This window comes from Plectropomus leopardus, chromosome 6, assembly GCF_008729295.1.
Source record: "Plectropomus leopardus isolate mb chromosome 6, YSFRI_Pleo_2.0, whole genome shotgun sequence".
NCBI classification, from domain to species: Eukaryota; Metazoa; Chordata; class Actinopteri; order Perciformes; family Serranidae; genus Plectropomus; species Plectropomus leopardus.
In genome coordinates, this window is record NC_056468.1 from 1,021,866 (window position 1) to 1,166,044 (window position 144,179).

At 41.3% G+C, this 144,179-nt stretch overlaps 3 protein-coding genes across 3 annotated transcripts; all 3 read right to left on the minus strand.

Moving 5' to 3' along the window:
* Positions 1-33,739: 33,739 nt before the first annotated feature.
* On the minus strand, positions 33,740-41,747 carry LOC121944073 (voltage-dependent P/Q-type calcium channel subunit alpha-1A-like). Its single transcript, XM_042487743.1, has 3 exons — positions 40,828-41,747; positions 37,435-37,540; positions 33,740-33,883 (listed from the first exon to the last, which is right to left on the minus strand). The coding sequence occupies exons 1-3, from the start codon at positions 41,088-41,090 to the stop codon at positions 33,740-33,742; spliced, it is 513 nt and encodes a 170-aa protein (XP_042343677.1). The 5' UTR covers positions 41,091-41,747.
* Positions 41,748-43,205: 1,458 nt separating this feature from the next.
* ehmt1a (euchromatic histone-lysine N-methyltransferase 1a) lies at positions 43,206-83,811 on the minus strand. The gene is made up of 23 exons (XM_042487744.1): positions 83,750-83,811; positions 82,951-83,411; positions 81,889-81,988; positions 80,200-80,282; positions 78,388-78,610; positions 76,198-76,343; positions 74,721-74,864; positions 71,217-71,524; positions 69,552-69,635; positions 69,381-69,469; positions 69,191-69,297; positions 63,461-63,583; positions 62,443-62,544; positions 62,226-62,330; positions 60,252-60,406; positions 57,672-57,839; positions 56,230-56,374; positions 50,140-50,217; positions 49,498-49,613; positions 47,102-47,188; positions 46,920-46,998; positions 44,971-45,146; positions 43,206-44,870 (listed from the first exon to the last, which is right to left on the minus strand). The coding sequence occupies exons 2-23, from the start codon at positions 83,359-83,361 to the stop codon at positions 44,774-44,776; spliced, it is 3,126 nt and encodes a 1,041-aa protein (XP_042343678.1). The 5' UTR covers positions 83,362-83,411; positions 83,750-83,811; the 3' UTR covers positions 43,206-44,773.
* Positions 83,812-107,138: 23,327 nt separating this feature from the next.
* On the minus strand, positions 107,139-108,999 carry LOC121944077 (proline-rich protein 2-like). The gene is made up of 2 exons (XM_042487746.1): positions 108,913-108,999; positions 107,139-107,933 (listed from the first exon to the last, which is right to left on the minus strand). Exons 1-2 carry the CDS (start codon positions 108,997-108,999, stop codon positions 107,139-107,141), a joined length of 882 nt encoding a protein of 293 aa, XP_042343680.1.
* Between the last annotated feature and the right edge of the window lie 35,180 nt (positions 109,000-144,179).

A 144,179-nucleotide genomic window follows, 5' to 3' on the forward strand; every position in this document is an offset into this window, starting at 1 on the left:
AGTCCAGAGTTAAACCATCACTGGTGGTCTGCACTGCATTGTTGAAGTCACTGCACATCTGTGAGACACTGTCAAAAATGCTGACTAACGGCAGTCTGGCTTCAACATCCCACAAAAACATAAGCTAGTGCTCGTTGTTCTCAACATTTCTGATGTAATGCTTGTCAGAACAATGCATGTTCATTCAACCAGAAAAAGATTTTCTCTATCAAGGCTGTTTAGTTTAAAAGAAACAAAAAAAAACTAAAAAATTAAAAACCTGTAATCCAGATGTTGGAAAAACTGACATTATAATAAATATGTTAAAAGTACATTGAGTTTTGTACTAAAAGTATGCTATCATATGAAAATGTACACACAACAGTTTGCATGATATCATACAAATTCGTGCCCCATGAATGACTTCATGTCCTTAAAATAGAGTTATGTAATTAACGTAAAGTTACAGAGGTTAGGTTTAGACAATAGAGGTTACTGTGGTTAGGGTTAGGAAAAGCGACACGGTGAGGACGAACCTTAAAATGACTTAAAGTTCACTCAAAGTTAACAACATGGTGTATATCTTAAGGGGAAAGTTAAAGGGGAAAGTCTGGATTTTTGCAACCCACCCAACCACTCAAACCTGCATCCTGGCAAGACCGCTCGCGACTGATTGGCTAATACTGATATGATGCTGTGCTGTAATTGGTTCATACTGATATGTTTCTGTGTTGTGATTTGTTAATAATGACATAATGCTGTGCTGGGATTGGTTCGTACTAATATAATGTTGTGTTATGATTGATGATAATATTGTGTTGCTGTGTTGTGGTTGGCTGATATTGATATGATGCTTTGTGGATATTGGTTGATGCTAATATGATGCTGTGCTGTGATTGGTTGATGCTGATGTGATGCATGTATATATACATATATTGCTGATATGATGCTGTGCTGTGATTGGTTAATGCTGATGTATTGCTGTACTGCGATTGGTTGATGCTAATGTGATGTTGACGTGTGATTGGTTGATGCTAATGTGATGTTGACGTGTGATTGGTTGATGCTGGAAATGTGTGAATCTCTCCCGAGTGTGAAATTAATCAGTCTAATCTAACCCTGGCTGTTAACATTAATCTTCAAATATAAGCATGTTTTACTTTAAAAAACAATATAATCATAAAACTACATATGATGCGCTTTATGTATATTGTAAATCAATGCAGTTATTGACTGCTATTTAGCGAAAATCTGAGTTTAGTCTCTCCGCACAATGTATTCAAATGGCCCGCCAGACACTTTCGGGAACTATTCGAAGCCTCCATGTGTTATGTGACACCTGAACATTTTGAACTTTGGTTGTCAGTACTCTGTTTATTCTAGTGCACTAGTTGATGCTGATATGATGTTGTGCTGTGATTGGTTGATGCTGATATGATGCTGTGCTGTGACTGGTTAATGCTGATGTGTTGCTGTACTGTGATTGGTTGATGCTGATGTGTTGCTGTACTGTGATTAGTTGATGCTGATATGATGCTGTACTGTGATTGGTTAATACTGATGTGTTGCTGTCCTGTGATTGGTTGATGCTGATACGATGCTGTACTGTGATTGGTTGATGCTGATGTGATGCTGTGATTGACTGATACTGATCGGTGCTTTGCTGTGATTGGTTGATGATGATATGATCCTTTGCTGTGATTGGTTGAAGCTGATATGATGTTGTACTTTGATTGATTGATGCTGATATGATGCTGTGCTGTACTGTGATTGGTTAATGCTAATGTGATACTGTACTGTGATTGGTTGATGCTGATGTGATGCTTTGCTGTGATTGGTTGATGCTGATATGATGCTGTGCTGTGATTGGTTGATGCTGATGTGATGTTTTGCTGTGATTGGTTTATGCTGATATGATGCTGTGCTGTGATTGGTTAATGCTGATGTATTGCTGTACTGCGATTGGTTGATGCTAATGTGATGTTGACGTGTGATTGGTTGATGCTAATGTGATGTTGACATGTGATTGGTTGATGCTGATGTGATGCTTCACTGTGATTGGTTTATGCTGATATGAGGCTGTGCTGTGATTGGTTAATGCTGATATGATGCTGTGCTGTGATTGGTTGATGCTGACGTGATGCTGTGCTGTGACTGGTTGATGCTGATGTGATGCTTTGCTGTGATTGGTTAATGCTGATGTGATGCTTTGCTGTGACTGGTTGATGCTGATATGATGCTGTACTGTGATTGGTTAATGCTGATATGATGCTGTACTGTGATTGGTTGATGCTGATGTGATGCTGTTCTGTGATTGGTTGATGCTAATATGATGCTGTGCTGTGCTGTGATTGGTTGATGCTGATATGATGCTGTTCTGTGATTGGTTGATGCCAATATGATGCTGTGCTGTGATTGGTTGATGCTGATATGATGCTCTGCTGTGATTGGTTGATGCTGATATGATGCTCTGCTGTGATTGGTTGATGCTGATGTGTTGTGGTGTGCTGTGAGTGGTTGATTCAATGCCAACAGCAGCTGTCACCAGTTTTTTGGCCATATCTCTCTCGTTACTTTTCATAGATGCATCTTGGTAACTAACTTCCTGTAATCCTGCTTGCAAAACCTCCATTTGATTAATTGTTCAACCACGAAAAATTGCTTTCAATTGGCACATCACCAGCATTATTTTAACATCTGAACAAATATTAGATTGAGCAGTGATTCAGAAGTCTTGAAAAGAAGGCATGAAAAGCTCAAAGCATCTCAAAACCGAATACCCAACCAAATCTGGAACAACTGGTCACTCAATATTATAAAGCTACTGTATATCTAAAGGTTTTTGTGTTCAACTGCTTGTTATTTTTTTCATATTTTTCAGTATCATAACTACACACAACTCATAACTGTCATGATTCCTGCATTCTCCTCCTCTCCTTCACTGCCAGTACTTTTCCACTCACCTCACTCTGCTCTGCTCTACCTGCTAGCCACGCCCACCGCTGCAGCCTGCTCTCCCCTCAGCTGCAGCTCATCTCCAATCAGTGCAGTATTTAAGACTCTCCAGTTCACTCACTCTTTGCCAGATTGTTCCTCTGCCATGCATGACTTTCCAGCGTTCCTTTGCCAGATTACCTGTTGCCGACTCAGCCTGTTCCCGACCAACCCTCCGTGCCTGCCACCTGGTGTACCTACCTGCCTTCTGTCCCTGACCACGTGCTTCGCTTCGGCGTTCTGCAATCCTGACGGCTCCACTGGCAAAGACCTCCCCTCTCGACCACGACGATCCTTCAGCCTGCTCCTCGACGGTACCGTTGCATTCTCGGACTGTTTCCTCGGCTACGGATCCTCTGCCTGTCCCCGACCACGACCCAGCGTTATCCCCGACGACGTTTCCACACGTGTTGTCGGTTCTTCGAGCTACGGGGTTTCCTGCTCTCCAGCCACAGTGGGTTCCAGTTTCGTGTCTTCACCTCGTCGGATTCCCAGAGACATTAATTGGGTAATTCACCCGAAGAACGGACTGAACATTTGTGAGCTGAACCGGGGTTGTGTTGGTTATAATAAAGGTTATTACCAACTGACTTTGAGTGTTGGCGTACTGCATCTGGGTTCATACACACCCCGTTTCAATAACTATGCATAGCTACACAGTAGCTTCCACACAGAAACACAGGCCATCCGAGTACAGTGAAATATGTGTGGTTGCTGACTAAGCTCTCTTTTTTTTTATTGATTGCACCACACACAAACACAAAAACTTTAAGATTCTATAGCCCAATTATTCTCAGAATAGGCCACATATCACAGTGTTTATGAACATAAACTATTGCTGGCATTAAACACAACTGTCCTCAAATGGCTTCTGTTCTTTTGCAGTCACATCTCTCCCCACAGTTTGTGTTTTATTAGTAGGTTGGGGTGAAGGGAGTTAGAGGCACAGCGCACATTTCCCAGCATAATCCTCCACTTTCTGAGAATAAAGTCCATTTGGCTTGGAGAGTCACGTACAGCGCTGCTGCCTCTCAGGCACCTCGGTCCCTGTCGGGCTCTTCACTGCTTCACTGAGCACAGCTGATGGGCAGAGTAGAAGTAGAATTTGGCTTATATGGGTTTTGGGTAGCTGATACCCTTATTTTAGGACTGCACCTGCAAACAGCTGACATTCATTGTGACATTCAGTATCTTTAAAGTTGACTCTTTTCATGCGCCAAGATTCCAAAACAAGTGACAACCCTTCATTGATCTTCCATCTGAAACCTCTATAAAGAGTTTGATCACTGTTTTTCTATGCTGACTCCGCTTCATGACTGGCTTTATTAAGCCTGGCTGTGGTGATAAGAACATCACTGTGAATTTATGCCCTTAGAATAATATTCAGATGCTCATTGACCAGGCTAATCTAGCATGCAGTGTGAAATCTTCCATATTTAAATGAATTTAAATCGATTTCAAAATTGAATTCGTTTTTAATATAATTTTTCAATAAATTCATGTCAAATGTGACAAGGGGATGTTGTAAGTTAGAGTCAGATTTGCAGTCATGATAGGGACTGTGTAGCCAGTGAAAGCAGCTGTATACAGTAATGTCCTCTGTGGCTCTGAAGGAATTTGTCGAGAATGAGAGAATAAACCTGATGGTCATTAGGGATATCATAGAGAGAGTTTGATGTAAAAACCCACTGAAGCATATTGAAGCTTGTCACTATAATTTTAGCATGTGTAAAAAAAGGGAAAACAGAATTATACTATGTAAGAATTGTCAGCAACTGTTTGCAAACGGTATTTTCAGCAAAGGTAAAAGGCAACCCAAGATTTGATATATTTGTGCTTCTTTAACAGTTTGTCTGTGGTTTAGTAACTTTGTACCTTTCTTTTGGATGCTGACAGGCACTACCTCACCTGCACGCTGTGGCTATAGGCTCATCCCAAACAAAGCAAAATGAGGAGGGAGTGTAACTACTGTCCAACCTAGGAAGCATTTCCTTTGGATGGAACATGCTGTTCAGCCTCATTTAGACCCTCAACTGGAGCTACCCACATGAACTGACACACATTATTCTTCCAGAAAGTACACATGAGCCTGGATGGCAACAAACTGTCCCCAGAGGTCCAAGGACTGAAAATTATTGTGGTATAAAAAGAAAAAAAACTTGTAGGTATACTTGTGAACTTTTCTGATCTGCTGCCACACGGGGTATTTGGCAAAGGAAAGTGCTCTCACAACCTATGGCCATGTTTTGCATTGTTTGCTGATGTGAGAAGTATTGTTAATTTAAAACCTGAATGCAGCAGGTTTAAATTTTAGTTTATCATAGGACCATGCATTTGCTTAGACTCTCTGGCTTAATTAAGTTAAGCAACAGGAATGCATGATATATCCTACATTAATTCATGCATTACATTATTGCAACTCATGCTTTACTTAAGCGTAATTTTTGCATTCATTTATCAAGTCTGCACCCTTATTGCATTGTGCTGATCTTATATTTTGCTTTTACTGTGGGTTCTTGGAAGTTAAAAGCCTTGTGTCATTTAGTCTTTTTCATTCCTGAAGGCACAACACATTTTAAGTTTGTTATTTTGAAGTCACTACTGTTGTCCATGTTTGATTGGATATTGTGATGCCCCTGGGACACTTGTCAGTTTCTGTTTGGCCTGCCTGTGCTCTTTGTTTCAGGATCTCCGTCCCTGATCGGCTCCGCCAACCTCGTTGTTGGGTTTCGACCCACCTGCCCCAAGTCTATTTAAGCCTGGCCATTCCCAGGATGGCTCTTTCTCCCTCCTGGAAGGCTGGTGCCTCTCAGGCACCCCAACATGGTTTTGTTTAATTTGTTCTGTTAGCCTTTTGTTTCCTTATGGTTTCAGTTAGCACCCACAAACTTCATGCACCCAACACCCAAACCTCACCACTGATAACTGACCTACATCTTGGTTTGCTTTTGTTGTGATGTCTTTAAAAAAATTATTGTTAATTTAAATCATTATTGTCTGTGTGTTGTAATGGCATTAGGGGGACCAAAGTAACTTTTTCTTTAATGTTAAGTTTATCAGGTAGGGATTGAGATACTTTAACTCTCTCTCTCTTTCTTGTGTGAACTGCATGTGAGCTGCATCCAGGGAGAGCAGTGATTTCTACTTTATATGACTGTGGGGTGATTGTAGCTTGGTTGCATCTCCAATTGTGCTGTCTGGCTGGAGCATTCATTGTGCCCCCCGCATAGGCTGTAGTGGCAATCTTCTGAAGGAGGGGTTGCTGATTTTTTGCCACCAGCACGCACATGAAGACTAGGGTGCAGTTAAGTAGTTGGGGTTAGGCAGTTAGGAGGGGGTGCTCCTTTTTTCACTCAATCTCCCTGTGGTTGTATACTGTTGACTTAAACTGGCCATGGGTAGGAGAGGTGAGCCCACAGATGTGTGTCCAGAATCTGATGTTGCTGGAAGTTTGCATTTGCTACCGAAATTTGATGAAAAAGACCCTGACACAGTTTTGGCATTGTTTGAGCATGTAGCAGGGGTTAGAGGGTGGCCTGATACCCATAAAACCTTGTTGTTACTGTGTCTTTTCACAGGCAAGGCCCATAGAGCTTTTTCTGCCCTTAGTTCTGTTTAGAGCTGTAATTATGCTACGTTTTAAGCTGCAGTCCTGAAAGCATATAAAGTGGTTCCAGAAGCTTATAGGCAGAGATTTAGGAACTGGAAGAAAGAAGACAAGCAAACTCATGTTGAATTTGTCCAGGCTATTTTGGCTCATTTTTGGTGGTGGTGCTCTGCGTCAGATGGAGACATGTATGACCATTTGTGTGATTTAATTGTGTTGAAACAGTACAAAAGTTCATTGCCTGCTCACCTTGCCACTTTACTTCACTTTCACTATCAATGAGAAAAAGGTTAAGATTGCATCAGCGTTGGGAGATGAATATGTTTTAACACATGGCACAGTGGCTCACCAGCTGGCCAGGTCCACAGAGAGGGGAAGCAGAGGGTGAGTTTTAGGTCTAGGCCTAACAAGTCTCCAGTTGTTAACCATGAGGCTTCTCGTGCTGCTGCCAGACATGTTCGAGGGACAGATGGGGAGTTTGATCCAGGCAAAACTTGTCATGCATGTAAAAACAAGGGACACTGGAAAGGCTCATGTCCAATCAGTAAGACGGGTCCAAAAACAGCAGATTCTAGTGTATATGTGAAGTCAGCTGGCCTGGTGTCCTCTGCACGTAGCACTAGCGTGTCTGACTCTGATGTTCTTCCCTTAAGGACTGTGCCATCTATATGTATTGATGAGTTGTACATTACGTTCGTTTCAGATGGTTTTGTGTCTTTGGACCTTGGATGGACAGGGAAAGGTACCTGTTAAGATTCTGAGGGACTCAGGAGCAAATCAGAGTCTCATTTTAAATAGCTTTCTACCTTTTTCAGCCCATTCAGCTACTGGTGAGAAGGCTCCTGTGCTTGGTGTTGGGATGGTTACTCTGCAGGTTCCTGCGCATCGTTTTCATCTTGACTCTGATTTGGTATGTGGTGAGGTTAACATGGCTGTCCGTCCCCAGCTGCCAGTTCAGGGTGTTGACATCATTGTAGGGAATGATTTGGCAGGGTCAAGGATTTGGAGGGATGGTCCACCACTTTTGTATGTTGGCTCAGTTTTGCAGGTGCCTTGGAAGCCAGATGTGTGTGTCAAAGAGCATCTAAGGTTTTTACTTTCTGCACTCTGACCCGGGCTAGGAGTAAAGCTATGTCAGAGCAGTCTGAGGATTCTGAGCAGGGTAAGCTTTCTCAGGCAGAAGATCTCTCTGAGGGACAGAAGCTGTGTACGTTTTTTCCCATCCCTTTACCTTTAATGTCTAGGGAGGAGTGCATTAGAGGACAGCTACAGATCTCACACTGACGCCTTTGTTTGACTTGGTCGGTCCAGACATTGAGCTCAAGGACGTCTCTAGTGGCCATTTTCTCAATGATGGGTTGCTGTTGAGGAGGTTGGCTCATGTGGTAAATGGGGTGCTGGTGGACGGTGTTGTTCAGGTTGTGGTTCCCTTAAAGTTCAGAGATCTGGTGTTGAGCACATCACATGATGTGGTGGCAGGCTATCTTGGGGTGAAGAAGACTTATGACATAGTGCTTCGCCATTTCTTCTGGCCATGGTTGAAAAGGGATGTAGCTATGTAATGTAAAACTTGCAAAACCTGTCAGCTGACTGGAAAGACCAACCAAAAGCTCCTCTGTACCCCATTCCAGTTGTTGAGGAGCCTTTTGAACATCTGCTGCTTGACTGGGTGGGTCCACTTCCAAAGAGTAAGGCTGGTAGTCAGTACTTATTGACGGTGATGTGTAAAAGTACACCCTATCCTGCTTTTTCCCTTTGCACTCTATTAAAGCCAAGCCAGTACTGAAGGCACTGACTATCTTTATTTCTACTTTTGATGTTCCCAGAGTGCTGCAAACAGATCAGGGCAGTAATTTCATGTCTCATATCTTCTCTCAAGTGGTGGAACAGTTGAGAGTTGAACATCATGTGTCCAGTGCGTGCCATCCTGAGGCTCAGGGTGCTTTGGAATGTTTTCATCAGATGTTGACTGTTGTCTGTATTACATTCCTACTGTACTGAGCTCTCTCAGGATTGGGAGAAGGGCTTGCCTTGGTTGTTGCCAGCAGTACAGGAGGTGTCACAGGCTAGCACTGGTTTCCGTCCAAATGAACTGGTGTTTGGACACAAGGTTCGGGGTCCACAGTGGTATTGGGGGATAATGTGAAACATGTTGAGCCACCTGCAAATGTCTTAGATAATGTGAATGATTTTCAACGTCAACTGCATATTGCCTGTGCTACTGCTCACAAGAATCTTAGTGGGGACCAGGGGAAGATGAAAGAACTTTATGATCCCAAGGCTGAGACCCGTCTGTTTGAGCCAGGGGATCAGGTCCTGGTTTTGTTGCCTGTGGAGGGTTCCCGCTTAAGGCGAGGTTTAGTGGGCCTTACACAGTAAAAAGCCTGATGTCTAACAGGGACTACTTGGTTTTCACACCAGACAGGAGAAAAAAAGTGCAGTGGTGTCATGTAAATTTGTTGAGACCATATTTTGTTCCCTCTACCACAAAGGGCAATGATGGTTCAACTTCTGTGGGTAGTGGGGCTGTGAAGTCTGTTGCTTTGGATGTTGTTGTGCTTTCAGATGACTTTAAAGTCCCATCTGAATCCATTCTGACAGGGAAGCTAGAAAATTCTGAGTATTTAGGGCACCTTACCAGTCAGTTGGGTTATCAGTTGAACGTTCAGCAGGCAGATCTGGTGAGGTTGCTTGAGTCTCACATGTCTCTCTTCTCAGATATACCATCACGCACACACATGATTGAGCATGACATAGATGTGGGGGCTGCTCAGCCTGTGAGGCAGCGTGCCTATCGGCTGCCAGTATAGAAACATGCGCGTATGGAGAAGGAGGTGAAGTACATGTTGGAACATGGGTTAGCTGAGCCGTCATGCTCGGGCTGGGCGGACCGGACCCTTATCAGGGATAAGGCTGATGGGTCTGGTAGGTTTTGCACTTATTTCAGGAAGGTTGATGCACTCACCAAGCCTGATTGTTATCTGTTGCCTTGTGTTAAGGACTGCATTTATCAGCTGGGTGGGGCAAAGTTTGTGACTAAATTGGACCTTTTTGAAGGGTCTTTGGCAGGTACCACTGACAGCCAGGGCCAAAGAGATTTCATCGTTTATCACGCCATGGGGTTTAATTTCCTCAGTGATGCCTTTTGGTCTGAGAAACGCTCTAGCAACATTTCAGCGTGTCAAGAACAAGGTGTCGGTGGGTTTGGCAGGATGTTCAGCATGCTTGGATGACGTTATGGTGTTCAGTGATACTTGGGAAGTTAATCTCCAGCATTTGAGTGCAGCATTTGACTGTTTGGCGCAGGCAAATTTAACTGTCGCCTTAGCAAAGTGTGAGTTTGCTGAGGCGACAGTTACCTATCTTGGCAAGGTGGTGGGCCAGGGTGAAGTTCGTCCGGTGCAGGCTAAGGTGGAGGCCATTGTTAATTATCCAGTGCCAATGTCCAGGGAAGAACTGATGCGGTTCCTTGGGTTAGTGGAAGTGCAATCTGTCCGCATTATCTAGTCCTGCACTTTCAACGCTGTCTCTGCTGCTAAATTCAGTAATTCCTTTAGCCCCAGTTCAATCCTTTACAGGACCACTCTCTGGTTTGTTTGGTTAGCCTTTTGTTTCCTCATAGTTTCAGTTAGTACCCACACACTTCATGCAACCAACACCCACACCTTACCACTGAAGACTTACCTACATCTTGGTTTGCTTTTGTTGTGTTATCTTTAATAAATGTATTGTTAATGTAAATGGTGATTGTGGGGCCCTCCCTTCTTTGTTATGCTCTTGAACAACCTAGGCATAACAATATGGCAATAAAGTTTCAATAAGTTTAGAAGTGTTGCTTGAGATTAAATACAAGAGATAAAAAATAAACAAATACATTTTATGTATTTGACTTGAAATAATACGTAAGGTTTATATATAAGATCAAGTTAATTTTAAATGTATTAATCAAATAAACACACATGGATTATGTTTAAAATCAGTTTAGGATTATATGTATTAATTAAATCAAGACATAAAGTTTATGTCGAGGATCAACTTAAGTTTATATTCATTAATTAAAAGTAGTAAATCTGACTACATGTATTCAAGCTGTCTAAACTTGATATTAAACTATTGCATTTAATACAACATTTTACCTTGATTTAATGTAATAAAAATACCTGGAAAATTTAAATGTAATTTAAAAAACTGCAACAAAGGTCCAAGGGCTGGAATCAAACCTCTGACATCGTGGTAATGTGGCATGTGCTGTAGGAGCTCCATGAATGAAATAAGCTCATGCTTTCAGTGTCATGAGAAGTGCTCTATTTTGGCAGATGACGGTTAATGCTCTTTACTATTCCAGAGCATAAAGCCACATTTCATAATACTGTGTTTATCCAAAGATGTATCATCTGCCCCAGGTAAAGTATTGTGGAGCAACATAATGCACAGCACTTATTATAGAGAATAAAATACACTCTGTAACAGGGCTTACTCATCTACAGTGAAACCTCATCAATTATTTATTTGCTCCAGCCCTCCTCTTCACAGAGAGGCTGATCACAGAGGAGCTCACTGTACGAACACCACAGTCTGGTGAGTCAGTCTCCAACACATCTGTGGTGGGCTGTGTGTATTAGCCCTGGCCACAGAGACATCATGGCAGGGTCCTGTTTCCAGTCTGATAACCCTCTGTATCACTGAAGCAGCTGTATCGTTGTGATTGTTTTAGGGCTAACACCACACAATTTTATTGTCATATACAATATACTATGGTGACATTTCAGGAATGTATGAGACTCTTTGCACATCCCTATAGAGTTCCCGATAGCGTTTTAGCCTCTTCAGACTTTTGATGAGTTTTCACCTCATTTCCAGCAGCAGGCAGCTGTTTCCATTGAAAGAGATTTGATGAAACTGCTGTTCACTACTGCTACTAACAGACATGATTAGAGGCTAGCTTCTCAAGAGCTGGTGAAAACCAAACCAGAGCTAAACTTTCACATTCATCAAGACACAAACAGACAGCGCATGGTGTGTAAACAGGCAAGTTTGAGCTGACATGTCTTCTATATCAGGTCAGTGTTGTATTTACTGCTTGTTGCAATGCCCCTGAGTGACCAAAAAAGCAGTTAATTTGATGCAACTTTAAAATTTTTTATTAAATGGATTAAATCATTTTGTATTTATTTATTTATCAATTTATTTATTTCAGTTATCTAACTTTGTCTCAAACTAAATAGCTTATTTTATGAGTCATTGATTTCTACTGTAGGTTAGAATTTAATTCCTTATTAATTTATTAATTTAGTTGTAAACATGAAAGTATAATTTAAAATGTATGCACAACATTCTGGATCGGGTTCATTTTCATTCCTATCAATGTAACAACGAGGGAGAGGGTCCTCATCTATGGTGGTCGCCATGTTGTTTCTACAGTAGCCCAGAACAGACAAACCAAACACTATCTCTAGATAGGGCCTTTGTGTGTTCATGATTGCCACCGTAGTTAGCAGCTTCTCTGCAACGAGCCGAATTGCATCTGAAAAATGTAGATTTGTAACATGAAACTGTTTTATTCAGTGTTGTTAAGAATTTAAATCAAGTGGTCCATTTGTTTTGGAGAGAGAGAGAGATCTCTGCAGATTAATCGGCTCTCAATATAAAACCTTCTGAACAATGAACAGTGAATGAATTCTAACCAGGAGAAATTTCAGCTGGTTGTAATCTACAGTCTTTTAGATGCCACTAAATCCATTACACTGCTTCTTTAAGACAAATGAATTAAAGTAGCTACACTGCACAGCTTTACCATGTGTCATTATGTTTTTCTTTGTGTGACAAGAGTGTGAAGCAGCCAAGCATAAATTATGTGAGTCAAGTATAGCCTCATATTTCAATCAGCATGCCTTGAGCTGCCACAGTGGAAACAAACATATCCTTCCTCTGCTTGGTTAAAATGCAGATCACGATCACACAAGACGTATCGCCACCTACTTCACAGAGTGCAGGAGATTTAAATAGAGCAGCAGAATCTGAATTCAGACTAAATATGAGCACATCACACTCAGTGTCTCCTCTCATGAAATTCAAGATGTTTAAGTCATTTCTAGACCTTCAATTTTAAGAATAGAAAACAAAAGATTTGAACTCAATTAGCTACCCCTAATGTTTTCCTGTGATTTTGTTAGCATCCAATTCTCCTGTGTTTCTTTTTGGGTTCCCACTCTGTCAGTACATATGGGTCTGCAGCACTGTGCCGTCTCACAAACTGTTACTAGCATTGGCACAGTGAGCCTGTTTGCCAAATGCAGACAGTCAGCTGCCCCTGGTGTTGGTTCAAGAGGAGCTGTGGAAGCTGCTGAGAGATGGCCAGGATCCTCTGTTGATCACAAGGCATTTACACAGCAAATACACAAAGTGGCTTTTATCATAATCATATCAATGTGCCTGTTGCTAAGGCTGTGCCTCTCCACAGTGCATCTGAGACTGCAGTGATCAAAGAAAACAGACGGGGGGCTTACAGGAGGACAAACACCTACTTCTTTCTGTTTCTCTCAACACAAATCATTTTACTACGACATTTAAATCACTGCTGTGAGAAAGTTTGCTGAGGCTTGGCTGAAATTACTTACTAACATCTCATCAACATTTATCTAACCTGGTGACTCCAACCACAAAGCAGTTCACAACAGTAAAACTGTAAACATTTCACTGTATAATTCCAGCCCATTCTCATACCAAAGTCATCAAATACCGCCCCTTTGATTGTGCTTTTGGCCTACGATCACCACTGGATGGCATCCGTTGAGAATGCAGCCAGACAGAACTAGTTTTGTTGCTATTATTTCCGGTGGATGGGCGGACAACACCTGCCGCAGCAGCATGATACTTGGGCGGGTGGCATCATTTGAGAACACTGCCAGACAGATCTGTCACATCAGCATGACAGAATGGCATGAGGTTGAAGTTGCTAACAAAGTAATATAAGGAGCGCAAAGGTCTCTATATGACGAGGGGTGGATGGGTCCAACAAACCCTGGACTTTCATGCAGGAGTCTAATGTTCACGTCCTGTCTCAATGTCATGTTTTGTTTTGCCTGTTTTGCACCTTACCATATGCCTCCTTCCACTAATCATGAAAGTCCATGCCAGTATGTACCTTTGTTGCCTAAACATAACCACATGCCACATAATCCAATCATGTGCTTTTGTTGACGTCACGGTAGCAGCATCCTAGAATTGAATAGCAGATGCAGAATGATACTGGGAACACTATCTTTCTATCTCGTTCTATATTTATAATAAAACCACTGAAATATCTGGAGTATGCTAAAATATAATGTCACAGTAGCACTAAAGAAGAGTAATGTCAATTTTACATGAGTATCTTTCTTAAGTATGACAACACAAAATAACATCAGTCTTCATAGGCTTCTGGTCAGGCAGATCAAAGCCTTTATCAGTTAGAATCATGCCAAGTTCAAACTAAGGTTCGTGGGAGTTCAAACTTTTTGAGTTGAACTCCAGAGCACCAACTCCCAGGAACTGGAAAACACAGTGCAGTTCATTTCTCAGGTTATTACACTGCAACACACCAGTACAACTCTTACTCTTCACACTGTCATCTACTGTATATTTACAATAAAAATAAATCTGCAACATATCCTGCACCAGACTACCTCAAGAGAAAAAGTACACAGAGACAGCAAAACTAGTCTTTTGTATTTGCTGCCCAATAAAATAATATTACATTAAGACCTATGATTGGCAGTGTAGTGGTAGTTGAAGAGGTGGGTGTACTACTTGATAGATGGGCAGGTTACCAAGCAGGAGAGTGGGTATACTTTCCCATATATTCCAATAGCTTTTATGGCTGTTAGGTAAGTATACTGTGAGTATACTATCCTAACAGCCAGAAAAAGAAGTGGGTATACTCTGTATAACTAGAAATACCTTCCACTACACCACAGCCCATTATCTTCCAAAAGAAATGATCTATTCTAACTTATTTTTAAACTTCAGTGTCAGCAGTATATCAGTATCATAGGACTTGCCATATTGCCAAAACTGTTATCACAAGAATGACCTCAGCCACTAAGCCTGCTCATCCTGCTAAACCACTACTCCACAAACATTTCAAAGCAGGCATTACTTCAAATAATGTGAAAAACTGGGTTGAAATAACGACTTGGTACAGTGCAAACTCAGATATGATTACATCTTAGCTTTACTTGTGTGGTCTGCAATGTTTGGAAGGGCAGTGGAAAAGTTTACCAGTTACCTGACATAATGGGACCCTGCACTGGAGGACACACTAAAGCACTCACTCTAACTACTGCAGTTACACACTGCAGCTGGACCACTACCTTAAGATGCTGCTAGGGTTTTAAAGCTACAGTTGGTAACTTTTATAAAAGTTACTTTTTGTTAATCATGTCAATCACTGCTCATGAATATCAGTCAAATTTTCAAACTCGGCACCACTGATCAAATCTGAATTTAAGATTCTGTTACTGCATTGCCCATTGCCTAAATGTCTCCATAAACATATTTAAGTGTACTGTTAAGCCGTAAACTGAGAGAGTCTGTGACCGGGCTGCCATATTGCAAACAGTTACATGGAGTACCAAACACCGCCCACTAGCCGGACCAACTGCCACAGCTAAACAGTGCACTGAAATCTTTCTGACTAGCTCTTTTAATTCACTGGCAGTAAGGCCACTCAAAGTAGTTCAAGAGGGCAGAGAAATGTGACTTTCCTTCACAGATTATCTGTCTCATATACTGTGTACTGTGACAGTTTCAGCAAATACCACAAAAATGTTCAGTTTAGGGGTGGGCTATATGGCAAAAATATCATATCATGATTTTTTAAAGGCAGGATCACAATCACGATTTTATCACAATTCTTTTTCTTTTTGGATTTTAAGGAATATTGTGCATGTTACTGAACAGTACAACCAAGCTAATTGCCCAATTTTAAAAAATATAGCCCTAAAATAAAAAATTACAGAACATTTAGGCCAAAGTACCTTTTTTAACAGATTTTACTCTGTGTGCAATTTTGTTTCCCACTGTTGGGAACCATATCTTTTGTCAGGCAACATATTATTGAGGCTGAATTTTGGGGGGGGACAAACTCTTCAGTGTTTTCATTGTCATCCATGACTTCCCACTTGTGAAATAAAGGGGGAGGGGAAAGAAAGCCAAGACTTGACGGTTTGCTATGATTGGTTTATCTGTGTATCTATAGGGAAGGCATAAAACTGACTAGCAAATAGTGAGTTTCAGCTGATAAAAAAACAAGACCAGGTTAAAATCTAGTATACTACTGAACCATATACAATGATTCCCAACCTTTTTCCTTCAGGGACTTATTTACTATCACTGCGTACACTGAAGACATATTTTAGGGATATTTCATATTAAATTAAGAGAGAGGTTGAAAATAAGTCAATGTGCCTGTGGCCCTGGGCCTCCAAATCACTACGTCTGCCCCGGTAATAATAATGAGCGCTGGAGCTGGATGAGACCCAAAGTGATGCGCTCTAAATACTTCCATCCAAAGTCTGACTAAACCTGAAACAAACACAAAATATGCTTTAGAAGTCTAAAGAAGTCACTTTCCACCTCTGAATGTTTGTCTGTTGGTTCATTCACACACTTTGGTGCTGTGAGGAGAATCTCTGCTCTGTCTGTCTGTCTCTCTCTAACCGTTTTCTCGTTCACTGCATTACATGATTGTTCAACAGTTCTGCTGCCACTGTGTTTTGGTGAGATTGATGGTGAAACCGTGTGTCACATGCCAGGAGTGTGAGAGTTGGCAACCCTGAAATAAGTTAAAATGCAGAATACACTTATTACGTTCGACCGGTCACACTGTGGAGGGCAGCTGCTTTCTCTGGAGCTGTACCCACTGATCATTAACACATCCTCCCTCTACAGCTCTGCTCGGACACAGGGATGAACATCCCTGTGTGACCAGCAGAGACTGCGCCAGAGCCGGCCACATTCTGCAGTTCAGCCAAGAGGATGCGTTGCATGTGTGAGCATAGAAATACAACAGATAGAATGTGCACTGTGGCACTATACAACGATCTCTCTGTGATGTTGAATCGTGAACACATTCAAATTCTTCACGATCTAATATCGTCATATCGCACAACCCTAGTTAAGTTCATATTTTATGAAACTTCAATGGGAATATTGCAAGCGATTATGAATACAACATGTTAGTAAGAGACAAACTTTTATCTATCCAAGCAGTGACTCTGCCTTTTTTTGCAAGAATTCCAATCAGGTATCTATGAAAATTTAATTTTTTGCAGCAAGCCATTCAATGACAAAACAATCAAGTCAATAAAAAAAATACCTACTAATGTTTAGTTAAATTACCACCTCAGCTGTGCAAAGTCCAGCTAATCTAAACCCACATGAAACAGAGGGTGTTAGGCCAGAGTAGTCACAGAGCTCAACCTCCTCCAAACGAGGCCAACATGCTGATTTATGGCTATTAGGTTCAAAAGCTAGAAACTGACCTGAATGCAGGGACTTTAGTAAGAGTTTGGGGGTCGAGGCCAATCATAGCAAAGTCCAGTTGGAATGTATGAAATCCTTCAAGGATTTGTGTTACGGTGCTGCTAATACCCACAGCGATATGGTTAACACTGCTAGCCATACGCTATATATATATGTAGAAACATAACACAAATCCTTGTAGCTGTTTATAGCTATGTCCCAGGCAAAAGAGTAGGCCTTGTCTCATTAAAAGAGAGACAGTGGAGAAAGGTGCTGAGAAGATCAATACGCTGCAAACAGTCCTACAATAAAATTAGATTTTATCTGTTTTCTAAATAAACAAATTTGCAGTGTTGTGCAGAATTCACAGGGACTGGCTGAATTTGCACTTATTCTTACGATCGTATCATTCCAAAGGGACTAATAAATTGAATTTATGTGAAACTGTGTATAAAATATATGGTAGGGTCTTTGGAATATGATTATTTCACTGCCTAAACAAAATGAGAGGTCAAGCATATTTCACTGCACATGTAAATACAAACAAGAAATTCTTAAAATAAAGCAACCGTATTTCTGTTGTGAGATGTTGCATAACTTATTGAAAATGATATATTTTACTGGAAATTATTACCACTCAGCTGAGCAGTGCTATCCTAAACTTTGTGTGTGTGTGTGTGTGTGTGTGTGTGTGTGTGTGTGTGTGTTTGTGTTTGTGTGTAGCAGTGGGAAGGGCAGGCTGCTCTGTTGGAGCGAGCCACTGCAGAGATCCTACAGCAGCTGCTTTGATCCAGCCAGCTATAAAGAGCAATGCTGAAGTGAATCTATTCCCTCTGCGCTCAGTTCAATATACTATTGATCTGGGTCGGAGCATGGAGAGGCAGATATATGCTCTTATTAGCAACTCCCTACAACTCACTTGAACATGGTAGAGGTCGGGCCTGGCCTATGGAGCCTAAACTAGGCTCTTGTGTTTATGCAGCCCACCAGCAGATTTGATCAGCAGCTGGTGAACAATGGCTCAGGCCTGTGTCCTGACAGTATGTGCGATGTGCACTAGGATTAATTGATGGCATGTTCCAATTGGTAATGGTGTTAGAAATGAGACGGCCCCTGAAGTGCCTCACACCTCTCTACTATACATTATTTACATGTAATGTGATCCTGTCAGCTCCTTTAACTTCTGCTTTGCAATTTAGTCCTTTTATGTCATAGATCTAGTCAGTATCTAGTCACAATTAGGGGGTGTGGCGAGTGCGGAGCCAGTGAGGGGGAGAACAGTTCTTTCTCCCCACCTGTAAATGCTTTTACCATAGGTCCTAATATCATGCCATGATGTAACAGATCAGCATATATTAGCGAATTCTCCGGATGTTTTGAGACAGTAAAGCAGCGCCAACATTACTAAACTCCACTAGCCTTTGGTTTAAGGATGTCTTTTTACATTATTATTATAACTTCAAGAACTGTGGGTCCTCGGAAACTCACAACTTTTTTTTTTAACCAGTGGCTACATAATCTCACACTGTTAGGGTAAAGCTTTACACCTTTTTTGTTTAACCTGAAAAAAGACTCAATTTAAATAAGCTGTCACTTTAGTTTGTATTGAGGCAGCATATTTTGGGTGGGTGAATTAAGGGTTTATTTTAACTAAACCAGAGTTTTTGATTGTTAAAACAGTGTTAAGACAAACTAAGATGTCTTGTTTGAATTTCATTTTGTTACTGCTAACTTTGATGAAGAGTGTTTTACATTGATAAAATGACTGTTTATGTAAATGCAGTTTGGGGGAGTTTGACATTAGCAATACTGGGGCTGTTTTTGGTGAAATGGAAAGGATCTTACTCTTAAACCAAAAGGGCTATCTCTGTAGGGATCCTCTCCTTAATCTTGCCAGACAATTGTAAAAATCTGGCCCTGTCAGTGACAAAAAAGTGCCAATATGCAGTGTTCACACTGCAGCATTTGATCAGTTAAATAATGTCCACATTAGTCACTTAGACACAAAACCAGTGGATAGGCTCCAGGTTGAAAAATACCTTTTAACTCTGGATTTGTCAATTTATTTGATGTGATGGAAGCGTCACAGTAACTCTTCAGCATGGTAGCAAATGCTTCTGTTTCTCCCTAAGTGTAAAAGGATCTAAGGTTTTGTGGTTGTTCTTTTTAATACTGACTGTTGGGTGTGTTAGTGTTGGGTGGTATGTCGGTTCATCTGTATCTAGTATGATGTGACCCATATACCTCAATACCAGTGTATGGCTGACACAGTTGCTGTGGAGCATCAACAGGTAGCAAAATACATTAATTCTTTGTATGGCAGAGTCTTTGCTATTTACTCTTGGCAAAAGATGGCCTTTACCTTTTTGCTGTTTGAAAAAAGACCAAGAGAGCAGTAAGTCTTTTATTTAAAAAGTTGGAAGCTTTGTGTGGTGAATCTAAATAACCTCAGGTAGCTCAGCAGGTGTTAGTGTAAATGGCAGCTGGTAAACAGAGTTATTAGAATCCACCAGTTAAACCTTTAGGACTATCAAATCATTCCTTGTCACCTTCTAAGCTCTGAATCATTTCCTCAAGGATTCAGAGCTGAGGAGCCACTCATCCTGTCAGTCTGTGAAGCTGTGAGCTCCAGCAGCTTTAGTGCTGAGCTGTCAACAGTATCAGTCATCCGTCTGCTATCAAAACTTGTTAGACATGACTTACCAGCAGTTACTCATTGTTACATAACTGGCCAACTATCCAGCTGAAATCAACAAGTATAACACCACTACCATTTAGGAATACCTGATATGCCGATACTTTCCAACTCATTTTGACCAGTTGCCGATGACAATACATGCACATATGTCTTTTTCCACCCAATTTCAGAGAAAATCAAGCCCCTCTCATGGTGGAATTAATATATTATGCCTGCTCTTATCGTGATTGCTCACAGGTGGCAGATGCAAAACAATAAAACTACTTTAACCTTGGTTACATGTAAAACATGCCATATTTAGTCTTTGTGTCAAATTTTTAACAAAACTGTAAAATTCATCCTACTTTAAAACAGGCTTGGATGATGCTCCCTAAGACAGTCCTGACAAGAGCCCAAACCAGGGCAAATATGTCCTGTTCTAACTAATTACAATTGCATAATTAAAGTGTCATCTATGGCTTGTCAACATTGTTTTTGTGTTCCTGTAATTAGGTAAAATGTTATTTTTACTGATAGGAAGGATTGCCCAGCTAAAACCCAAGTTGTAATAAAACAGAATGACCAAAGAGAATACTGCAGTGGATGACAGCGAGTGACAACACTCCACTTTTTTTTTCCATGTTTGAAATATTTAGTCTAGGGCTGCACCTAACGATTATTTTTTATCGATTAATCTACTGATTATTTTTTCGATTAATCGATTAATCTATCAATTTTTTTTATTGATGTAACTATTATTTTTTTGTTACTCAATTAATATAACAACGAATTTACCGAAAATACTATTTTAAAACGTGTCATACCCTGCAGGGCATTATTCCCCAACAAAATATAGCTCAGTCTTAACTGGAAATCTGTGTTTTACAGTCTGATATAAAGTCTCTCCAAAATAAAATTAATGCAAGAGCTTGTTCCACTCAAGTAATAGGAACGTAGTGCAATTTACATTTAGCAATCCAACAGCAAAATAAATAGAACAATGTAAAATTCAAGTCACTTTTGGGAGGAGTAACAAAACAGTTACTCTTTGCTACAATAACAAACCTCAAATCTAGCAGTCCAACAAAACATCTTACAGTAAAATTAGTGCAATTTGAATAGTACCATAACTTTTCTCTAACAGAAATAATTATTAGTACATTCTTTCTGCATCAAAATAGTCCAGTCTTTACTGAACCTTATGGCATGCCTGCTGATATGAGTGCTGTATTTTCGAGTTATACAAGTTCTGCACAGCTGACAACCCCATCCTGTAAATGTTTCAAAATAAAATGCATTGTATCTGGAACTGATGGCATTCTGTCTACAGAGACACAATACAATAGCTTTTGTTTTGAAAGGGAAGCAAGGAAGTTGAAGTAAAACAAACATTTTGTATTTCCTCATCTCTGTGACAGAGAGAGACTCTAAACTGCAGTATGAAGTGGTATAGAGTCAACGAACGGGAGCGTCACGCGTAAAAATACGGCAAGCCCCCGTTTCTGTAGATGTGCTGCAGCTCACACGCAGCTCAGACGCGCCTGACAAGCGTGAGCAGAGCAGTGTGCACGCTCTAACTTGATACACGAGCGCCGAAACAAAAAACAGGCTCGGCGGTGCTCATGATCGCATAGCGCGCTGTGTGAAATGGTGCGACACGTCGACAGACGTTATGTAAATCGACGTATTCACGTAATCGACGTCGCCCCTAATTTAGTCATTTTTTTTCCTTTGCCATTCATTGATAATTAGCTTTGGACATATGTTGATGTCTTTGTCTCTGGGGGAGCTACAATGCAGTTTGACAGTAGCTGCAACAGAAAACATCTGCAGTAAATATTGTTCCATAATCACACAGGGAGAGGTCTGGCACTGAAAAAGCAGAGTCACTAGTTTATCCAGCCACAGCTGCCTCAGTACACCAGAATAATAAAGAGCACGACTGTCACTATTTCTTCTGGAAACTCTTGCTCTTTTTTGTTATTATGCCATGACTATCACCCTCTCCTCCTCTGTGTAGAAATAACAGCTGAATGCCCAGCAGAGATAGCCTCCCTTTCTTGGGATTTATAAAAAGGCATTATGGGAAACCCATGAAACACTGGCTGGTTGAATTCCCACTAAACAACATGAAATATGAAATACACTATGCATTAGAACCACCAATACATGATGTAACAAAACAAAACAGAATTTGAAAAAAGATGTTTTGACCATTTGACCAACAGAGACCAACAGAGGGAGCAAAAGGCATTAGTGGATGACAATACTGTAAAACCTGTGCGAAGTGAACAGACCGAGCAGAATCAAGGTACAACACAACTGCGGGATTTCCTCATTCCTTTCAAGTATAATCACTTAAATAAGAAAATTTCTGATAAAATACAGATCATTTCAGGTAAAAGCTCAACTTATCATCAGCATTGTTAAAATAAAAGGTCAAATACTGTGGGAAACAACACTTACTCACTCTTTAAGAATGCACACCATGCAACACCGCCTAAGCTCACACCTTTTATGAATCAAATGACATGTTGACACATGATATTAATAATATTCGCCCATATATTATACAATACTGATATTGCTATGATATTCATATAAAAGTGTACAATTGACCCCAAATGTGAAGCGCATGCCATTGCACGTCAGAGGAGACAGACACACACCCTGTGTTCGAACTGCAAACCATTAAAAATGTAATGACTTAGGCTGCTAGTATTTCAATAATTACACATTGATACATAATATAAACATGCTTTGGCTTATCAGTGTTTAAAATAAAAGTTTCAATCAAATGAGAGGTGGGCAGCAGTAGTGTTCACTCTGCAGTCACTGCCACAGAGCCAGGACACTGCCCACTGTGAGAAAGCACACCAACGTAGGCCGTTAACAACTGTAATACTTTCCCCCATTTACTACACTTTTTGCATGAATCATATGTCAAGTCAGTTCAAGTCGATTTTATTTATAAAGTCCATTTTCACAAAACACAGTTTGCCTCAGAAGGCTTTACAGCATACAAGATCCTTCTGCCCTTAGACCCTCATCACCTAAGGAAAAACTCCTGACTTCGATACCAGGCAGAATATAACAGTTCTCCAACTCAGCCAGATTTACCACTATACCACTGACCCAAATTTGTGCTCATGAGCTGAGATCTGGTGAAAGATTTGATTGTAGCCTCCTCTCATGTCCACATTGATAAATGCCGAGCTTTGCATGGAAATGACTTAACCTTGGTGACGCCCACTTTTTGGTCATACATTCTTTTCATAAATGAGGGCAAGTAAGTATTAATTTCCAAGATATTTAAATATTCCTTTAAAATGGGGCCCTTTCACACAACTCTGCAGCTCTATAAAGCTTTTTTGCCACTTTAAATGTTAGCATTTATGTTTTTGATGTTCCTTATGTAAATAGATCGTTATGTTCAATCCCCATACCCAGCAGCAGCTGCAACTTCAGCAAAATTTAAAAATCTAGTCTAATCTAATAAAATGATAAACACACTGTGCACAACCTCGAAAGCATCAAATAGCACTCAGGTGTTTTATATTACATTCTCAGCCTGCCTTAAAGATGACCACTAGGTAAAAGTAAAAACCATGTACATGTACTCCTTCATGCTGTTGTGTTATGAAACCATACAGGTTTGAACAATTTTTATGAAAACCCATTCAAGAGCACTGAGCTGAACCCAAAGCCAATAGTAACTGATGAGCTACTGTATATGTAACAGCTTAACCCTCTTCATATGTGGTGCTGTGGTTGCAGACCTACGATATGTTTTCACTATCTTTCATTTCACACTGATGAAGACTGTGAACCTCATAGGCTAAGTCCTGTAAAAATGATCTGAAAACAAGGAAGAATGAGTGACTCATTGCTAATGGCCATGGGCTTATACAGCACATCCTGCTGGAAATGAACAACATCATCATGGAGCAGTGGTCTGTTAGCATGCGTGTACACGCATGCACCAAACAGCATGTGTATGTGCATTCAGCTGTATGCACTGCTGAACCAGTCAGTGTAGTGTGGCACTAATAGGAAGTCCAGCCTGCTGCTGAAATGGCCTCTGGCCACCACCCAACCCCTCAATTATGTTATCATGTCAGTCTGCTCAGCTCCAGTTCAATCAGGCCTGCCTGAGCCACTCCCATGCGCACACACACAGTGGAAAAGGCTCTGGCTGCATACAGGCCTTGACGACCTGTTATAACCCTCAACTCTACACTCAGAACACTCAGCTCATAACAGGTGCTATATAAGCCTCATTCCCACTGCACAAAAAAACCTGCTAACATCTGGCTTTTTAATGCAATTAGAATGCACATGACTGGCATTCACACCCAGGTCAAATGACTGCAATAGACAAAGGTTTTTATCACTTCCAGTTCCAATCAGCACTGATGGGAATACAACACCCATTAGAATGCAGTAATTTCAGCTCCTTAACTGGCAAGATGCAATGATGTGCCGTCACTAATTACTTCCTAAGCAACGCCAAAACATCCAGCCAAATACATGGGCATGAATTTAAAAGATAGACTGACTAATGGAGCCTTTCCACTACATGGTACCAGCTCTACTCTACTCTACCTGGTACCTGGTACCTGGTACCTGATATCACATTTTTTAGTACCTGCTCTCCTGAGGCTCCAAAAACAGCCAACTGGGTACTATGAGGTACTAAAAGGTGATGTGGACACACTACAGACCACTGATTGGTCAGAGAGAAACGTCACTGCGTTAGTGCATCATCAGTGCACAGCACACACCGAATACCCTGAACAGCACAAACAGCAAATCTATTGTAGCGGCCGCAGTTTTGTGTCATTTTTTTTTTTATTATCCAAAATGCCAACCAGAAAGATCACGCCGTGGTCCCTCGAGGAGGTGCCGCACACTTGCACACTGCATGTGACATGTTTTGTAGTAATGTGCACTAGAAATCAGGGCTCCCCTGAAAGCCACTGTAAACCCTGTGCTATGTGTGTGTTGCGTTGAAACTGATGTCACATCAGTGCCCCACAGCGTTTTTATGATGACCAGCTACACTAAGGCGTTACTATCTTCTAATGACCCCCAGAAAAGTACCCAATACCAAAAGCAAGTAGAGTAGAGTAGAGCCGGTACCATGTAGTGGAAAAAGCGCCTTAAGAGATACAGAAAGAAAAGAAACCACTGAAAAGTTTTCAAAGGCCTCCGTTCAAGTCAAGTCAGTTTTATTTATAAAGCCCATTACAGTGAACCCTCGCTATAACGCGGTTCACCTTTCGCTGCTTCGCGGATTTTTTTTACAGTGCATTTATAACGATGTTCTTCTCTCAGAGAAAGACTCCTGCGCAGCCTGCAGTTGAAACAGACGCTACAGCGCAGCGGAGTGAGGACGGAGAGGCACAGCTGGAGGGACTGTGACATACGCGTGAGTGACAATGTTTCCAACCTTGTATTCATTACTATACTGTACTGTATTCAAATTATTGTTTTACAATACCGTTCTTTAAACCATCATAGTTATTTGTAAGAAAATGTTAATATTTTTATTTTTTAAACAAATTTTGGGCCTGAAAACAGGTTTTGATTTTTGGTTTCATTCTACAGTACAGTATTGCATTGTAAAATAATAGTAAAAAATAAAGCTGACTACTTCACGGATTTCACCTATCGCGGGTTATTTTTGGAACGCAACTCCCGCAATAAACGAGGGTTCACTGTACAACAAATCACGGATTGCCTCAGAGGGCTTTACAGCATACAACATCCCTCTGTCCTTAGACCCTCACATCGACTAAGAGAAAACTCAAAAAAAAAAAAAAACTATAACGAGGACAAAAATGGTAGAAACCTCAGGAGGAGCAACTATGGAGAGATCCCTCTTCCACGATAGACAGACATGCAATGAATGTCGTAAAAAACATTTAAATTACAGTAGAAAGATAGAGAAGAGAAAGAGAGGGAGAAAGCAAGAGGGTAAGAGATGCACAGCAAAAATAATGGTAACAAAAACATAACATATAACAATTTTAATAGACATAAAAATAATAAATGTAATGTATGATCGCATGTAATGTTACATGCAAACACTGCAGTTTATTTAACTTGCGATAACATCCACTTGTTCCTGCTGCTGTCTACTGTTTACCTGTTCTCCTGCCTGACTCTGACATAACATGGACACACCAACAAAACAGCCCACACACAAACCTACGCGACCGCTGACAGAGAGGCAGACTTGTGTACTGCAACGGTGTGTTCACTGGCAGTGGGAATGCAGTCTATCACCAATATTTAGTGAGTTTACCTGGATTTGAAAAACCCACACGCATGCACTAACCTCTGATTTCCACCTGGTCCATGTGCAGTCCGGCTCCAATCCATCATGGCAGACGGAGCAAATAGATTACACTCTAGTCTATGTGTTAACTTCCATTGGCTGCGCTGCTTTGCGCATCGACTCCATCTTAGCTCCAGCAGTCCAGACGCTTGCGGATCAGATACGCAAGGCTCCTGTTTTTGCCAGACGCCATAGCTCTTCACATAAATTCAGCCAAATTTAACACAGAGCAGATGGGAAGTCAGACAGCGACACAACACTAAAATGTATGGTTAATGATGCCAAAAACTGCAATTTCCACTTGAGACTGGCTCCAGAGACTAGTGAGTCCCTATACATCCCAATGTTAAAATGCCCAATTTTACTGCAGAAATATACATGTTTACTGCCTGGTACAAAAAACTGACTTGGTCTGTATAGGTATGTTTTATATTCATAACTGTATAGGGGGACCTTTGACAATCTATTAATCTCTTAAGGCTTAAAGTTATGAATATTTAGGGACAGGCCACTCTCAGGTTGTGTCCTACATACGACCCTCAATCCTCCACAGCTCCACTCTCTCACCCTAATATGGTCACTTCTGGTTTCAAAAAAAACTATTTGGCTGCAGCTGAAATGCTGAACTTTTGGCTTCAAAATGGCAGTTCACAAACCAATGGGGGACATCACTGTAGCTACTAACTATACCAATTATTTATACAGTATAGCATACATGCACACACATGAGCACTCACACACATCATATATCCTTACACAAACATAAAAGAGGAAATGTTCCTGGCTACTGTTTTTGCATCCGTTAGACTTTTACTAGAACTCATACGTACATATATTGCAGTAGTAGTTGTCTTTGTGTCCTGCACATACTCAAGTTGACACTTTTTATTCCACATTCAAGCTTTCATTTCAACATGGGATGTCTGTGATGTCAACATGTCTTTCTGGTTTTTCGTTTTACACAGACCTCGTTTTGGCACCGTTACTACCTCCAGTCCCGGCTCAGAGGTGGGACCACTCTGTCCCCCCTCTCCGCGATCGTATGTTATATACAGAACCATGAGGTGGCATAAGGGCATGAAATTCCTGCCTTCAACAGGCAGTGTAAAAGTGCCTACCATAACAAATGGCACTCCCTGAAGATAAATATAAAATTTTCACTGAGGTGAACAACAAAGTCTATCTTATCTGATCTAATTATCTAATATCGGGGAAAATGAAAAAGTGATTCCACAGAGAAGCAGACTAAAGGGTCTAAAATGTGTTTGAATATATACACATGATGTCAAACTGACTCAGCAGCAAAAACAGGTAAAACAGACAAAGTTAGAAGTTAAGCCTATTGGACAGATCACAGTGTCAAAGTCAACCACCACATCGCCTGGCAATAGAGTAAAACGAAATTAAAACTTCCCCGACATTCAATCAGTTGTGTGTAGCAGTGTGTTGTCACAGTATATATGAACAGTGTTTGGCTACCCCCCGTGCCACACCAGCGCCCAGTCCTCCCCCTGAGTCAGCCTGTCAGCTGGGGGAGGACCAGGCACTGGCACGATGGAAAGCTAAACAACCTTCATCTACACAAACTGCAATTACACACAGCTACACATGGAAACTTTTCTCTAATTCCCTCCACTGTTAGAGACTGTCGAGCAGGATTCACGGTTTCACTGTTATAATCATGGAAAAGCAAAAGCGGCATAGCTTCAGCATCTAAGTTGCCAGGGTTTGAGGTTTCTGTCTGTCACTTTCTGTTTTATTTTGTATTCTCCTCTTCCCCTGTGTTGTCTCTCAGTTTACTTCCTCCCTTTGGTCCCTTTCCCGCCACTGGTGATCACCCTCATTTGCCTCAACTGTGTCTCGTTCTGCCCCTCCTTCATGTGTATATAAGCCAAGCTCTCCCTTCCCTCTGTGCCAGTTCGTGTTGTCTTCCCCGTGAGCAAACATCCCAGTATTTTTGAATATTGATTCCTTGTGTATAATCTTCGTGACCGATTTAAAGACCTGTGAGTTTTTGCCTGATCCTTTTGGTACTGTTGCTGTGAGTTTTTGATTCCTGTGAACTAACCTTGGACTGCAATAAAGACCATGATTCTGCCTAATCCTCTGTGTGCTGCTGCATTACTGTGTCCGCCTGCCTGTGAGTTTGTGACATAAGTCTGGCAGTAAGCTAATGTAAACTGGCTGACTCTACACTTTTTAGGGTTTGAGTTTGACTTTAGAGGGCAAAAGAAATGTTTATCTCCTTCCAACCTCTCCTGGTAACAAATATCCTTGTCACACATGCCCCGGAAACAACATTTTGCCCAAAATCTGCGAAACCAGCCTGAAAATGAAGAAAGTCGTAACGGATTGTACAAGAGTCAGTGGAGCTCATCTGTGTACTTGTCTGAGCATCGTCCGAACTGGTCAAAGCAATGCTATGATTGGCCAGTCTGCACTGAGGGGCGGTACAAAGCAAAGGGTAAAATATGTGTTAGATTTAATTCCTCCTCCTTCACCTTTTGAAAAACTAACAACCATGTAAGTGCCTGATCCACAGACACTTCTCAGAAACCAGTGATAAAGCAAAATTTGTCAAAAAAGAACATCTTACAGATAACAACATTATGTCGCAAACAAAGACCTTAGTCTTCTGTTCCAGGATTAACTAATAAAATCTGCCCTTCCTCAAGCGCAACTCAAGTCTTCCATCCAGCCTCAAGTCAGCAGATAGACAAGAGGAACACTTTTCACAAAGTGTAGCCTTTAAGTATTAGATAATAAGAATTTTAAGGAAATAAAATGGACATCTCACATATAACAATTCTGCATAACAAATAAAATCGTTTATCTTCCAGAAGAAGACTAAAGCTGACTGTTTCTACAGCTAATGTTAAACTACCTAAGCCTGTCTGCAGATGCTTTGCAGACTTTTAGTGAAATTCTTCTTGACAAAATCTTTACACTACCAACTTGTTCATGCAAAATATCCCAGTATACCACTGATGACTATGAAGAGACCCCCCCTCCATGTTTGTGACTATTTGTTATTTATTCCTGTTAACATTGCAGCTGGCCAGTTTCCAAAATGTGCTGTACTGTATATGAATGTGATTTTACACTTTCCAGAAATTGTTATCTATTCATTTCAGAGTGGTATGAAACTAAAAGTGAACAGCTGAGGGGATAAGGCTGGTGTTGTTTACATTATTGTCTACAAATCCCCCAAAAAGACCAAATCCAATGTGTTAATCAGTGTAAATGTTTTCTGACTTCCTTTCCCTGGCTCTCAGTTCCAATCCCATTAATTCCCAAGTAAGACGTAAATTATTAACCGTCACAAATATAGTTTCTTTTTTATTTTTAAAGGCTCAGTAACATTCTAAACACCTGCTCACTGTAATTTTATTCAAAAGTTTCTCAAACAGGAGGCAAGCAGCCAAGAAAAAGACGATGAGGATAACACTACCTACTCAGGAATAAATCAGCAATGAAAATATTTTGGAGACAATAAGATTCAACAGACAGACCACATTTCATGTGTAAACAATGACATTTTAGGCTTACCACGTTGACCTGCCCAGCCAGGCATCTCCCTCTGCTAACTTATGGCAGCAACATGAGCTGCTCTGTTTCAACAATGTCATACTGAAAAAATGTGCATGCAGACTGACATTTACCGATGCTGTTCTGCTGAGAGATGCAGTGACTTTAACCAGCGGTGAGTACGAAAAGGTATAAACAAAGTATAAACAACAAACAATGTATACAATTTAGAAGTGCTTAAGCCAGTAACTGTTGAATCTGTGAACCTTGACAATTATCATTTGGTCAGATTTTATACTTTTGTTAAATGAACTTGTTTTCAATCCATGTTTGATGGCTGTTGGAAGAAGTTCACCTTCAGGGCATTGAGCCAGATAGCCTTGAAGTTTTAGGAAAAAGATCACGGTTTGAGTAAAAGTGCAAATATTTCTTCTAGAAAGGTCTTTCTGACAGAAAGGCCTGAAGGTTAGTTTAAAGCAGCTAACATCAACTGGCGGCTCGCGGGCCACATCCGGCCCGCCAGAGCTTCTCCTAATTCTGGCCCCCAGAATTAGGGCTGGGCGATAAATCGATTTTATCAATTAATTCGAATTTGTGGTTCAGGGCGATTTTTCAAAATGAAAATCGCAATTGTCGCCTCCACCATACATTCCCAAAAAAGACACAATCTTGTCATTCATTTGGAACTGGTTTTGCGTTTGTGGCGTCAGATCACGAACAAACCACAGTCAACTGCAAAGTTGGCGGCTGTGGCTCAGAGGTAGAGTGGGTCGTCCTTTAATCAGAAGGTCAGCAGTTCGATCCCCAGGTCCTGGACAACATGTCAAAGTATCCTTGGGCAAGAAACTGAACCCCAAATTGCTCCTGATGCTGCGTCATTGGAGTGTGAGTGTGTGTGAATGATTACTGAGTAGCAGGTGGCCCCTTGTATGGTAGCCTCGGCCACCAGTGTGTGAATGGATGAATGTGAAATGTAGTGTTAAAGCGCTTTGAGTGGTCAATAAGACTAGAAAAGCGCTATACCAGTATAGCCCATTTACCATTTAAAGGCTGTTGCAAAGGCAGCAGCACGACCATTTTGTTTCAACATCTCAAACAGAGGCAGCAGCAGAGGGGGCACACACATTTCCTGAGTACAGCATTTGCTAACATACGACGTGCTCTGTCTGTTGACTCACAGTTTCTCCGAAAACAAAATATGTCCACACTGACGATTTATTCCCAAGCAAATAATATTCTAATCTCCTCATCAAGTTTCTCTTGGCTGCTCACCATTATTCCTGACACTGTGTGACAGTGACAATTAATTTCAAAATAAAGGCGCATCTGAAAGAGGATAATATCGATTGATGTTTATACTTTGCACTGATGACACAGGATCTTTGCTAATTGAATTGATATTTCAATCCAGATTGATGGCTCGCTACATCCCTATACTTTACTGCACTTAACTGGTTACAAATATTAACATTATGTATAAGGTGCTTTTTTCTTTGATGGCCAAAAGCAGAAAGAAAGTGGTGGCAGCTTCTTGTGTAATAAAATGATTTACATAGACATATGCTACTATCTCATATCAATCACAAGGCACTGAATCAATTCAAATTGTATTGAAATCATATAATTACAGACTTTGTGATATCGGCAGATTTTGTTTCCTTGTCCAACCAATTAAAATAATATGGTACGGTCATGAAACTAGTGATTTAGACCCCTAGTACATACATGGCACTAAGGGCATTAAATAACACAAAAACACTGGTACTGGTACTGGTTTGCAGACATACACACACAAACAGAACTCAGCATCATTCTGGTGGATGGCAGTTCTCATAATTCCTCTTCCTGCTTTCCTTTCTATTCAGCTAAGAGGAACCGAGGCTCAGTAACTGCCAGTGACTTCCAGGGGGAGGGGCTTCAGTTGATGAGAGTTTGGGGAATATGCAGAGGCCCTGTTTATTGCAGTGAGGTTCCTCAAACAAGCCCCAATACGTAGATGGGCCAAATAAATCTCTGTATCATTATGTAAGAGAGGCTGGGCTGTCCTCTGGTAGAAGCAGCAAGCACCCAGAGACACTCTGCAGTGAAACAGCATCCTCTGTCACTACCCCCGCCCTTCCCCTCCATCACACAATACTCAGCCTCCTCTGCTCTCCATCCCCCTACACCAGCAGTCCTATTCCCGTACTCGCTCTCTCATCCAACACCAAGGGATGCTCTCTGTTTACTCCACATACTCTCTGAGATGATAGAAAGTAAAAACAGCTTACAGCTTACTGCTTTAGCAACATTTGAAAGCCTGCTGGGCAGTTCCACAGCATAACTAATGTATGTGGCAACACTGTGTAGGAGGTGTTCAATATGTACGATACAATCAACAGCACAGTAAACAGCTTTCTCCCATTCTACTGGTCCACACTCAGCACAAACACACCAGCTACACCAGCTTTACATAGTGCTGTAACAATTATTCAGTTAATCACTTGGTTAAACTTCATAGTATTAATCAACACTGTTTCGGATTCCATTCCAGATTTGCAAAAATCTTAAGAGATATTTTTCGATATTTTTCAATTATGACTTCGTCTGACTGAGTGATGTTCTGTGACTTCTCCTCTGGTGATAACATTCCAAGACGCATGGCGATGGATGTTCAAAACATTAGCAGCCTTCTTTCTATCGCAGCCACCACTAGCTGTCATTACTTCCAAACCAAGGCCACATAGGCGTGTTATGTAGGCATAATGGAAGGGAAAACCCTTATACGTGGGAGCGGCCACGTATGAGGATTTGTGGGAGGTGATAGTCCATGATTTCACAGAGGAATTGTGGATTCAAAACGTCCTGATGATCCACTGAACTTTTGAAGTGTTATGTGATGCAATAACAGCTCTAGTAGCTCCTGCTGCATCATGAGGGAGCCAGTTCCTGACAAACTCATTGTCATAGCATTATGTGACCTAGAAAAGACAAAAAAGTGTTTCCATTGCAGTTTTGCTCAATATGGCTTTTTTGATTCGCCTGAAATACCACCTCATGCGAGCGTAAAAACTTCTTTGCGATGAATGGGAGTTGTTTCAGAACTGATGTGTTACCATTAGGCATATTTTATATTCACAGTTTCAATTTGTGCAATTTGAGGGTTAATGGAAACCTGCCCAATAACTGTGATAAGAGCATAAAGGTTTGCCAGTGAAAATATTAAATAGTCTAACATTAGGATCTGTAATCTCAAGGATTTTTTTAGTGCTGGTAAAACAAAATAAGTAATTTGAAGACATGACTACAGGGCAACTGGGGCTCAGAAGTAGAGCGGGTCGTCCCCTTATCGGAAGTCAGCGGTTCGATCCCCCGCTTCTCCAGGCAACATGTCGAAATATCCTTGGGAAAAATACTGAACCCCAGTTTGCTCCCGATGCTGCATCATCGAGTGTGAGTTGAGTGGGAATGATTATTGAGTAGCAGGTGGCACTTTGTACGGTAGCCTCGGCCACCAGTGTGTGAATGTGTGTGTGAATGGGTGTGTGAATGGGTGAATGCGACAATGTAGTGTGAAAGTGCTTTGAGTGGTCAAAAAGACTAGAAAAGCGCTATACAGGCCAAATGTTTGCATACTTATGATCATTTTTCCTAGTGTGTTCTCCTCTCTCCTAGCATCCAGTGTTGCAGTATATACCAGCTCAGCATGTAGTTCAACTGCAAACACTTGGAACTGTCAAACTGCTTAAGCACTGTCACAGGCATGAGTGACATATGAGGCTTCTCACGTCAAAAGTCAAAAGTCTGTATTGCTGGAAAATGTGTCATCATTCATCATTTCTAAATTACTGTCTCTAAAAGGACTTCCCTCTGCTTTTCTGCACGTCTAACGTGGACAATACCACCTTATCAAGACTCTGTTTATTCAAACAGGAAGAAAACACCCTGCCATCTGGAGGGGCCCAGCTATATTGATCATTAGAAATGCAACACACACAAACACACACGCATGTACACACACAGACACACACACACACACATATAGCAGAGCTCTCCCTCCACTCATTAATCGCTGCTGCCCGTCAGCTCTGTGAGTTAACAGCCGTATAAGCCATTAGGCCTTAGCTACTCACCCCGTTAAGACCACCACAAAGTCCATTACATTCCAGCCATTACGCAGGTAGGAGCCTTTGTGAAAAGCAAAGCCGAGGGCGATGATCTTGATGCCAGCCTCAAAACAAAATATTCCAATAAAGTAGGGCTCTGTGTCATCCTGTTGGGAAGAAGCAGAGGAGAATAAGGTAAATTAATGAAATTACAGACTTCCATCTGGCTGTGTCACTGAAATCTGATATTGGCCAGTCAATGTCATCAACCTCCAATAAAATGAAAGCTCCATGTGATTTTCATCAACAGCTTCATCAGTCTGTAGGTCTTCAGATTCACTGTTCAATGTTTTATCAGATGCTTTCACACCCTGAAGATCTCTCTTGAACAACTACCACCGAGGACATCTAGTCATGTCCACTGATTTATATCAAGGATTTTGGGACCTTAGGACCTGAAGATGTCCAACAGTTTTTTTTAAAAATGACACAAGTGTAGTATTTCACTGGGTCCAGTATTTCTAGATTCAGTTTTTCAGTTTGAATCCTTTTAAACCAACAAAATAAATACATAGAAAAATGATTGCATCATATAAGATTGATCAGTTCAATACATAACATTTAAAAAGTCCAAATAATAAACATTTTTTGGTGCAACATTAAAGCAATAGTGATTTTACAGTACAAAACAAAAAACAAAAATATATATTGACACACAAGGACAGACAAACAAAACAGGGTGACATGTACAGAGTTTGACACACACACACACATATATGTATATACAGTAAATGGAGAACCCAAAAAAGGAAAAGAATCACAAACACTTCCGCCTACAAGTTGTGTGCCCTCAGCCTGAGCCATACACACAACTCATCAGTGCATGAGACTGTTTGTGTTTGGATAGTCTGTCAACATCTGTTTTGCTGTTGTTAAAAGCAGACCCTGATTACTACAATTCATGAATTCATGAAGAATGGTAGCTTACTTTGGACTCTCTGTCCACCATGGCCACACAGTACACAGTAAAAACACAGTACTTATGAGTTCAAGATTACACGCTGCGAAAAACTGATATACAACTTGTCATTTTGCGAGTGACATGTTGATTTAAGCAATTGATTGATAAGCATAAATAAGCAGAAATAAGATAAGAATAATAGAATAATTATATAATAATGAAATAATAATACATAGTCCGAATAATTATCTCATAGACATATTGCTTTGTCTCCAGCAGGTTTACTGGGGCTGGATGATAGCCGGGTTAGGGCAGAAAAGCTTTTATGCAGCTTTTCTGATGCAGTGGCACAGTCCTGATGATACATCTGATCACTTCCTATCATCATGAACTCTGTGGCATGTCTGTCAGAGAGGGTTTCAGCCCATCTCAGGGAGTGGATCAATGACAGCGGGCAGCTCAGAGGCTCCTTGCCTCAGGGAGTGACATTTCATTGTTAAAACAGCACAGCCCCTGCCACACCAGCCCTTTGATTGGGCAGAAAGGTTCATAGCACTTGCTGCTTTAATGGAAGGATTTAACAGGAGATGTCGGGGGGGTAACCTGAGGTAACGACACACAGGAGGGATCAGTGGCAGCTCTGCAGGGTTCTGCAGTGCTGAGCAGGAGGGACCCTCTCTGACACTCAGTATATTTCCATGCACTCTTTAGCGGAGCTACAGTTATAGCTCGATTAGGAGATTTAATTGGACTACTGTCCTCTCAGTATAAGCACCGGGGGAGAATCCATTTATTGATTTTTGACAGAAGTCTGCCCAAGTCCACTCCAGCCGGTGGAGATATGCCTTCTATCAGCTAGTTGCAATAAACATATATTATTTATATAATCAATAATATGGACCAAATCACAATCACAACTATTTATTTACAATAACTTTGGGATAGAAAACCGCTGTATCCCGTACATATAATCAAACTTCATTGATTTGTTTTAAGCCACCTAAAAAAATCAATATCAGTTTAAGTGTACACGATATTTAGAATATTTTCAGCACTTTACCCTGCCGTAAGACAGCCCTTACCGACAGGGATTGAAGCTGTTCTATCAAAAACACCAGACTCCATTGAGAAAAACAGTCAAAACTTTCTATAATGACCACATCTATAATGCATTATGAAGGCATTTGTAGTGAATTATAATGCATTCATAATGCTTTATGAATACACTCATAAACACGCATGTTTACTGATGCACTATATCAATAGTCATAAACCATTATAGATTTGACTTATAATGATTTATAAGTGGCAAGGGTCTTATGGATGCTCTTGACTTGTTAAAAACTAGAGGTTGAATGCTGGGGCTTATAATGCATTATAAATATTTATACTCACTTATTCACACATCAACAATAAACTGTAGTAAGGACTCATATTGTGATATGGCAGTCCATGCTTTGTCATAAGTGTTGTATCTGTTAAGTAAAGTGAGGTACATATTGATGCATTTATTATCATTTATGCTTCATCAAAATGTTTCATTGTAGGTGTTAAGTAAAGTGTCATCATTTCCATGCATTTATAAAAATATGTGCCGTGTCATAAGTGATTAATGCATACCATACACTAGAATACTCATAGCAACCTATTCCCGAATTTTCCGCACGTTTTTGATGTATTTTTGTATGTCCTGCAGCAAAGCCATAGCAAAGCTGCAGGACAAGTAGCAACTTAAAATTTTGGCGGACGATTAAGAATAAGAATCGGAATAATAAAAATAAGTATGAAGAATAACAGATACCGACGGCAGACTAGGACCACAACTGGCCCCACTGTGGGGCAGCCCGGAGGTACTAGTTTACGCGTTTAGTGTGAACTGATGCATGTGAACTGATGCACTGCTACGCAGTGCAGGCACTTGGGGGTTGTGTTGCGCTGAATAGTAATAGGTTCCTTGCACTGCTACGCAGTGCAGGCACCCTAATGAAAAATAAATATCTATGTGCTCCAAGTCCTGAATGAGTTTTCTGGGGTTTTTTTTCTATAGTTTGTCTTGTGATTTGCTCTTTACTTTTCTAATCTTTGAGCCTGTCAACACATTTTAATTTTTATGATTGCTGTGACTGATATGAACAGTGATGTACAAAGTTCATTAAAAAATTCCTGCCAGCTGCAGCTCTCTCTTGCAGAGATGCCTATTGTGCATGTGCATGCGGACCCCCGCTGTGTCTGCAGCCAGGTGCCTCTCACTCTTGAAGGGAAAAAACATGTTCTGACATAAGTTTCTTTGGGTCAGGGGGAATTTTATTTTATTTTTAAAATATTCATTGTAACACTAAACTCCTTTGTGATATTAGTGCAAGAGGACTTCAGTAAATTATTGTGTTCATTTGTTTGAGCATTTGCAATGCACTATCAGAGAAAGGGATTAATAAAAACCCCAGCCCTGATGTCTACACATTTTTAAGACTTTTAAAAGATTGATTTGAAGACATTTCAATGTCAGTTAAGGCCTTTACATCGTCTTTACATTAATGGATTTAGTGCCTTTTAAGACCAGCAGGAACCATGTCCGTGAACACATGTGCTGGACAAAGATGGGTGTTTTATTCTATAAGCAGGGCATGAGTCTGTTTTTTGACTGCAGCATTCAGTCACAGCAAAGCATCATAGTGGTAGCAATATTACCTTCTTTACTGTATGGCACATACAAAAAGCTTCACAGTAGAAAATGAAAACAGTCATGTGGCTACTTACCAAACGCTCTGACATTGGTGTTTTGTCTAAGGCCGGCAGGTGTTGCTCCAGGGCCAGCACAATGCAGTTTGCTATAATGGTGGCCAGGATCATGTACTCAAATGGAGTGAGAAAGTTAAGGAAATTCACAGGTTGCTACACATGCAAACATAAAGCACATCATTAGACCAGGTCACAGCTTTTAAGTGTGCACTGTGTTCGCACTGTAAGTGGCACAGTTAAGTACATTCAAAACAGTCATTGTGCAAATGAATGCTTGTTTTTTTGTTTGTTTGTTTTGTAATATAGAATCCCAGCCACACATCTCCCAAAACAGATGGCAAATGGATCTGCACTTGTAAAGCACGTTTTTATGCTCGCATGAGATGGTATTTCAGGTGATTTGAAAAAACTGAATTTGGCAAAACTGCAATGGTAACACTACAAGAGGTGTTATTGCACAACTCTTTAAAAGTTGTGCTGACCATCCGGATGTTTTGAATCCACAATTCCTCTGTGAAATTGTGGACTATCAGCTCCCAGAAATCCGTCATGTGGCTGCTCCCACGTATAAGGGGCTCGCCTTTCTATTATGGCTCCAGAACACGCCTACGTGGCCTTGAATTGGAAACAATGACAGCTAGTGCGGTGGCTGCAATAGAAATAAAGCTGCTGATGTTTTGAGCATACATCACCATGCTTCTTGGAATGTTATCACCACAGGAGAAGTCGCAGAACGTCACTCAGTGGAAACACAGTCATCTCACAATTGCATTTTATCAAAATTTCAAAAGAATATTGCTTAAATTTTGTGCAAATTTTTAAAGGAAACCCATATTCTGGGATATTTACTGACATATTTTATGTTTTAGAACAAAACGTGAAAGTCTCTTCAGCTTGTGTTAACCACAGACCTTACTTAAAATTGACTTTGAGACGAGGGAACCGGAGAAGCTGAAATGCTAACTCATTCCTGGGGTTATATATATGTATAATTTTAATACTTTGCACTCAAATGTCAAGAGTTGGACCTGAATTAATCAACAACACTACTAAATACCCATATAGATTGCTTTCATGCTGCTTTCAACCAAAAAAAGAGGTTTGGGGGTTTAGTTACTCTTTTAACATTTCTGCAGCATCCACTGAGAGAAGAACTTATTCTTATTATTATTATTATTACCATTATTATTTCAAGAAATGATAGACAGATTGCGGAGATTATAGGCCATTCCCTCCCTGCAGTGCAGCACTGTGCTGTCATTAGCTCTACCACTCCAAGAATGCCAACATCCCCTCAGGACTGTTCCAGCTTAGCCAGGAGGAGAGCATCCTCAGCAGAGAGAACTATTCAGTGGACTCCAGCGACAGGGCCACCAGATGCTCGGGGCCACAGTAGATCCACGTGCAGCACTGCCATGATTGCTGTGCAGGATAAAGAGCTCAGTAATGCACTGCAGCAACAAAGCATGATAAGTGTTTGCTCAGTGCTGAAGTGAAACCAAACAATCATTTCAGAAATGAAGGCCATTACACAACCTAATGTAATTTAAGGGAAACACAACAACACTCATTAACATATGAGGTGTTTTACCACTGACTTCTCCTCAGAGTCTCCAAATCTGCACCAGCAAGTAATCATTATATAGTTTGTTCATTTCAGAACCCGCATCCTGTTTCACTGTGTTATGGCTTGTTTGTTTGGCGTCACACCCATGCAGTGTGCCTCTGCTTTGATGCTGAGGCCAGCCAGCCTGTCTGCTGGAAGTTCAGCACACTGGACAGCACCATCTGCAGACTGCAGCCTTCACAGTTACCCATCAGAGACAATAGCCTACCGAGGAAACCTGCACAATGGTGTCATCATGGAGTCCACAAATCAACAATTACACCTTGATGTGCAACATATCCCAACCTAATTCATAACCATCAGAATAGAAAACATGACCCGTGTTCTGCCCAGACGTTTGACTCCATCTGCCCACAACAACAGAAATCTTCCTGGATTAACCCTCTGAAACCTGGAACCACATTAGTTTTCTTGTGCCGCATTCACATGCATTTACACTTTTGAAACCGAAGCAAACTGGTGTCATTTCTATTTTTAAAAAACATGGCTAAAAAGGCACTGAGCAACATGGCAAGAAATGTCTCACAAATTGCATGAAATTAGGAAAGGGTGACAAGAGAATGACCTGAAAATTAATATTAGAGAGAGAGAGAGAGAGAGAGAGAGAGAGAGAGAGAATGAGCGATTAATCCAATTTAATGATTTTAATAAATATGATAAATGTATTTTAAAAAGTTTCTAATAATTATTATTACTAACTCCTATCTACACTTCTGTTTTTTTTTGTTTTTTTTCTATATTTTTGTTTATTTTACATTTGTTTATTTGTTTAGTTTTTGTTAAGTTATTTTTTTAGCTTTTCATTAAACTTTAGCTATCTATTTATTGACTATTTATTTATACATTTTTTTTTACATATCTGATGTTTTACTTTGTGCTGTTAACCTTTTATTTACTTCTTATCTACTATTAAGAAGATTTCACTTGTTTATGTATGTATGTATTTATTTATTTTTTTGTTTGTTTATTTATTCATTCATGTATACAGTTTAAGATTACAGGGACAGTGCACATTAATAGACATTACCTGTAAATCTGCCAGTTTAGCTAGCTTGTATAATTTTTTACTGCAGTTCCTGGCTAGGTATGACCAATCTCAGTTAATTCTCTTGTAACTTGTAAATTCTTCCTGAATTTTTAACAGAAATCGCGCTGATTGGCTGAGGTTTCAAATAATTAATATAACACCTTCTTTATCGAATGACAGTCTAAGAAAAAAAAAACATTTCATCCAACAGAAAAATTGGCATAAAACTCATTAATTACCTAAAGAGGTAAAAACGACAAGAAACATGGTCTATCCAAGCAGCCTGCCTAATAAGGCTATTGATGAATTAAAGTTCTGTTTTCTTTTAGGTGAAATGTGAAAAAAATGACGCCGAGCTCCATCAGTGGCTGTCTGAGACCCCCTGTTGTCATCAGTAGCTGACGTACGCCAAAAAAAAGGTTTGAGAGCTTTTCTGAAATGAGACCTGGCAGCACTCTACAGAAAATGGACTGAGGAGCCCCCATTTGTGGCACAAGCTGCCGCACTTCCCTCCGTGTCTACCGCTGAGGAAACAACAGGAGAACCAACTGTAGAAGTCTGACATTTTTGTAATAAAAAACGCTTTTTTGAATCATTGATATATGCCGAATTAAAGAACCTATCATTAATTACATTTAAGATGGTATTTCATTCCCTACACATGCTTATCTTGTTCCGGAAATCGATAGGCTTTAAATAGACCCATTTGTCAGCGAGGTTCGGCATGTGTGCTGGTGTGACTGCGCTTGAAGGATATGGCCATTCGGTAATCTTTTTGGCGTATTTCCGGATGATGTTGTCCTCGCTGAAGATGAACAGGGAGCGGTTGACAGTGAGGCAGTTATGTTTGACCGGGATGGGGTTGTAAATGGCCATGGTCCTCGCTCTCTGGGCCATAGTCTGCTTGTACATCCTCTGGACCCCTGGAGGAGGCCCCGGCTGCCGGCTGGCCCCTCTGGCCGGGCCCACGGGACAGCCGCCACTATAGCGGCTGGACAGGTCGTCTTCAAAGCGAGCCATTGTGGGATAGCGCGGATCTTGCTGGTGAAACCAAAACTGCGAGCTGAAGAGAAATGGAGAAGAAGCATTACAACACGCACTGGGCCGTCCCTCAGGTCCTCTGGGTGCGTGAACCGTCCGCGGAGAGAAGAGGCAAACATTCACAACACAGCACGTACACGGACGATCTTCTTCTGCGCTAGTCTCTTATCTCCTCGTCTCTTCTCATGCTGTCTCTCTGAACGACATGAAATTGTTGTTCAAAGTTTAGACGGTCACAGTCCATGATGCATCATTTTTCATGGGTGTTCCTCCTCCGGCTCCCTGCCCCGCTCCTCACACGGAGCTCACACACACTGGCGTCAACGCTTCAGGTCCATGATACAGGAGGCTCCTTCCACCGAAACCCTAACAAAAAAATGTCAGTTTAACACAAAGACCACAGCAGAGAAAACACCGCGAGCCGTCTGTGCAAGCACTCTACATGTATATATGTTCCTTCAGGAGGCGTCCTCAAACGAAATTTCTGCTTCCTAAAGATTCATCTGCGTTTCACATTCAAGAATTCTTCTGTGAGCAAGCTTGCCCCGCGGTCCCGGGAGGAGAGCCACGCCGCCGTCAGCTTCTTTTTGACGGTAACGCAGGAGAAATCACGGCCGAGCACCTCTTTCTCTTAAATTCTCCGTCAGTGTAATTCCAGAGACTCTACTTTCTCCACTTAGCCCCACGTGACCCTCAAGACGCCCGCCAGTGGCTCCACCTGGACCGGCCTTGTTTCCATAGCAACAGGGAGGAGAGAGAGCCACACCGGGGTCAAGTTACATGGAAGATAAAGACACTTCCGTGAGAACTGTTAAAATAAGAGCATGATGGTGAACAGACGTTTTTTTTTTCATTAAGATGAACGTTTGTTTATCAAAGTGTATTAAAATCATTGATCTATTATAAATCAATTAAAATAGATAAAACATAAAGTAAATTACAATTGCGATATAAACTGGTGAATATCGGGCTGGTGTCCACTGTACCAACACCAACACCAAACACTAGTTAGAACGACACAACTTCCGGTTTGTTTTTCAATGTGTAAAAAACAAGTAAACATCTGTTGCAGGAATTCTTGAGGCGAAATTAAAATCTAAATTGTCTGTGCATATCACAGAAATGTTCACACTAAACAAAATTAGGCTATTTATTGATAAAAAGTAGGTCAATTTATGCTTTTAGCTTACTATAATTCACACTTCCCACACAGGTCTTTAGTAATGTTAGTTATTTTTATTAAATCGCACAGGTCAAAATAAAATGAAATTGAATGTAGGTCAAATAACAATTAGAATCAATGTGTAAGGGTAGGAAAAAGCCCTAGAAAGCTTATTGAAGACCTTTACCTAAATACTTTGAAACTCACAGACTATTAAAGATAAATGGCTTATGTAAAAGAACACTATTATAAAACTGAAATTTACATACTTGAAGGGGGGTCTTTGATGTCAGGAGGAGCAGCACAAACATATGGATGTGTATTTGTCTTTGCCAATCTCAACATTATGGCAGCAGTCTTGCCAAGTACTCTGCTGTTTTCACACTAAAGTCAAGGCAGAGTTTAGGAACCTTTAAGGGATTCCAGCAGTTCCCAGTAAAATGAGTAATTGTTTAATTTCACCAGTTTGTTTTCCTAGAAATTCTCTCAGATGGAGAGCAGAGAAGAACAATGACAGTTAAATTGTAGGCTGAAAATAGCCACATTTTATTATATTATGTGACCAAATGTACATGGACATATATACGTCCATTAGTTTCAATAAATGCAAATGTTAATGCTCCTGCATACAATATTTTAGATGAGAAAGTTCTTTGAGCAGTGTGTGTTTCAGTATAATGATGCCCCTGTGCACTAAGCCAGCTCCATGAAGAAATGCTTTCCCCTGTTGTTCCCTGCAGAGCCCTGATCTCAACCCAGTGCATAACCTTTGGGATGAACTGGAACCCGGACTGTGAGCCAGACCTGATCACTCAACATCAGAGCTGGACTTCACGAATGCCCTTGGGGCTGAATGTGAGTGAACAAAGAGGCAATGGCTCTATTTTCTCTTGACAATTTAAGTTAATTAAAAAACACACAAGATAAAAAGATGCTTTAAAAAAGTGTTTAATTGATTAATAGTTAGACGTGTAGTAAAAAGAATGTTCATAGAAGAGATCAGACTACCAAAACATTATTTCACTTTAATAATCCACAAATATATCACTCTGCAGTATTAAAGCTGTAGTTGGTTAGTTTAACTGTCATATTTGCTAAAACTGTCACTATATCCAAATGCAGTACATGAGACTTTCTGTGAAAAATAGGTTCCTCTGTCTCCTCTTAGTGCTCTTAACCACAGGACAATAAAACAACCAATCAGAGTTGAGGAGCCTCTAACACAGCTCTCAATCATGTCAATAACTGCCTTTGAACTGAAAACACTAAACAGTTTTGTTAAATGTTTAGCTGTAAAATGAAAATTTAGCCCCTTTACACTGTCTGTTTATGGTGGGAATATCACCGTTTCTCGCCTTCAATCTGAAACTGGAGGTCATATTAGCAGTAAAACAATTTCTGTATAATGACAGCTGGAAGGACAGGCTCATGGGTGGCACAGATGTGACATTTTGACAAAGTGTCATGCATGTGACCCACCACTTGAGATTGAAAAAGCAGCTGTTAGCAATTAGTGGCTAACTTAAAGAAGCACAGTGGCCAAATTGTCCACAACATAAGAAATACGTGAAATTTGGGAGCTCCTTACCCTCCAAGCAGAGGACAAGGTCAACCACCATATATCAGAAAAGCTAGTTGATTGTTAATGACATATTATGCCTTTGATGTTGTTTAGAAAGTGCTGCTTTCATAAGAGGCATGTGTTATATGTCTTACAAGAGGCCATCGTGTTGTGTCACATCACGTTCGTCACGCCTCTTTTGACTGCAGGATACCATGACGCAGTCTATCATCACACACTGGAGTGGAATGATGCTGCTGTCATTTGGTTCTGTGGAATAAGACAAATGAGGCATGAAGAGAGGACTTTGTTGTGGCTGTATAGTGCCAGCTCAAAGTAAAAATGGCTTTTATAACTAGGTCGCCCTGTTGAAAACAGTCAAGTGAAAATAAAGCAGCAGCTGGAGCAAACTTCATTTTACCTGTATGACAGTTTGACCGAAGTTTACGAGCAGTGATTCACATGACTGACAGCTGAGTCAGAGACTCCTCAGCTCTGATTGGTTGTTTTCCAACAGCCGCTAGATTCTAGCAAAAGGCATCTGAATCACTACAAGGAGACAGTGGAACATGATTCTCGTCTGTCTCATGTATTACTGTTTGGATGTAAGCTCATTTCATAAGTTACCAACTGTAGCTTTAAATAAAGAGTCCATGAATATTAAAATCATCTGTTAAAATGAATGAACCTGATTATTGGCTTGTTAAAGCCACTTTCACATACAGTATTTCTGGCTGGTGGCAAGTTGCAGTGCTCTTCAGAAGTTAAAGTATCCTCATTAGGTGTATAAATAGGTTAGGTACTGTGCTCTGAGATAATCTCATTGGTATTACTGTAACCGAAGCATCGCTCTGACGTGGTATCTGCTTCAGAAGACAGTGTTTCTATCATCAATGTGACAGCAGGCTGAGAGAGGGATCAGTGGTCATCAGTGAGCTTCTATCTGCTCCCAGCTGAGTGGTGACACTTGACAGAGCCACACTGGCAGCTGAAGTACTTGCTCTTCACCTTCCAGTAGTGATCACCATAGTCAAACCTGGTGTGGAGGAGGCACATCAAATTTTCTTTATTTTAACTGTTCATTTCAGTTTTGTACTGAGAGGAAAAGACAGGCAGCAGACAGAGGTGAGGCTCACCCTATCTGGTCTCCAGCTCGGATGGGCCTGCTGGAGAAGAAGGCAATCCTGGGGAAGCGCAGGTCCTGGTGCATGGTGAACACTCTCACAGCCAGCAGGTTGGGCTCACACAGATGGTTGATGAAGCGGCCGATGTTGCCAAAGAGTCTCGCATCAATACAGTGCACATCCCCCACCTGTATAAGACGATGACCAAGAAGTGTCAGTCACATGATGTCTTAAGGTTGACCTGATGATGCCCCAACATCTGGTGGACTAAAAACTCTAATAAATAAACTGCAGAAAATACAAATGTGGTGTTTCTTTATAGTAAATGTGTAAATATGGTAAATAATGCAGCTGTCATCAGGAAGAGCGATTCTGCAGCGCCCCCCTTTGACCAAACATAACAGCACATGCTCTTAATCACCATCATTTTTTTCTGAAATGTCTGCATGCAAGACATTTGGTTTAGCTGAGTTTTTCTTACATGTTTACCATCAAAACATGAGAGTGTTGTATGTCAATTTCTGAAGTTTATCTTTCATTACCAAAACTGTGCATTGTCTTGTATTTTCTCTGGCCTCTGATGGTAGTGTCTTCTAAGCCCATATGGGATGGGCACTTTTTGGTGTGTGACACTAAAAATGTCCAGAAAATAATTTTTCATAAATTAATTTAACGAATCAATTAAATAAATACATTTTCGCAATCTCACCGGCCTAAAACAGACATAACACCATTATATCATTTTGGTGTGTTACAAATGTTGCATTGAGCCAGGTTTAAATCCATTAATCCTAACCTTTACATCAAAGACGTATTTCACAGCTGAAGAGATGGTCTTTCAATAAAATTAGTCCATCTCTGTAGAAGAGTGATTCAAATGCTTTTGAAACTGGTGCTACATGACCAGAGAAAACGGAAAAAAAGGATGCATTTGCTAAAGGGGCAGAACGCACTGCACCGTACCAGACCAATAACATTCCCACTGGTGGGTGATGTAATGCGTCCGCATACGTCTTAAACAATAGCGGCCACCTAGCAAGAAACAATCTCATATTTCAGTTATAAAGTAGGTTAAAACGTGTTTCTGAAAACCTTTGAGAAGAGAAATATGCAAATCAGCAACAGAATTGTGGTTAATATTTGATCGGAACTGCTTATGATATCTAGGCACAGGTTAGATGTAGAGATGCATGATAATATCCATTGGTATCGGCAGATATTGCATTTAAAATGAAATATCAGAATCAGCAAAAATGCAGATTTGCAGATATGCAGATATCACAAATCAGTACTTTTTCTTAAATTATTAACAAAGTGAACATGTACAAAGTATTAACCTGAAGTTAAAGTATTTTTCTTATTTTGCACAATGAATGAATATTACATACACTGAAAAGCATTGTATTTAATGTCTCCATCTGCTGGTGGGCCATCATTATAGTATGCAGAATATGATGATTCCACTACAGAAGATGATTATCATTGGTGATCACTATAATTGGGAGGGGAAATAAGTAGATACATAGATATATGTTATTGGCCTAATTAGTTGTTACACATCAGCAAAAAATCTAATATCATGCATCCCTAGAAAGATGAAGGAAAGTTTACCACAGTTTGTTCTCACATTCTAACAATACTGTCTAGACATAAAACTGATTGAAAATTGCAGAGGTATCCCTTTAAATGTTATTATTTTTTGCAGTTAGCTTTTCACTTATCTAATTCTAAAAACTGCAACAAAACATATACCTAAATACATATTGTAATCGTTTCTGTTGGTCTCAGAAAACAGCAACTTCACACTAGTTCTAGGAGTCGTCGCTCTCCTTGCTGAGCATCAGTACTGAGCATTCTAACTGCAGAATCTGGTAAACACTTTTTGAGCAATTATGTCTCAGAACCAACAGTCACCATCGTCTAGTGCAGCTTTAAAAATTCCTGTAAACTAACTGAATCACCTTATTGTCGAGGGTGAAGAGGAAAGAGTCATTCTCCCTTTTATCAGCCTCTGCGTCAGAGATGATCTCCCCGACATACCTGTGGAAGCATCGGGGGGGAGCTCAGAGCACAGCTTCTGTTCAATATTTCATGCTGTAAAACAGTGAACTCAGTGGTTTCTCTTATGAGAGCTTGTCCTCACTCGCAAATGAATGTTCCTTGAGGGATATCCTGCATGGCTCGCACTCCCCAGCCCATTTTGTGTGTCCTGAAGAGCTGCAGCCGGGCTCTGAAACAAACAACAACAAGGCAATTATCTCATGCAGTTGCCCACACATCAGCAATCAGCAGCACACTTCAAAGGAACTTTATGACCAAAAATTACATTGATTTGACTCAACACAACAGTTTCAACAAAACAACTCAGAGAATCAATCATTTTCCCAAAAGAGGGACTGAGTCCTTTTCCACTGGCCTGGTATAAAACCACTGCCTGCCAGTCATGCTGTTCATATGCACATCTTCATGTTCCCATAATGGAAGGAGGACATCAACCGGTGCTCATACTGAAGCAGTGCTGGAGGACGACCAGGCTCAATGTTTCCTAAATGTTACTTAGTTTGACGCCGTTTGGTTAAACACCACTTTTGTAGGAAGGAGAACCATGTGAGCACTAAATCTACTGGAATAAACTCTTGATGAGACTTTTAAGGGCACAAGATTAAGATATAAAGCAGGTCCCCACCTGTACTGATATTATTCTTTAAAGGAACATATAACTGAACACATTTAGATCATGACTATGAATTTCTGGGCATACATAACCCCATTTGAAAGAGTTCAGACATGGAAAGCATCGGCATCAAAAGATCCATGACATTAAACGATGCATCGTCATACTGAGAAACCCTATGAACCAATCCACCTTAATAACCTTAAGGCTGGCCAACAGCATGGTCTGCACACTCCAACCATGTCCTGATCAGTGGATATGAATTGTTTCAATCAAATCAGAAATATAGAGTTGCATGTTTTAATAAGGTTATACTGAAGCACTTCAGTGGACCAGTCAATCCTAAAATTAAATCTGGACCTCAATCCCACATCTAATGCATGTTTAAGGGTCTTGAATATATTGCCCTCTGTGATTGTGATGAAGATTATGATTAAGATTAGTCTGTTGTCTCCCTAAGGAGAAAGTTATCTTGGTCATTTGAGAGAACACAGGGGACAAAGCCACACGCATGTACAATTAAACTACAATAACATGCAGCATCATTCCCAGATCCATACACCTCAAGAGTATTGCATGACGCCTCAGGTCAGGGATGCTCAACTTGTATTTGTTTGGGAGACACTTTTGCAAGATGACAGTAGGCAAGGGGCCAGTCACAGCAGCCCTCATACATGTTTCTTTTTGACATTTTTTCTGATTTTAGGGCGTTTCTAGGATATTTTGCCAATTTTAGGACATAGTTAGGATTTAATGACATTTCTCAGATTTTGACACATTTCTAGAATTTTTTAATATAATTTTAACATATAATATTTTTTAATTTTATTTCTAGGATTATAAGACATTTCTCAGCTTTTAGGACATTATTAGGATTTTAGGATGTTTCTAGGATTTTAGCATGTTTCTCGTTTTTTAGAACATTTCTAGGATTTAGGATGGTTTAGGATTTTAGGACGTTTGTAGGATTTTAGCACATTTCATGTTTTTTAGAACATTTCTAGGATTTAGGATGTTTTAGGATTTTAGGGCGTTTCTCTGATTTTAGCACATTTCATGTTTTTTAGAACATTTCTAGGATTTAGGATGTTTTAGGATTTTAGGGTGTTTCTCTGATTTTAACATATTTCACATTTCTAAGAAAATGACAGCAATAGTGCTCTACACATGCTAACTGCACAGATGCCTTGAACAAGGTCAATTGGGGAGTTTTTCCTAAGGTGATGTGAGGAGAGGGATATCGCATGCTGTAAAGCCCTCTGAGGCAAACCGTGTTTTGTGATAATGGACTTTAAAAATAAATTTACTTGACTTGACTTGATAGCAAATGTCCTTCATCAATGTTATGTTAAATGAATGTATCCATGCTTCTGGTCTTCATTGTTTGTCTTGGTTGATACTGCAAATGGAGCTGTATATGTCGTGTGAATGAAAGTTATAGTATATGGCATCTAGTTTTAATCCTGTTACAAGACACTTAAAATGTGGATTTTAACCACTAATCTGATGGTCAGGCAGCCTACTACAGAGAACCTGGAGGCACCAGTTTTAGCACTCTGTCTGTGTTCAGTTTCTGTATAATTTCTGGTGTTTGGAGATTTGTTCCAGTCCTACATTCCTGATCTCACTTTCACCTAACAGATGTCAGCCTCACTATTTTCTGATCTGCTGTCCTGCAGCCATATTAGAGCTAGATCTGATGATTTAAGTCATTGCTGGTGCAATCTGAGCACATCTGCTGCTACTTCATATAAAAATTGTTCCACTGGGAAACCAGTGGGGTCTTACTGCCGGAAATATAGTCATATTAGGCTGAGAGACAGTGACAGTGAACTGCTGGATGAAGTCAAAGTGGAAAAGGTCACCTGAGCCCATTCTGGACCACTCGGTTCCTGCAGGTCTTCCAGCAGGAGCAGGCATGGTTACACTCAAACAGCACCGGGGGCTCCCTCTGACAGAAGTCAAGTGGCAGTCGGCCCTCCTGTACAGAGATAAGTTACAAACTGCTGTCAGGGATAAAAACACACACTTCCAGTTTAGACAAGTTATCTGTTGCTTTGGGAAAGCCAGGCTTATATGAATATGAATATGAATATGAATATGAATATGAATATGAATATGAATATGAATATGAATATGAATATGAATAGGTACAAATATATTTTGGGAGAGAAACAAGAAAAAAAGCGGGTGAAGATGAAACCTCTGCTCTTTGAGGAAGCTGACGGGAAATCTAAAAATGTAAATCCTGCAGACAGAATGAGACTAAAGACAATAAGGTGTCTTAGTTAATTCAACAAAAAACACATTTCCATTGATAATAACTGTGGTATCATATTAAAGAGTAAACATGCATGTGATACAGTATGACTCAATGTGACATGATGAAAGGGACAATGAACAAGTGATTATAATTGTTAAATGTAAAGAATACTGAAGTGACATCACAGAATTTGTGTGTGTGTGTGTGTGTGTGTGTATGTGTGTGTGAGTGTGTGTAAACTTACACTATCATACCAACATCGCAGGCTGAGCTGACCACACATGCATGTACTGGAGGAGCAGTCGTCTATGCAGCTGCAATGCTGAATCACACAGTCAGTGAGATATTAGAAATCAGATTTATAAAGTTCTTATGTGCTGCATTGTTCTGACGTAATTTAATGTACATGATATGACAGCTTCAGTGCAAAAGAAAAACAGCAGGCCTGTTTGGAGTGTTTGTCTCCTCTGATTTGGACAGGTAAGAACCATGAAAGATTGATAATGAAACTTTGGAAAACTGCAGTTTCTCCTGCAACAGGTTTTCATTATGTCCTCTGACTACTTTACAAAAAAAGCCAAGGGTAAACTCAGCAGTTGAGGCAGTCCTGTACCAAGTCTGAAGTGAAACTGTAACAGTGAGGTTACAGGTTGAAAAATTAGTGTTGACATTCTGTATTTCTCCCACTGTCAATAAATCCCATAAAAAGGCCAAAACTAGTCTTTGCCAGTTTGTCTCTCAATACTTTCCATCCTTTGGAGCACTCCAACACATCTGCTCCTACTGACGACAGACATTTTTAAGAACAACTCGTAAACATATAGTTTAATTTTTCAAAAAGACTTGGTGAGTTACTTCAACAGCTGGTAGCAAACTACTTAAACGTGTGCATTTCAAGGAACTATTTTCAACAGCAGATTAATCCACATGTGTAACTCTACTGCAGGGACACTCAAGTTGCTTTGCTTAGGGGGCACTTTTGCAAAATGACAAAAGACCAAGGGCCAGTCACAACAGTTCCATACATGTTTCTAGAATTTTAGGAAATGTCAGAGATTTTCAGACATTTCAGATTTTAGGACATCTGTAACATTTTAGGACATTTCTAGTATTTTAGGATATTTCTCGGATTTTAGGGCATGTCTAAGGTTTTAGAAAATTTCTAGGATTTAAGGACATTTCTAAGATTTTAGGATATTTTTCTGATTTTAGGGCACTTCTAGGATTTTTGGACATTAGGGTCTTAGCCAGGACCTCTGTCGGGGGGGGCTGGGGATCCTCCAGTGGCACTTTTCTTGATAAACAAGCTCTATTTCGACTAAAAGTACAAAAACAATTCCCAGTGTGAATTACTTTATGTTTATAATGAATTAGAAAATGGTTGGGTGGCCACCCGGCACCCTATTGGGGGCCAGATTTGGCCTGCAGGCCGTAGGTTGAGTATCACTGTTCTAGTGAGTCTGCGGGATAGTGGGTTCAATTGAATCAAAATAAACTACAGTGTGTGTGTTGATGGTGATGAAGGAACATGTCTACCAGTGACACAGTGTGGCTCACTGATGTGTTCGTAACAGTTTTTGGCAACAATGGCACAGAGGAAGATCTATCAGGCTTTGAAACACACACAACACCTGTGAGGAGACCCGTCACTGTTGGTTTGGATCTGCATGTGGGAGTTGTTGACAATAAGAAAAATATATAATATCATCAGACTTATTCTTGAAATGCACTCAGAGAGGGCTTCAAGATGCCAAGAGGAAAAAACAGTAAGAAATCTATGCAGTGCGAGTTACACAAGGGAGACAGAGTCGACCAAACTTCACCTGCTAGCAGTGCCATGGAGGATAACAATATGCTAACAGACGAAGGGGAACAAGCTAGCAACGCAAGCCTGGACCTTATACTCAGAGAACTAAGGGATTTCAGGAAAGATAATTGTTACCAGCTGAGGGGAATCAAGAGAATAAAACAAAAAAGAGTGTGGAAGAGGCAGATTGTGAATGCTGAAACTGGAACACAAGCTGATGAAAAAGCAGTAACGGAGACGCTCAAACTGCAAATTGAAATGGATGCCAAGCTGACGGACCTGGAGGGACAGTCCAGGAGAGAAAATAGTAGAATACATGGCGTCAAAGAGGGATTGGAAGATGACGCTCCATCAATGGTTGCTTTTGTAGAACGTTTATTAAAGGAGAATCTGGAGTTGCCGGACTCCGCGGAGCTGCAAGTGGAAAGAACGCACCGCGCTCTGGTATCAAAGCAACCACCAAACGTGGTGCCACGGTCCATTGTTGCCAAAATAGCCAGCTACAGAATGAAAGAAGAAATATTGAAATTAAGATGACAGAAACGTGGGTTTGAGTATCGTGGAAACAGGATTAACCTGGATCATGATTATGCACCTGAGGTTGTAAAGCTGCGGAAGGGATATGCAGAGGTGAAATCCGTGCTAAAAGAGAAGAAAATCTGGTTCCAAACCCCGTTCCCAGCAAAGATAGGAGTCTTTTATCTGGAGGGAACTGTGCTATATGGATCGGCGGAGGAGGCGACTGACAACATGGCAAAGATGGGATTCCCGGTGACGGTCGGGTGGTTTACCTATGCTACTAAAAGAATGGACATTGGCCGAACGGCAAAGGAAGGCCCTTTCCCAACAACAGCTGGGACAGGCCCCCCCTCGAAGCCCCCCTTTCATCGGGGCTTACTTAGGGTCGTATTGGGGACCCCACAGTTGGAAGTCAACATATCTGTTTTCATTTTTTTCTTTGTTCAAGTACAAGTGTTCTTTCTGCAGCTGTCGTTCTACACAGCTCCAATGTTTATGTAATGTTAGTTTATGTATTTTCAGAGAGTGTATTGATTGCACTTGGTTTTGCTATTCCAAAAACATTCAGACAATCAGAGTATGGCTCGTGGCAAGGCAAAAATAATTTACACTTAAATATACACTTACAGCCAAAACTAGACACCTTAAATGGAAAAGCACAAGATACGAAGTCACTAATTAAGAAAATGAATACATTATTTGAGGAGGTTGGTTTAATCGATATATGGAGAGACTTACACCCTAAACAAAGGGATTATACTCATTATTCCTCCCCCCACTCACTATATACAAGAACAGATTATTTTATAGCGTTCGGAAAAGTCAAAAAGTGAACACTTATGAAATCAGGACAATAGATTTAAGTGACCACGCACCTGTATACCTGTCTGTTGATCTAAACCTACAACCAAAAACTAATAATTAGAAACTAAATTCGAGTCTACTCAATGATCCTCACTTTAAAGAATAGATTAAAAGAGAGATCCAGTTTTACTTGGAAATTAATGACAATGGTGATGTGTCCCCTCCAATTTTGTGGGATGCCTTAAAGGCTGTATTAAGGGGGGAAATTATAGCAATATCCTCTTATAAGAAAAAGATGAGAAACAAGAAATTAGAAGAATTACAAAACAAATCAAAAGAATTAGAGAAAAAACATAAAATTAAAACAGCACAGGATATATTAGAGGAAATAGTGAAAACAAGAAATGAAATTAATTAATTAATTAAATGTTGTTAATTAGATTTGACTACCCAGGAAATTAAGAAAAATCTAATGTTTCCTAAACAAGAGTATTATGAAGGTGGATCTAAATCAGTGAAAGTTCTGGCCTGGAAATTTCCAGTCACAAAAATAATAAAAAGTAAACTAAATGAAATTCAGAGAGCTTTATAACATTTTATAAGACTCTTTATTCTAAAAAGGCAGGGGGCAGCATAGCTGAAATAAACAGGTTTTTTTTTAATCTTTGGCATTACCAGTGTTAAAAGAAGAACAGAATAAACTAATTATTGAACTGGGTCCTAAAGAAGGCACAAACACCACTCAGTTGGAAAGAAGCAAAAATCTCTGCCATTCCGAAGGAAAATAAAGATAAATTAGAATGTGGGTCATATAGACCAATATCAGTGCTAAATATAGACTGTAGGCTGTTTACTTCTATCATGGATAGAAGATTAGAATAGTTCTTGCTTAATTTGATAAACAATGACCAGACAGGTTTTATTCGAGAGCGGCAAACGCAAGATAATATACAACGGACATTACAAATTATTAACCACATTCAAAAGAATAAAATAGCAGCAACGGTAATTAGTATTGATGCAGAAAAGGCATTCGATTCAGTGAATTGGACCTTTCTTTATCAAGTTCTACATAAATTTGACCTACATGAAACAATAATTAAAACAATACAGGCATTGTATAACAAACCTACTGCCAGAATAAAAGTAAATGGCTGCTTATCAAACAGTTTTATTTTGGAGAGAGGAACAAGGCAGGGTTGTGCGTGTTCACCACTATTATTTGCATTATATTTGGAACCATTTGCTCAATATATGAGACAAAACAAAGAAATAAAAGGCATTAATATTAATGGGAAGGAACATAAATTAGCCTGCTATGCAGATTATATTTTGATTTTTCTGGGTCAACTAACAAATTCTTTACCCAAACTAATGCAATCGTTTGAATATTATAGACAATTATCAGGATATAAAATTAATTTAAGTAAAACACAACTGCTTAAATACAATTACAGTCCACCAGAAGAAATTAACAGTACCAACTAGCGTGGCAAACTGAGTATTTTAAATATTTGGTTATAATACCTAAGGATCTTACAGAAATATTAGAACACAATTATTCACCAATATAAAGGAAAATTAAAGAGGACATAGTGAGATGGAACCTAATCCCACATCTAAGTTTTTACTCATAAATAGATTCGATTAAAATGAATATACTACCCAAATGACTGTATTTATTTCAAACCCTGCCAATAGAAATAAGTCAAAAACAATTTAATGACTGGGGAAAAAAAATGCCCAGATACATATAGCAAGGTAAAAGGCCTCGAATTCGATTTAAAACTTTACAATTGGCTAAAGGAAAAGGGGGATGTGGCCTTCCTTCTCTCAGGGATTACTACTGGGCAGCACAATTAAGGCCTATGATATGCTGGTGTATTCCCTCATATGATGCTTAGTGGAAAAGCATTGAAAAGGGCCTGAATACCATTCCCATACAAGCAATTATAGCTGATAGTAACATGCAAGACCTGATGAAAAATATAGAAAACCCATGGATCAAGTTGACTTTTAAAATTTGGAAAACAGTAATAACAGAATACAAACTAGAAGACGATATAGTGATCCTTAAGTGGTGTGCATATGATACACATTTTGCTCCAAATAAATTATATACTAGATTCAAGTATTGGACATATAAAGGATTAACAGCCTTATGTAAGATAATAAAGGAAGGCACACTAATTAGTTTTGAAAGTATTAAAGAGAAATACTGATTAGAAGCACAGGATTTTTATCGTTACTTACAGATGAGACATTTTGTCTGTGACAAGATAAAATACGAAGCAGAATCAAGCAAACAGCTGTTAGACCCTTTTTAAAAGGGCATATGATTCAAATAAAGATAGAGGTATTATCTCAGGTCTATATAAAGGGCTTGTAAACAGGAAAACACACTCAACCCTTTATATTAAAACAAAATGGGAAATGGAGGGAGGAATAGATATAACGGAGGAAGAGTGGATAACAATATGGGCATATCAATGGAAATTTAGTAGCTCACAGAGTTGTAGGGAGTTTGGCTGGAAAAGCTTGATAAGATATTTTATTACACCTTACCAAAAATCTCAATATGAAGGTAACTGCCCGACTTGATGGAGAAATTGTGGAAATACAAATGCAAATCATTATCATATTTTCTGGGGCTGTCATGTTATTAAAACTTACTGGGAGGGAATACACAATGCAATACAAGAAATTTTGCAAGTCACCTGCCTCTGGAAAGGTAATTTTTTACGACTCATGCCTTAAAAATGGCCAAAGAGAGACAAATATTTGTTTAGTATTTTGTTGGTAGCTGGCAAAAAGGCCCTTACAAAAAATGGCTTTCACAGGAGAGCCCAACTTTGAACATGTGGATGTACATTACAATGGACATTTGCAGGATGGAGAGAATGACAGCAGATGTGAATTACAAGAGGGACCTATTTATTTCACGTTGGAAGAAATGGATGAACATTATAATACCACGCAGGCCAGATTTTGACCTTGCAAACCTTAGATAATACACTGTGTGTTTAGCAATAACCCCATCTCACTTCCTATGTGTCAATGTTTTTGTTATGTTTTTCTTTAAAAAATTTGAAATAAAAAAATAATTAAAAAAAAAAAGAAATGCACCCAGAGAGACAAGAAATGTGCTCCTTGTACTGCCCTCACTGTGATAAATGTAGAGTTTACAGAGGGCTGCAGTCTCACCTGTAAATGAGTGATGTCCTTGTCTATGTTCAATGGGGAGGTGACACAGTTGTCAGGTATGTATTTAAAGTTTTCAGGGCTCGCCTCACTGTCCACGCCATTAACACAGGGAATAGGAACTGCTTCATAGCCCCGAGAGATGTCCCTAAGAGATGTAAAATTGAGTTATTAACTGTTATTCAAACATATTATGGTAAAAAGAAAAATGCATGCATAGAGATATCTGTATCTGTATCACTATAAATAATGAAAACACGATGTGGAAAACTAACTAGACTAGCTATTTAAGTAATGAGGAGCAGCAGATCAAGACAAAAATGTATTAAAAAAAACACACCTACTGTCAATAACGCTAACTTTTCAGCAACTTTAAGTCTCAGATCAACACCAGTCTCATGTCTGTGTGTTCAGCACAGAGCTGGAGAAAGGATGTGGTTAGCCCAGCATAGCTTAAAGACCAGAGCAAGGAGAAACAGCTAGCCTGATTATCAAAAGTGCCAACACTTTGATCAGAACTTGGAAATTTAAACTTTCCAGTTTTAATGGAATGTACCTGCTTAAGATGCCAATACTCCACTGTATCTTCACAGTTATCTTTTGCTGCTGTAATGTCCTGAATATTGCATGCAGCACCTTTAAAGCTACTCTCGTCAATATTTTTACAGTGCCATACAGCTTTTTAGCCTCTTTTCAGCTCTCTGTTTCAGTTTAACAGCTGACAACTTCACTTTTTGCTCCACTTCCACATTGCTCATCAACCTAATTTCCAGCAACAGCATGCAGCAGTGTACAGATGGCAGTAGCAGTCTGTCAGTTGGTCACTCCACCACTTCTGTCCACACTGAAATGTATCAACAACTATTAGATTGAATGCTATGAAATTTGCTTCAGACATTGGCGTTCCAAGAGGATGAACTGTAATCAATTAATTTTTATTCTAGTGCCATCATAAGATCAAATTTAAATTTTTTCTAATGAGCTGAACTAAAATGGTGACCATTGGGACCATACCTGCTTCACATCAGTGTGTCAGCATTGTCATTGTGAGCATGGTAGCATTTTGCTCTTTTGTAAAGGGACAGATATTTTTCTCAGGAGTTGGTGAAACAAAAACAGAACAAGAGAGAGACTGAATATTTTTACCAACATACATTATGTGGTCAGAAACATGACCCCACATGACTGTTGCTCTATATGTATAATGCAATAATATGCTAACACACTAGCTATATTCATTCTGATGAGGTTGGTATGGCCACAATATGTCAAACATGTGATAATCCATTTGTAACAGTGACTTCTGACCCCATGTGGCCAAAATCAAACCGATGACTGTAGCTTTAATTTCCATTTAAAAACCATCTTATTTATTTTAAGTTGTCTGAAAATGAGTGTTCCTCTGATGATCATGTGACGCTCTGTGACACAGTATGGGGGTGTACCTGCTGAGCACTCTCTCTCCATGAGAGTCTCTGACTCTCCTGGCGTCAGTCAACTTCTTGTTGGTGTTGAGAGCCGTCCACACCTTGGAGCTGAAGACGCAGCAGTCCAGAGGCGTCTCTCCCTCTCTGTTCCTCTGATTGATGTCAGCTCCACGGGACAGAAACAACCTACGCATGTTGAAGTTTGAAGTCTGGTTACTAGATTAGAGACAGTTTTTGTGTCACATGTAATCTAACAAAGGAAAAAAGTAAGCTTTAAAACACAATAAACTCTCATACATGTCTATCCCGCCAAATCTCTGCAGGTGGTGCTCATTATCTTAAAGTCTGGCTCCTACACAGGACATCAACTGAACCTACACACTGCAAACTTTTACCCACTAACTAAATAAATAAATATACGTCATTCATGTTTCCTTTTAGGCACAGATGGCTTGAAATACCTGGGCTTTTCATTACTAATTTGACTTAGACTTAAGACTTTTTTTTTTTTATTTCTCAACCCTCCTTGAGAGGTGTAAACATTGATAGATGGGCTGGTCGTGGACCTGGCCACTGCGAGTGGTGGGTTGGGTTAATGTGTCCTCATCAACTTCTAACTTCTTTTTTGTGGGGAAGGTTAATGGGTTTGGGGGGGGGGGGGTTAAGTTAAGTAAAAGCAGGGCTCTGTTTATTTAACTCTTTGAAACCTGAGCAAATTCGCTTGATTTAAAAAAAAAAAAAAAAAAATACGCAGGACGTGAGCAACTTAAAAAGAAATGACCCAAAAATTTACAAGAAATTAGTAAAAAGTATAAGAAAATTAGCCGAAAAATAGTACTTAACAACCCCCAAAAAGTACAAATAAATACATAACCTGGAAAAAAGTGGTTAAAAAGTAATGGTAATTCTCTAGTATAACTTTAAATGTATAGTCATGTTGATTATAAATATAATTTACTGGACATTTTGGGTGGGTCCATGTAGAGTCTCATTTTTTGGGCTCTATCAGAGCTCTTCTCTGCAGAGCTTTCTAAAAAAGAACTCCTCTGAAGTCCCACTTGTTTTATTTTTTCCATCTCAGGAATTTATACCAAATCAACATCCTTAGGTCTGAAGTTCCCGCCCAGAAACCCTCATTGATTCCTTATTGGCTCTTTACCAAAATAAAAAATGACCAACCTCTAGTGTCATATCATAAGTTCGACCATTGAAACCCCTGCCCAAAAACCCTTAGACTCTTTAGAGCAGGAAGTGGAAACTGTATGAACAATGGCAGCATATTTTACAACTCGTCCACAAGGTATGGCTTCTTACAATGTAAATTTGTGTACAGAGTCCATTACACAGCTGTCTGGGATTTATCCTGACTCATGTGATAGGTACTGCCAACCTCCAGCCAACCCCACTCACATGTTGCGGTTCTGCTTGACAATTATACATTCTGGTTCGAAACATTTAGCACTATCATTACTGTGTAAAACACTGCAATTATCACCTTATCACCTTCTCCTTAAGTGGGAGTATGTTCTACCACCCAATCTCAACAGGTGGGGGAGAGATACTTTACTTTCCATTAGAATGGGCAAAAAAACTTATGAGTTGCCTAAATTCTTTTAAAAACATGTGGGGACTTCTCCTAAACCATACTGAATCATTGACCTCATTACCAGGTTTTAAAGACAGACCAGTGTCTTAGCTTACTGTCCTTCAGTCTAACATGGATTGACATGAATTTTATGGCTGGACCACAGAAACAGGTCCACTGCCACAATGATAAAGAAAAAGCAAATGGTAAATGGTAAATGGATCTGCACATATATAGCAGTTTTCTAGTCTTCTGACCACTCAAAATGTTTGCATGCCACATTCACCCATTCACACACACATCCACACACTGGGGGCCAAGGCTGCCATACAAGGTGCCACCTGCAACTCAGTTTTTAAACATTAAATTTCACACACACTGATGGAAAGGTGATCAGGAGCAGTTCAGGGTTCAGTATTTTGTCCACAGTAACTTCGACAAGTTTGACTGAAGGAGTCGAGGATCGGATCACCAACCTTCTGATTAGAGGGTGACCTGCTCTACCTCTGAGCCACAGCTGCCCCTAAAAGTCTGTGAGTCTATGACTAAGCAAACAGTCACTGAGTATTTTGAATATTTTGACAACGCAAATTGATCATTAAAATACCAATGTTTCCTGTTTCCTAAAACATTATTTAACTTCAAACTAAAATCAACTGCCACTGACGGTATAAAAGCTGGTGAAATATATATATTGGTGAATATATATATATATATATATATATATATATATATATATATATATATATTGTGCTGTAATTGTACATGTATTGGAACAGGAATAAAACATTTCAGTAAATTATAGGTCACCTACAAGCAGAGCTTTAATTTGAGAGTGTCGAATTTTCAAATATGCCTCTCTACACTGAGTGTGTGCAGTGTGGCTCTCGTTCAAACTGTTGTAGACCTGACCATAATTGCATCATATTACGCTTAATAACAACCGACTGATCTGATTTTGATAAAGGTCTGTGTAACCAGAGTGACCTTTTGTTTCCAGCCTACACACTCACATCACACACTCCAGGTGGTTCCCTCTAGCGGCAACATGCAGCGCTGTGTCACCGTGAATATTGATGGCGTTGAGGTCACATCGAGCCTCCAGCAGAGCCTGGGCCACATCATCGCAGCCCGTAAGAGCCGCCCAGTGCAGGCAGACATTCTCCTCCTGAACAAGAAGCAGATGAGAGGTCAGCACTGACATGTTGCTCTGACAGAGCATGTACTCTCTTTGACTAGCCATATTGTGACGTGCCATAAAGTCCCCACTGGTTTAAAGGGATACTTGCCAATTTTCAACTAAACTTGTATCATAACAATTAGGGCTAGGTGATACGGCTTTAAAACAATATTGCAATATTTTAGGGCTATATTGCGATACATGATATTTATCTCGATATTTTGAAGTCCTTTACACTAATGTTAACTACTAGAAGACAAAATTATTGAATGAACTGCAGTTACAATAAATCAAATCAAGTAGCCACTGTAATATAATTAAGTTGAATACACTACTGGTATGATTACATTTACTAAAATGTAATTACTAAGGTTATAGAGACGTTAAATAAAGTACTCTTATAATGACATTTTAAAAAGTATTTTTTATAATTAAATAAATCAAAGCGGAACATGTAGTGCTTTTAATTAGAAGGACATGGCTCATCTCTGGCAGGAGGCGTTGATGTTTTTGCTGTGGACTTGAAGCTTCCGGGCAACAGTTGGATGTTAGCCTTAGCAGAAAGTTACGGCCGTATGAGGATTCATCCACTGCGAGCTGGAAACAAACTAACAGCTAACAGCCAGTTCACAGATTGCAAAGATCTCCCAGTCACTCTGGTGCTCTATGGTCACAAAATGTGATGTGTCAGTCACAATCGGAGCTCTGCAGATACAAACACACACATCACCTGCTCACACTACCGCCACTACCACTCATTAGGTTAGACTAACCTTTTTCTTAAGGCCGTGCATTACCGTGTGTGCATTGCATCTGCATGGTCATGACTCCCAGCTTTGCAGCCTCTCATATCTGCTCCTCAATCAGCAAATCAGTGACCAAACAACAATAAACATTGGATTTGTACCAGGAAACATCTTGTTCATCACCAACGCAATCAGTTAGTAAATCAAGCTTTTGCCAAATCCAGTCAGAAAAAAGGCGAAAAAAGCATTTTTGTCCAAGAAACCATGTGGGTGCATCCTCTTGTTGTATTTTAATTGTGGTTATCGGCTCTGTTACTGATTTAACTTCACTTATCGCTGTGTTTACTCTGCTGGTGTTAGAGTTCGAGCCTGTTGCTGAAGGAGCTGCTATTACTGTTTTGCAAGCAGCAGCCTGTGTGTCACATCATCAGCTACAGCACCATCCCTGATTGGCTGCTTATGTTTTAAACTACAGAGTAGATCCCTGATTAGCCAGACTGGATTGTAATTTCTTGAAAGTGTGTTGAGCAGAGTCCAGACTGATACAGAGAGTGAAACAGAATGTTGAGCTCAAGTAATCAGGATGGCCTCACGAGGTTACTTATATGTATTTGAACTGTAACGGTTCCATTATGAGGCCCAATGTTTTATTTGATTGAAAGTTGCACTTTATTTTTTGGAACTGTTATACAAAGACACAAAATTATGCTAAAAAAACAACTTATACTGCACAGTGTCTAAATTGAAAATACCTCTAATCTTAATTATCACAAAAACACGTGAAGATCCTTTCTGAAGGTGAGCGAGCATCCAAAGCCCCTCTGGTTCTCCAGAGCTCTGTAAAAAAAACTTAACTCCGTTTAGAGATGAAAAGTGTCATGTGTCCCACGGGATCACACTTGTCAGAGTTGACCTCGGTAAGCTGAAATGCTGTATGAAGTGTGAACACAGCGTGAGAGAGAGAGAGAGAGAGAGAGTGTGTGTGTGTGTGTGTGTGTGTGTGTGTGTGTGTGTGTGTGTGATTGTGTGTGTGTGGTATGGTTGTAAAAGTGGTCGCTCACCTTGTCTCTAATGTTAACATCGGCCCCTCTGGCCAGCAGCAGGTGGACCAGCTCCTTGTGCTTGTACTCTATGGCCCAGGTGATGGGAGTCCATCCTCCGTCATCCTGCACACACACACACATGCTGTAAAACTCATACAAACATTTATACTAACATTTACATTTCCACATCACAATAGTTAGCAGCAGTTATTAAGTGAGGAGGTGTGTGTTTTACCTGACAGTTGATATATTTGGATGCCTTGGAGAGCAGATGATGGACTATATCATAATGTCCCAGTTTGGCTGCCAGATGCAGACAGGTGAAGCCCATGATATCCTGGGATGACAACATGATTCACATTCAAAAACACTGTGCTAATGCCACTACTGCTAGGTCCTAAAGAAAAGATATTCCATTCTCCTGAGTTCAAACTTGTCAGTGAAACAAGACAGAAAGACACAATAAGAAAGAGAAGAATGATAGGGGGTGGGAGGAAACATGTCATCCCTTAACTTGAAACAGGGTTGGGTGATGAATCGATGTTATTGATTAATGTAAATTTGTGGTTCAGGATGATTTTTAAAATGAAAATCTAGATTTTCTCTTTAACTTTCTCTGCAGCTCTCTTTGGGCTTCCGCTGTTCAAAGTGGGCTGCGCCCTCCCCTCACCCTTAACTGCTAGAGACAGACACACTGCAACATGACAGCAAGCGTTAATGACAATGAAGAGTGCATTCCCAGAAGAGGCACAGTCTCATCAGTCGTTTGGAACCGGTTCGGTTTTGTGCCGTCAGATCTGGAACAAACCATAGTCCACTGCAAAGTTTGTTTAAAGGCTGTTGCAACTAAAGGCAGCAGCACGACTGATTTATTTCAACATTTAAAACAGAGGCAGCCGAGAGGGAAAATGTTTCTCACACCGAGATGCACAAGACCGCGTCAGCCCACAAACAGCCGGTAAAAAGCAGCTGACATTAGTGGAAGCATTTCCGTATAACAGGAAGGCCACACACTACAGAGCTGTTACTGATGCAGTCGTGCTGCATATCGCTGACAGTGCGTCTTTCAGGCAGTCAGAATAAAAATATTAATGTTGTGATTTTAAAAAAGTACTACAATAGGGGCAGAGATTGATAAGAGCCAGGTTGGACTGAATGATGAATCAAGATGCTGAAAAGAACATGAGCACACATCAGGCTGGCTGGACACACAGACCCCAACTGAGACCCTGACAGAGTGTGTGCTCACCCACCTTGTGGCTCACAGCTGCTCCAGCTCTCAGCAGGTACTTGACCGTGTCCAGGTGGTTGTTCTCAGAGGCCAACATCAGCGGGGTTCTCTGCTCATCATCAAACATGTCCAGGTTAGCTCCAGCCTAACACACACACACACACACACACACACACACACACACACACACACACACACACACACACACACACACACACACCTCCATTTCAGATTTCTCCTCTGGAGACAACATTCCAAGAAGCATGGTGATGGATATTCAAAACATTAGCAGCTTTATTTCTATTGCAGTCACCACACGAGCCATAATTTTTGCATTCAAGGTGGCGCTGTGAGTGCGGCAGCCAGTTACAGCGGCTCTTACCCACTTTCTGTGTTTTTAGCTATTATTGTGGTTTTTCTTTTCTTGTTTATTTTTTTCTTTCAAGTGGTAGTACTGCACTTGCACAGCACAACTATGCATGTACAAATGGCCACGCTATTAGTCTGTTTTTTTACTTGTTTTCGGACTTTTAAAGTCCGCATCTGGAGACCCGTTCAGCCACGGCTCCATTGTTTACACACGGGAACAGCTGTTGGCGCTGTGCCAGGCCAGGACACCGTCTTGGGAGAGACCGGACATCCCCGCCGAGTTCCGTAGGAGGACGAGGGGATGCAGGGCAGGAATGAAGCGTCGGGAGAAGAGGAGACGCTACAAGCCGACGGTCCCGTCCATCATCATGGGAAACGTGAGGTCTCTTCCAAACAAGATGGAAGAGCTGACAGCGCTGACCCGGCTGCAGTGGGAGTATCGGGAGTGCAGCCTCATGATGTTCACGGAGTCATGGTTGAACAAACTCACTCCGGACTCGCTCATAACTTTGGACGGGTTTCATCTTGTCAGAGCGGACCGGAGCTGGAGGGAGAGTGGTAAGAAGAAAGGCGGGGGCCTCGCGATGTATGTGAACGAGAGTTGGTGTAATGCTGGACACGTTAGCATTAAAGAGCAGCGCTGCACGAAGGATGTTGAACTGCTGGCGGTTAGTTTGCGCCCTTATTATTTGCCGAGGGAGTTTTCGCATGTCATTGCGATTACAGTGTACATCCCCCCCTCGGCTGATGCTGCTGCTGCCTGCGAGATCATCCACAGTGAAGTGTCCAAGCTGCAAACATCCCACCCCCAGTCTCTGATCATCATCTCAGGAGACTTCAACCATACATCGCTCTCCACCACTCTCCCAACATTCAGCCAGTATGTGGACTGCCCCACTAGAGACAATAACACCTTGGACCTACTGTATGCAAACACCAAGGATGCATACAGCTCATCACCCCTCCCCCCACTGGGTCGCTCAGATCACAACCTGGTGAGACTGCAGCCCATTTACATACCTATGGTGAAAAAACAACCCCCGACCATACGGTATGTGAAAAAGTGGTCTGAGGAGGCCACTGAGGCGCTGCAGGACTGCTTCGAGACCACGGACTGGGATGTACTGTGCGGCCCACACAATGAGGACATTGACACCATTACACACTGCGTCACAGACTACATTAACTTCTGTGTTGAGAACACTGTATCCACCAGGAAGGTACGGTGTTTCTCTCACACAAAACCCTGGGTGACCCCTGAACTGAAGGTCCTGCTGAAGGAGAAGAGGAGGGTCTTTGGATCTGGGGACAAAGAGGAGCTGAGGAGGGTGCAGAAGGAGCTGAAGAGAAAAATCAGGGAGGGAAAGGCCAGCTATAAGACCAAGATGGAAACCTACTTGCAACAAAATAACGCAAGGGAGGTCTGGAGAGGCCTCAAAACCATCTCTGGTCACAGCAGAGGCCAGAGATGGAGAGAGTGGGCAAACGAGCTGAACCTGTTCTTTAACAGATTTGACTCTACTCCCACTCCTCCCCTCACTCATCAAAGCACCGACCAGCTGGCTCTTTTTTCACACCACCTCAGCTCTCTGTCAGCCCCATCACCTCCACCACCACCCCTCATCAGCCCCTCCTCCGCCACCCTCGGCCTCTCCATAACAGCTGATCAGGTGAGAAGTGAGCTGAAGAAGCTGAAGGCGAGAAAGGCCACGGGTCCTGATGGCATCAGCTTCAGACTCCTGAAGGACTGTGCAGATCAGCTCTGCCTGGTTCTTCTGCGCATCTACAACCTGAGCCTGAGTCTGGAGAGGGTCCCAGCGCTGTGGAAGACCTCTTGTGTGGTTCCTGTCCCGAAGACAGCGCACCCCAGGGTGCCCAACCACTTCAGACCTGTGGCCCTCACTTCTCACCTGATGAAAACCATGGAGAGGATTGTTCTCAGAAACCTCCGCCCCCTGGTGAGCTCACATCTGGATCCACTGCAGTTTGCGTACCAACCGGGCATTGGAGTGGATGACGCAGTCCTCTACCTGCTGCACAGATCCCTGACTCACCTGGAGGACACCGGCAGCACTGTGAGAGTCATGTTCTTTGACTTCTCCAGTGCATTCAACACAATCCAGCCTTCACTGCTCAGGGGGAAGCTTGAAAGAGCGGGAGTAGACTGTCACCTGGCTGCATGGACCATCGATTACCTCACCGACAGATCACAGTTCGTGAGGCTTCAGGACTGTGTGTCGGATATGGTAGTCTGCAGCACCGGGGCCCCTCAGGGGACAGTGCTCTCCCCCTTTCTCTTCACCCTGTACACTTCAGACTACCACTACAACTCTGGGAGCTGTCACCTCCAGAAGTTCTCCGATGATACAGCCATCGTTGGGTGCATATCTGAGGGGGACGAGCGGGAGTACAGGACCGTCATCACAGACTTTGTCAACTGGTGTGAGCAGAACCATCTCCAGCTCAACGCCAGTAAGACAAAGGAGATGGTTATTGACTTCCGCAGGAGGAAGACACCCCAGACTACACAGGTGAACATCCAGGGTCTGGACATTGAGATGGTGGAGACCTATGGATACCTGGGTGTTCACCTTAACAATAAACTGGACTGGTCTAATAACACAGATGTCCTGTACAAGAAGGGCCAAAGTCGTCTCCACCTGCTGAGAAGACTGAGGTCCTTTGGAGTGTGCAAGACTCTGCTCCGGACATTCTATGACACTGTGGTAGCATCTGCTCTTTTCTATGCAGCGGTCTGCTGGGGAGCAGGGAGCACAGATCAGGACAGAAAGAGACTGAACAGACTGGTCAGGAGGGCCGGTTCTGTCCTGGACTGCTCCCTGGACTCCATTGAGGAGGTGGGTGAGAGGAGGATGTTAGCAAAGCTCACATCCATCATGGACAACCCCTCACCCACTGCATGAGACTGTGGGGGCTTTAAGCAGCTCCTTCAGCAACAGACTGAGACATCCACCCTGCAAGAAGGAGCGCTACTGCAGGTCATTCATCCCATCTGCAATAAGACTCTATAACATCAGCATCACTGGCTGATGGGAACAAAACTGGCTTCATCCAAAATTCATCCCAGAGTAATTTGCACAACAAATTTTTTGTACTATTCTCTAATCCATCTTTTGTGTACATACTATTCTATTACTTAATTATTATTATGTGTACATACCCTATTTCCTCTATGTACATACTTATTTTATTACTTATTTATTGTTATTGTTATTGTTATTTTCTTTGTTACATTTCACTTTTCTTTTTTCATGCTGCTGTAACATTTGGAATTTCCCCCAATGGGGGATCAATAAAGGAATATTCTATTCTATTCTATTTTTTCCAATCCAAGGCCATGTAGGTGTTTCATGGAGCCATAATGGAAAGGTAAAACTCAATTTTTAAAGAGTTACATCTCTTGTAGCGCTTGCTCCATCATGCCCGAAGGAACCAGTTCCTACTGACAAGTGCAATCGTCTGAAACACCACCTCATATGAGCGGAAATTCTTTTTTTTTCAGTTTTTCAAAGTTTCCATTAGATGTATTTTATATTCATTTTCAGGTTGTGGCGGTGAACATGGTGTCATTCATTTTGCTCGCTCCAGACTGAGAACAGTAAACTGTTGCCAGTTTAGTTCAAGTAAAAATATGGGCTGGATAACTTGTTAACATTAATGTACGTATATAGAATTAAAACACTCTGATTTGATTTTCTATAGAATTATTTCTGCCATATTAACATACGGTTGTTATTTGAATAAACTTCAAATAAGAGACTTGAACTCAAAGTCATAATTTAAGTATTGACATAGTAATGATCTTTATCTTACTGTGGTACCTCTAAAAAGAACTTTAAGGTAGAAAGTGCATACATGTTCTGCACCCTTATGCAAAAAGTCAATGGACAGTAAACACATTTTGCAGCCTCTGTATCCTTCTGCTGAATCTGGACTTGTTTTTATCAGCCATCTCACAATCTCTTCTAGTAGTTCTTGCTGAAAGTCAAGACCTTATACTAAAAGCAGTCCTACCTGAGGGTTGAATTCAACTAAAACACAAGAAACTTGTGCTTGTGGAACATGCCCAGAATTAAGAGGGATTGTTCCTGTGTAACGTTAACCTACAAAGAGGGATCAACATACAGGCTTCTCTAAATGTTTTGGAGCAAACTTGAGTGAACTTTTGGCAACAAGACAACAACAATACAAATGTTATGATTTCTTTATCCATGTAGTTATCAAATTAATGTCAATGTTTGTTCTTGATTTCAGCTGAATAGAGAACCCCAGGAATGAGTCTTAGAACCTGGAAATTAGTTATAATTTCAGCACCTCCTGTTCCTGATTTTATGTATGTTGGAAAAAAAACAACATCACATGACACCACAATAATCCTCCCTCCTCTTGCTTTCTGCACATTTGAGAATTGATTTAAAGAATTTATTGCTGGTTTTTAAGGTTTTGTATCTTTCGTATCTTATGACTGTTCTTTGCTTTGGTCAACTGCAGTTGTTTTTAAAATGTGCGACCATAGTCGCGACCATAGTCGCATTTATGGTCTAACATTAGTTTTTTACTTCTGGTGATTGCATTTAAACTTCAAAAATCCTGAAAGTGGTGTTGATTTGTGAAGATTGTCTTGCTGAAGAAAATGTGTAAGTATCACAAACACGGAGATTCTTTTCTGTGATGATCCAAAATCCAATGGAAAAATCCCATAGACAACGGAACCAGAGCCACGCTGACCGCCACACCTGCCTCCATTAAAATGTTCTTCCTGGGGAACTCTAAAGGTTCTCCCACTGTATTGTACAATATAGCACAGGAAACTCCCCAAAATATTAGCCAAGACAGGAGCTGGGAGAGTGGATGAAATGCTTTTACAGGGTATCCCTGTGGTTCTCAAATTTAAATCTAACACATTTTAAGACCTTTTTTAAACCACCGAGGATTAAATTTAAAGACAGCTTCAACGCCATACTGACAAACCTGTCTGAAGGTTATTATGCTAAACCAGTGAGATAGCCAGGGGTGACTGCGGGCGGACAGGTGTCAAAGCTGTCCACACCACCAGATTAAAAACGGTGACTATCACGACAGTATAACATCCAAAAGACAGCAGGACGGGTACTGAGCAACATCTAGGTGAACAAAACTTTGTAAATGTAATTTAAAACTGGTGACATATTTAAGGCTTTTTAAGGCCTTAAAATTGAAAATATTGAATTCAAGGCTTTTAAAGACATTTCAGACCACATAGGTACCCTGTTTCAATCCAAGGCCTTAAATTAGAGCAAACACTTTGTCACTCTGAGAACTTCTGGCCAGTGAGGATTGATTTTCTGCTATTAGACACTTGACAAATACAGACTCTCCTTACCTGGACCAGCATGTGGCAGATCTCCTGGTGACCCTCAGCAGCTGCAGCATGAAGAGGGGTCCCCTTGTTGTGGCCCTCCATCAAAAAGTTTGGGTCCTTCCCATCAACTTCAATGTACAAAGTTTGGACAATCAGTGCATAAGTTATAGCAATTAAAGCTGCCTTACGTTGAGTCACTAGTTTGAGTTACCTAAAAGATGAATGACCTTCTGGAGCTCTCCTTGTTTAGCAGAGATGTACAGCTGCCTGGCGGGGTACTTCACTCTCTTTGGTTTCAGGCTAAAAAGAACAAAACGTTTCAAGAAATGATTTCTATCAAAATGCAAACTCAATATTTTTGCAAACTGATGTCAAATTATACTTCTCATCATCCAGTGCCATAAGGATGCTCTCCAATGACTCTTTAGGCAGTCGATCTGCAGCACACACAGCCTCACTCTTTGACCTGGAGTTAAAAAACAGCCAGCATTACATTTTTTATTTTTATTTTTTTATAAAAAACTGGAATTATCCTTTAATGCAACCCCAATTCCAAAAAAGTTGGTATAATGTGTAAAATGCAATTAAAAACATTGCAATGATTTACAAATCCTTTATGACCTATTTTCAACCACCTACAGTAACAACACAAGATATTTATAAGTTCAGACTGATAAACTTTGTTTTTTTGTAATACACACTCATTTTGAATCTGATGCCTGCAACGTGCTTCAAACAGCTGGGAATGAATGTGAATGTTTGGCACCTTTTCTTCTGACAACACTCAGTGAGTGTTTGGGAAGTGAGTACAACAAGAGTTGAGGTTTTGAAAATGAAATTCTTTCCCATTCTTGCCTGATACACGACTTCAGTTTAGGTTTATCAGTCTAGGGTCTCCGTTGGTGTATTTTGTGCTTCATATTGCTCTACACATGTTCAATGTTAGTCTAGACAGCAGGCAGGTCAGTCTAGTAGCTTCACTCTTTTACTATGAAGCCACGCTGTTGGAGCACGTGCAGATTCAGAATGTGTCTCATAGTCTTGTCCCTGAAGAAGACATTGTCTGGATGGCAGCAGATGTTGCTCCAAAACCTGTATGTACCTTTCAGCATTCATGGTGCTTTCACAGATGTGTAAGTTGAATTCATGGGCACTAACACGCTCAGTACCTTCACATATACTTTGAACTTTGAGCTAGCTCCTTTTAATCTTCAGCCCGGAGGATACAACATGCATGATTTCCAAAAATAATGTGAAAAGTGGACTCGTCAGACCACAGCACACTTTTCCACTTTGAGTTAGTCCGTCTCAAATGACCTCGGGTCGGCCGTGTTTCTGGATGTTGTTGATATCTGGCTTTCACATTGCATGGTAGAGACTGAACTTGCATTTGCAGATGTAGTGATGAACTGTGTTTGCTGACAATGGTTTTCCAAAAAGCCTCCAAAATCCTGCGCCCATGGAGTAATATCCTTTATACAGTCATGTCAGTTTTTAATGCAGTTTGACCAAAGTAGTCAAAGGTCATGGGCATTAATTGTTGGTTTTTAGACACACCCCTTACATTTAGATTTTCCAGATTCTCTGAATCTTTTGACAATATTATGGATTACAGATGGTGAAGTTCTTTACAACTGTATGTAAGAAACATTGTTCTTACACTATTTGCCCATGCAGTTTTGAATGGATCTATCATCTGTTACCAGTTAACCTGAGTAATGTTCCAAACAGGTAATTTCTGAGCATTCTACAACTTCCCCAGTCTTTTGTTGCTCCTAACCCAACTTTTTGGAAACATGTTGCAGCCATCAAACTCAGAATTAGTGTAAATTTACAAAAAAAACAATGTTTATATGTTTGAACATCAAATATCTTGTTTTTGTACTGTATTTAACGGGATATAAGTCAAAAAGGATTTGCAAATGATTGCACTCTGTTTTCATTTATGTTTTACACAATGCCTCAGCTTTTTTTGGAATTGGGGTTGTAGTTGTGAGCTTACTGGTTTCAGGAAGGAAGTGGTATGTCCATGTTATTGATCTGTTACCTGCTCGGGCTCTTGTCTCTGCTCATCTGTGGCTCACTGGTCTTCTTGGCTCTGAGTATCTGTGGAACAGCAGGTGCAGTTGTTACAGATGGCAGGGAGGCCACAGTGGGTACAGTGGGGAGCGACGGACCGGGGTTTGATCTGGGCACAGATGGAGACAGATCAGCCTTCAACGCCGTGACTTCCTTCGCTCCGCTGGCATCCTCACCACAGTGGGGGCAAAACCTGAGGTCCTTCATGATGGAGGCACAGTCACGATGAAAGCGGTGGGAAATGCTCCCGTAAGGCCTGCACTCCATAAAGGTGCCCTGTGGAACAGTACACAAAAACATTATAAACTGCATTATGGTTAGGAAGTTCACTAGCTAAAACATTAGATTTTATCTGCACACAATGACACACAGCTAGCATTACACAAAGCTGGCTGAATATGGGTGGTTTTCCTATATTTTTCACTTTCTTCTGTCTGGATCGCCAGGTAATGTGGTGCAGAGGTTCACTTTTACACTGTACTTGGTTTATTAGGCTATAGCTTCTAACTTTATGTTTTAAACCTGCTTTTGCTGCTGGGTCTGTTGCTGGGTCAGTTTGACATCCTGTATATCTCCTTCAAACACATATTGTAGACCCATTATACCCAAAAATAGACAATGTTTCTTTAGGGAGTGCATTTAGTTACAGGGTGAGCTCCATGCTAGCTTGACGGACCACTGCAGTGGGGCAGGGCTTAGTAAAGGGTCAGCTGCCTCATTTACTTATTTTATAGTAATTTGTGCTAACAGGGTTCACACAGACAGGAGCAAGTCAAATTCAAGGACTTTCAAGTACTTTTCAAAGGATTCATTTTTTATTTTCAAGGATGAAATTGTTCTTTCTACATACATGCGTTACAAGAGAATTGTGCAAATTCGTAGAAGCGAGCAAACATGCTACCAGGACGTAAAATTAACTTATCATAAATGAACTGGTTATTGTCATAATTAGAGCTTGTTGTTGGCAAAGGACAAAAATATACAGAGCGCAGAATATGGCAAGGCAGTCCTTCTGCAACCAACACACTCAAAATAATCTACTCCACAGCTCCACCACCAGCAGTCACACAAACAGCTGCTTATTTACTGCAATATTACAGCTTAAAATTTCTACTCTGGTGTGAATATTTTACAGGCTAATGAAACACGCCGCCACCTATTTATTGGTTTTTACCAACCCATTGGCACTTTAAACTCATACCTCTTATATGGTATTAGAAAATAATTGCAAGCACAGCCGTACTTTGCTTCAAAGTATAAAACATATATCTGATATACTTCATAAAATAATTTATCATTCTGTTTTCCTCTCAGTTATATTCAAGTAGTAGTACAATTACTAAGACAATGCTATAAAATGTCTGATTTTCAACATATTCCCATACTAAAATTTCTGAGTGTCAAATTCAAGTAATTCAAGCACCTTAAGCACATTGTACAAACCCTCTGCTAACAACGTCAGGGCAGTGTTTTGATCTTCAGTTATAACTGGTGAGACCAGGGTCTCAAGAAATCTGGTCTGCCTCATCTTCCATATTCTAGAATAAAGACGTTCAAATGATTTGTGGACCAAGATCCTGCAAAGAGTGAGTGATCAGTCTGAACGTCCTTCTGGCTTTACTTTACCCTGCATTAAGATGTTGTGAATTCCGGTTTCCCAAATTAAAAATGGCTCTGCATTAGCATATTTAACTGTAACCTGTAGGGCTGGGTGATATGGAGAAAATCAAATATCACAATATTTTTTGCCAACTACCTCAACGTTGTTACAGCAACTATGTAGTAGGGTTTACTACTGGTGCTTTTACAAAACATTCAAGTAATGTGGATATAATGACAAATTAAAAAATAGAGCCAGAAATAGAACAGTTTGGGAAGCTCAGAAAAATCACATCCCGTTACGGAAAAAAAGCCTTTAAAACCAGTAAAGACAACACTTTATTAACGCATTATTACTACATCCAAAATCTAGGATCATATCCAGTCTCATATCACAATAACAATATCATATCGGTATATTGCCCTGCCCTAGTAGCTAGTGCTATAGTTGTTCTGCTCACAGCTACACTATTTTCTAAATTCTTAATTCTATCAGTGATTTAGATTGTGATTGTTTGCTCATGCTTGTTGATGGTAACTTTTTGTATGCATTTGATTTCTTCATTCTAAATTTACAGAATTATTTGGGGTAGTGTTGTATTATGGTATTCATGTTTATGTTATATGATTTGATATATTACATATACATTAATCAATGTGCATGTCAATGATATAGCCTATAAGCCTGGGATCACTGAATCTTGTTTTTTATTTTATTTATTTTTTTTATTTTAGTTTTTTTTTTTTTTTTAATTTTTTTTGGGCTTTTTGGCCTTTATTAAATAGGACAGATTAATTGTGAAAGGGGGAGAGAGTAGGGATGACATGCAGCAAAGGGAGTCAGGCTGGAGTTTAACCTGCGGCCGTTGCATCAAGGACACAGTCTCTGTATATGGGGTGCCTGCTCTACCAGGTGAGCTTAAGGGCACCCTGTATCTTTGTTTTTGTAGTAATATTATTGTTTGGGTGTCATAATTCCTTAACACCTACTATAATGATGCACTCATATGATGTTGGAAAGTTGGAGTTTGAAAAGTCTTCCTACTTGGTTGTGTTCATGTGCTTTTACGTGGTAAAATGGGAACAACACGAAAGCTACAAAGCTTGTATTTCAAGGCTAAGAGCATTTCAAAAAGATGTTGATAACTGTTTTATAATGATAATATATAACATTATATATATATATATATATATATATATATATATATATATTCATGGAAAGCAGTTCACATAAATACCATATTACACTTTACATGTGACCATAAGTTGGTATTTCATTGGATGTGAATAAATAAAAAGGTTCTTACCACTGACCAAACAATGACTTTTGCTGGCCATGTTTCCACATTTATGACGTCAAGTCAGCAGCTCGTGTTATAAAATAACGTTGTTATCCATGCTAGTATACTGGTCTGGCATGCTTTATTTATATTTTTATTGTTGAAACTGTTTCCACGCTCTCTGCCATTTCTGCAGCCCTGATACATCACACAAACATCACAACTCGGCAACTCTGGTATCATCAAAATCTTCCGATTTCCAACTCGTAATTAAGACTTTGGAGGGCCGTTCATGTGCTTGTAACTCGTAAATACGATATAACCAAGGCGCACATGATGGCACCACAAGCAATCCAGCCTGCCACCAATTCTCCCAACCACAATTCTCTGGCACTGCCACTGCTTTTGAGCTGCCACAGGAAAGTCTTTACCAACGCAGCAACATTTCTTGATAACCAGTTCTACATGTAATCTTCCCATAGATAACCACTGTTATCCTGAGGAATTCTACTGTCAATTTACAATCAAAATAACGTCCAGTGTAGTAATACTGTCAGGCATCTCCAGTAGCAGTGTGCTTTGTTTCCACTCACCGCCCTGCAGAAGAGTCCACAGCCAGGGCAGCAGTGGTGCTTGACCATGCCGGCCCGGTGGTCCTCACAAAGAACCAGCAGATGAACTGTGTTGGAGGGTCGCATCATTTCCTGCTTCATCACTTGTCTCTGGCAACGAATCAGCTGTGGAGAGAAAATACAAAATAAAAATAATCACCAATATTCATAAACCAATAGGGTTCCTAATACCCCTGGTGCTTTTGGTCTCATAATAACATTACCCAGCACCAGCTTTTAGATATTTTCACTTTGATCATATCCATCAACTTTACATTGTTTTCCTGACAGATTACATCTTAGATTACAGGATGAAAGCAACTTTAGTTCATGGGACACTGGCACTGTTCAGCTGAAACTTATACCAATGACTTTCTTTCAGAAGGACTACTGTAATAAAAAAAAGGCCTTTAAAGAACAAATCCACTCACGGAGCAGAAAATCATTGCTGTAGTTTTCCTTTAAACATCTGCTTTGTTAGATTGCCCCCAACTGTGTTGATGGGTTGAGGGTCACGTTCACATCTGTAATTTAGTTCTAAGGCCACATTTAGACGACAACAGTCCTACCAAAAACTGAAAAGTCTTTCCTTTGCGATTTGAAAAAATATGCGTTCATATGGTAATGTTATGAAAACAATCCTTGTGTACACGGATCTGCAAAAAACACAAAAAACACTCTAGTATGCATGCCAGGCCAGTAGATGGTGGTGTAACTTTGTAATGTAACACAATAAAAGAAGACCACGCGCCTGCACACAAAGGCATTCTTCTACAGAATGGTGAGTATAAACAAACAAGAGGATGATGGTGACCACGCATGAGAAACGACAGTGTTAATGACCCCAGCAGAGTCTGCAGCACAAACACAGCTCAGTAGTCCATCATTGTTGTTATTGTTGTTATTCACACATGGCTATTTGTCTAAAACATAATGCATAGGTGTGAAGTGCTGCTGTGATGTCACCATTCTCACAGGATTGTGCTTTGCCAGTTTACATTTTTCAAGAAATTTCACTCTGGAACCTGGTTTCAAAAGTTTGTGTTTTAAGGCCCCCAGAACGTAGTTGTCATGTGAGCTAAAGGCCAAACCAAACTAAAGTTTAATGTTTCATGCAAGAAACGTTGCTGTGTAAACTGCCCCTAAATCTACTGATAGTTACAATGACTGTAATGCTTCATTAGTTCTACGTGGAGCCATTTAATTCTGATGACTGAGTAGACCTTAACGATAAACAATGTTTATGACTGTGTCATCCTGAGCCTCATAGAAGTATTACATGCTGTTTATCGATGTCACTCACAGTGAACTGCAGTAAAGTTAGTCACAATTTTTCTGGTTAAACAAGTCTCTGGTAACTGGATGGAATCTGTATCTGATTGTTTAAATGTAATCTATAATAATAATGCATTTATCAAAGTAATAACTGAGTGTTTTTATTTATTAAAATGATCCTTACTATTCCATCCATGCTCTCCATGGCCATGCAGGTCTGATCCACTGTGGACAGGCTGCCTCCGCTGTGAGGAGTCTCCATACGACAGCAGCACAGTGGTAACTCCTCAGCCAGGTCTGTTTCTGTCAGCTCAGCATCTGCTGCTACACCTGCACATACACATCCCACTGTTACATCACACCAGCAAAATGACCCATGTGACCTGAGCCTAAAGCAAGAATGTCTGTGCCTGAAATGTGTCTAAGGGTCAGGAGAAAGAAGGGAGGGAAGGAGGATTTACCAAGATAAGAAATGACCAATTACGTGCAGTAACAGAAAAAAAGGAAGATGTAATACAAAGCCTGCTTTCTGGTGAAATTAGACTCAGGGCTCTCCACAAGCAGATGGAGTGAACAGCCAGCCAGTGTGACAAATGAGCCAGCTAGGGGCACCCTTAGCTGTTCTAAAATCACTGTAAATCACAGCCTCAAGTAGCTTGCGTCTATATAACATGGCTCCTACATATACCTGTCAATGTTTCCTCATATAAACTAACAGCAACATGCAATAACACATTATTGGTTATAATAACACATAGGTTGTGGTGAAACAATTGTTAAAATACCTCTTTTATTGACTGTTTAATAACTTCATGAACTGCTGACTCCTCTACACCGGCCACTAGCAGACACAAGTTTCAGGACATGGGATGAAATCAACAAACCTTACTGTCAGGATATGTTTCAGCTTTTGCCGTGGCTCAAAAACTGACATCCATAGAGAAGTTTGGTCTGATTCTGAACCAGAACATCTTCAGATTATTTCCATGCAGATATGTAATTATCTACTAAAGGCACAATGAATGAATCACTATTTTTGTTATCGTTGCCGCCATCTTGACTATAACGGAGCCCGGAGAGACAATTCCACCATGGACAGCTGCGCCACATTCTGGCTGTTACCCAGTTTTTTTTCATCCACCATCAGTGTCATACCACAGCAGGGGTGTTTCAGAAGCTAAGTGTTTTGTCTGCCCACATTTTTAAATATAATTTGGTCAATTTTCCTCTGCTTCTACCATAAGAGAGTGAGAGGGCTAAGTATTCAAACTGTTTCTTTTAACTGTTTAAGTTGTGTTTATTGTTCTTTTTCCAGTTCTTTTTCCAGTTAATGCAGTTCAATGTCCAGTTATTAAAGATATGGATCAAAGATTTGTGGTTGTGTTTTACTCTTTAGAAATACATTCTTCCTCCTGATCATAGCATATCTTCTGAAACAGGTGTTTGCCATCTAATCTGTTAATGGATCAGGCCCATCTTATATCCAAAAAATATGCGCGGAGATACGGCAACAGGAGGTGACACATTAGGGGACTTTGTCGGTTCATGTGTCTGGGCCTTTAAATGTTTACTGTCTGGCTCCCCAATGGTGCAACGAACTCTGTATAGCCATCGGGACAGTAGTAATGTTAAACATTTTCCGTGGCAGACTGAAAACTCATGCATTCAGACTGCACCTAAACCCATAAAACCAACTCTTTCCCCATTTCTTATTGTCTCTAGTAGAGGAAGAAGTAGATTTGCATATCAAATCTTAAATTGATGAATGTGCATTATTCATGCACTTTGGTGGATGCCATTATTGTAAGCTGTTTTGGTTAAAAGTGACAACTAAATAAATGTAAAGCCTCATTCCCACTGCATAAAAAAACTTCTAACATCCGCTAACATCTGGCTTTTTAATGCAAATTGTAAATTACTCTGCAGTAAAAAACGGGTTTTTATCAGCTCCAGCTCCACTCAGCATTGATGGGAACACAACACCCGGGCGAACTGCGAAGTTTAAAAGAGACTGAATAAATAAGAGAAGAAACCACTGAAAAGTTTTCACAGACCTCTGTTCCTGCTGCTGTCTGCTGTTTACCTGTTCTCCTGCCTGTCCATGACGTTGCAGGGATGCACCAACAAGACAACACATATACACTTTCATTCGCCAGGTGACAGAAAAGCCCACTTGTTCTCTAGCAGTGAGTTCAGAGGGAATGAAGCCAAACGCTCATATTTAGTGGGTTTACCTGTGTTTTAAAATACCTGCGCGCACTTGCTAATTTTTGTGGGAAAACGGTATAAAACACATGGTGGACATGATGAATTTAGGTGAGTTCATTACTTAAAACTTATGAAGCCAAATCAGTGAGTGAGATGCTGTTTTCACCTGACAGGGGGGGTGAGAGAAGTTCTTCCTGAACTTTCAGGTCCAGACAGTCCAAAGCCAGCTCAGTGTATTCAACAGGGCAGCTTTCTCCAGGATTCACTTTCACCTGCGAGTCATTCCTGACTGCTAGCGAATCTTCAGCCTTCACAGTCTCTGGTAGAATCACTGGTTTCTTATCTGCTGCAGTACTGTTACTCTCCATGCTGGCTCCTGGCTCCTCTTTCTGATCCAGAAAAGAAATGAGATCATAAGTATTAATATTCTGTCCTCTACCTGTTAACTAATTCAGATCTGTAGTGTCGTTTTGTGTCACTCTGGAAAAAAATTAAATAAGTAGCTCTTAAATTGTGTTTAAGATGAACACATCTTTTTCATTTAACATCACAAACTGCATATAAGCAACAGGAAAGGCGAGCCTTGATGGGGAAAGGGAAAAAAGTATGAGTTTGCACTGATAAAATACTGTATGTCAGCTACTGATATGACCATGCACAAAGTGGCTGCACCAAGAGAACTGAACACGTTGACATCCCGATTAAAGGACTCATTATACAGGGATTGTGATGATCAAAAACATGTCAGGACTGATTTACAGACATCTCTTTCACTGTGAAAGCCTTTGAAAAGAAATCTTTTTGGGCCCATGTAATGGTCCCCAGAAGTTGTAATTTCACTGTTTGGCCACTATGGCCAATTGGCTTCAAAGCCTGGTGCTGTTTTTTGAGGGCTTGAGCTACACCAGTGGCTACATGTAGCCGCTGCACGTATTGGCTACAAAAACGGGCAGCACAGAGCAACTGCACAGACTGGCTGACTTTGTGCTCCTTTTGTGTTTAATTGAGTTAGCTGATCTTTGCGGCACTTTGCGGTTAGCACTGTTGCCTCACAGCAAGAGGGTCCCTGGTTCGAAACCCGGTTGGAGCGGGGTTCGGTCCTTCTGTGCGTTTGCTTGTTCTCTGTTCTCTGCGCGGATTCTCTCTGGGGTCTCCGGCTTCTTCCCACAGTCCAAAGACATGCAGCTCAGGTTGATTGGTGACTCTAAATTGCCCTTAGGTGTGACTGTGAGTGTGTATGATTGTCTGTCTATATGTGTCGGCCCTGCAATAGTCTGGCCACCTGTCCAGGGTGTACCCCGCCTTCCGCCCAATGACAGCTGGGATTGGCTCCAGCCCCCCCGCGACCCTTACGAGGACAAGCGGTTACAGAAAATGACTGACTGACTGACTGATCTTTGCCCAGTGTTTCAGGCTTTTCTCCATATTTAACAACCCACATCGGTTCATGATGAAAATTGCAGAGAGAAAGCGTTTAGTTTTTTGCCCACAGCTGGCTGTGTGTTGCAGCACAACCATCTGACAGCAGCTGACACCATACATGAGTGTCCAAAATTAGACCTAGGCTGTGGCAGTTAGCGCTGGTCTAGGATGGTATTTGTGGCAAGGTTTATTTGCATCAGAAGGGGGCAATTTTACGTTGAATTTTCGAATATTCCTCAATTTAAATACACGCAAATGAATCAGGCCCAGTCATGAGCCTGCTGTGTGCGCGCCAATGCAGTTTGCAGGCATTTGAGCCTTTGCACCTGCTTTGTGGATTGGATTCTTTTCCTTTCATTTGCACAGGTTTCGCAGCTGTAAAGGCAGCACAATCCTTTAGTGGATTTGGACCATGGTGGCTAAACATAGTGGGAAAACAAAGCAGCAACAAAAAGTGACTGCACATACTGAAGTGAATGACACTGTAAAATCTGCAAGTGCTGAGGACTCCCAATCCACAATTTATCCAGAAAGAAATTTTAAAAAATAGCCCTGCCTTGTCCTGCTGTCTCGGGGTCTTGGCCTTCTTCTTGGGGACCAGGTTATACATTCCCATCTTCCTCTTCTTCCTCTTCACAGCTAGGAAAAGCACACTCAGTAAGGTTAGGTGGAAGCCAGAAAAAAATGCCTGAAAGATCCAGTCACCTTTGAGACTACCTGTTACATCAAGTTGAAAGTTTGTACTTCTAAAAAATTAGTATACCGAATGGTAAAACTGCTTTTACACACAGTCTGTTTGAATAATGCGTCTAAAATTTAAATTTAAAGCTACAGTAGCTACCCTATAGGGCTGCCACTTTTTATTTGAAACTCAACAGTTTGTTTAAGCATCGTTCATTTCAAACTGTAATGAACTTTTCAAATTCAGATTTATAGTCTGTAAGCACAGCAGCCTATTTACATGCAGGCAGACCATTTGAAGTAGTTAGCCTTGTGATCCAGCAGAGCGCTCGAAAATTTCACTGTCAGCTTGACCTGCTACATGTCCTCTTGATATCAGTCATCTCAGCTTAAGCAAAATGCTAATGTTGTTGTTTGCTACAAAAAAGGACAACAGCAAGCAACATTGTCCTGAGGTGACAATAAAGAGACCAAAGCATCTGAGGAGCAGCATGTGGAAGTATTTTGGGCTGTAGTTGTTGTCAAGGAAAATGCTAAAATCAATGTTGCAAAACATATAAAAAAGCTGGTAATGTAAAGTTAATGATTTGTTGTAAACATTATTGGGGGTTGGGGTGGGCTTTAGCAAACATTTGAATGAACTGTGTGTCATTATAAATTCGTGTTACCTTGATTTTCTTCAAAACTGACAGTCCATGTATCTTGATTTTTTTTTAAAAAAAACGTCTCTTATATTTGCTGAAACTGTCACTTCATCATGACAGAATATAACCCCAAATCCCAAAAAGTTGGGATGCTGTGAAAAATGTAAATAAAAACAGAATGCAGTGATTTGCAAATCTTTTTTCCCAACTTCTGAACACAGTACAAAGACAAGCTATTTAATGTTCGAACTAATAAACTTTGCTGGGGTTTATTTGTAAATAAGTATTCATTCTGAATTTGATGGCTGCAACACAATATAATAAAGTTGGGACAGGAGCAACAAGAAAGACTGGGTAAATTGTGGAATGCTCAAAAAAAGTTTAAATTATTTCACAGGTGAACGGGTTAATGGGTAAGAGATGATAGTATTGTGATTGGGTATGAAAGGGGAATCCTCAAAAGACTCAGACGTTCACAAGTAAGGATGATGAAGAGTTTAAGAACAGATTTTCTCAAAGCACAACTGCAAAGTCTTTAGGATTTCACCATCTACAATCTATAATATCATCATCACTTTCTATGGTGCACATCTGTAGAACAGCCTGCATGAACAGCTGAGGGCAGCAGAGGGGGTTGATATTATTAAAATTGAAAAATTGAAATTATTAAAAACTCAAGACCTACCTGTTCAGCTTTTAATTGAACTTATTTGTGGACTATTTCTGTAATAGTTAGTAATTGTAATAGTAATTTATATATGTAATACTATATATAAAGATTTGCAAATAATTACATTCGGTCTTAAAGATTCTCTTTGTTTTCAAAGAACTTGATATTTTTGTGCTGTTGTTGTCTGGACACACACTTTCCTTCAGGTATATTCACAAGTTAAAATGAAATCAATAAAGGTTCAACTAACCAGCATGAGGTTTAACAGAGGTGGAGACAGCTCTCCTCTCTTGGCCTTTCTGGCTGTGATGAAGCTCTGTGCTAGACTTTGGTGCCTTCTTCCCAGCAGGCTTTAGAGGCAAAAACAAGAAAACATACTTTATTATCTATTCAGTTCAAAAGGAGAAGCCTCACACAGTTATGACATTTAAATTCATATCTGCAGTATATGTGGATCAACATGGAGAATTAGTTTATTAAGTGGGGTAAACACTGAGTATTTTTATCTATCTAAGACAGTCCACAGTCTGCCACTGATGATTGTCCCATGTACCAATGAACACTTTTAGTTCTCATTTTTCAATTCCCAGTAATTTTAATGCAAACAGTCCAAATGAATAAATTCTGTATAAAATATCTGCCAATGGGTTGTACAATACAAGCAAAAAATGGTCCTCTTCAAGTGAGATGTACTGTATGATTTTAAACTTGTTCTCAAATCCAGCACTTCTGCAATCCATGCACTCTAATTAATCAAACTCTGTACACACAATATAAAACTGTGTGCATGCGTTAGAGAAAATGTTGATGCCAGACATCTGGAATATTTATCCTCCAAAAGTGCGAACATTTGGAGTGCAGTAATTAATCCGTTGATATCTGAGCAAATTGGATCAACTTCTTTCAAAAATATGGGAAGAGGGTAACAAACAACTTAACAAGAATTGTCCCAATAGCAAGAAATTAGTAAAAAGTTACAAGAAAATTCCCTAACAATAAGCAAAAACATTTCCTAAGATAAGCACAAAACAATAAAAGTAAAAAACAGACTAAAACAAAGTAAACAAAAAAGAAAACTACCTGAAAATAAGCAAAAACAAAAAGAAAGAAAAGTAAACAAAAACAGAAAAAAACAAAACAAACAAACATTTTTTCTTCCTCTGAACTTCTGTCATATTATCAATAAGAATTTACTGGTTGACAGACACTTAACTTGTGGTTGGAATTTTAAAAAAATACCTGAGGCTTTATGAGAATATTTTACATTAAATTGCTTAACACTCTTCTGATGCTTATCAGTGTATTGGTTTACCTTGATGACTTGAGGATTTGTCTGTTCTTTGTCTCCTGCTGTGGCCAGGACGGAGCCTGAACTGAGAGCTGGATCCTCTGAGCTCCCAGCAGCAGCAGGAGGAGCACCAGGAGCAGGAGCAACAGGAGCAGCAGGTCTCCCTCTAAAAGTTGGAGCAGTGAGCCGACCAGGTATGTCCACGAACAGGCTACCAGGAGACAACAGCCGATTCCCAGCAGCTGCTCCTGGTCGCCTGCTGCGGAGAGCTCCATCACTGCTGACTATGGGTGAGCTGTGGAAAGGAGTTATCTTTACTTTGGGTCTTTGGCCACTCTGTGCTGCTTGTCCTTTGGCACCCATGGGTGTCCCAGAGGAGGAACTGAAGGGTCTTCCGCCTGGCCCGGGCCCCTCGCTGGCTCCACTGTGGTCCATCCTGGGGGGGATTGTTCAAGCCAGTGGGACTGAGGAGGTCTCAGCAGCACCTGAGGAGTTCAAACAAGTTTCACTTCACTCTTTCAAATACCCGCTCACAACACACACGCACTTTGTCTCAAAATCGTAAAACTCTCTGAAGACCTCTGTCCTCACAGTGCACAAGGCAACAAGCTGCACGCGACACAATGAAAAGAGCAATCAAACATGTAGTCTTATCTCTGCGGCTCTGGGGATTTAACATGGAAGAGACGCGGAGCAGAGCTACGGCCGCTGGACGGCGCTGAGTGGGACTCACGGTGGACACAAAGGGGACACACAGCGAGGACACTAATCCAAGCGACAGTTAACACGAGACCGCAATGAAAAAGTTAAAGTTTCATCCTACCAGCTCGGTCAGTTTTCCTGTATCCGGGCGGAGCTGGGGAGCGTGCTGTGGAGGGATGGGACAGGAAGACGAGAGTTTCCACTTCCGCCCCCACCCGCTGAAGCACGTGACGCGCTGTGTGCGGTGCTTCCATGTCCTCAGCACGGTCCTCATCCTGTCTGTGGTCCCGCACAGCTCCCCACCGGGAGGCTACTGTCCTCAGTAAGGACAGCACCAGCCGAACTCACTGTTTCACCAGTCTGAGTCGCGAGCAAAAGTGAAAGCAAATCACGATAGTTCGTAAACTCGAGAAGCGAAAACGGAAGTAGGTGACAGTTAATCCTCTCAATGCCAACTGATGATTTGGCAACAAGTGTTGACTGATGTATTTGACGAATTGATTCGCAGAAAAGAGGCTCAGACCTTTCGCAGAAATGCGGACTATCATCAAATAATGAAAGTAAAATTGCCTTGCTGCAAATAAACGTTGAAAAGACTTTTCCTGTGTTGCTTTTAGACGCCTTTTACATGTATTACAACCGTGGAACCCAGAGCAAATTGATGCGATTTCTATCACAAACATGGGAACAAACAAAACAAAAAATACATGGAGACGAAAAACAAATATAAATATTTTTCAAAATTTCAGTTTTGTTGCAAAATCGCATTATTACCTTTTTATTAATTATCTTATTACGAATTTAGTTAATTTTCTTGTACTTTTTAGAAATTTCTTGACAATTTTTGGATAATTTCTCCCGTAGTTGCTGTTTTCCTTCTTTCCATGTTTTTGAAAAAAAAATCAAGACAATTTGCTCAGGTTTCAAAGGGTCATATCTTTTGTTTGATCAAGGTTTTTTATTTTTTTATTTCCAAATATGTCAACCAAAAAAAAAAAAAAAAATACAACATGGACATGAAACATCTGGAAAAAAAAGTTCCCACCCTCTGGATCTTAGATAGCTTACAGCCAGACAAAAACAGAAACACAAACAAACAAACAAACAAACAACAACATAGCTCAGAAAATAAATAAATTAAAGATATATAAATAAAATTAATAATAAAACAAAAAATAGATAAATACAAAAGAAGGAATTTACAAATAACAAAACAAAAATAAGTAAATATCACAAATAAAAATAATTACATAAGATTCACTCAGTCAATCTGGTAGCTGTCATATTTTCAACAAATGAAAGAAATGGTTGCCAAGTGCCATTACATTTTTAGTGGACCCTCTAATGATGTATCTGATTTTCTCTAAATGAACATAACACATAACCTCTTTTATCCACTGTGAATAAGATGGTGGGACAGAGTCCTTCCATTTTAAAAGTATATTTTTTCTAGCCAGCAGAGAGCAAAAGGCTATCAAATTCATACTATACCCGCTGAAAGAAGCATCTGCTGGAGCGACACTAGCGAGTCTAGTTAATGAAGAAGGGTCTGTTGTTTTCCCACAAACACCAGTGAAAGCTTCAAAGATAGAATGCCAAAATCTGTACAGCCTGGGGCAGGACCAAAGCATATGTAGTAATGTGGCTGGGGCTCATTTGCACCGGTCACATGTTGGGTCCAGATCTGTCTTAATCTTTGATAATCTATCCTTAGACCAATAAAGAGGGTGCACAACTTTGAACTGAATTACAGCATGTCGAAGGCAGATTGAAGAGGAGTGAATTTTCTGTATGATTTTTTTCCAAATCTCCTCTGGAAAATTTTCTTGCAGGTCTGTTTCCCATTTATGTTTGAGACAGTCCAGATCTGTCAAATTATGTGAGTTAAGCAATGTATAGATTCTGCTTATAATCTGTTTTATTTCTGCACTATACTTAAAAATTAAGCCCTGCAGAGTTGTGGGAGGGCATACAGGGAAACAGTCTGAATTAGAGGCTACAAAATTTCTGAGTTGTAAATACCTGAAAAAAAATGTGATTTATGAATGCTGAATTTCAGTGATAGCTGTTCGAAAGTGTCAAACCTATTTTCAGTGTACAGATCAGATGTTTATTCCATTTCTCAACCAGACATCAAAAGATCTATCCATTACTGATGGGGTAAACATATGATTTTTTTTGTCACCAGTGCAGCATGCAAGAGTTCAGTAAGATTAAAAGATCATCTAAATTGGTCCCAGATTTAACAGAATGAATGACAATTGGATTTGAGGAGATGCTAGAAATTGGCTGTTTAAATGGCAACTTAGAACAGAGTAAAACTACTGGAGAGGTACATCCAGTGGATGCTACTTACAAAATCGTCCACTTAGGAATATTAACATCATTCCTCCTCCAATACAACAATGCCCTTATAATGGCTGCCCAGTAATAATATAAGTTTGGAAATGACATGCCGTGCAATGCACGACACCTCTGCAAAATCTTTTTGTTTGTTCTTGTCTTTTTTTTTTGTTCCATACAAAAATGGATATTTGATCAGTCAGCTTGGAAAAAGAAGGCTTTGCTAGGAAGATCGGAAGACTCTGAAATAGATAAAGAAATTTAGGGAGCAGGTACATCTTAATTGTATTAATTCTAGGGGTTCCCGGCGATCAATGTCCTGTGTGAGATCGGATAGCAGAGGTGGATAATTAGCTTTATACAAATCTTTATAATCATGTGTGACCCATATCTAAATTTTTTAGAGCTAATTTTAAAGGGAACTGATGAGAGATATGTCCCATCTACTGGGGTAATGGGCATAAGTTCACTCTTCGGAAAGTTTACTTTGAATCCAGATATTCTACCAAATCTATTCAGCAATGCCAATAATTCAGGGATACTGGAGAGGGGGTCCAATATAAAGAGCAACATGTCATCCGCATAAAGCGAAACTTTATGCTCTGACCTAACGCAGAGGATCCCTTTAATATTGGAGGTCTGTCTCAGAGCTAATGTAATCTGAATTTTTTTTGAAAATCGGTACATGCTGATGTTCTGCGGGTAAGCGTGATACCTTACTTCCAGTGCATCTTTGTCTGTGCCTCTGGTAGTGTCTCTGTGCTGCTCCTACGAGCGATTCCCGGCTAATCTTCTAACTTGCTCCTTACTTCGACTGCTTTTTATTTGACTGTGACTGAAAACTCACATAAGTTTTACTTAATCACTCACAGCTGTCTTCTCCTCTCAGCGTTTTTGTATTCTGTTTAATCACACAGCCGCTCACTCACTGTTAGCCCGTTAGCTACTTTAGCATTAGCTCTGGTTAGCGTTGGCTTCTCCCTGCTCTTCTCCCTTTTCTGCTGCTTTCTCCTGCTCAGTGTGTCAGATGTTTAGTTACTCCTCTGCCTCCTTTAGTGATAGTGGTACCTGTAACAAGTGTAGTTTATTTGCTGTGCTGGAGGCGAGGCTTAACGATCTGGAAGTGCGGCTCCGCACCATGGAAAATACCTCTTTAGCTGTGATAGTTAGTAAGCCCCCTGTAGCTGGTGCCAACCGACATAGCATAGCCTCTGCTAGCCGTCCCCCGGTAGCCCCCGAGCAGCCGGGAGGCTGGGTGACTGTCCGAGCGAAGCATAGTAAGCCGAAGCCCACAGTACACCTCCCACCCCCCCCCTCACGTTTCAAATAAGTACTCCCCGCTCAGCGACTCACCAGCTGAGGACACAACCCTGGTCACTGGTAGCTCTATTTTGCAAAACATTAGTGATACCAGCGGCCATAGTTAAATGTATCCCTGGGGCTAGAGCGGGACATGTCAAATTTGAAGCTGCTGGCTAAGGCTAAACATAAATACAGTAAGATTGTTATTCACGCCGGCGGCAATGACACCCGGTTACGCCAATCGGAGGTCACTAAAATTAACATAGAGTTGGTGTGTGAATACGCAAAGACGATGTTGGACACCGTAATCTTCTCTGGACCCCTCCCCAATGTGACCAGTGATGACATGTTTAGCCGCATGTCATCACTCAACCGCTGGTTGTCGTGGTGGTGTCCAGCAAATGATGTGGGCTTTGTTAATAATTGACACTCCTTTTGGGGGAGACCTGGTCTTATCCGGAGGGACGGCATCCATCCCACTTTGGATGGACCCGCTCTCCTCTCTAGAAATCTGGCAGAGTTTATTAGAGGCCCAAAGCCATGACATCCCAGAGTTGGGACCAGGGTGCAGAGTCACAGTTTTACACGCTTCTCTGAGCTTCCTCTAGCACAGTCACACACCCATAATGTAAATGTTATAAAAACGGTGTCTGTCCCCGGACCACTTCATTTGTTTAAAGCTAAAATAAACAAAATGGGAGTTGTTGTTGAAAATCTCATAAAAATTAATACATCTCCTGTCAAACAGCATCATAACAGGAGAATTAAATGCGGACTCTTGAACGTTAGATCCCTATCAACCCAGGCTCATTTAGTCACTGATTTAATATTGGATAACCATACTGATTTATTATGCCTCACTGAGACCTGGCTTTGTCCTGATGAGTACATTAGCCTCAATGAATCCACTCTTCTTTTTCTTAGTCTTTCTCACCCATCCTGGAAAACTCTACAGCCAATTCTATTTGTTATAGTGTACCGCGCCCCTGGCCCATACTCTGAATTTCTATCTGAATTCTCTGAGCTTATATCAAGTTTAGTGCTTAAATCAGACAAAATTATTATAGTAGGGGATTTCAGCGTTCACATGAATATTAATAATGATAGCCTTAGTTCTGCTTTCTCCATGCTTTTGGATTCAATTGGCTTCAGTCAGTGTGTACATAAACCCACCCACCGCTACAATCACACCCTCGATCTTGTCCTTGCATATGGCATCAATATTGAAGATTTATTAGTCTTTCCTGAGATTCCTGCTCAGTCAGACCATTATTTAATAAATTTCAATTTTTTATAACTAGACTACAAGCTAAATTTAAGAAACTGATTCCTTCTGCATTGACATCATTACCATGTCTTACAGCGAACTGAGAATACTCTTACTAACTTAAGTCATTCTCAAATTGACTGTGTCATCGATAATGCTACTGGCTCACTATGATCAGCTGCACCCTTCAAGAAGAAAATAATGAAACAAAGAAAATTAGCTCCATGGTTTAACCTCCAAGTCTACAAATTGAAACAAACATCGCAAAAATTTGAAAGACATTGGTGTTCAACCAACCTGGAAGAGTCCCGTTTAGTCTGGCTGGATAGTCTTAAAGTGTATAAGAAGGCCCTCCGCCATGCCAGGGCAAACTATTACTCGTCATTAATTGAGGAAAACAAAAACAATCCCAGGTTTCTTTTCAACACTGTAGCCAGGCTGACTCAGAGTCACAGATCTGAGTCACCCTGTATTCCATGTATTCCTTCGGCCCTAAGCAGTGATGACTTTATGACTTTCTTTAATGATAAACTACTCGATTCGAGATAAAATCCATCACCTCTTGCCCTTACCTGACTTGACCCCGGACACAGCCTGGATATGGCAGCAAGGCCTGAAATGTATTTGTACCGTTTCTCCCCTATGGACCTTCATTGACTCTACAATTTGATTTCTGCATCTAAGCCATCAACATGCCTGCTAGACCCCATCCCAACTAAGCTACTTAATGTGGCAAAGCGAGCGGAGTAGAAAAGTTGCAGACAACGCCACCTGGGGGCTTTCACCCCAAGATATAAACAGGATTTAACAATTACCAGTTTTCAATTTGAAACAAAGGCACAGAGTTCAAAAAATCCCACAGGACAGGAACGTGATTTCCAATTACAAAAATATTTTTATTAAACAATTATTTTAAAATGAGTAACAGACTAAATAAATCATAATAATAATAGTAATAATAATAAAGATAAGGAGTGATATGAGGAGCTACCAAAAGGAAAAGGGGACAGGGCTGGGGCTTCCCACTACAGCGGTAACAAAAAGGGGAGGGATCCAAAACTACACCACACCCGTGACACAGCAAACCAAAAAGTGAAAAAGGAACCACCACCAAGGGAACCGCTGTGCTCTAGGCCCTCAGCACCTGTCAAAGGAAAAGAACACCATTAAAAACATGAAATCAAGGCAACTCTCACACACACCATAACCAAAATGTCAGCCACCCCAAACTCAAAAGAAACTATTCTAAATCACAAATTATCAAGATAAAAGCAAAAAGGTTTCTAAACAATAAAGCAAATATAACCCAGAAATCCAATCAATAATATTTCGAAGAAAGAAATGACAAATGGAAAAGGAATAAACTCAGGTAATTAATTAAATGTCTGCCACTCTAAATTAATTAAAATCAGGCTCTAGAGGGGACGGCTCTGTGTCAAAGGGAGGGTCAAGACGCCCTCTCCTGGCTCACGTTGGTAGCTTTTTTGTTGGTCCAGGCTGTACTGCCACAGCTTTGGGCTGCAGTTAATGGGGACAGATAAAGGCGTCAGATATGAGCCGAATCAGAGCGCCAAACTAAAGCAATTGGAGTCCCAAGAGAGCCAAACCAAGGGAGTAGATACACAGAGGGGAAGAGCCAAAACAGCAGCGAGGCCCACAGCGGCAAGTGATGGCAGCGCACTGCAAAATAAACAAATGAACCTAATTAGAATCTGGGCATAAAACATTACAAAAAAATAACAAAAGCTGCAAATAAACATTTCCTACCGGAGGGCAGGATCAAGGCATCACACAGCAGCGGGAAGAGGAAGCCCGCAGCCCAGACTCCACCAGCGATGGCTGGGAGAGAACAATAATCAATACACCTCACCAGACCATCGGCAGCTTAATATAAAAAGGCAGACAACTAAGCGTCCCACCCACAGAAAGTGCACCGCGCACACACAGGCCCGAGGGAGACAGCCCGGCTCCCGGTGACACCACACTGCTGGACGGAGTGAAACTGGAGTAAACACAAGGCCCATAACACTGAATAAATTGAGCGGAACAGAGCATGCATACCTTTGTTTTGAAACCCAATCTTCTACCCAGCAAGATGCTACCACACACGGCTGCCGGCTCCGTGAAGGAGGAAAGAGGAAGCGGAAGGAAGGTGAAGGGTCCGACTGGGTCTATTTATAGGGGATCGCTCGCCAATTGTCTGCCACACTGCTCCCCACGGTGGGGAGCGTGGTGCTGTCCTGCCACATTAAGGAAGTTTTGCCCTTATTAGACAACTCTTTATTAGATATAATCAATACGTATTTATTAACAAGCTACCACAGTCCTTTAAAGTAGCTGTCATTAAACCTGTTCTAAAGAAGCCCACTCTCGATCCTGAGATTTTAGCTAACTAATCTCTTGGCAATGCATGGTTACTTGTCTCCAAAAGTAGGATAGGAACCAGAGCCTTCAGCTACCACGCTCTTCTCCTATGGAACCATCTTCCAGTTTCGGTCAATGAGGCAGACACCGTTTCAACTTTTAGGCTTAAGACCTTTCTCTTTGATAGGGCTGGCTCAGGTTGCCTGGACCAACCCATAGTTAGGCTGATATAGGTTTAACCTGCCAGGGGACCTATGATATACTGAGCTCCTTTTCCTTCTCTCAATGCTGCCATCAGAAAATCTTGCATGTCTGTTTATTGCATTGCCGTTTGCAAGCTTAACTTAGCCTCAGTAGTTTAGCTTAGCCTTACATCTGTGATAGCCATGCGGTAGTGTCACTACCTGGGGCTCGCAATTACAGAGCTTGGGTCTGTTGAACTGCACTACGCTAATCCCGTTGCCTCTCGGGAGCATTCCTGCTCCCTTGTTTCCTAGTTTTCCTGGATTCTGGCCGTAACCTTGGCTGTGCCTGGCCGTGATGATAGCTGTGCTGATGCTGTGACCCTGCCTTTGGTTGTGCTCGTGCTGTGGCTGTACTGATACTATACCCCCCACTCGCCCTGATCGTGGTCTGGTCCTGGTTGCGCCAATGCTGATCTTGCCTTTGGACACCTCCCTATCAATATACGCAAGAGATTTTTGTCATCACCCTCAACATCATCACAGAGTGCAATTAATAAATTCACACCTATCGTTATTGTAATATGACATGCATCTGTTTCTATTATTGCTGTGCCTCTCTCCCCCTCTCTCCCCCTCTCTCCCCCTCTCTCTTTCTCTTTCCTTTTTGCCTTGATTGTATTTCATTTGTTATTTACGACATCTATTGCACGTCTGTCCGTCCTGGAAGAGGGATCCCTCATCATCCTCTACCGCTCTTCCTGAGGTTTCTTCCTTTTTTTCCCCCCCGTTACAGGGGTTCTTTTCGGGAGTTTTTCCTTGGGTGATGTGAGGGTATAAGGGCAGAGGGATGTCATACACTGTGAAGCCCTCTGAGGCAAACCATGTTTTGTGATAATGGGCTCTATAAATGAAATTGACTTGACTTGACTTGACTTGAAAATCGTCTGGCCTCGGAGATTTGCCACTTTTCTTTGCTCTAATTGCTTAGGTTATCTCCATGATCGGAAGATCCTTTTCCAGCTCAGCACCCAATTTTGCATTTACAGAGGGAATATTTAGAGATTTTAAAAAAAAATCTTCTGTGGCAGAAGGGCTGCTGCATGGGTCTGATGTGTTTAATAATTGATAGAACTTTTTAAAACAGGAGTTTTATTCCTTGGTCGTCAGTGATTGCAGTAATAGTTGATAAGCGGTTCTCTGACGTAACTGATGTGCGAGCAAACGCCCAGCCTTCTCCCCATGTTGATAATGGTTGTGCCTTACTTAAAATTAAATATTCAGCCTGGTGAGTAGACAGGAGATCAAACTCAGTTTGTCAAGTCAAGTCAGTTTTATTTATATAGCCCATTATCACAAAACATGGTTTGCCTCAGAGGGCTTTACAGTGTACGACATCCCTCTGCCCTTAGACCCTCACATCACCCAAGGAAAAACTCCCCAAAAAGAACCCCTGTAACGGGGAAAAAAAAGAGGAAGAAACCTCAGGAAGAGCGGTAGAGGATAGTGAGGGATCCCTCTTCCAGGACGGACAGACGAGCAATAGATGTCGTAAATAGCAAGTGAAATACAATCATGGCAAAAAAGGAAAGAGAAAGAGAGGGGTGGGGGGGGGGGGGAGGAGGGGGGGGGGGGGGGGGGCACAGAATAATAGAAACAGATGCATGTCATATTACAATAATGGTAGGTGTGAAATTAGTAATTGCTCTCTATGATGATGTTGATAGAGATGATAACAGTCTCATGCATATGTGAAAGGGGGTTGTCCAAAGGCAAGATCACAGCATCGGCGCAACCAGGACCAGACCACGATCAGGGCGAGCGGGGGGCACAGAATCAGTACAGCCACAGCACGAGCACAACCAAAGGCAGGGTCGCAGCATCAGCACAGCTATCACCACGGTCAGGCACAGTCAAGGTTACGGCCAGGATCCAGGGAAACTAGGAAACAAGGGAGCAGGAACGCTCCCGAGAGGCAACAGGATTAGCGTAGTGCAGTTCAACAGACCCAAGCTCTGTAATCGCGAGCCCCAGGTAGTGAGAGTACCACATGGCTGTCACAGAGCTAAGTTAAGCTTGCACATGGCAATGCAGTAAACAGACATGCATGATTTCTGATGGCGGCATTGAGAGAAGGAAAGGAGCTCAGCGTATCAGAGGAAGTCCCCCGGCAGGTTTAAACCTATGTCAGCCTAACTATGGGCTGGTCCAGGCAGCCTGAGCCAGCCCTAATTATAAGCTTTATCAAAGAGGAAGGTCTTAAGTCTACCCTTAAAAGTTGAAACGGTGTCTGCCTCCCTGACCGAAAATGGAAGATGGTTCCATAGGAGAGGAGCGTGGTAGCTGAAGGCTCTGGTTCCTAACCTAATTTTGGAAATTTTGGGAACCACAAGTAACCCTGCGTTTTCAGAGCGCAGTGATCTTGAGGGTTGGTAAGGAACTATGAGCTGTGACAGATAGGATGGAGCCTGACCATTTAGAGCTTTGTAAGTAAGGAGGAGGATTTTAAATTCAATCCTGGATTTCACAGGGAGCCAGTGCAGAGAAGCTAAAACAGGAGAAATATGATCCCTTTTCTTGCTTCCCATTCAAACACGAGCAGCAGCGTTCTGCACCAGTTGGAGAGACCAAAGAGATTTGTTTGGGCAACCAAATAATAGGGAATTACAGTAATCCAGCCTAGAGGTGACAAATGCATGTACTAATTTTTCAGCATCTGTTTGGGATAGGATATGTCTAATTTTTGCGATGTTACGCAAGTGAAAGAAAGCCGTCCTTGAAGTTTGTTTTATATGGGAGGCAAAGGATAAATCCTGGTCAAATAAAACTCAGAGGTTCCTTACAGTTGTGCTAGAGGCCAAGGTAATGCCATCTAGAGAAATTAAATTGTTGGAAAAGGAGCTTCTGAGGTGTTTTGGGCCAAGAACAATAACTTCAGTTTTGTCTGAATTCAACATCAGGAAATTACGGCTCATCCAGGCTTTTACATCCTTAAGACATGTTTGAAGTCTAGATAGCTGATCAGTTTCATCTGGTTTCATAGATAGATATAATTGCGTATCATCAGCATAACAATGGAAATTTAAGGAATGTTTTCTAATTATGTTGCCTAGAGGAAGCATATATAAAGTGAAAAGGATTGGTCCAAGCACCGAACCTTGTGGCACTCCAAAGCAGACCTTTGTATGTGCGGAGGGTTGATCATTGATGTGAACAAATTGGGAACGATCTGATAAGTATGACTTAAACCAGGCTAGTGACGTTCCTTTAAGGCCAATTGAGCTTTCAAGTCTGTGCAGTAAGATTTGATGGTCAATGGTGTCAAATGCAGCACTGAGATCTAATAGGATTAAAACAGAGATCAGACCTGTGTCAGAAGCGATAAATAAGTCGTTATTAATTTTTACTAGTGCCGTCTCTGTGCTATGATGAACTCTAAAGCCTGACTGAAAGTCCTCGAATAAACTGTTGTCTCGGAGAAAGTCACAGAGCTGATGAGCAACCACTCTCTCAAGGATTTTAGAAATAAAGGGGAGATTAGATATCGGTCTATAGTTAGCTAAAATCTCAGGATCGAGAGTGGGCTTCTTTAGAAGAGGTTTAATGACAGCTACTTTAAAAGACTGGGGTACATAACCTGTCAATAAAGACGCGTTGATTATATCTAATAAAAAGTTGTCTAATAAAGGCAAAACTTCCTTAAGGAGCTTAGTTGGGATGGGGTCTAGCAGGCATGTTGATGGCTTAGATGCAGAAACCAAAGTATAGAGTTGATGAAGGTCAATGGGGGAGAAATGGTCTAGATAAATTTTGGGCCTTGCTGCCATAATCAGGCTATCTGAGTTCGGGGTCAGGTCAGTTGAGGGCAAGAGGTGATGGATTTTATCTCGAATAGTTATGATTTTATTATTAAAGAAATTCATAAAGTCGTCACTGCTTAGGGCCGAAGGAATACAGGGCTCTATAGAGCTGTGACTCTGAGTCAACCTGGCTACAGTGTTGAAAAGAAACCTGGGATTGTTTTTGTTTTCCTCAATTAGTGATGAATAATAGTTTGCCCTGGCATGGCGGAGGGCCTTCTTATAGACTTTAAGACTGTCCAGCCAGACTAAACGGGACTCTTCCAGTTTGGTTGAACGCCAATGTCTTTCAAATTTTCGCGATGTTTGTTTCAATTTGCGAATCTGGAGGTTAAACCATGGGGCTAATTTTTTTTGTTTCATTATTTTCTTCTTGAAGGGTGCAACAGTGTCGAGAGCTGATCGCAGTGAGCCAGTAGCATTATCGATGAGACAGTCAATTTGGGAATGACTTAAGTTAGTAGTAGTGTGCTCAGGAGTTGTAAGACATGGTAATGATGTCAAAGCAGAGGGAATTAGTTTCTTAAATTTAGCCACTGCTGAATCAGATAGACATCTAGAAGAGTAGCTCTTACTGAGAGGCTTGTAGTCAAGTAATAAAAAATTAAAAGTTATCAAATAATGGTCTGACAGAGCAGGAATCTCAGGAAAGACTAATAAATCTGCAATATCAATGCCGTATGCAAGGACTAAATCGAGGGTGTGATTGTAGCGGTGGGTGGGTTTATGTACACACTGACTGAAGCCTATTGAATCCAAAAGTGTGGAGAAAGCAGAACTAAGGCTGTCACTATTAACATCCATGTGAATGTTAAAATCCCCTACGATAATAATTTTGTCTGATTTGAGCACTAAACTTGATATAAGCTCAGAGAACTCAGATAGAAATTCAGAGTATGGGCCGGGGGCCGCGGTACACTATGACAAATAGAATTGGCTGTAAAGTTTTCCAGGATGGGTGAGAAAGACTAAGAAAAAGGCTTTCAAATGAATTATAGTTTAACTTGGCCTAAGTGTGAATTGCTAAGCTTGAATCAAAAATAGCAGCGACTCCCCCTCCTCGGCCAGTGTCCCGCGCAACGTGACTATTTATATGATATTTATATTATATTTATATTTGTAAAGACATTAGTTTTTCACTTATATCTGCAGAGGGGGAGTGGCTGTATAACATATCTAACTCAATTATGTCATCGGTTAACTTTCTAATGCTTTCAATACTTGTCTTTTTTCTATTTGCACAATAAAAAATTACCTGACCCCTCAAATATGCCTTTAATGTCTCCCACACACGACGGAGACGTATCAGGGGTTTGATTAATATTAAGAAACAGTTTGATTTCAGATGATATAAAAGCTGTAAATTCATCAGAAAGGAGTGAGGAATTAAATCACCACAGGCGGTGGCTGGGTTGCACTTTAGGAATATGCATCTTCATTAAACCATGATCAGAGATCATTATGGCTCCATAATCTCAATCGATTGTTAAATGTAGTATTTTTTGTCAAGAAAAAAATAATTAATTCGTGAATACATTTTATGGACTGGTGAGAAGTAGGAATACGCTCTCGTGGTTGGATTACGGAAATGCCATAGATCTGCTACACCTTAAGTCTTATGGAAAAGCTGGATAGCATGTGCTGATTTTGACAGAGATGCCCTCTTGGAAACACTCTGATCCAAGATGGGGGTGAGTACACAGTTTATATCTCCACCAGGTATAAGATGGTGCATTGTCATGTTAGATAAACGAGAAAAACCTGGTGAAGAATGTGGGATCATCCCAGTTTGGGGGTTAAAGACAGGCTAAAATGACAGGGAGTGTATATATCTTTCAAACCACAATGACATATTGGCCAGCTGTGTCAGAATGTACACTCAATACAGTAAATGGTATGTTTTTGCGAATCAAAATAGCTACCCCCTTAGCCTTTGAATGGAAGTTAGATTGATAAACCTGACTTGTCCATCCCCTACTAAGATGCAATTTATCTGATGAACATATGTGGGTCTCCTTTAGAAAAGCAATGTCTACTCTGAGTTGTGTTAAGTGTGAAACGATTTTCTTAAACTTCACTGGGTGATTGAGTGATTTGACATTCTAACTCACAAAATTAACTAGGCAACCATCACATGTTTTAACATCATTTACACAGGCCGTAGCCCATTAGTATAGGATAGTGTGTCATGTATGCAGCTCACAGGCATCAAACCACAATAACAAATATGAATACAAATAAATGTAAAAACAAACGTCTGGTAAAATAAATCTAGAAAGCATTCAGATCCAGTAATTCCCTAACCCCCATCACCTACATAAACAAGGTGATTGTGACCTCCCTTACCAAAAAAATCCACACATTGGTGGATAATAATTGGGAACTACACAGGTAGTCGTTTTAGCTCGCATCAAGCCTCAAAACATAAACTTATTCACAGTGATACACAGCAAACTTACATAGTTGTACTTTAAAAGATAAAATAAGAAATCCTTTGATTAAAAAGAAAGGGAGAGGGAAAAATGAGCTAGTTATAACCATCTTTTAATAAGTTTAACCTCCAATGCTAAAACAGAATGTTACCCAAAATTCTCCAATGACAGTAAACTGATCTTTAGTTGTCTAAATAACTAAGGGTGATCGACATTGTGAGCAGACAGAAGTATTAATAATAATAATAATAATTAAATTCCCCACCATGCGACTATTATTAACCTTAGTAAGGAAAGGTAATCAAAACAGGCTAAAATAGCATAACATGAGGGTTCAGCTAGGGATAATTTTAAGAAACATGACCCACACTCGGGCACATACTCAATAATGATCCATCAAAACATTCCTTGGAATAGTGTCTCACCTTTAAAGTGGAAAGCTCTAGATGGTAAACGTTACATGTGGGAATATATGAGATGTGAAACAATAATATGAGCTCATAAATGAGGACAGTCTACACTGTAGCTGCAAAGAGGGAGTCTCAGAGTCACTTGCTGGCGTCCATGAACGAAATAATGTTCTTGCTGACGTATGCCATAGCTTTCTCAAGATCAGTAAACTCCTTATCTTCTCCCCTGTAAGTGAGTCGAAGTTGAGCTGGGAACGAAATACCATACCAGACACCCTGTTGGTTGCGAAGAAGCCTCCACACATCCATGAACACAGCCTGAGCTTTGGCCACACTTGGGGTATAGTTGGTGACTGGATCCCGATTAAAACGAAGTGTACCACGGGTGCGGGCACAGCGCAGCACCACAGCGCAGTCCTACAAGTAATGCAGTTTGGCGACGATGGCACGCGGTTTTCCATCTGGCCTTTTCAGACCCAGGCTCCGGTGTGAGCGGTCGATCAGTGGCTCTTTTTCCAGTTGGAGTACCTCAATCAGCAGACTAGAAACCATGGCTGTGGAGCTGGAGCCGGGAGTCTTGGCGACGCCAAGGATCCTTATATTACATCTCCTCATCCGGCCCTCCATATCATCACATTTCTCCTTCAGGTTCAGCACTTCTGCCTTCAAGTCACTCACCATATTTTGCAGAGTAGACACTTCATCCAACCACACCGAAATTCCCCACTCCAATTCTTTAACACTGACCTTAACTTGGTCTAGGTTTGATTTGAGGGCTGCGGTGTTGTTGACAATTTTGGTTTTCACCACGTGCAATTTGTTCTTAAGAAAGTCGAAATCTTCTCAGAGGGCATTTTTCAGTTCCGACTTTATCGTCGCTGCAATATCTGCTTTCAGTGAGAGGAGGTTTTCTGCCTTCAAAACCTAGACATCCCTCTCTCTGTCGTCCGGTGGTGTTGGACTCGCTCGGCCTGGGCTTCTGGCAGCACTCTGGTCTGAGGTCGGTTAGGCATTGTATTAGATGAAGCTGTGTGTCCATATTTCTGCAGATTCGTTGCCATTTGCGCATTTCAGTGGAGTTGCTTCATTTTAAGATAGAGAAGAGAAATAGTTTGCAGGTCTACAAGCTTAAATGCACTGTTTAAATCTTGTTGAAAAAGGAGGCTGAGCAGGAGCTCTTGCTAAAGGAACTCCAGGCGGATCTCATCCAGCCCTGGGGCCCTGCCACTGAGGAGGTTTTTGACCACCTCGGCAACCTCAGCCCCAGAGACGGGAGAGCCCACCTCCGAGTCCCCAGGCCCTGCTTCCTCACCGGAAGATGTGTCGGTGGGATTGAGGAGGTCTTCGAAATATTCCTTCCACCAATCCACAGTGTCCCGAGTCGAGGTCAGCCACCATACACAGTGTTGACAGAGCACTGCTTCCCCCTCCTGAGACACCGGATGGTGGTCCAGAACCTCTTCGAAGCTGTCTGGAGGTCCTTCTCCATGGCCTCACCGAACTCCTCCCACGCCCGGGTTTTCACCTAGGCGACCACCGTCGCTGGCTGCACCCCGCCTGGCCTGCCGGTACCTGTCTGCTGCCCGTGGAGTCCCACAAGCCAAGAAAGCTCGATAGGACTCCTTCTTCAGCTTGATTGCATCCCCCAGCAGAATGAGGGAATCGCCAGAAGGAGCACTCTCCAGCACCCCCTTTAAGGACTTCAAAAAGGGTGGATACTCTGAACTGCCTTTTGGACCATAGGCACAAACAACAGTCGGGATCCGTCCCCCGACCCGAAGGCAGAGGGAGGCCAACAACTCGTTCACCGGGCTAAACTCCAACATACAGGCACTGAGCCGGGGGGCAATAAGTATTGCCACCCCTGCCCAGCTCCTCACACCAGTGGCAACTCCAGAGTGGAAGAGAGTCCAACCGCTCTCAAGAAGACTGGTTCCAGAGCCCATGCTATGTCTCGAGGTGAGGCCGACTATATCTAGTCGGAAATTCTCAACCTCGCACACCAGCTCAGGCTCCTTCCCCACCAGAGAGGTGACGTTCCATGTCCCTAGAGCTAGCTTCTGCAGCCGAGGATTGGACCACCAAGGTCCCTGCCTTCGGCTGCCGCCCAACTAACATCGCACCTGACCCCTTTGGCCCCTCCTATGGGTGGTGAGTCCACAGGAAGGAGGTCCCACGTTGCCTTTTCGGACTGAGTCCAGCTGGGCCCCATGGGTAAAGGCCCGGCCACCAGGCGCTCGCCATCGAGCCCCACCCCCAGGCCTGGCTCCAGGGGGGGCCCCGGTGACCAGCATCCGGGTGAGGGAAACTTTGAACCATTCGTGTTTTTCTTCATGAGGAGTCTGGTGAGCCATGCTTTGTCTGGTCCTCCCCTAGGACCTGTTTGCCATGGGTGACCCTGACAGCCCCCGACAACTGAGCTCCTAGGATCACTGGGACACACAAACCCCTCCACCATGATAAGGTGGTAACTCTGGGAGGGTTATGCAAAAATGTATTATTTCAAAAATCACAGTTGTGTTTTTAGGGTTGTTGGACTACTATTGGACTACTAAAGATTGAACAGGCATTATAATTCACCTGAGAACATTTTTTTAAATATATTTTTTGGGGGGCATTTTCCCTTTATTCAGAGGACAGTTAAAGAGAGACGGGTATGGTGGGAGAGAGAGGGGGGAATGTTATGCAGCAAAGGGCCGCTCGAACCTGGACCGCTGCAGAAGCCTTAGGCATATGGGGCATGCACTCCACCTGGTTAGCTAGAGGTCGGCCCACCTACCAATATTTTACCAAAACATTGCAACCAATGGAATGTTTTGGTAATGTTTTCAGAGGCAAGTTTTATTTTAGTTCCCAGAATGTTCATCATAAAATTATGGTAACATTCTCAATAAACATCCAATTTTTTTTTAATTTTTTTTTTTTAATTTTTTAATTTTTTTTTTATTGTTAACATATCACATTACATAACATTTTCATTATAAAAACAGGTCTGTAATGTTAGTTGTCAATTATGTTCTGAATGTTGCTTTGAAGTAACAAAGCACTGTGATGGTAAAATTGGCGGGATAGCCATTTATTATTCAATGAATGAATGACTGAATGAATGAAACAAGCAAACAAGCAAGCAACAGACAGGCAACACACTTAAACAAAGGTAGAATCTTGTGATCTTGTCAAATCTTGTGCCTGACCAAACCCAACCCCAAGAATGCTACACTTACAAAAGTTAGAGAAATTAAAGAACCTACCTACCTATCTACAAACCTAACCAAACACAGTCGAAGCAGCTGCCCAGAAGGCCTAGTGTGTTAGACATAATTGCCTATGGTGTGGTGCTCGAGTGAAATGTTGTTTTTAACACAACAAACAAAACCAGAGTCTATTCGCCAGAGCCCAGCTCCCTTACAAACAACTGAGTGCCTCGGTGCGAGTTAACGTTAACAATCAGCAAGTTAACAATTACGAGCAAACTAACAACAAACAACTCGAGGTACAGGGCACAGAGGTGGACTGTTCACATGAAATCACAGCTGCGTACTGGCGAAGTTACTGCAGACTTTTATTGTCTTCAGTAAAAAAACACATAATGCCACGTTGGACCGTAGGACGGGATGCTAGCGTGAGACGTCGCGAGATTTGTGCGATTCAACATGCCGTTGCCCTTCTGAATGTAAACAGCTCAGCTCAACCCCAAACGCCAGCTTATACAAGCCCAATAATTCAGTTAAACTTACTGTTACACGTTCTCCCCGTTCTGCAATAAATCTGTCTGATAAATCCTGGACGAAGAGACCGTGGAAAGCCTGCAGGATTACGTCGACGAGTGCTATTACAGACTCGTCATGAGGAAGGCAACCAACACGCCAACTTCTTCCTCAAAGAGAAGCCGCTCGGAGAAGTCTCCAAGTGCCACCTCGTCGCCCGAAAGAGACTACGGAGACATCCTAGACTCGATAGATAGAAAGCTAAGCAGCTTTGACGCCCGCCTGGCTCTGGTGGAAGTCCTCCACAGAGAGTTTCAGGCGCTACGTGAGTCTCTGGAATTTAGCCAGCAACAGGTGGCCTCGCTAGCGGCTGAAAACGAGACCCTGAGGAGCTCAGTCAAATCGCTCACCGAGGGTATGACGAAGCTCTCCGAGGATAACAAACGGATGAAGGAGTCCATCCTCGACATTCAAGCGCGCAGCATGCGAGACAACCTGGTTTTCTCCGGGATCCCAGAGCGGGCAGAGGAAGATCCCGAAGCGTCCATCAAGGAGTTTCTCCAGAAACAACTGAAACTCCCAACGGACACTGTGAAGAACATCACCTTCCATCGGATCCACCGCCTTGGAGGGAAGAGACCAGACGGCCGGCGCCCGAGACCCATTGTTGCGAAGTTTGAACACTTCAAGCAAAAGGAGCTGGTGAAGAGCCGAGGCAGGGAGCTGAGAGGAACGGACTTCAGCGTGAACGATCAATTCCCCAAGGAAATCCTGGAGCGCCGCAGATGCCCGTTCCCAATCAGAAAGAAATTTATCGACGGAGGATCCGGGCTATCATCACTGTGGACAAACTCTACGTTAATGGACAGCTGTTCCGTGATCCAGAAGTCACTCCTTGGCTCTACTGAATGCACGTCCTCTACCACACTTAAAGGTAGTCTCCGAGTAAGGTAATACAGAACACAGAACAATTCCTCCACTAATTTCCTTTTGGGCCTTTATTAACTAAAATCACAGTGCACGTCTCATAATGTACTGTTTTCCTTCCAGACTGTTAATCTGTATATTTGTGTTACCTGTTCTGTTTGTTTTGTTTCCTGTTGTAGTTGTTGTAATGTGTCACCACTTATGCTTAAATCCATCGTGTTTCAATGATGCTCAGTCCAACTACATATTTTACAAGGATACACTTGTCACAGACATACACACGCACACATACAAGAAAACAAATATACAACAACTTGTTTATGCAGTTTCCTCAAAAAGGCAGCTGCACACATCTAACACACACACACACACACACACACACACACCCACATACACACGCACACCTCCACTTATTTAAATTACAATATACACTCAATACGTTAGTTTAGATATGAACACGTTACAGTTTGTCACTTGGAATGTGCGTGGAGTTGGATCACATGAAAAAAGACTCAAAATTTTTGAACACCTTAATAACCTTCAGGCAGTTCTATTGCAGGAGACTCACACATCCAAAGTAGGACATCATAAACTTAGTTCATCACAGTTTCCTCACACATACTTAGCTAGCTATAATGCCAAACAAAGAGGCGTAGCTATTTTAATTAGTAAAAAAATAAATTTCACTTGCAATAACAATACCACAGACCCAGAAGGACGATTTATAATAATCAATATATCGACACATAATACAGAGTTATGCATTGCCAATATATATGGTCCAAATGATGATGACCCCTCCTTCTTCCACAGCTTTTTCACTGCACTTTTGGCACACTCAGACACAACACTTGTGGGAGGGGACTTCAACTTGGTACTCAATCCAGAATTAGACAGACTTAGCAGAGCAGGTAGTTATCGCCACTGGCAATCAAGTGATATAATAAAACAATACATGAGTGATTGTGGTCTCTGCGATGCTTGGCGCTGTTGTCACCCCACGCTCAAAGAATACACCTTCTTCTCACCAGTCCACCACTCTTATTCCCGTTTAGACTACTTTTTAACAAGTAACTCAATTATGATGGACATCTCTGACACACAGATTCACCCTATCAGCGACCACGCTCCAGTCACTCTGACAATCACTAAGAAAACAGTCACACCACCATCTAGACATTGGAAATTTAGTACATCATTGCTTAAGGACCCAGACTTTATTAAATTCTTTAAAAAAGAGTGGACAATATTCTCTGAAACAAATGACCTGCCTGAAATCTCCTCATGTGTTCTTTGGGAGGCGGCAAAAGCAGTCATGCGAGGTAAAATAATTTCTTACTCTGCATACAAGAAAAAAAAGGAGAAAGCTCTTGAAATAGAATTAGAACAGCAAATTAAAGCTTTGGAGACAGCTCATGCCGCTTCCCAAGATAAACATTTGTTAAGTGAATTGAGAAAATTAAAACTGAAACTAAATGAATTACTTGACAGAAAAACACAATTTCAGCTACAGAGATTACGCCTGGACAACTTTGAACACAGCAACAAATCCAGTAGACTCTTAGCAAACCAACTAAAACAGAATAAAGAAAAAGTAACAATTTCCTCAGTAAAGAACTCTGCTGGGAAAACAACCTGTGTCCCAGAAGAAATAAATAACACATTTAGGGATTTTTACAAAAACTTGTATTCATCACAAATGAATCCATCAAACTCCAGCATAGATGCTTTTTTAAGCGCAGTTGAACTACTACAATTAAATAATGAACAGATCATGACTTTGGAGTCACCTATTTCAATAGAGGAACTTCATGACGCCCTCCAGCATATGCCGAACAAGAAAGCCCCAGGACCCGATGGTTTTTCCCGGAGAATTCTACAATTCTGGCCAATGCTCGCACCAATTTTCAACAGAATGGTTGTCGAAATTAAGGAAACTTCCATACTCCCCCCTAACATGAACCGTGCAAACATTAGCCTCCTCCTTAAACCAGATAAAGACCCATTACTCCCATCTAGCTATCGTCCAATATCACTTATAAATGCAGATTTAAAAATCATTTGCAAAGCGCTGGCTAGAAGAATTGAAAAAATAACACCTCACATAATACATCCTGACCAAACTGGATTTATCAAGGGCAGACACTCTACAAATAACACAAGCAGACTAATCAATTTGATAGACTACTGTAATATTCAGAATAAGGAAGCCATAATAGTCTCATTAGATGCTGAAAAGGCTTTTGATCGGGTGAATTGGAAATTTCTCTTTGCTGCATTACAAAAATTTGGGTTCGGAGACAACTTTCTATTCTTGATCAAAATATTATACAGTTCACCCAGTGCTTGTGTCAGAACAAATGATCAAACTTCTCCAAGCTTCAATCTCCAAAGGGGCACCAGGCAGGGTTGCCCACTCTCTCCATCCCTTTTTGCCATATTTATTGAACCACTCGCAGCTGCAATTCGGCAAAATAATAATATCAAAGGGATTCGAACAGCAAATGTGAACCATAAGATAAGCCTTTATGCTGATGATGTACTACTTTTCCTTCAAAATGCACAAGCCTCTCTCTCTGAGACAACAGCACTTATAGACAAATTTTCCTCTATTTCAGACTACTCTATTAATTGGAACAAATCAACAGTCCTACCTATAAACTCTAACTTCAAGAGTGGGTAAACCGCCCCACTACAATCGGGAAACATTAGATACCTAGGTATCAACATTTCTGCCAGGCTGTCTGATCTGACACGGCTAAATCACATTCCCCTACTTAAAACAATCGAGGATGATCTCACTCGGTGGAGGAATCTGCCCATATCGCTTATGGGAAGAGTGGCAACAGTTAAAATGATGGCCCTGCCGAAAAAAAATTATATCTTCTCAATGGTTCCATCTCAACCTCCCCTCACTTGGTTCAAATCAGTAGACTCGAGCATTTCCAAATTTCTATGGAAAACTAAACCACCACGTATAAGTTTAAAAATTCTTCAAAAGGCTAAAGATCACGGTGGTTTGGGGCTATCAGATTTTTATAATTACTACCTTGCCAATAGACTACAATATATCTTAAAATGGATTACAAAAAGTCCACTAGATCAAGCATGGTTAGATATTGAACAGACATTTTGTAAAGAAACCCAAATCGCTGACCTGCCATTTATCAGTCCCATTATCAAAGGACATAGCTGCTTTAAGAGCATTAATATTAGCACTTCTCTGACACCCATGCCATGCAGACATACGCCCATCTGGAACAATCCTGATATCCTGCGAAATAAAAAAATAATAAACTTCACAACATGGTACGATAAAGGGATAAGACATCTGGAGCATATCCTCCAAGGCAGTAACTTCATTCCATTTAATGAGCTGGTAGTACTATATGGTATTAACAAGAACAAATTTCTGGAATATCTTCAACTTAAATCCATAATTAAGGTTTAACCTTAGCCAGTTGGACTTAGAGCTACCACCAATAATAGATTTTCTAAAGCTCTCACCTCCAAAATTACTTTCCAAAATTATTTATTATTATCTAAAACAGATCTAACAGTCTCTCTTCCAATCTCCAAATGGGAGAAAGATTTATCCATCAACACACAGACCCAAATTTTTGGATGCAAATTTGTTCAAATACCTTCAAAATGACCCAAAGTGCCAACTTATAACTCATACAGTACAAGGTTCTTCACAGAACACACTACACAGGACAAAGGATGTTCAAGATAGGCCTTACACACAGAAACGTCTGTTTGAACTGCACGGGTGGCCCATTAGATACGTATATGCATGCTGTTTGGCTTTGTACACCTGTCAACATATTTTATTTTCCTCGGTGTGGGGGGTGCTCTGGGGAGTTGGGGGGTTGGTGGCCCTTGGGCCCTGCCTGGGTTGCCTCACTAGTGTGGGTGGGTCTGGGGCTTTGGGGCCTGATGGCTTGGGCCCCTGCTGTCCCCCGGCGGGGGGGGCCGTGCCTGCCCGGGCCCGGCCCTGGGGGGGCGGGTCGGTGCCTGCTGTGGCGTCTCGGGACAGGCGTGCCCCTGGGTGCTCCGAGGGATGGGGATTGGGGTGGGGGGGCATGTTGGGTGTCTGGGGGTGGTGGGCCCCCTGCTTGGTCGGGCTGGCCGCCCGGGCGTGGGTGGGTCCATGATGTCCCGGCTCCGGGCCCCTGGCTGGGGGCTTGCCATGCACGGGGGGTCGGTGTCCTCCTGGCCTGCTCCCGCATGGGTGGTGGGCCTCTGTCTCGGGTCCTCTGGTGGCTCCTTTGGGTGTTCGGGTGCGGCCCCTGGGCCGGTAGGCCTGACTCCCTGTTGCCAGGTGGGGACAGTGATGGGGGTAAGTTTCAGGGCCAGTCAGGAAGCTGGCCACATGGGGACAGCCCCCTCTTTACCTCCTTGTCGACCCCCTATCCCATTACATCCCACCTCATAAGACACTAGGGCCTTGAGGGGCGGGACCAGTGGGGCCAGTGGGTGGGGGGTCGGACTGCATTATGGCGGCCTGGCCCTCCTCCCTGCTCTGGTCATTGCACCGCCCCTTAATTTTAATTGCACAGGAGACACTGAGGGCAGGTAGGGCGGGTGGGGCATTTTGGGAGACTCCGCCGTCTGCCAGCGGTGGGGCGCCCATGCCCTAGCCATTCCCCCCAATTTTAAATTGCACCGTAGTCACTCACACATCTCATAACAAATATCTAAATACACACATCTTCACATGCATACACCCTGCATCCATGTTGGACGGGGGGTTGGCAGGGGCGGGGTGGGGGTCTCCCACTGCCTCTGTCCCTGGCCCTGCAGGGCTGGACGGGGGGGTCTGTGGTCTGGGGGAGTGGCGTCAGTTCTGCTGCGGGGGTGTCGCCGGTGGCTCTGGGTTGGTGGTCGGCCTCTCTGTGCGGGACTGGGCTGGGTGGTTGCTTGGGCCCTGCTGCTGTGTGGCGGTTGCCCTGCCCGGTGGTTTGGGTAGCTCTGGGATGGTCTGGACACTGTCTGCGCCTGTGGAGGGTTTGGCTTCTGGCTGGGCTGGGGGCCTGCTCTCCCGGTCTCCCTGGGGTTTCGCCCCTGGCTGGGGTGGGGGTGGGGGGCCGCTGTGGCCCCCCGCCGTCTTCCCCACGGGGTATATGGTTTGGCCCGGGGGCGGTGGGCTGGGTCGTCATGGTGGGCCGTGGCCCGCCCCGTTGGGGCCGAGGGTTGGGGGGGCTCTGGTCTCTCTGGTGCGTGGCGGGCTCCCCGCTGGGGGTCGGGGCGGGTCTCGGGTTGGTGGGGCCCTGTGGCTGTGGGCTCAGATCGTGCCGGGGTTGGTGGCCTTGGGCTGGGCCGGGGGGCCTCCTGTCCCTTGTCCCTCTGTGGGCTTCCCCCGGCTGGGGGGGTGTTGCCTCTGTGTTCCCTTGCTTGTTCCCCCTTGGGTGGGGCGCGTGGCTGTCTCTGGGGCACGTGGTGTTGGGTCTGTCGTGTTCTGGGGGGCTGTTGGGTGCTCTGGTGGCTTGGGTCCTGGCCTGCTTGCCCCTGGGAGTTTGGGGGGTGTTGTTACAGCCCCCCCCCCGTCAACTACAAACCACATCCAATGACAAACCCTCACACACACACACACACACACACAAACAAACACACACACACACACACACACACACAGAGCACGCAACTGTTATACAATCACACACGTACAACAGTTGCAAATATGGATGTTATCCATGTCAAGGTTATGTTGGGTAAGTATTTATGCAGTCTGTTTTTTTTTGGGGGGGGGGTTCTTTTGTTTGTTTGTTTATTTATTCATTTTTTATTTATTATTTACTTTATTCTATTTTATTTTAATTTTTTTTTTTTCTCTAATTACTTGTTTTTTATTTATTTATTTATTTATTTATTTTTTTATCCATCCATCCATCCATTTTCTTCCGCTTATCCGGGGTCGGGTCGCGGGGGCAGCAGCCTAAGCAGGGAAACCCAGACTTCCCTCTCCCCGGCCACTTCGTCCAGCTCTTCCCGGGGGACCCCGAGGCGTTCCCAGGCCAGCTGTGAGACGTAGTCTCTCCAGCGTGTCCTGGGTCTTCCCCGGTGGCCTCCTACCGGTGGGACATGCCCTGAACACCTCACCAGGGAGGCGTCCTGGAGGCATCCTAATTAGATGCCCGAGTCACCTCATCTGGCTCTTCTCAACGCGGAGGAGCAGCGGCTCTATTCCGAGCTCCTCCCAGATGACCGAGCTTCTCACCCTATCTCTAAGGGAGAGCCCAGCCACCCTACGGAGGAAACTCATTTCGGCCGCTTATACCCGCGATCTTGTTCTTTCGGTCACTACCCAAAGCTCGTGACCATAGGTGAGGGTAGGAACGAAGATCGACCGGTAAATCGAGAGCTTTGCCTTTCGGCTCAGCTCCCTCTTCACCACAACAGATCGGTGCAGAGTCCACATTACTGCAGACGCTGCACCGATCCGCCTGTCGATCTCCCGCTCTATCCTTCCCTCACTCGTGAACAAGACCCCGAGGTACTTAAGCTCCTCCACTTGGGGAAGGATCTCGTCCCCGATCCGGAGGGGGCACTCCACCCTTTTCCGGCTGAAAACCATGGCCTGGGATTTGGAGGTGCTGATTCTCAATAATTTTTTTTTTTTTCCTCTTTTTTTACTCATTTCCTGCCTGCTTCCACCGTTAATACTGTTGTAAATACTTGCAGCTGTCATTATTGTAATTAGCATTGTTGTCATCGTTTTCATTGTCGTTGTTGTTGTTATTGTTGCTGTTGTTTTTGTTGTCTCTTGTGTCTTCCCCTCCCCTCTGTGTCCCCCAACCTCTCTCTTTTCTCTCTTCCTATCCACTCTAACGTTGTGCTGTCTGGTAGCATTGCCAATAAATCTCAGTACGGACTGCAACAGAAGAAGTATGTCAGACTCCTCCTTTGCAGAGCAAATCTGTTATGGCACCTCAAGGCATCCAGACCTCTCATACTGCATGCCTAAGCTGCCGAAAAAGGACAGGTTAAAAAAAAAAAACAACACATAATTGGAGCAGGCACTTAACGAGAGGGATGAAGGAGGGACAGCTGGCGGCACTCGATTGGCTGGCAGGAAGGCGTGAAGAGGAGGGACCAGCCGCAAGCAGAAGGCAAACCCAGAACATGGAAAGGGAATTCCCGATGATGTCGCGAAAAACCCTGATGATGTCATCATCCCCAGCCACTCTGTCAGAATAAAAGGACTGCCACAAGCATCACATGCACAAACAACCAAGGGCAACGCCAGTGCCCGTAACAACCACCATCTCTTTTGTCGTGTCCACAATGAGGGAAAGATTGCGGGATCTGTGCCACGGCTTCTGTGGGCACGAGCCCACCTGCCTCAAAAGTGCCACCATCATTCCTGCCTGGCTGAGTGAGATGTTAAAAATATCTGCAAAGGCATCTTTTTAGTTGTAATATTCCAGCTCGATGTCCTCCCGTCTGCCCACCTTCTGCCCCGCCCCCTTTTTTTTTTTAACTTGTAGCCTATGGGCCTCAGTGCTTACATTTTTTAAAAAAATGCCTTACCCATTTTGAAGCACCCATTCCCCCCAGTTATGAGGGGGGAAGGTGCTGGATCTGAACAAACATATGGACAGTCATCACATCACACAACATCATCAGTACAGCAGCTTATCCTGGTGACCAAATATGAACTTTCTGACAGTAGATTGTTTGCTGTTTGCTGCCATACATTTTTTAGGGTCCTCAGCCCACTCAAAATGGCAACCGTGACCACAATCTTTTGTTCTAAAGGCAAAGAACCACTGAACCCAGCTTGCCAGGATCCTCCACATATCTCACCAATGGCATGTTTTTAACTGCTGTTGGTTGAGGGTGGCCGACGAACTATGACACTTTATTAATAAAACTGACAAACAGATTTAGATCAGTACCTCTGTGCGATGCTTCAGCGTGCTGTTAAATAACCCCATTATTGCACACACACTGAAGGGGTTTTCCTAGAGACAAATGTTGTTCTGACCTCACCATCTGGCCATGTTTAGATGGGAATGGACCTACTAAAAACAAAAAGTCTTTCCCTTGCAATTAAAAAAAAATCCTCCTTCATATGATAACATTTTGAAAACAATTCTCGTGCACACAAATCTACAAAAAACACTGATGCCAGGCCAGTAGTTGGCTGTGTAACTTTGTAATGACACACCATAGAAGAACACCACATGCCTGCACATAAAGACATTCTTCAACAGAACGGTGAGTATAAACAAACAAGAGGTCGATGGCGACCACATGCATGAGAACAAACAAACAACTCAGTAAAGTCAGCAGCACAAACACAGCTCGGCAATCCACCATTGTTGTTATTGTTGTCCTCCTACTCGCACATTGCTGTTTTGTCTGAAATGTAATGCTTATGTATGAGTTGCAGCCGTGACGTCACCATTCTCACAGGATCCGTGCATTGCTGGTTTACACAGCGACAGAATGGGTGGCATTTTAAAAAATTACACTCTGGAACCCAGTTTCAAAAGTTTGTGTTTTCAGGCCCCCAAAACGCTGTTGTCCTGTGAAAAAACCTCAACAAAAGTTTAACATTTCATGCAAGAACCATTGCCGTGTCAGAAACCCCTAACATTAAATTTGAGCACTTACTTTTTCACTACAGGAAAACAGATTTTCTTCTAAAAAAATTAACAAAAGGCTGCCCCATGCCACCATCCTGAATGGCACAGACAAACCCTCTTTTAATTGCACATAGGAGTGATTCCCTAATAAGGCTTGATCTCTGGGCAGATTTAGTTACAAAATTGTATTTTACAAAACTAGGTCCTATGCTATCTGATCCTAAAGTACTGATTTTTGGATGCTGCATTTTATGCTGTTTTTGATGTGAAATGTTCTGTGAGAAAATCTGGTGAAACTATTTGTTTGGCTGATCGAACAGGTCATTCAGCTTCACTTTAGCTATTGGCTTCACTCAGTTTAGATTTTGCTTGCATCTTGCTCTATTTCTCACCCTTTCCTCTCTCTCTCATTGATGTACATACACCATTCTTTTCACACCTCTGATTCTCCAATCCAGAGATAAGAGGATTGACAGCTCCTGCATTTGAGAGAGTCTGTAAACATTTTTTCCAAACCTGCATTTAAACAGTCAGCTAAGCTATGACTGTGAGAGAGAGCAGATGGCTCTCAGAGGAGAAGTTTTGTGCTGAGTTGGAGGAGGTGAAGGTGGGCTGGAAGGAGCCTTCTGGGTACTGTGGCTGGATGGAGCAGCAGATGGTGAAGGTGAAGCCCCTGAAAACCTGAAACCCCTGCTGCTGGGCCTCGGAGACCCTGTCCGTGGAGGAGGACACAGAGATGTTGGGCTGAAGCAGCAGATCTGTAAACAGAGAGACAGACAGGGTGTACCCCAACTCTCTTCTTTGATATTTTCTCGCTCTTCGCTTAACCCTTATGCCCTCCTCGGGCATTTTTGTACATTTTTCTCAACTTTTTTTTTTCATTTGGTGATCATTTTGGCTGTGTTACAGCTTCTGGCATGAATTTTTGTAAGAACTTTTCTTTTGTGTAAAATTTTTGAAATCCAGTGTCTTTTACTCTTACATGTCCTTCATTCGCCCTGGACACGCACAGAAAAAATGCTATTAAATCATCATACATCAATATTTTTTTCTGCTTTTTTTTCAGATATCACTTAAACAACTTAAGACTTGCTCAAAACTACCAAACATTCAATCATTTTCAGGATTTTAACCCTTTAAATGCCAGTTTAATTATTTGAATTACTAATGATTTATTACAAAAAAATCACAAAAAAATAATTTTTTTCCATATAATAAATAGTAATGGGAAAAGACCTTGGTGGTGATTAGAGTCTTGGATGTGTCAAAGATTTGCAACAAAATTGATTTGATTGCATTAGTATTTTTTCTGTAGCACCAGATACTCCCTCTAGACACCTTCGTGGCCAAAAATGGCTCATTGACTTCCATTATAAACACATTTTTTAATCTCACTGCTATTACAGTATAAAATCATGCATTCTGTAATGTCGGCATTTCATTTTGAAGAAAAGTAGTGATATTTGACATTTTTACTGTATTCCACCAGATTCAGCTCTTTTCCCATTGTAAGCCGATGCATGAAATTCTTGTATTTTTGCCATTAGATTACATTATATTATGGAGCCATGTGACTACCAGGTGGCCCCAAGAGTGGTGTGTGTGTGTGTGTGTGTGTGTGTGTGTGTGTGTGTGTGTGCGCGCGCGCGCGCGCGCAGATGGCTGGCAGGTGTGCATGCGTGCATGTGAGAGAGAGTGTGTGTGGATCTGTAAACACACACTGATCTTTTGAGGGATGTGTGTCATGTGTCTTTGAAGAGGTGCTCCTGCCTTTGCTGTACTGTACTGTACTGTACTGTACTGTAAACAAAAACAAAAACAACTGTTAGTGTGTATATGTACCTGGCTGCTGTGAAAGCAGCCAGGTGCAAACACCACCGCCTGCGCCAAATGTAAAAAGTACATCTGCAGAGAACACCAAGTGACATGCTGTAGCACTTGCTGGTCTCCTGCTGAAAATGAACTAAACTAAAAACACACACACACACACACACTCAATCCATTTATCTGTTTCTGTCAAACACACACACATACATCATATGTTCTGGATCCTGGATGTTTCTGTTTCAAATTTCTGTTCATATTTCATATGTTCTGTTGTGTTCTCTTTTGTTGTTTAAATTTAGAAAGTTGTTGTAGTTTGCACAATAAATGTTCACACTGATGAATCAGATGATGATTTAAAACTTATTTCACAAACACACACACAGACACACACAAATCACTCTTGGGACCACCTGGTAGTCACATGGCTCAATAATATAATGTCATCTAATGGCAAAAATACAAGAATTTCATGCATCAGCCTACAATGGGAAAACAGCTGAACCTGATGGAATACAGTAAAAATGTCAAATATCACTACTTTTCTTCAAAATGAAATGCTGACATTACAGAATGCATGATTTTATACTGTAATGGCAATGAGATTAAAAAATGTGTTTATAATGGAAGTCAATGAGCCATTTTTGGCCACGAAAGTGTCCAGAGGGAGTATCTGGTGCTACAGAAAAAATACTAATGCAATCAAATCAATTTTGTTGCTAATCTTTGACACATCCAAGACTCTAATCACCACCAACGTCCCATCCCCCTACTATTTATTATATGGAAAAAAATTATTTTTTTGTGATTTTTTTGTAATAAATCATTTTAATAATTTAAAGGGTTAAAATCCTGAAAATGATTGAATGTTTGGTAGTTTTGAGCAAGTCTTAAGTTGTTTAAGTGATTTCTGAAAAAAAAAGCAGAAAAAAATATTGATGTATGATGATTTAATAGCATTTTTTCTGTGCGTGTCCATTTTTGCCACGAAGGTGTCCAGAGGGTAGTAAATTTGAGGAGGGCACAAGGGTTAAACCTAAATTCATTCTGGTGTGCCATCTAGGAGGCCAAACCAAAGCTCTCATTTCTAAACAGAGGAGTGAGGAGCAAGAATACACAAGAACAGGCTTCATGAAAGTTGCATTTCTGCAGACACATTTCCATCCAGTCACACGTGAGACTGATCATTTGTGCGCTTTCGGTTTGATGAGTAACATCTAGGGGCTATCAAAGGATTCATTTTTAAGTTCATATTGATTAGGTCAAGCAATTCACGATTGCTCTGATTGGGAATCAAACAACAGTACTATCACTTTTCAGGAGTTCCAGTTTAGCTGCTTTCTCTAATTCATTCAGCTCCTGTTTGTGTGAAACTATTGGAAAATGGTAAATGAACTTAAACTTGTATAAGGCTTTTCTCATCTTCCATCCACTCGCTTTTAAAGTCATTTGTCCAGAGCACTTGAACGCTACATGTCACATTCACTCATTAACGCACACATTTACACACTAGTGGCTGAGGCTACTATGCAAGGTGTCACCTTCTACTCAGTAACCAGTCACACACATTCACATTCACAGGTGTGTGTTCACATTCTGCCAGTAGAAATGGTTTGTGTGCTTTTGAGCAGGACACAGTACACAGTTTAAATAGAGTGCAGATTGTTCAGGTGTTTGTTGAACAGGTAACAGGCTACAGAGAAAAAACACTGCTCCTCTGGCAGTGGCAGGACAGAGTGCCTGTGTTTGTATGAGCACAGTGCACATGTTGGCAGATACAAAAGTTAAAAATCTCAACAGCTGTTAAAGCCGACTGACGTCTGATTTAACCATGATAAGCTGCCACTGTCAGCAGAAATGAACTTCACTTCATGTAATGCTTCAGAGGAAATGATGACTCATTTCTCTAAAGACATATCTCCTTGTTTTCTCTTTGCTGGCATGGAAAAGACAAAAGTGAGGGGAAATGACGACGCAATTTAAGAAACTCAGAAAGCACTCACGCAAAGACTGATAGGTTCCTCCAGCTGGGTCCTGTCAGGTGAGGCCACTCTACTCTTAAGCATTGTCCTAGAGAACTTACAGTTCAGTCCAATGAAAACCACTGACTGTCCAGCCCATTTTTCATTCCCAATTTGTAAAGTAGTGCTCCTATGATACCAGAAGGCACATCTCACAAGCACATGAAGCGCTGCTAGACGGCATTAGGTAAGATTACTGACGGACAGATTTGGTCATGGTGTTGTTATACACCTGTGGATGGCTGGATGGCACTTGCCGCATCAGCCCAATTAGAATCAGAATTAGATTTTATTGCCAAGTACATTTATATATACAAGGAATTTGACTTGGTGTTTGGTGCAAAAACAGTTAACATAAAAGAAGAATCAAAATAGTCAATTAAAATAGAAAAATTCTAAAAAATCATTTTTGTTTCAGAAACAATACTTAAGAAAATCTAAAATGAAAAACTAGAATATAAAGATCACAAAATGTATGTACAAAAGGTGCAATGGAGGAATTACAATTGTGCATAGTTGACATTGCAGTGCAAATGTCTTCAGTTAATGTGTGCACATGAAGCGTCTTGAAAATGGGGTCATACAAAACCTATCACATGGGTGTGCAAATAAGGACCTGAAGGGCTCAGAGATCTGTGAGCAAAATATAAAGTTACATGGTAAGCTCTGAAAATATACCTGTGTCTTGTGTGTCTTGTGGCCTCTAGCACAACTGTAAGGAACCTCTGAGTTTTATTCAATCAAGATCTATGTTTTGCCTCCCGATATAAAACAAACTTCAAGGACTGCTTTCTTTCACTTGCGTAACGTATTGCAAAAATTAGTTATATCCTGTCCCGAACAGATGCTGAAAAAATTAGTACATGCATTTGTTACTTCTAGGCTGGATTCCTGTAACTCCCTATTATTTGGTTGCCCCAACAAATCTCTTAGGTCTCTCCAACTGGTGCAGAACGCTGCTGCACGTGTTCTAACAGGAACCAAAAAAAGGGACCATATTTCTCCTGTTTTAGCTTCTTTGCACTAGCTCCTTGTAAAATCCAGGATTAAATTTAAAATCCTCCTCCTTACTTACAAAGCTCTAAATGATCAGGCTCCATCCTATCTGTCGCAGCCCATAGTTACTTACCAACCCTCAAGATCACTGTGCTCTGAAAATGCAGGGTTACTTGTGGTTCCCAAAGTTTTTAAAAGTGTGATGGGCGCCAGAGCCTTCAGCTACCACGCTCCTCTTTTATAGAACCATCTTCCAGTTTCGGTCAGGTAGGCAAACACCATTTTCCACTTTTTAAAGGTAGACTTAAGACCTTCCTCTTTGATTGCGGCTTTTGCGGCCTGGATGAGTTGAGGCTCGAGACCGATCACAAGCCCCCAGTGCTGCTTGTCAATAACCGGAGCCTCAACAAAGTCCCCTTGAGATGTCAGCGGCTCCTAATGCGAATCATGAGGTACAAACCAGTAGCTTAATATGTACCGGGGAAAACCCTGGTCGTCGCAGATACCCTGTCCCGAAGCCCATAAACCCACACAAGGGAAGAGACTGACATCCACAGCGAGGTGGAATGTTATGTAGCTGCAGTGATACAGGGCATCCCAGCATCTCCAAGGAAAATGGAGTGCATCAAAATGGCCACTATGACCAAAAGCGAGCTCCAGTCTGTCATCAAATTCATAAAATATGGATGGCCCGAACACAGTGTTAATGTCCCACTGAATGTCAGAGGCTACATGAAAGTGAAAAATGAGCTATCAGAGGTGGATGGCTTGGTGATATGAGGGAATAGGATCATCATCCCACAATCACTGAGAGCCTAAAGAAAATACATGATGGACATCAAAGACTTTTGAAGTGCAGAGACTGGCCAGTTCATCAGTTTAGAGCCGGGAGAGAGCAGAGCTCAAGAACACAATGAACTTATGCCACACCTGTCAAGAACAAAGGCGGGCCCAACACAAAGAACCGCTCCTCCCAATGCCTCTGCCCGACCGCCCATGGAAAAGAATAGCCCTCAGCCTCTGTGAACACAACAAGAACATTTACCTTGTAAATTCCGATTACTACTTATTCTCCAGCACAGAAGTCCAAGAATTGGAAAGATAGCTGGACTTCAAACACCTCACATCGAGTCCTCGCCATCCTCAGGGGAACGGTCATGCGGGAGAGCAGTACAGACTGCAAAGAGAATTCTCAGACAAGAACATCCACTAATAGCCCTCATGTGCTGTAGATCAACTCCCTGTACAACCACAGGGGTCAGTCCAGTGGAGCTCCTCATGGGGAGAAAGATCAGAACAATGCTCCCCATGCTGGACAAAAATGTGTGGCCTAAATGGCCCAACAGAAAGACTGTCAAACAGAAGGATGCCAGTGAGAAAACCAAACAAGCCTTCTATTACAACCGTTGCCACCGCTACAACCAAGAGACGCAGTTGTCACCAAGCTTGATCAGGAAAAGGCACTTTGCAATAAATTCATAGAAAGAGGATATGGAGAGGCCCTATAGAGAAACATCTTAACAGGGTGAGCCAAGTACAAAGGTTGGATTTACTAGATCCTAGCTCCAGAGACACCTTCCAGGGTCCTGTTTTTGTTTCTGTTAATCTTATATCTAAGTCTGTCAGAGAGGTGGTTAGTAAACATTGGCATATACTGAAAAGTGAGTCTCTTATTTCAAGTTCTTTTCAAAACCAGCTCAGGTATTTTTATAGGAGGCCTTCCAACCTGTGAGATCAATTAGTCAAATCTGATTTGCCGAGGAAGCCATCCCATTTTCTTTCAAATATCCCTAGTGGGAATTTTTCTTGTCATAACTAGATAGACTGTTATTCTATGCTCAAGGGCAGTCATTTTACTCACCCAAAGTCTGGTATTGACATTAAAGTTGGCAGAATCACGTGTATTACGAACTTTGTTTGTTGACATGTCCATGTTATTATTTTATGTTGGTAAAACAAAATGAGAGCTCAAAACAATGATCTGTGAACATAAATGTTCCATTCGCAATCCCGATGAGAAATCATCTGTAGCAAGACATTTTAACTCTGTAAAACATAGCTTGAGTGAACTGCAGTACATGGGCAAAGAAACTGTGAAAGTACGACGGAGAGGTGGAAATAGAGACAAAATTCTTCTTCAAAGAAAGACCTATTGGATGCATCACCTTGACACCCTCATTCCGGATTCCATTTGCATGTTTCTTATAATGTATTTATATATATATGCATGTATATGTTTGTGTTTTTTTATCAATTTCATTCATATATATCTAAATATATAATCTTTTAATTTCTTTTTTGCAATCTTTTTTTTTAATTTGGTTATAATTATCATTATTACTACCAGTATGATCATTATCACTGTTATTTTCTACTGTCTCTGTGTTGCATTTATTTATTTATTTGTTTGTTTGTTTATTCTTTCATAATATTACTGTCATTTTGTCTCTGGTAAAAATCTTGCGAAACATTTTTGGCTCTCCCTGCTGGGACATACCGATGTTGTTTGCATTTGTGGATATAATTAATCACACCTGTGAGATTTTCTTTGTGTGCTGAAGAAGAACGTCTGGCCCAAAATGTTTGTGTGGCAATAATTAAAGATTCTTTAACTGAAGTGCTGTCCTATTTTGACTACTTTGACTATCATGGTTAACTTGCATATCTGTGAAGGCACCATGACTGCTGAATAATATGCAGGCTTTGGGGCAACATATAATGCCATCCAGATTATATCTTTTTCAAGGATGTCCCAGATAATTCAAGCAAGACAATGCCAAGCCATATTCTGCGTTGCAACTGTTTTGGCACTTGTGGCCCCTCTTTGCAACATATCTCTGCCCCCATGCCAAGGTTTTGTTTTAAAAGGGATAAGGACTTAAGGGACTCTACTGTGATATCTTTGTATAGAAAACCCAAAATTAAAACTATCAGGCTTGCTAAAAATGTATATGGTAATCATAAGTGTGGTGGATGTACACATTGTTTAAACCAGGGGTGTCAAACTCATTTTAGCCCAGGGGCCACATGGAGGAAAATCTATTCCCAAGTGGGCCGGACCGGTAAAATCATGGTATATAACTTAAAAACAACTTCAGATTGTTTTCTTTGTTTTAATACGGTCCAAAATAGTACAAGCACAACATCACTATTAATCATAAAACACTTCAATTTTTTCGAAAATTCTGAGGAAAAAAAACACACAAACACACAATGCCTCAGTGATTCACAGAACTGTATCACAGATCACAGAACTATATCAGGGTGTCTCATGCAGCACTTTAAGTGGGGTTGCATTGTTTATTTGACTCCTGATACCTGGCATCTTTTAGCTTTCACCAGCGCATCAATATCAGGCGTCACATCCTGAGTGGCAGCCAACTTCAGAATGTGATTCAAGTGCTTGTGCGTGAGCCTTGAGCGCAGCTTTGTTTTATTTATGCTCATTACAAAGAAAACTTGCTCACAAAGATATGTGGTTCCAAACATGCACAACAGTTTTGCAGCGAGGGCTGTCAAGTTGGGGTAACCTGGCAAGAGATTCTGATAAAATGTGTCCAAGCCAGCTGCGGCAAATTTGCCCTTCAAATCCAAGTCACACTGCAAGTCTAGTATTTCAAGTTGGATGTTGACGGGCAGTCAGTCATCGGGCGGACAGGTCGCCAGACTATTGCAGGGCCGACACATATAGACAGACAACCATACATGCTCACAGTCACACCTAAGGGCAATTTAGAGTCACCAATCAACCTGAGCTGCATGTCTTTGGAGAAGCCGGAGACCCTCGGAGAGAACTCACGCAGACAAGGGGAGAACATGCAAACTCCACACAGAAAGGCCCCCGCCCGGAACGGACCCTGTTCCAACCGGGATCCGAACCAGGGACCCTCTTGCTGTGAGGAAACAGTGCTAACCACAAAGCCACCATGCCGCCCAATGTTGACGGGCAGATCAGAGGAATTCACGGTGAATGGCGAGCAAAAAACTTTCTCCAGTTCACCAAAAATCTGAAAGTGTTGCTCAAACTCCTGTAACAGTCCCATTATTTTATCTTTGAACTGCTTCATGTCTGCGACATGTTGGGTCGCGCACACATTTTTCAGACAGGGGAAGTGAGCTGCATCACCACCGGCGAGTTGCGTCTCCCACAACGATAGCTTCAACTTGAAAGAGCGTATGCTGTCATAACACTGCGTGACAACTTTGTTGCGCCCTTGCAGCTATTTGTTCAAGTTATTTAGGTGCTCTGTAACATCCACCATAAATGCAAGGTCCTGCATCCATTCTGCGGACTGAAATTCTAACACTGGTTTGCCCTTTTCTTCCATGAACTGTTCAATTTCTTCTCGTAAATCAAAGAAACGCCTCAGCACAGCACCTCGGCTTAACCACCTTACCTCAGTGTGGTATGGCAGGCCATAGATGTGGTCTTTCTCTCTGAGAAGGCCGTCAAACTGACGGTGATTCAGGCTTCTGGATCGGATGAAATTAACAGTTTGGATGACCACCTTCATGACGTTATCCATCTTTAATGACTTGCAACACAAAGCCTCCTGGTGAAAAATACAGTGAAAAGTCCAAAAATCACGTCCTCCATTTGCAGATTGCACTTTCTCTCTGAACTTTGTCACAACACCTGCTTTTTTCCTGATCACTGAGGGCGCACCATCTGCAGCCAGGCTGACAGTGCGGGACCAGTCCACTCCGACCCTGTCAAGCACGCCGACGAGTGCAGTGAAAATATCAGCTGCTGTCGTTGTATCTGTCATTAGCACCATCTCCACGAACTCTTTGTTGACGGTTATCAACTCCGTGGATGAAAATGGCCAGTTGTGCAACATCTGTAATGTCCGTGCTTTCATCAATTGCAACTGAAAACGGTGGTTTGGTTTTGAAGCCACTGCGATTTCATTAGCAATGAGGTAGCTAGCTTTCACTGCAGCGTCACTGATGTCTCGGCTGTGAATAAACACAGACTGCTGTTTCTTCAGAACTGCCAACAGTTCATTCACCTTCTCACTTCTCCGTAGTCCTGAAGGTTGTCATATTTGTCGGCATGAAGACTCACATAGTGGTGACGAAGGTTATATTCTTTCAGCACTGCAACATGCTGTGGACACACCAAACATACGGCTTTCCCATTCGTGAATAAATAGGAGGATGACCATTTTTCTTGGAACACTCTGCACTCTGTGTCCACTTTTCTCTTTTTTGACAGAGACATATTGGGGCAATGAGGGTGCCAAAGCACATAATGTTAAAAGCAGAAGCTGTAATAAATAGCACGGGCAAAACACAAAGTAGCTCATCCGGACTGGCTGCGCTTGCTTGACCTACTTGCTTTGCCCCATTATAAACAGTTTGCTTGCTTAACACAATTGCTATTGCGCCATCCAGTGGACACAATTAGAACAGCAGTTTCTTTTATTGAAAAATTGCAGCTTATTTTTATACTTTACAAAATCATCTTGCAGGCCGGATTAAACCCGTTTGCGGGCCCGTACGTTTGACACCCCTGGTTTAAACACTTTTGATACTCAAGACTTTTGACACCCCCCTACAGGTAAAAAGTATTAATTCAGAAGAGTAAGTCTACACTTGTAATGTATATGCTGATGTGTGCATGTGGCTTCATATACATTGGACAAACTAGGTGTAATCCTAGATTGAGAAAATATAAACATAAAGCAACTATAGGAAATAAAAACATGGATAATGCTATTGTAGGGTACTAAAAGGTCAAACTGTGGTTCTGCTGCCTGCCTTAAAGGGGCCTTATTATTCTTTTGGGGGTTTTCCCTTTTCTTTATTGTTTTGTGTAGCATTTTTTGTGCTTGTAAATTGTCTCCTAAGAAATAAAGCTCTCTGCTCCTAAGCTGCCTGAAACAGCTCGTATGTTTTCTTTTGTAACTTGGTGACATCACAATGTAACAAATGTGGTAGAATGTGCATAGAGAGATCCAGCTGACCAATCAGAGCAGACTGGGTTTTTTGGGAGGCGGGACATGAGCTCAGAGAGACTGTTTCAGACAGAGGTGCTGCAGCAGAGGGCAGTATTAAACGCATTTTGTGTTTTTTTTTACATTAAAGCATATAAACCTACTCTGGTAAACCCCCAAAATACAAATATGATCCCGAATATGTATAATATATAATATTATATATATATATAACATAATAATTATATATATATAATATATATATATATATATATATATATATATATATATATATATATATATATACTTTCCACTTCTTTGGAGCCACATAGGTTTAATGAGACAATAGTCTTGAGTCTGTTTTTGTGACATAACCTAACATAGGTTAGAAAAGTATGTCTAACCTACATTATTTGTGTCTACAGCTGACCTTGTATGTAGATAAAGTTGAGACACTTAAAGCCCTCCTAACACTACCACTTTGCCCTCCTTCTCTTATTGAGTTGGGTATATTTTATATCTATCTGTCTGCTGCCAAACTAGCTAGAACATATGTGTATCAACCTAGGCACATTAGTGTCATAGATGATGTCACTAATTACCTGAGCAGGTGAGATTCAGGACAAGGTAGGAGGTATATGATACTACACAGTCCTTCAGAGTAGATCCATACTCAACACATTGAGACCCGATCCACCACACAGATCCATAGAGGGACTTTGTGTCTCTTACAGAAACAGCAGAGCCGCAGTCCAGCTTCCTACATGCAACAGCAGCTGCCTTCAGGCTCCAGGAAGTGCCCCCTACTGGTCTCCAGTCTCCTTCATTTTTCATCTCCAGTGTTCCTGCACAGCGACTGCCTCCTCCCACCAAACTGACAGACTCCGAAAAGGAACAAGAGAGTCATTAGTAAGAGACTTTGATATTACACACAGTCATATGGCTCAGTGCACAAAATACACTTTTCCATATTAAGCCAACATCAGCCCTGATTATAAATATCAAATATTCATTATTTTCAGAATTTTAACCCGTTCAGTGCCGGATTTTTGTCATGATCCCTCTATGCTTTTAGATGAAGAAAAAATGACAAAAATTAATTATTTTGAATATACCACATGCAAAGTAGATTTTTTTAAATGATGACAAACTTGGATATGTCAATGCTTGGCAGAAATATTGATTTTTACAGTGCATCTAGTGGAAATAGCATGTATTTTCTCCATATGCCAAATATGCTAAAAATGACATCATCAGGTGGAAAACAGTCAAAATGAAAAAATTTTAAGTGTGGCAGGGGTCCTCTCCCTCCCCGCTGCTGTCTGGCACTGTGCCAGACTTGCGGTGCTTTAATCGTGGTGTGGTACTCTGCGCGGTTTCAAGTACAGGTATGTGCCACACCCCGCGCTCCTCTCCTTCCGTCCACTCTTCTGCATGGCGCGGCTGCAGCCTGGTGTGGTGTAGCGGAGCCCTTTTGTAGCTGTAGCTAGCTGTGGTTGCATCGGCGTTGCAAAACCTTGTCTGGCGTGACAACCATAGAAACGCACATCTCTCCGTACAGGTAATGCGCGCTTCAATTTCCTTTGCGCGTAATGTGCGTTCTGGTGATCATTTCTGTCTGTTGCAGCGCGACTGAATGCTGCAGTGCGGCTGAGTGGCGGTGCCATGAGGGACAGATTATCCGACTGGAGGCTCTGGCTGCAGCGGTCATGTGTGCTTGTGGTAAATCGCTGTTGTCTGCCTTTTCTGCTTGGTTGTCACTCGGCTCTCAGCGAACTGTGTGCATCTTCGTGCAGCAGCATGGCAGAGCTGCGGCCCCTGATGCTCTGATCCTCTGTGCTCTGTGTGGTTGTGCAAGTGTCTCGGCAACTGGTATGTATGAGTCTAAATTCAAAATTCTGAATTAGCCTTGATTACATAATTTAATGTTAGTGTCTTTCAGGAAGTCATCAAATTGGCGTGCCTTTGTTTCTAGAGGCCAGTTTATGGGGTTGGCCCATCGCCAGGGATACCACTGCTGTTTTGGCTCTCTTCATTTGGCTGTTTTTTGCTAGGTTTGTGACCGCAGTGAAGATAGTTTTAAGTTGGATATTCGACAGACATTCGCTCCTAAACCACTCCAACGACATTCGCCGCTCCAACACTTCAAGTGCACCCGTATTGCATGCTTTACAGAAAACACACAGAGCAGAGCAGACGGCTACGGGTGTAGGGTATCTCATGCAGCCTGGGTAATACTAATTTTGAGTCCATTGGTCACATGACAGGAGCTATTGAGCTAAAATGCAAATATTTACATATAAAAAATTAATAAAAATTATAAAAGGTTTTAAATCTCCAAATAATTTTTATTAATTTTTCACATGTAAATATTAGCATTTTAGCTCAATAGCTCCCAGGTCATGTGACCAATGGACTCAAAATTAGTGTGGGATGATAGTACTCCACTGGCTGCATGAGATACACCTCTTGTTTTTACATTTTACACCTTTTATAATTTTTATTAATTTTTAATATGTAAATATTAGCATTTTAGCTCAATAGCTCCCAGGTCATGTGACCAATGGACTCCAAATCAGTGTGGGATGATAGCACTCCACTGGCTGAGATACACCTCTTATATTTACATTTTACACCTATTTATAATTTTTATTAATTTTTTATATGTAAATATTTGCATTTTAGCTCAATAGCTTCTAGGTCATGTGACTAATGGACTCAAAATCAGTGTGGGATGATAGTACTCCACTGGCTGCATTAAATACACCACTTATTTTTACATTTTAAATCTCCAAATAATTTTAATAAATTTTTTATATGTAAATATTAGCATTTTAGCTCCTGTCATGTGACCAATGGACTCAAAATCAGTATTACCCAGGCTGCATGAGATACCCTACACCCGTAGCCGTCTGCTCTGCTCTGTGTGTTTTCTGTAAAGCATGCAATACGGGTGCACTTGAAGTGTTGGAGCGGCGAATGTCGTTGGAGTGGTTTAGGAGCGAATGTCTGTCGAATATCCAACTTAAAACTATCTTCACTGTGGTCTCTTTGTGTTGGCTGTGTTGCTTGTTTTGGGTTCAACCGTGTTGGTTCTTGACCCGTTCTGGCAGTTTCGGACCCGCTGCTGCTATTGGCTTTTTTAGGCTTGGCTCGGGTCTGCTTTTGCCGATGTGAGAGCTCTCCCTATAAAGGAAGAGCTTTCTTCCGTCGTGGCTGTGGGGCTGCTACTTTAAACATCAACTGTGGTTTGTTTTAAAAAGAAATGTTTTAACCTTTGTATAATTGATATGTTGTTATTTTCTTGTATTTTGTGTTTGTTGTTATTTTGCCCTTTGTAAGGATTGATTTTTTTTGGGGGGGGGGGGTATTTTGCTTCTATTGTGTGCATCCGTTTTATTGTGAAGCACTTCATGGCCCGTTTTTAACATTATTTTCCTGTGCTCAGGTGCTGAGGGCCCAGTGCGGCAGTCCGGTTTCCCCTGGTGGTGGCGTTTCTTCACGATTCCCTTTTTTTTGTTGGTGTGCAGTGTCATGGGTGATTAGTTTAAGAACCCTTACCCCCTTAACCTTTTTGATCCCCCTGCCACATGGTAAGCCTCAGCCCTGTTCAACCCCCTCCCCCCAGCCATGTGCTAATGTTAAATAAGAATACAGTTGTTTGATGCACTCCAATTTAAAATATGTTGGGGATTCTTTTTTCTTTGGTTAAGTAAACATTTGGTTGCTTTTGAGAAAATCAGTATTTTCTTTTGTGAATATAATTAATTTTTGCATTGTTATTATTTGGTTTTGTTAAATAAAATGTATTATTATTTATAAACTGAAACTGTCCCTTGCCCATGTGGTTATTATGTACCTGTGTGATCTTGTTATCATATATTAAATTTAGTTTTAGAATTTCCTGTGGGTGAAATTACCCTAGGTAGCGTTGTTGCAACAAAATCTAATAATTTCAGTCCTCCCTCAAACTACACAAGGTAAAAGCCCAGAATGACACCCAGAAATAATACAATGGCTGTTTTATGCTTTGATAGCTGTGGGATCAAAAATTGCATTTTGAATGGGTTTCAGTGGAGTATTTTTTGCATTTGACAGTATGAATGTAACAATTTTATTTATACAGTGTATTTTAGACCTCTAGGAGCTGAGCTGGAAATTCTTAGATTCAACAAAAATACACAGTCTTCAAAATTTATGCCATGTGCTTGAACACAGCCAATATGATAAAACAATGGAGAATGAAAAGTGCCTAAAATGCCCTAAGGGTTAAGAAAGGGTCCATCCCAAACTTGACTGCTGATTCTACTGTAATGATTCTCATTTTATCTTTCTTTGTGCACCTGTTGATTTGTCAGTTTCTTCAGCCTGGAGTTCTGAGGAGAAAATCAGAAAATGAACATCAGTATAAAGAGGCATGATTGAAGCAAGCCCATTGCACACACTACAGGTGAACATGTAGTAAGCTAGCCAATGCTAGCTATGGCGCTTTTTCATACATGATATTTATCTTTTAGGGAGGAGATGGTAAGAGAGTGGGAGACTGTTCATATCTCAGCTGTATAGGCTATCCTTTTTTTCTGTTTAGTTTTTGTTTGTAGCTGATCTGCTCTACTTCAGTAAAACATTTTTTTTTCAACAAATGGTCTTTTTCCATTAAATGCACTGTCAGCACTCCCATAAAATTTTAAAACAGAAATTATCTTGTACTTTTAATAATTAATAAACCAGATGTTTTGCTTTTACTTGAGTAGGTTTCTCAAAAGGTAATTTTAACTTTCACTTGAGTCATTTTTATCAGACTAATTGGACTTTTATTTTAATAGGTTTTTAGCATTCTACTTATCACTGCAAATAACCCTGACATTTACCCCCAAAATTATTTAAAATTACCCCAACATTATTGAAATATATTCAACCATCTGACTTACACTCTTAGTATTTTGTAAGTTCTGGGTATTTTGCAGAAAATAATATATGAATAAGTGCTGGGTACTGACATGTGGTACCTGTTAATTAAGTATGGTATATTTTTTTACAGTTGTGATGTGCTGCTTAAATGGAATATACTAATAAATGGCATCCAATAAAAAACAAACTATTGCCATTCCTCATGGCAGTTATGACAATAATTTCTCATTGGTGGGCCTTATGTCTTCTACTCCATTGGAATACTGAGTGAGAACTTTTGAAATTGGTTTATACTTTTTGAAATGAGCTCCTAGCAGGTGTATTTATCCAGCAATGCAGTAGAGTAGAGACACAGAGTAGAACACAAACTCACCTTTTTATGTGCACAGATATGGGAGGCTGATATTGTCACCCAAAAAATTTAATACAGTAATAATACAACAACACAGTGCTGCAATTAGACAGTGCAATTAGACAGACACAACACAGTATGTGCTCCTCTTCTTATTACACTTTAAAATTCAGGGTATCCACTATTAAATTCAAGTATTCTTCTTACCCTTCACAGACTTGGGACATGGAATGTATTATAAAGTAAGATAAGATCTGATCAGATAAAATTAGATAAGATAGGCCATTATTGTCTGAAATTTGTCCTTGACATTCGAGAGACACACCACATACATATACAGTCAGACTACAATTAACACAGTATCCTCCATGGATCCATATATACCAGGTCGAGAGAACACAGGCGACGCGGTCAGAAACACAGACAAACTAATAATTAATAAATAATTAACCCACCGTACACCCAAACCCCCACCCTACAATCCATACACCCCAAGAATTTTGCACAGTGCCCTAAACCCAAGTGTTGCACAGGTGCGTACAGCATCTAAAAGACTAATGCACAAATATACTATGCAAAATTATTGCACACATACCTTGCAATAGGGCAGCGTGGTGGTGTCATGGTTAGTGCTGTTGCCTCACAAAGGGTCCAGGGTCCCTGGTTCGAACCTGGGTTGGAACTGGGTTGGAACTTGGGCCCTTCTGTGCAGAGTTTGCATGTTCTCCCCGTGTCTGCGTGGGTTCTCTCCGGGGTCTCCGGCTTCCTCCCACAGTCCAAAGACATGCAGCTCAGGTTGATTGGTGACTCTAAATTGCCCTTAGGTGTGACTGTGAGTGTGAAAGGTTGTCTGTCTTTATGTGTCGGCCCTGCGATAGTCTGGCGACCTGTCTAGGGTGTACCCCGCCTTCCGCCCGATGATAGCTGGGATTGACTCCAGCCTCCCCGTGACCCTTGCAAGGACAAGTGGTTATGGAAAATGAGTGAATGAATGAATACCTTGCAATGGTATGTTCATAGCAAGTACCCTACATCTAACATTGCACAGCACCCTATACCAAAATATTGCACAGAGAAAGCATGCTCATTAAGTGTAGTAAAATTTATTTAAAATTGATTCAGCTAACACACATACAAGGCTTAACGGCAACAACATTTAAGAAAAGTAAACAATTTGGTTCCATTAGAACTTACAAGGTTCAAAGACAAAACAACCATCATGCTTGTTATGTTTCCCCACATAAACTGTGAAAAATGGTATGCGATAAATGGCTGTGGCTCAGAGGTAGAGTGGGTCGTCCTCTAATCAGAAAGTCAGCGGTTCCGCCCCCGGCTCCTCCGGGCGACATGTTGAAGTATCCTTGGGCAAGATACTGAACCCCAAATTGCTCCTGAGACTATGTCATGGAGTGTTATCGCATGTGAATGATTACTGAGTAGCAGGTGGTACCTTGTACAGTGGCCTCGGCCACCAGTGTGTGAATGTGTGTGTGAATGGGTGAATGTGACAGTGTAGTATGAAAAGCGCTTTGAGTGTCAATAAGACTAGAAAAGCACTTTTCAAGTACAGTCAATTCACCATTTATGCATTTTTGGACAACATACTGTATGATGATATTTTAATCATTTATAAAAAAAGATACTATGACAAGTATGTAGTAAGGAATAGTAACTAATGATAAGTAATGATACCATACTATTTTCATGCACATTTGGATGACATACTACTACATATACTTTGACTTTTTTAGGCATTTTTTAACAACATGTAACATACATCATATTTTTATGTATTTTTAGACCACATACAATACTATGACGTTTTTGTGCGTTTTTGGATGACATACTACACTATCATATTTTTATGCATTTTTGGACAACAAACTATACTATGACCTTTTTATGCATTTTTGGACAATGTACTTTACTGCTATGACAGTTTTGCTATGCTATTATGTTGTTTATGCATTTTGGATGACATGCTGTACTATGACATATTTAGGCATTTTTTAACAACATACTATTCTGTGACATTTTTATGCATTTTTGGAAGACAAACTTTACTATGACATTTTTATGCATTTTTGACGACATATTGTACTATGAAGTTTTTAAGCATATAAAAAAAGATATGATGTTTTCACACAGTATTGGATGACATACTGTACGACATTTTTCATGCATTTTCGAATGACACACTATTCTATGACGTTTATATGCATTCTTAGACGACATACTATTCTATAACATTTTATGCATTTTTTAACGACATAGTATACTGTGACATTTTCAGGGATTTTTTAACAACATAGTCTAGTATGACATTTTATGCATTTTTAAATGACACGGTATACTATGACATTATCTGGCATTTTTTAAATCAACAATTTATACTGTGACATTTTTATGCATTTTTGACGACATAACAGACTATGACATTTTTTGGCATTTTTTAAACAACATAATATTCTATGACATTTATGCATTTTTTTGGCAACATGCTATACTATGATGTTTTTATGGATTTCTGGACAACATTTTGTACTATGGCATTTTTAAGCATATCAAAAATTTCATGCACTTTTGGATGACATACTATTCTATCACATTTTTATGCATTTTTGAATGACATACTCCACGATCATATTTTATTGCATTTTTGGATGACATACTATACTATGACATTTTTATGCATTTTTTGACAACATACTATACTATAACATTTTAGGCATTTTTTAACAGCATATTATTCTATGACATTTTCTTTGCATTTTGGAAGACAAACTTTACTATCATATTTTTCTACGTTTTTGGTTGACATACTGTACTGGATATGACATTTTTGGGCATGTTTTCACAACATACTATACAATGACATTTTCATGCAGTTTTGACAAAGTATTCTATGACGTTATTATGTATATTTAGACGACATACCATCCTATGATATTTTTATGCATTTTTTAACAACATACTTTACTATGACATTTTTATGCATTTTTTGACAACATACTATACTATAACATTTTAGGCATTTTTTAAACAAGCATGTGACGTTTTTAGGCATTTTTGGTAGACATACTATACTATGACAATTTAAGGCATTTTTTGGACGACATACTACACTGTTTGTCTTGGTTACATATGTCCATTGAGGAATGCATTTGCACTCTTGGACAGGAGTTAACTTCTCTGAATTGCATTTCTGTGAATCTGACAATATTGAGTTTGATGGGGAAAAAATGCTCATATACTACAGATAGTAGTGGGGTTTTGTTACCTTTACAACAATTACATAGATGTGAGATGTTTTTTTAATCACTGAATCTATAAAACATTCATAAACAGTGAAAAATGTCGAAGGCGACATCTAAAAATGTCTTATATTCACTTGCATTGATGTTGATCAAGTTGGAGTGCAGTGAGTTGGAACACACATGGTCATTTGAGTGGGTCCCTAATAAATGTATGTTTTGCAACAAACTGTGATGTTACACTTGTGTTAGAAGTTGATTTGATTCTTTTTATAGTCTTTTGAGTTGAAAAAGTAACTAAATTTAAACAAAGTATGTACACATAGAGAGCTGTAGAAAAGCTGTAGAAGGCTTTAAATCTTTGTAGAGAGAAGTCTGAGTCATCCATCACAGGAATGAGTTTATTTTTTTTTGTGAGACAGCAGAATACAAGTGGCCAACTGTATAAACAACAGAATAAAACATATGACACAACATCTGACAAACGGACAAACTAGATTCAAACAAACTGAAGCAAAATAAACCCAAATGCACACATGAAAAGCAAAACAAAATGAAGAATTTTTTCAATATTAAATAGAAGTAAAAATTGGCTTTTGGTTTTGTTATTGTAGTATGAATGTGTTTAGGTGTGTGTGTTTGTGTCGGCGGATGGAAAATATGGATGGGAGAGAGAGAACAAAATAAGGTGACATACAGCATTAACCAATTCAGAGTATCATTATATATTTTTAATAGGGGATAACAGTAATTAATTTTTAAAATCCGTTTAATTATAACTTCACCAAATAAAAATACATCAACTGATAATGACGAGGGAGGTGTGGTGTAGTCTGTTTGCTGACTGTCTGAAAGGGCCACACAAATGCTCACAGAAACTCTGTCCTCCAAGGAAGGAAAAAAGTTGCAGCATGCCTCGCTCTGATTGACTAATTGATAAATTGTATTTCTAACAAGTAAAACAAAAAAAGATAAATAAAAAAAAGCAATAAAAGAAATGAATGATACACATAGCCACTTTTCAACATTTTAATTGTTGATTTGTATTTGGACCTTTTCTTCCACATTCTATATTATAATGTTCTTCAAAATGCTATACTATGACTTTTTTTTGACATTTGGAACAATGAATTTTCAACCATTTTTTCCACATGCTATATTGTGGCATTTTGCAAGATACAATAGTATGACTTTTTCCAACATTTTAAATGTTGACTTTTGGAATGTCCTTTCAAAAATCTACACTAAAAACTTCTTCAAAATGCTATACTATGGCATTTTTTGACATTTAGAACGATGAATTCCTAACCCTAACCTTAAACCTAACCACTCCCTTCCCTGCCCTAAAATACTTACTTTTTAAACAAAACATCTTACACTGGTATTACCTTGTGTTGTGTTTTTTGTTTTTTTGTTTTGTTTTTTTCTATGTTTTTTTTCCCTTTTTTGTTGTTGTTTTTTTCTGGTGGAGTAGGTGTCTTGTGCCTAATTTCCCCTCTCCCTACTGTGGCTATACCTGCTGTTTAGACCATTTCAAATCCTTCAAACCTGTGGAAAACAAAGATCTTTAATATATACTGCTTATGCCACGCACTAGCAACGCGAAAGAAGATATAGCGGAAATGCACTAGATTAGAATGAATTCCCAGCAGACGACCAACACCATTAGACGTCTGAGGGCCGGACTGACGTGCTGACATACTGCGGTAAGCGTGATACCTCACTTCCGGTGTATCTCTGTCTGTGCCTCTGGTAGCGTCTCTGTGCTGCTCCTATGAGCGATTCCCGGCTAATCTTCTAACTTGCTCCTTACTTCGGCTGCTTCTTACTTGTCTGTGATTGAAAACTCACTTAAGTTTTATCTGAATTCTCTGAGCTTATATCAAGTTTAGTGCTTAAATCAGACAAAGTAACTATCGTAGGGGATTTTAACATTCACATGGATATCAATAATGATAGCCTTAGTTCTGCTTTCGCCACGCTTCTGGATTCAATTGGCTTCAGTCAGTGTGTACATAAACCCACTCATCACTACAATCACACCCTAGATCTTGTCCTTGCATACGGCATCGATATTGAAGATTTATTAGTCTTCCCTGAGAATCCAGCTCTGTCTGACCATTATTTAATAACTTTCAATTTTTTACTACTTGACTACAAGTCTCTCATCAAGAGTTACTATTCTAGATGTCTATCTGATTCAGCAGTGGCTAAATTTAAGAAACTGATTTCTTTTGCATTGACATCATTACCATGTCTTACAATGACTGAGAATACTCTTACTAACTTAAACTGGATGCAAATCCAATTACTTAGTCCCTAATGCACCCCTTCACTGCCTGCCACAGAATACCTGGATCTTGCACTAATGATTTTTTAATTGCTATTAGGGCTGAAACGATTCCTCGAATAATTCGAGTAATTCGATTACAAAAAATGATCGAGGAATTTTCTCTGCCGCGAGGAATCGTTTAATTTTGCCAGCTCAAAGCATGGTATTTCGCCCGGACTACTTCTAATGCAGCACAACGCGCGGACGTCACGCACGTAAAGGAATAAAAAAGAGGCGGCAGATATGTTTGGTTTTAACCATGGATGAAGAGGTAACGACGAAGAAGGCGACGAAAGCGAAGAGAAAGGCACAAAGAAAAGGCAGAAAATGTCAAAAGTGTGGGAGCATTTCAAGCTGGACACCAAGGCGAACACTGCGTGTATTCACTGTAAGACAGCGCTTGCATACCACAACAGTACGTCTTCAATGCTGCAGCATCTCCACCGAAGGCACCCTGTTTACTCCGAGAGCGGAGGACCGTCACCCGAGACAAGGCAAAATGAAGTTAACGTAGCGCTAATTAATGAGATTAACGTTACTGTACCTTGCTAACATAACGTTAGCCCTGCGGAGGGCTAGGTTTCTATTAATTATGACTACTGTCGATGCGTGGCTAACGTGCCTTTCATACAGGCTTTATTTAATCTGTAAAAACACAGCGCTGTAGAGTGATGAGGGTGGAAAATAAAAACATAACAAAGCTAACTGGGTAGTTAAAAAAGGAAACCAATGGTTCATTGTTAGGTGAAATGTCTTATTGTCTCATGTATATTTATAATTGCTCTTTAACTAAACAAAAATATGTTTTATCCGATTACTCGATTAATCGATGGAATTTTCAGTAGAATACTCGATTACTAAAATATTCGATAGCTGCAGCCCTAATTGCTATAAACTCATGTAATCCGTCCTTTATTTCTTTTATAGGGGTTTCATTCTGTAATAGGGTAGTATTGAAACACCACAGGGCAGCACGTTTGGGAGTAGAAATGATGGTTATTTTACCTATCACAGCCCTGTGATCTGAGAGAGACATGGGGAGTAATTCAAAGTCTGCAATCTTGTCATGCAGCTGTGTAGAGACAAAAATATAATCAATATGTGAAAAAGATCGGTGGTGTGAAGAAAAGCAAGTGAATTCTGTCACTGAGGGGTGTACAATACGTCAGGAATCTACTGCTGAACAGTCGACAGCCCATTTCCTTAAAGCATTAGAAGCCAGACATTGATCTCTTGATTCTGTGCTCCCAGTTCTGTCCAAGGAGTGTAGCCAGACTGCATTAAAATCATCCCCTACAATTAAGACAAATTCAGATAACTTAAGTGTTATACTAGTTAAGTAGTTATAGAATTGAAAACATTGAAAACATTGGGTGCATATACTGAAAGAAAAGCAATTCTAGTCTCATTTATTAATGTTTTTATATATGCAACTCTCCCCTCAGAATCTCTACCAGACCCCAGATCCATATCCGATCCATAATTAAATGTGTGTTTGGCAAGAATCATTACATTCTTCTTTTTAATATTTGAAGAGGACATCCTTTTCCAATAAATGGATCTCTTGAAGAAAAGCCACATCCACTTTTTTTTCTGCAGGAAATCCAAGATGGCAGGGGTGGCAATACTTATTGCCCCCCGGCTCGATGCCTGTACGTTGGAGTTTACCCCGGTGAATGAGAGGGTAGCCTCCCTCCGCCTTCGGGTTGGGCGACAGATCCTGACTGTTGCTTGTGCCTATGGTCCAAATGGCAGTTCAGAGTATCCACCCTTTTAGGAGTCCTTAGAGGGGGTGCTGGAGAGTGCTCTTTCTGGGGACTCCCTCGTTCTGCTGGGAGACTTCAACGCTCACATTGGCAATGACAGTGAGACCTGATGGGGCGCGACCGGAAGGAATGGCCCCCCCCGATCTGAACCCGAGTGGTGTTTTGTTATTGGACTTCTGTGCTCGCCACAGATTGTCCATAATGAACACCATGTTCAAGCATAAGGGCGTCCATATGCGCACTTGGCATTGGGACACCCTAGGCCGCAGTTCAATGATCAACTTTGTAGTCATATCGTCGGACTTGCGGCTGTATGTCTTGGACACTCGGGTGAAGAGAGGGGCGGAGCTGTCACCACCTGGTGGTGAGTTGGCTCCAATGGTGGGGGAGGACACCGGTCAGACCTGGCAGACCCAAATGCATTGTGAGGGTCTGCTGGGAACGTTTGGCAGAGTCTCCCATCAGAAGGAGCTCCCACCTCAGGGAGAGCTTCGACCATGACTGTGAGGCGGGGGACATTGAGTCCGAGTGGGCCATGTTCCGTGCCTCCATTGTTGAGGTGGCCGACCGGTGCTGTGGCCATAAGGTGGTTGGTGCCTGTCGGGGTGGCCACACCCGAACCCGCTGGTGGACACCGGCGGTAAGGGGTGCTGTCAAGCTGAAGAAGGAGTCCTATCGGGCCTTCTTGGGCTGTGGGACTCCGGAGGCAGCAGACAGGTACCGACAGGCCAAGCGGAATGCAGCTGCGGCGGTTGCTGAGACGAAAACCCGGGCATGAGAGGAGTTCGGTGAGGCCATGGAGAACGACTTTCAGACAGCTTCGAAGAGGTTCTGGACCACCATCCGGCGTCTCAGGAGGGGGAAGCAGTGCTCTGTCAACACTGTGTATTGTGGGGACGGGGCGCTGCTGACCTCAACTCGGGATGGTGAGGATTGGTGGAAGGAATACTTCCAGAAGACCTCCTCAATCCCAACGTCACACCTTCCGGTGAGGAAGCAGGGCCTGGGGACTCGGGGGTGGGCTCCTCTATCTCTGGCGCTGAGATTGCCGAGGCGGTCAAAAAGCTCCTCGGTGGCAGGGCCCCGGGGTGGACGAGGTCCGCCCGGAGTTCCTCAAGGCCCTGGATGTTGTGGGGCTGTCGTGGCTGACACGACTCTGCAACATTGCGTGGACATCGGGGGCAGTGCCCTTGGACTGGCAGACTGGGGTGGTGGTCCCTCTCTTTAAGAAGGGGGACCGGAGGGTGTATTCCAACTACAGGGGGCTCACACTTCTCAGCCTCCCTGGTAAGGTCTATTTGGGGGTACTAGAGAGGAGGGTCCGCCGGATAGTTGAACCCCGGATTCAGGAGGAACAATGCGGTTTTGGCCCCGGTTGTGGAACTGTGGACCAGCTCTGGACCCTTGGCAGGGTCCTTGAGGGTGCATGGGAGTTTGCCAACCAGTCCACATGTGCTTTGTGGACTTGGAGAAGGCATTCGACCGTGTCCCTCAGGGAGTCCTGTGGGGGGTTCTCTGGGAATATGGTCTCTGCTCTTTGCAGATGATGTGGTCCTGTCCTGCTCTCACTGGATCAGTTCGCAGCCGAGTGTGAAGCCAGGATGAGAATCAGCACCTCCAAATCCCAGGCCATGGTTCTCAGCCGGAAAAGGGTGGAGTGCCCCCTCCGGATCGGGGACGAGATCCTTCCCCAAGTGGAGGAGTTTAAGTACCTCGGGGTCTTGTTCACAAGTGAGGGAAGGATAGAGCGGGAGATCGACAGGCGGATCGGTGCAGCGTCTGCAGTAATGCGGACTCTGCACCGATCTGTTGTGGTGAAGAGGGAGCTGAGCCGAAAGGCAAAGCTCTCGATTTACCGGTCGATCTTCGTTCCTACCCTCACCTATGGTCATGAGCTTTGGGTAGTGACCGAAAGAACAAGATCGCAGGTACAAGCGGCCGAAATGAGCTTCCTCCGTAGGGTGGCTGGGCCCTCCCTTAGAGATAGGGTGAGAAGCTCGGTCATCCGGGAGGAGCTCGGAGTAGAGCCGCTGCTCCTCTGCATTGAGAAGAGCCAGATGAGGTGGCTCGGGCATCTAATTAGGATGCCTCCAGGACGCCTCCCTGGTGAGGTTTTCAGGGCACGTCCCACCGGTAGGAGGCCCCGGGGAAGACCCAGGACACGCTGGAGAGCCTCAGGATCCCCCGGGAAGAGCTGGACAAAGTGGCCGGGGAGAGGGAAGTCTGGGCTTCCCTGCTGCCTCCGCGACCTGACCCCAGATAAGCGGAAGAATATGGATGGATGGATGGATAGAAAGGGAGTTTCTGAGCTGTTTGGAGCCAAGAACAATAACTTCAGTTTTGTCTGAATTCAACATCAAGAAATTACAGCTCACCCAGTAAGTCTAGATAGCTGCTTAGTTTCATCTGGTTTCATAGATACATTTTTGTGTCGTCAGCATAACAATGAAAATATATAGAGTGTTTTCTAATAATGTTGCCTAGAGGAAGCATGTATAAAGTAAAAAGGATTGGTCCAAGCACAGAACCGTGTGGCACTCCGAAGCAGACCTTAGTATGCGTGGACGATTGGTCATTGATGTGAACAAATTGGGAGCGATCTGATAAGTAAGATTTAAGTTGGTCAATGGTGTCAAAAGCGGCACTGAGATCTAAAAGGAGTTAAACAGAGACCAGTTGTTGTTGTTAATTTTTACTAGTGCCGCCTCTGTACTATGATGAAGTCTAAAGCCTGACTGAAAGTCCTCGAATAAACTATTATCCTGGAGAAAGTCACAGAGTTGATGGGCAACCACTTTCTCAAGGATTTTAGAAATAAAGGGGAGATTAGATAATGGTCGTTAGCTAAAATCTCAGGATCGAGAGTGGCCTTCTTTAGAAGAGGTTTAATGACAGCTACTTTAAAAGACTGTGGTACATAGCCCGTTAATAAAGATGCATTGATTATATCTAATAAGGAATTGTCTAATAAGGGTAAAGCTTCTTTAAGTAGCCTAGTTGGGATGGGGTCTAGCAGGCATGTTGATAGCTTAGATGCAGAGATCAAAGTAGAGAGTCGGCGAAGGTCAATGGGGGAAAAATGGTCCAAATAAATTCCAGAAATAAATTCCAAACTACCTGAGTCCGGGGTCAGGTCAGTTAGGGGCAAGACGTGATGGATTTTATCTCTAATAGTTATAGTTTTATCGTTAAAGAAAGTCATAAAGTCGTCACTGCTTAGGGCCGAAGGAATACAAGGCTCTATGGAGCTGTGACTCTGAGTCAGCCTGGCTACAGTGTTGAAAAGAAACCTGGGATTGTTTTTATTTTCCTTAATTAATGATGAGTAATAGTTAGCTCTGGCATGGCAGAGGGCCTTCTTATACATTTTAAGACTATCAAGCCAGACTAAACAGGACTCTCTGAGGTTGGTTGAACACCAATTTCTTTCAAATTTTCGCAATGTTTGTTTCAGTTTGCGGATCTGGGGGTTAAACCATGAAGCTAATTTTCTTTGATTCATTAATTTCTTCTTGAAAGGTGCAACAGAGTCAAGAGATAAACGCAGTGAGCCAGTAGCATTATCAATGAGACAATCAGTTTGAGAATGACTTAAACAAAACCAGATTGCAGCAAACTCAGAGACTACAAAAAGACATCTCTGAAGTAGAAAACAAAATGGCCCAGAATATCACTCCTGAGCTATCTAGCTCTTAAGAGAGAGTTACTCAACATGGATCTTAATCATATACTTATGCATAGAGCAGACTTACTCTTACATAGAACATGGCAGAATTATTATTTAAATGGGGTATTATTTATCGGGGGTCGGGTCGCGGGGGCAGCAGCCTAAGCAGGGAAGCCCAGACTTCCCTCTCCCCGGCCACTTCATCCAGCTCTTCCCGGGGGACCCAGAGGCTTTCCCAGGCGAGCTGTGAGACATAGTCTCTCCAGCGTGTCCTTGGGTCTTCCCCAGGGCCTCCTACCGGTGGGACGTGCCCTGAACACCTCACCAGGGAAAGACTAGAAAATATAAATTCTATGAAATCCATCCGGGTAAATTATGTACTGATCAAGCAGAGATAAATGAATGTTGACACATTTTATTCCTCCCTATATACATCAGAAGTACACTTTGATAACCAAGCCAATTGTTTAAATCCACTGCAGCTGCTGGTGCTTTTCCAGGAGGATTGTGCTAACCTTGATGCCCCGCTATCCTTACCGGAACAATATAATGCTCTTTTATTAGTGAAGACAGACACGTCACCAGGTCGAGATGGTTTGCCTCCAGAATTTTATTTAACCTTCTGGTTGCAGTTAGGACCTCTTGTGCTGAATATGTTTCTTTCTGCAATTTCAAAGGGCTCATTTTCTAAAACAGCCACATAGCCATAATCTCTTTACTTTTAAAAAAAGGCAAGGACCCACAGGAATGGTTAAATTTTCGACCTTTATCTTTATTGAACATGGATATCAAAATATATGTCAAAGCGTTATCCTCTCAATTGGAACCTTACATGAACTTTCTAATCAATGAGGACCAAAGAGGTTTTATTAAGAACTGCCTGGCCTCAGACTATCTGCGTCGCCTTCTTCACATCATTTGAGTTTTCTAATAACACTAATTCTTCTATTCAAGCCCTTTATTCAAATCCCACAGCCATGGTTTTGACGGGAAACACTCTTTTTAGGATATTTTCTCACGTATTTTTCGCCAGGGCTGCCCTCTTTCCCCCCTGTTGTTTGCTCTTTCTCTAGAACCTGTAGCCAGGGGCTGTCCGGCAATCACTTGAACATAATCCTATTTCCATTCATAATTCTAAGCACTTTATTTCCTTATATGCCAATGATATACTGCTTTTTATTAAGGATATCCCCCAGTCTCTTCCCCACCTCCCAAATGTTTTTGATGACTTCAGTCAGATCTTGGGATATAAAGTTAACTGTGGTAATTCAGCTTTACTGCCACTTAATACCGCAGCAACACAGTTGCCCCGATATTTAAAATCCCCATTGTTCAGAAGATCAAATACCCAGGAGTACTAATCTACCTTTCAATTGTAAATATTATAAAAATATTAAAAAGCACTTATGTCAGAGGTGGAAGCAGATCTACATAGTTGGGAGAGCATTCCATTGTCATTTCACTCTTGTATATGAAGCATTAAAATTAATTTCCTTCCAAGAATTAATTTTCTCAGCTCAATGATACCTCTGTCACCATGAAAAGACCATTGGAAAAAAATCCCTTGTTGATTTCCAAATTTACATGTGGAGGGTTTAGTGTGCCCAGTTTTCAGTGGTACTATTGGTCCTTTGTGTTGCACTCAGCTTCCAAATGGCCAAATCCAGCCTCCCGAGTCTCATGGAAACCAATAGAAAAAAAACCTCGTACATCCACACAGGCTACAAGATTTGATCTACTCAAATATCCCACTTAAGCAATCAAAAAGAAAATTTGGATCAATCATTACTGAAGTCATTTCCACCTGGCATCTCGCCGAAAAGCACTGTAAAATCTGTCCAAAATGGTATCTCCTTTCACCAATTTTTTATAACCACAATCTCCTACTGGGAAACCAACCAATCTCACAATGGAGCAGTAAAGGGGTGTACACACTTAGTGACATCTATGGTCAGCAGGGTCTCTGAACATTTCAAGACATACAGAAACACCTACTGGGTGCATCTTTGTTTTTCTTCCTTCAGCTCCGTACAGCAGTGTGCACATATGGTGTGCCTTGGAACGCATCTCTTTCCACGCACCCATTCCATACTGCTTTGTGAAACCCCCGTCGGTCGGTTTCGATAATTTATTCTTTCTTGTGTAGGGCCTCCTGTAAACCCCTGTCTATTGACAGACAGTGGAAAGAAGACCTCTCTTCAAATAGCCTTAACCTAAACTGGAAGTTGATCTGGCAGAACAGGCAACTATCATCCAGGAACTCTAACCACCAAGTTATTGATTTCAATTTTATACACAGAACTTATTTTACTCCTAGTACATTATACAAAATAAACGTTCTACCATCTCCAAACTGTACCCTATGCTCTCAGAATGCACTGGGTACTTTTTTCCATATGGTGTGGATGTGTCCTGGGGTTGCAGGGTTCTGGAAGAACGTCTCAGAGCTGCTATCACACATACTCCCCAGAAGAATTCCTTACCCTCCAGAGGTGTTACTGCTTAATGACAGCTCTAATTTAGAGCTGTGTGTTAAGCAGAGACGCCTTTGGCTAGCTGACCTTACTGCCAAACGAATATTAGCTTGTAGATGGAAAGCTTCACAGTCTGTCAGCATCCAAAGATGGGTTCTTGATTTTATTAATATAGCAAGCATGGAATACTCGATTGCTAAAAGGCACCAGGCCAATACAGATAACATTTTAAACTGGAAACAAGCAATCAGTACAATAAAATCCTTAATATAATCGTCCCTCATATCCATAGGGTCCTTGGGAGGGTGGGGTGGGGTGGGGTGGTGTAAAGAGGGCAGGGTTGTTGGTGTTGGTTGCAAATTTTTATTTATTAATTGTTCAATTCTTATTTTTTTCTTTGAACTACTGGCCTGTTTATAGGCTGAACAATGCAAGGATTTTCTTTTAGTTGCATTGTTATTTTTCTTCTTTAATGTTACTGCTGTTTTTCAATGCTGTGTCTATTTCTTGCATACTGACCTATGAACATGTAACCTTACCAGCACAATCAATTGTATCGAAAATATCATAATAAAAAATTGATCACAAAAAAATGAAAATCGTAAAAAGTCAGTGTTTTAACTATATCGATTTATTTAATCCTATTTCATTATACAGTTGCAAGCAGCTCATCCACTCAGCTACTCCTTGTCCCCCCTTCTCTTTCTCTCTGTTTATCAAAATACAAATGAGACGAGAATTAGGTGTCCTGCCTCATCGTTATTACCTCATTACATGCAGCATTTCAACCTGATGCCGTCCAGCAGACTTCAGCATTCTCACAGGATCTACACATCTCCCCACAGAAGGAGAGGTGTTTTCCAAAAATTACACTCTGGAACGCAGTTTCAAAAGTTTGCATTGTCAGGCCCCCAAAATGCTGTTGTCGTGTGACGAAAGGCCAAACTGCAAAAAAGTTTAACGTTTCATGCAAGAATCATTGCCATGTAAATGACCCCTTCAAAGGCAGTCCATCTGTGCAACACACCAGACTGTTAAACGCACCACCGTTTCTGTTTAAATAAACATTTTGTTGGGGACTTCTGTCTTATTGTCAATCAGGATTTTCACACACAGGTGTGACATACAGAGGAATATGGGGATGTGAGTCCAGTCATGTTTTCTTTGCCAGTCTATCTGTTATCGTGTCTCACCAAGTCTCACTCATGGAGAATCCTGTTATGTAGTGGACTGCCTTGGTGTGGTCTTTTAATTTTCCCCTTGGGAAAACTCCAGAGCTCGATCTTCCCTATGCAAGTGGGGGACACGTCAAGAGACACTGTTTTATGAACCCAAAGCATTTAACAGAGGGGCCTAAATTAACTTTACTGAAACTCCCTGTGGACATCTGCAAACAGGTTCTGCTTTTAAGCCACAAAAAGTGTCAGCACTTGACACTTTCCATCTCAACATGCCGTGAGAGATTCTTTGAGGCCTCATCTAGTACATAACAGGATATAAAAGTAAATGACCTCCTGGGGTTACTGAGACATACAAGGACTGAAGTTTGGTGTAGAGGCCTAGAGACACACTTCTACCAAGAATTTGGGAAGGACAACAGGATTAGATGATGATCCTCATTCTGAAATTTAATCCTCTGTCTACCTGTCCCTCACACACTCTCTCTGTCTCTCCCTTTCTGTCCCAATCCACACACGGACAAACAAACAGATCTCCTCCACTCTCATGACAAAAGGCAGGACATGTTGTAAACTCATTATGCATTCTTGTGTTGAGACTAACATTTGACAGGACCACTTGGACCAAAGTTGTGAATTACGGTTAACTTAATTCCCTAATCTTTCTCCTAGTAGGTACCAGTTTGTCTCTGTGTTTTGATGAGTAATAGGACCAGCTCCCATTCCTTTATCATTTAATTTGAATGGGTTATGTAAAAACATGTTTTATTCCCTTTCTGTGATGGAGCCATACTGCCATCTAGTATCATGTTATTCTGCCCGCTGACAGCTGGGATTGTCTCCTCAATTTATCGTTCATCACGCTCTATACGATCACATATTCACTATTATTATCCATAACTAATCATTTACATCACCTGAATATACATTACCTTGGTTCCCTTTCATCTGTTAAACTTCATTTATATGCCATATCCCTTCCTCTATTTAGTCACCATTTTATGAAATAAAAAAAAGGTTTCAGTTATCGCCAAGTCGTTGTCTGTGGGTATTATTTCATGAGAGAAACAAGATCAATGTATACAGGATAAACGGTACAGATTGTGAGATTGATTTAAGTGATAACATGTTTTGAAACTGTTATAATTTAAAATTTATTTTTCTCCTGAATGAAGAATGGTGCCCCTTTTACTTTAACGAGTGCAAATTCCAAATTCTAATGTAGTTATTAATAACCTCATTAACTTCATTAATAAACTTAGATTAATAACCTTATTAATTAGTCTCTCCTGAATTGTTGGAGGAATAACAGGCAGACTGGATCATGCTAAAGATAAAGAAAAATGTTTTATTCTCTGTAGGGATTCTTTCAATAATGTCGTCAGAACACTTAGAAGAATCTCAGCCTGTCAGTGGCAAAAACAGCAATTTTAGTGGATGTACATTGATGCATTGTTATGTTGTTGATGTGGTCCATTGAGGATGATATAATATTCTCTTCAATATATCAAATGCCAGTTATGAAATATATCATTGACACTTACACTCTGTGACCTGAAGTGAACTTCTCAGAGCTGCATTTCTGTGAAACTGATCTCTGCATTGATGAGTAGCTGCTGATACATTACAGATTGTAGTGTTGTTTCTGTTACCATGACAACCAGTACATGTTATGATGTGATTGATGCTGTCAGTGTCTTTCCTGTAGACATGATAACATCAGCAAGGACATTCAGAGGAGTCTGAATCACAGCTGCAACTAACATATACTATACATTATTTTAATTGTTGATCAGTCTATCACTCATGCTTTTAAAATAATCAATCAGTGAGCCTGTAAAACATACGAAAATATGAATTGACTGCACTTGTGTCGAACTTTTCTAGTTATTTGACTATTCAAAGCACTTTCACACTATATGTTTCATTCACACATTCACACACTGTTGGCCAAGTGCATGGTGCCACCTGCTATTCAGTAATCATTCATACGCACTCACACTCAATGGCACATTATCAGGTGCAATTTGGGGTTCAGTATCTTGCCCAACTTTGACATGTTGACCGGAGGAGATGGGGATTGAACCAACAACCCTCCAGTGAGAGGACAGCCCACTCTACCTCTGAGTCAAAACAGACGCCCTGTGTGTTGTGTCTCATAGCAGATACTTCTGTACTTATACTATATTTGCAATTTTGAATGCATAAGAGCGCTCGCACTGAGTAGGAGGGTAAATTGCCTTGCACTATGAGTAGCACTCTTAATGGTGCACTCATTTTGGTAAAAACATTGAGTGTGGAACGTTGTACACTTCTCACCCTCAGTGGTCACAATGTTGCCTATGTAGAGTAAAGGGCTGGCCAGAGGTGCAGTAATAGTTGATGAGGTGGGTGTACAGCTATGGGTAGCTTACAGAGGAGGAAGTGGGTATACTCTCCTATCATGGTT

Bases quoted from the DNA above. Each gene is read 5' to 3' on its own strand.
- ehmt1a (XM_042487744.1), bottom strand. From the start codon at position 83,361: ATGGACCACAGTGGAGCCAGCGAGGGGCCCGGGCCAGGCGGAAGACCC. The intron at 76,344-78,387 runs GTGAAAACAGCA...GTGTATGTGCAG, and splicing joins TCTCTCACCCCCCCTGTCAG to GTGTAGCAGCAGATGCTGAG. The intron at 69,636-71,216 runs GTAACAGATCAA...TTTTAACTCCAG, and splicing joins AGAGACAAGAGCCCGAGCAG to GTCAAAGAGTGAGGCTGTGT.
- LOC121944077 (XM_042487746.1), bottom strand. From the start codon at position 108,999: ATGGTTTTCAGCCGGAAAAGGGTGGAGTGCCCCCTCCGGATCGGGGAC. The intron at 107,934-108,912 runs GTCTTGTTCACG...CCAAACTCCCAG, and splicing joins AGGAGCTTAAGTACCTCGGG to GGGCAAGCAGGCCAGGACCC.
- LOC121944073 (XM_042487743.1), bottom strand. From the start codon at position 41,090: ATGGCTCGCTTTGAAGACGACCTGTCCAGCCGCTATAGTGGCGGCTGT. The intron at 37,541-40,827 runs ATATCCTTCAAG...TAACTTTCTCAC, and splicing joins AAAAAGATTACCGAATGGCC to TCCATTTGAGTACATGATCC. The intron at 33,884-37,434 runs GTAAGTAGCCAC...TCTTCCCAACAG, and splicing joins CACCAATGTCAGAGCGTTTG to GATGACACAGAGCCCTACTT.